Raw genomic sequence first — 141,373 nt, 5'->3', positions numbered from 1 at the left:
GGTCTCCTGCAGGTCGCGTGTGACATTGGCCTGTCCCAGACAAGAACTCAGCTACGCCGGGGCTTCTACAGGTGGTCCTGGATGTCTGCGGTCAGAGAGCTGAACTCTGCCAGGAACAGCTTGCAACTTCTCAAAACACATGAGCACCTTTTCACCAGCTGCGATGATGGTATCTTTTTTGTAAAATGGCAATTCTTTCCCACCGTGCCAGAATGGGAATTTCCAGGAAGTGTTTTAATCGCAGGAGAAGAAATCTTGGCCTTCCCCTGGACTTGCCTTGCAGGACTTTGCCCGTGCTCCTGTGTATTTAATCTCCTGATGCTTTCCACCTGTCCTGACAAAATGACCGGGTCTAAAGGCACCTTCTCAGCAGACCATCCGGACCGATGTCCTTCCCATTGCTCTCCAGTTTCCCCTTCCCCTTACTGCTCGCTCAGTCTGATCCCTCTCAACTACCCAGGTGCTGCTTGAGAGTTAGAAGCCCGCCCTTGTCTTTCAGCAGTCTAATGGGCTCTTCAGCCAAATCCTTCCATGTGTTTATACCTATCATTTCCCATCAGTCTCTCTCCAATACTTCTAGTGACGATGATGACCCTCGCTGGAGGAGTTTCACCAGGTTGAAGAAGCCCACCTGCCTCAGCGTTCCAACACAGGGCACGTGCTCTAGGTCCCAGGGCTCAAAACCAGGAAATTCCACCTGAATTAAGAAAACAGGTTGTGGCACCAAGGGTGCAGGACACTGGCCCAGGCTGCCCTGAGAGGCTGTGGAGTGTCCATTCATGGAGATATTCAAAACAGACCTGGGCATGCTATTGAGCAACCTGCTCTGGCCGACTCCCTTTAGGCAGGGGATTGAAGTAGATGATCTCCAAAGACCTCTCTCAATTTACATGGTACTGTGAGGACATGAAAGTCAGTGCCCATGACGTCCTTCCTTCATGAGTACCAGACAGCCCAGCAGCAGGCCCATGGTTTGGATATGGAGGTCAGCGCTGAGTGCCTGAAAGGCCAGCACCAGTCTCACAGGTGAGCTTGGTGTTTGCAGGTCCTTTCTGCCTGAGTCCTTAACAGGTCAGCAGCAGGTATGGCCAGGATGCCAACTGTGAGGGTGTTGCTGCCAGAGAACCTGAGAGACCATGAGCAAGCTCAGAGGTGTTGGACGTGGTGTGTTTCAGAGCACCTCTTAGGGCAGCAGAGGGTTGATGACCTGGCTTGGTACTCGTGAGGTCCCAACTATGGAACATGTCAGCAGCAGGAGTGTGTATGTAACATACAATATGTGCATGCCAGCATGTATGGAACATGCCAGCAGCAAGAGGTTACTTGTGAGGTCACCGCTGCTTGGACACTGGACTGGCCAGTAGAAGGCCCGTGACTGGGATCTGTGTTTGTGAAGTCATTTCTTTGTGAATATCTTTTTAAGCAAGGATCAGGTTTGTAGCTGTGTTAGGTGCCTGTGAGGTATCTTCTTCTTGGAAACTTTCCTGGACTCTTCCCTAGGTGCTGGGATGCCTGCAGTAGTGTTCCCAAGGCTTCAGACAGCTTTTGTCTTCTCAGCAGTGAAATGTCTCTACTTTTCTCTCCCCTGGTTTGGGATTTCTGGACTCACTGGAAAGACGCCCAGCAGAGCCAAGATGCCTGGTCCCCTAACCCCTGTCCTGGATGGGGATCATGATGGGAGGTGTGGCACTCAGCATACTGTGTGGTCCCCATCACTGCCTGGTGGGCTTGTATCCCCCATCCTCTGGAAGCCATTCTATTTCCTGCAGCAGCAGGAGCCCTTTCCCATTGCCCCTTAGATGGTTCTGTCAGGCTCCAAGCCCTGCACCAGATCTACACTGGGACACAGGGGCTCCTTTCTCTTTAGTCCCCACCCATGCACACCACAACCTGGACGTCAGATGAACACGCAAGGGTGCATAAATGTGGGAGCAGTGTGACCACCACATCGGCAAAGATGTTTCAAGGGTGCACCCAAACCCTTGGCTCAGGATCTGCCTTCCCAGGGCCTGGGGCTCAGGGCTCGGCCTTTGTGCTTCAGAAAGCCAAGGCAGGGTTTTCTCAGCCGCTCAGCTGCCCCCACAGGGCCTTTGCCTACCCGCAATCATGGCCTCCAGTTGTCTGCTCGAACGAGTCCCTGGGGGATGTTGGTCAGTAACCACCCTCAGTGGGGCTCAGTCATACTTGAAGGTGCTTTTTCTCTGCTGACTGTGACTTCTTCATGAGAGGTTTGTGCAATCTCCTCTCAGTACTTGAGGTTCAAGGGCTCTCAGCAGCAAAAATGCCATGGGACTTGTAACAGTGAAGAAAGCCCTAAAAAAACATGTCTCTTCCTGCCATTTTCTTCTACTGTTGTACAGTTAATTGGACAGTTTCCCAGTGTACTTATGGAGAAAAGTATCAAAGAGCTTCTAAGAAAAAAGACTGTTTATTTTCAAAATGGAGGAGAGGCTATAGCTGCACTCTCTGATTGATGTTGATCCAGGGTCTCTCCTGAGGAGATCTGGACTGGTCAGAGAAGCTGTCCCTTGAGGTCTGACACAGCATAGACAACCTTGCACCTCCCCAACCCCACCACGTCTCTCCTCAGCCACCTGGGACGTGCCTCCTTTTTCCTCACATCACACTTCTCCACCGCACTCTGCAGCTGCAGGTTACAGCTCCTTTGCACCAGCGCCCACTTCTTTCCTTAGAGACCTGGAGGCACAAAGGCAAAGAGGGACTTGTCCTTATTTCTAACAAAGCAAATAACAGTTATAAGATTCGCCTCACAAAACACACTCAAAAATTCTATGTCAAGTACAAGCTGTCCCCAATGGGGTTCACCTTCCACAGTGCATAACCATGCAAAAAATGATTTAGACAGATGGAAATTATAAAATCAACAAAACTAAAGAGGTTCCTGAAGACTGATAGCCACAGATTTTGGAAAGACCCACAAGATTTTAACTGCCTGAAGCTCAAAGCTGCAACTGGATTGTTGAGAGGTGTCTGAATGATGAAAGAAAAAGGGGAAGAGAGATCTAGAAAGCAATCGCAAGTGCTTCTGTGCAGATGTACTACTGGAAAGGTGCCTTCAGACATGGTTGGTTTAGTTAGGAGAGGTGGAAATAAGTGAAAGATGAGGGAGATGAAATTCAGAGCCTGAGAGAGGGAGTCCTGACAAAGCAAATAGAGGGGAAGGTCCATAGGTCTCCTCTTGCTATCAATGCACATCCTGAAAACTCCTCAATTCGATCTCATGGGAAAACATTGACACTTTATCAAAAGTATTCACTTGATTCAGCTGATGAGGTTATGCTCTTACACGATGGTTGGGATCTGGGCTTGGTCATCCTGCTTGACGAAGCACATTGAGGGCTTTAACAATGATCTTCACATTTCATTTTCCTACAACTTCCCGCTTCACCAGCTCCCAGGGATGGCAAACTTGTCTGCTCATTCCCTCCATGGTCTCTTCAGTGAGGGACATCAGCAGGGCCTGCCAACACCCTCAGAAACCTCCAGGTTTGCTGCTTCTCCAGAAGCTTGGTCAGCCTTTCAGGAGCTGCAGTTCAGGAACTCGGCACCAGAGGGCTCATTCCCACACAAAACACCCGAAGGAACCAAGTCGGGGCCTAATTTTCCTTTAGTCTTCAGGTCTGATGTGGCTCATTAAAGAGATTTTGGGAGTGTTGTCAAAGTGAAAAGATGTCAAAGCAGAGAGACAAAGGGAATAACATGTTTGATTTTAACTAGCCCCTTTGGCATTCATGCCAATGCGTTTGGCTTAGAGGAATGGCTTCAAGTAGAGTCGGCACCATCCAGAGCCATATGGATGGACTGGCACAGCCCCCGCACCATCCCTTGCAGGAGGCACCCCCCTCTCCTAGGCTGAGGCATGCATTCAAGATGCAAACCTCTGCAGTGCCCACTTGTCACAGGCCTCCCGGCAGAGGCTGACTCATTCCCCATGACCCTCCAAGCCTGCATCAGCTCATTGGGCTTTTGCTCCCCAGCACTGCAACTCTCCAGCCCATGGCAGCTTTGGCTTTGACACCCTCCCTCCATGCTGGGCCAAGGGTTCCCAGTTCCTCCTTGGCAGCTGCCCCTGCTTCCACCTCCTGCCTGCTGCCTTTTGGCCCTGGCGCTCACTCACTTTCCACCAGCAGCCTCCTCAGAGGGATGTTTCTCTTCATGGCTATTCAGAGAGATCCTTCCTGCCCTTGGAGGAGGCTGTCCTGTAAGGCCTATGAGATTCCCTGAGCTCCTTCACCCTTCAGAGCTGCTTCCCAGGGTACCGCTTGTATCAGTCTCCCACGCACGTCAAAGTTGTCTTCTGCCCATCTGTGCTCTGCTGCTGGCCTTCCTCACTCCTCTTTGGCACCTGGGACACGACTATTTCCTGGTCACGACAGCCAGGGCTCACGCTGATGATCACACCCTGACCAGCTCTTCCATGTTGGCCAGTACCTGGGCTAGGTGAGCACCACCCTTCCTGGCCCACCTGGCAGCTGTGATAAGAAGTCATCCCAAGATCCTCCAGACTGTTGGCACCCTGTTGCTTTGCCTGGCCACTGAATGCCAGGATACTTACGGTTCTTCATAGGAACCTGCTCATGCACCTGGAGGCTTCTCTGGGTAGATGTCAGAAGAGTTTCAAAGGTCCCTTATGGAGGCTGAGTGCCTTTCTTACTGGGATCATCACAGAGCAGCACCTCCTGGTGAAAAAAAACACCCTTGGATGCAAACTCTCTGGTCCTACGCACTGGTAAGTGTGTAGTTGGCTCATGTGAACCCTGGCTTGTTCCCCATCCACTGCTGGTTGTTCTCCTCTGGAATCCTGCCTCAAAGCACAAAGGCCTGGGAGATCTTTCTGGTGGTAACCAAGGAAAAGAGGACATCAAGTGTCTCAGATCTATCTACACTTACTCCTACTAAATTCAGCAGTGCTGCTACATTATCCCTTGGGCTTCTTTAACTGTTCCCGAAGTAGCAAAAGCTTATCTTGGTGCCCTGGAATTCCTTTTGAGTTTCAATTGAGTTTTGATATGGACCATTGCTGGGCCTGGACGATGCCCTCTTTTAGGACAAGATGTATCCGGGCACACTGTTCAAGTTATTGGTCTTTTCACCAAGGGAGTGAGTGAAGATGCCGGTGCGATGTGCTTCATGTCCATGCAATGTGTGCCGCTGTGGGATAGAGAAGGGTCAGACCTTGCCTCTGAACAGACCTGGTGACTGATGCCTCTGACTGATGCCTCTGAGTGACGGCATCAGACAACAGAACAGACACCAAATAGCACTCTCTGCGATGCTGTCTGGGGCATCTGTGATGCATCCACCCTGAATGGGAACCGCTTTCTCATAGGTCCCGTGTGGTCCATGCCAGCCTTGGCATCTCATGTAGCTCTCTGGGCCAAGGTTTGAACATGAAATTGAGTAGCTGCCCCAAATTCTGTCAGGCAATGTGGGGCTGAACAGGGGAACAATGCCATTATTGTCACTGGAGATCTCTATGATTAGAGAGAGAACACAGAAAAGAATATAGGAGTTCTCTATCATAGGTTCTATGATTCTGTGGTTCTGTGAAAGGGCGGTCGATTGGAAGCTTGCTGAACACCTGGGGTCAGAAGGTTGTGTCCAGAGATACACAATCCAGCTACAGGTCATTTACTACGTCTGTACGTGGGGAGTCGACACTGGGACCAACGCTCTTTAACAACATGGTTAATGGCCTGGATGGTGGGGCAGAGTTCACCCTCAGCGGGCTGCAGATGATATGAAACTGAGAGGAGCTGCTGCTACACAAGATGGTTGTGCTGCCCTGCTGAGGGACCTCAGCAGGCTGGAGAAAGGAGCAGAGGGGAACTTCACCAAGTTCAACAAGGGGAAATGCCCAGGCAGCAGTAACACCATTCAGCAGTACATGTTGTAAAATCATAGAATCATAGAATTGCTGAGGTTGGAAGGGACCTTTAAGGTCATCAAGTCCAACCATTAACCTACCCTGACAAAAACCACTTCAAAACCATGTCCCCAAGTACCAAATCTGCCCTATTTATAAACACCTCCAGGGATGGTGAATCCACCACCTCCCTGGGCAGCCTATTCCAATTATAAAAACCCGTTCAGTGAAAAAGTGTTTCCTAATATTCAATCTACACCTCCCCTGACATAACTTGAACCCATTTCCTCTGGTCCTATCACTTGTCACCAGGGAGAAGAGGTCAGCCCCCACCTCTCTACAACCTCCTTTCAGGTAGTTGTAGAGGGTGATAAGGTCTCCCCTCAGCCTCCTCTTCTCCAGGCTAAACAACCCCAGTTCCCTCAGTCGTTCCTCATAAGATTTGTCCTCCAGACCCCTCACCAGCTTTGTAGAGCTTCTCTGGACACGCTCCAACACCTCAATGTCCTTCTTGTAGTGAGAGGCCCAAAACTGAACGCAGTACTCGAGGTGGGGTCTCACTGGGCCGAATACAGGGGGATGATCACTGCCCCAGTCCTGCTCGCCACACTAGTCCTGATACAGGCCAGGATGCTGTTGGCCTTCTTGGCCACCTGGGCACACTGCCGGCTCACATTCAGCCGGCTGTCCACCCAGGTCTTATTCTGCCAGGCAGCTTTCCAGACACACCGCCCCCATCCTGTAGTGCTGCAGGGGGTTGTTGTGACCCAATTGCAGGACCCAGCACTTGGCCTTGTTGAACCTCACACCATTGGCCTTGGCCAATCAGTCCACTCTGTCCAGCTCCCTCTGCAGAGCCAACCTACCCTCAAGCAGATCAACACTCACGCCTAGTTTAGTGTCACCTGTGAACTTACTGAGGGTGCATTTGATCCCCTCACCCAGATCATTGATAAAGATCTTAAAGAGAACCGGCCCCAGCACCGAGCCCTGGCGTACACCACTTGTGACTGGACACCAACTGGATTGAACTCCACTCACCACCACTCTCTGGGCATGGCCGTCCAGATGGTGTTTTACCCAGCGAAGAGTACACCTGGTCCAGGCCATGAGCAGCCAGTTTCTCCAGGAGAATGCTGTGGGAAACAGTGTCAAAAGCTTTGCTACAATCCAGGTAGATTACATCCACAGCTTTTCCCTCATCCACTAAGTGGTTCACCTTGTCATAGAAGGAGATGAGGTTTGTCAGGCATGACCTGCCTTTCACAAACCCATGCTGACTGGGCCTGATCACCCTATTCTCCTGCATGTGCCATACAATGGCCCTGAGGATGATCTGTTCCATGACCTTCCCAGGCACCGAGGTCAGACTGACCGGCCTGTAGTTCCCTGGATCCTCCTTCCTGCCCTTCTCGTGGATGGGTGTCACGTTTGCCAACCTCCAGTCAGCTGGGACCTTCCCCGGTTAGCCAGGACTTCTCATAAATGATGCAAAGTGGGCTGGTGAGCACTTCCGCCAGCTCCCTCAGCACCCTTGGGTGGATCCCATCTGGCCCCATAGATTTTTGTACCTCCAGGTGCTGAAGCAGGTCCCTCACCATTTCCCCTTGGATTACAGGGGATGCATTCTGCTCCCCATCCCTGTCTTCCATCACAAGGGTCTGGGCACTCAGAGAACAACTGGTTCTACTGCTGAAGACTGAGGCAAAGACGGCATTAAGTACCTCAGCCATTTCCTCATCCTTGGTCACGATGTTACCGGTCCCATCTACTAGAGGATAGAGATTATCCTCAGTCTTCTTTTTATTGATAATACATTTATAGAAACTTTGTTTGTTGCCCTTGACAACAGAAGCCAGGTTTAGTTCTAGCTGGGCTTTGGTCCTTCTAATTTTCTCCCTACATAGCCTCACTACCTCTTTGTAGTCCTCCTGGGTGGCCTGCCCTTCCAAAGGCCATAAATCCTCTTTTTCTCCCTACGTTGCAACCCTAGCTCCCCGTTCAGCCAGGCCGGTCTTTTTCCCAAACGGCTTGTCTTTCGGCACAGGGGGACAGCCTCCTCCTGCACCTTTAAGACTTCCTTCTTGAAAAACATGCAGGCTTCCTGGGCTCCTTTGCCCTGGAGGACTGCCTCCCAGGGGACTTTGTCAACCAGGCTCCTGAAAAGCCCCAAGTCTGCCCCCCGGAAGTCCAGGGTAGCAGTTCTGCTGACAATTACGATAGATGGGACTCCTCGTTTTGAACTACAGAAATTCAACAGACCTCTTAAAGGAATAGTTAATCACTTTAGAGAATTATATTTTTGCGTGTGTGTGTATATATACATTAGAAGACAAATATAACAGTAATTTGAGCGAGACTGCACTTTTAGAGGACTCTAGTGTCTGAATTTGTGACTACATTTACTTTATAGCCAGCTGTGGTGTGTGGGTCTCAAGGTCTCAGCGTTTTCGAGCTTGCCCGGTGCAGGGACCTCAGGAGGGAGACCTCAGCACTCGACCCAAGCTGCCACCACAGTTATTTCATACCATGAGCGTCGTCACATTCAATATAGATTAGAAAGTTTGCTGCAAAGTTCATTCTCTCCCTTGATGGCTGCCATCCTGAGAACTTCTTCCCCAGTGCCAGATCCCCCAGCCCTCCCCCTCCTCCCGAAGCCGTAGCACTCGCAGTGTCCCACATTTACTGTCCACTGCTGGGAGTGCACAGCTTCTGACTGATATCGTTGGCTGAGTGTAGTCTTTGTATATTTTGTATTGGTATCTGGATCCCTATTGGTTCTTTAGTGTTATTAATGTAAATTATCCAATCTTTGTCTATTAAATCTGTTGACATTTCCACCCATGTGTTTGCTTGTTTTTGCCTGATTCCCCTTCCTGGGTGGGCAGGGGTCATGGGGTGACAGAGTGATTGTCTAAATGACAATAAATTGTGAGGGGTTTCTCAAACCATAACACAGGCACAAGTTTATGGTGAGGCTCTGGACTTGGTTTCTTCTTCCCCATTGCTCGGGGAAGCTGGGAGGTGGTTTGCGGTTTTCCTACACTCAGCCTCACTCACCCTCACACCCCACGGCCCCCAGGAAGAGCCCTGAGCCACCAGTGAGGGGCAGGACCTGCCTTCCCAGGGCCTGGGGGTCAAGGTTTGGCCTTTCTGCTGCATCAACCAAGCCAAGGGGTTCCTCAGCATTACGGCCACCTGCACAGTGTCTTTGCCTACCTGCAGCCACAGCCTCCAGTTATCTCCTCTAACGAGCCCATGGGGAGGCTTTGGCAGTAACGACCCTCAGTGGGGCCAATCAAGGCTTCAAGGTACTTTGCTTCTGACTTGGACTTCTGGAGCATGTTGCTCAGTCTCCTCTCACTGTCTGAGGTTGATGGACTCAGGGTCAAATACACCATGGGGCTCGTTAAGGTACAGAAAGTCCTAACGAGCTATTTCTCTCCCTGTAATTTTCTTCAAGTCTTCAATAGAGCTAATTGGAGATGTTTCATAGTGTAATTTAGAAAGAAGATTTTACAGAGAACCTAATAGAAAATGTTTTTTTATTTATTTCAAAGGTTCTTTTTATTAACTTTTCAGTGAGAAAGATGCGATAGAAGCAGTCAGCAGTTGATATTGATGCAGAGGGTCTCCTCAGGAGGTCTGGACAGCCAGGAAAAGCAGTCCCCTGAGGTCTGAGACTGTATGGACAGCTTTGCTCCTCACCTCCCCTTCCTCCCCATCCCTGTCATTGGCCAACTGGGGTTTGCATCACTTTTCCTTACCTCAGACTTCTCCACTGAAGTCTGCAGCTGGGTGTTACAGCTCCATTGCACCATCTCCCTCCTGCGCTCCTCAGAGACCTGGCTGCACCCAGGCACAGGAGGAGTTTTCCTCTTTGCAAGCAGAGAAAAGTAAAGCATGATCAAGTTTGATAAACAATAAAACACCCTCTGCAACCAGATGCTCAGGACAAGCTGCCTCTAATGAGGTTGCTTTGCTACAAGGGATGATCTTATCAGAAATGCTTTAGATGGACAGGTACAAAAAGAGAGATATAAACGTAGTTACAGACTTGGCTAAAGGAGATAACTAGACGACGGAAGGACAGGCAAACTTGTAACTCCCTGAAGCTCAAAGCAGCAGCTGGATAGGTGACAGGAATCTGAATGACCAAAGAGGAAGGGCAGGAGAAAAGTGGAGTGCAATAGAAAAGGCCTTTGTCGAGACAGTCTGCATCTGAAAAGCTGACTTTAGAAATGGTCATTGTATATAAACAGGTGATACAGGTCTGAAAGATGAGAGACATTCAAACCACTTTATTAACAGGCAGAATAGCGGCAATGAAGTCACAGGGGAAGATCTATACTTCTGTGGAATATAATTTTTGAAAGGTCATTGGATTTGTAGAGGTCTCGTGAGTTGGGTCACGTGTTGGACCCAACTTTGAAGGAGGCCAAAAGTGCAGCTCAGGGAACTACTGGCCCAGAAAGCCAACCACATCCTGGGCTGCATCAAAAGGAGCGTACCCATAATGTGTCCTACAGCCCTAGGCAACAATCCCCGTAGTCCAAATGGTTATCCAGAGAGCTGCTCTCTGTGATTCTTCTTGATGGGTTTCACACCTGGGGCTGATGGCTGTTCCAGGACAGCCCTGGAAGGAGCTGAGCTGAGATGGTCCTTCCTCAGGAGTCTGTAATTGGGGTTTCCATCTGCCACTGTGCCTCTGTGCTCTTCTTGATTTCTGGAGATGGGCTCTTGATGAGCTGATGGCTCTGCTGTGGTGGGTTGGGGAGCAGGACATTAAGTGAGTTACACCCCTGACATTGCTTGTGCCTTCTTCCATTGCAGATGAGCTTCTTATCACTCAACCTAAAACAATCCAATGAGAACATAAATCTCCTGAGACATCTGTGTTTGGTGGTTATATGCATATTCATTGGTATTATTTAACATAGGAGAGCAGATCATTGGAGTTGCTGTCCAGAAAGGCATCGTGATTGAGGCAAAAGCTATTGTGTTGCACGGGCAATGGCTTCATTCAGGGCCAGTGTCACAGCCTTGTTTCTAAGACTGTAGATGAATGGATTTAAGAATGGGTACAGGACAGTGTTCAGCAAAGCTACCATTCTGTTTGCCTCCAAGGAAACATCTCCTGAAGGATGCACATAGAGAGCAATGCAGCTCCCGTATACGATGGCCAAGGTGGTGAGATGGGAAGAACATGTAGCAAAGGCTTTTTTCCTGCCGGAGGCTGCTGGGAGGTGTAGAATACAGGAAAGGATGCCTATGTAAAATGCCAGAGTTAAACATAAGGAACTGAGAACAACAAACGATAATAAAACCGAGTCTATTTTCCAAATCAGGCTGGTGTCAGAGCAGGACAATTTGAATAAGGGGGAGTTGTCACAAAAAAAATGATGGATCTTGTTTGAGCCACAGAAAGTCAGCTTGTAGAGGAGGACCGGACGGTAAGTCAAGAGTGTGATGCCCATGACCCAAGCAGCAAGAACCAAGTGGACGCAGAGCTGAGGCTTCACGATGGCAGTGTAACGCAAAGGCTGGCAGATGGCAACATAGCGGTCAAAGGACATGACAACAAGTAGAACAAACTCTGTACAGCCCAGGGCAAAATAGAAATAGGATTGGGCAAAGCAGCTGCTTAGTGAGATTGTTCTCCTACCAGAACCCAGGATCACAAACAATTTGATGCTCGTGGAGGACGTAAACCATATTTCCAGGAAGGACAGGTTGCTGATGAAAAAGTACATGGGGGTTTGCAGGCGGTGATCCACACACACGAGGAAAATGATGGTTGTGTTCCCCATCACTGTTGTCAGGTATATGAGCAGAAGGACCAGAGAGAGAAATAGCTGTAGTCTTTGATCAAGCCCCGAGAAACCCTCGAGGATGAACTCAGTAACTGCAGTTTCATTTTCTGGTCCCATGCTGAATTTCAGTTCATCCTGCCAAGACAGGAACACGGCACAAAGCCAAGTGTGATAATTTCATGGTCTGGATGACAAGGTCTATCCTTCCTCTTCTACACCTTTCCTTTCCTGCAGTCTTCCTATAGAACACAGAGATAGTCCTCCAAGCATTTCTCACACCCTGGCTTTTATGTTTTACATTTCAGTTAGAGTCCCCAGAGTATTTGTCGTCTTCTTTCTACCTTTTTCAAACACTCACAAAGGGTTCTTTCTGCAGAACAGAAGATTTTAAAGAGGCTTTTAGCCATTTCAGCCCATTCCTGGGAAATTCCAAATTCACTCAGACCTATTGCAAACGTCTGTCATACCTGTGTGCCAAACTCATCTCTTCTATTGCACAAATGCTAAACCATCAAATCAAATCAAATCAAATCAAATCAAATCAAATCAAATCAAATGTGTATGTTGAAAGCTCTTTTTTGTACTTTTCAGTACTTGCCTTTTTGGGCTAGGAATCTCTGAGGATTTGTTGATTTCAAACCAAGTAATATCAAGTACCTCTTTTGTAATCCCCTGCTCTCTTCCACAGATTCTTGCTCTCTTCTTGCTTTCTTCAGGAAAGGGGGAGGGGGTGGAATAGGGACCACATAGAACTTGTCTTCTTCAGTATTCTAAATAATGATTGAAATTTACCATGGTTCCACACACTCTGTCACACGGTCTCCTCTAACATTCGTCTGGGCCGAAATGCAGTGGTTTCCAAACAGCGGCTCATTGCTATTACTACCAAATGTCCTGACCTAAATGCAGGGCAAGAGAAGAGTGTCTGGAAGAGATTTGTAATCTTTCTTTGGCATGCCAGTTATGGGTTGGGAGGACCCAGTCTCTAGCATTTTCTCGTGTCTCCATTGACTGTAGAGGGAGCCTTGGGGAAACAAGTTCTCATAGGCACCTGCAACGAAGTACATGAAACTCATTATTCGAGTCTCAAATCTCTGACTCATTAACTTAGTGGGTTTTCTTTTTTTACATCAAAATACACATCTAACAGAAGGAAGCACAAGAAAAAATAGCGCATTAAAGACTGATGTTTTTCCCTTCATCTTTGCATTTGCTTTTAGACATAGAAAGAAGCAGAGCAGATGACCCCCAAAGTTAGGATGATTCAAAATGGAAGGGGAGGAGAGGGAGGGGAGGAGATGGTGGGTTTGAAGCAGGGATGCAAAGCTTCTCCACAGCCTGTGTTGTCCCCGCAGGCTCTGTCCCAGGGCAGAATGGGTAGCACTCACCCAAGGAGTAAAATGGGAAGTTCAGTATAGGGCGGTGCCCCATGCTTGCATGGACATTTGAGCTTAGGGCTCAGGCTTGTCTTAGAACCCAATCGCCCGGCTTGTTCTTTGCCTCTAGTCTGGCACAGGGGAATTTCTGCACTGGCTGTGCCTGCAAAACTTTCTGAGGTTAAACCACTGGCTGGATGCGGCTCAGGCTCAGTCACCTACAGCAGGATGAGCATAGTGAGTCAGTGCAACAGAGGTCACAGTCCCAGTTTCCATTTTCTGGGTCAGTTCAAACACCCAAAGGGTTGTGTGTTCTTACTCTGTTGGGTGACACCTAAATTATCTGAAAATAAGAGGAGAGAGCAATGCTCATGTTTCATAGTAGCTGGTGCCCATGCGGGCTGCTCCCGGCAAAGGGACAATGCCGCAGAAGAAGCAGTCTCTACACTGGGCACAGAGGGTCCGATGGCATACAAGTTGGTGGGCTGAGCATGGATAGAGTTGTCATTCCCCAGCAGCTAAAGATGAGCATGGAGCACAACCAGGAGTTCGTAAGGACAGAGTAGTATGAGGGGTTGCAAATGGCACTGCAGCAAAGGAAACACATCCCAGCACATAGGTTAAACTCAGCTGGGCCCAGGAAGACAGAGGAGAAGGTCTGTGACTTGTAAGCAGCCACAGAGACTGCCAAACATGTTAGGGGAATGACCAAAGTGAACCAAATGGCCAAGAAGGACAAGGTGCTGAGGAAGGGATCCGTGGGGGTGTGGTACTAGCGGCAGAGTCAAATGACGGCAATGGTGACTGCATTCCCCGTGACAGTGAGCAGATAAAACACCAGCAGCGGTGTGAAAAGGAGGACTTTCCACTCTGGAATGACTGGAAAGGTCTTCAGGAAAGATGGGGTACGGTTGTGAGGATCCATTTCTGTACCCAATCAGTTGAATGCATGACAAGGGTAACTAATACCATGTTGTGGTTTTGACCCTTCCTTCCCTTTTCTTGGGCTTCCTCTTCCTTCTTGAAATGGGAGACCAGAACTGCCCTCTGTAAGGATTCTGCTTTTCTCTGTGTCTTTACCCAGTGGCATGAGACAAATATTGATCCAGCCCACTTGTCTTCAGACTCAGGAAATGCCTCTCCAGCCTTGCTGGTTTGCATGGGTATTCTGGACTGCCAGCTAGGAACTGATATTTCTGGCAAAAGCTGTATGAATTCTGTTACATTTCTCATGGTGGTGTAGCTGGGCATCAAGCCTGTGCAAGTGTGCAGCCAGAGCACTTCAGTCATTAATCCCCTGGGTGGTCCAGGGACCCTCCCAACTCATCATCTACATCGGCAAGAGGAGACACTGGTCTGAGAGAGGGGATTGACATGGAACCAAAGGATTGAGTTGAGTCCCCCCCTTCAAAATTAACCAGCTCCAAAATGAGCCAAAATGAGTCACCTTCAAAATTAACTGCTGGACTTGGCAGTGTTAGGTTAACAGTTGGACTCGATGATCTTAAAGGCTTTTTCCAACCTCAATCACTCTATAATTCTATGATCATTTCAGAAGCATCTCTTCTACAGACCCACGCAGCCATTGCAAAAGTCTCCTTGCAATTTCCCTTTAAGCCTTCCCTTGACTAGGATGCCTACAGCACCATAATCCGTGTATTGCTATATACATCCTGAAATCGGGACTCTCGCATAAGTCCCTGTTGTGTGTAGCCCTGGAAAACTCCTTTTGAGTGTAAAGGAAAACAGAACCAGCAGGAAAGTGGTTTGGCAACAAAATAGGAAAACAGAGCAAAGGGGAAAAAAGGGACCGTGTGAGTGGAAACAGGTTTCTAGTCAGCAGGCTTCTCTGATGGAGCCTTGCAGTAGCCTGTGTCCCGTGTTCTCATTGGAGCCGATTTCCAACTACCTTCTGTGCGGGCGCATCCTCTGTTCTTAGTGGGCATGTGTGAATGGCAGTGAACTTCAAGCTGGAATCACCGGTGAGGAGGATACGAGGTCTCTCTTCCAGCAACTGGAGCAGGGCTGCAAACATCCTGGACTCCAATGCCTGGGTGCAGGCAATGAGGAGACCATGAAGACCAGGGTCCAGCAGCTGGATAGAACCAGTGCCTAAGGCAGACCTGGGTCTTCTCCTAGAGAGACTCATGGGCTGGAGAAGGCTGACTGGCTCTCTCCTGCCCTCTGCGCATGGCTCACAGGGCCCTGCTGACCATAGACCTCAACGTTGCAAGAGCTGAGGAACTCCTGGAGGAACAGCATGGTACAACTTGGCAAAATGGGCTCTGACTCCTTGCCGGGCCTGACTCTCCAGACTGTACCTGCACAGGTTGATCAGGACACGCTTCTTCAGCTGCCACCAGCCTCAGGTAGGCACCAGTGAGGACCCTCAGCTCCCTTCAGTCAGGGGAGCAGTGTCTTGAAGCAAGCTTTCTTGTAGAGGAAAAAGGTGGCCAAGGTGTCTGGGAGTCACTATCAGAACCCAAGTGGGAACGGAAAAATGCTCTTGTTTTTGACAGAAAATCTCATCTGGAGTCAAAGCGTGGGTCAGACCTTAACTAGAGCCAAGAGTGAACGTAAATATCATCCAGGAAAAAATCCCTTCATGTGCACTGGCTCAAACCAGATCACTCACAGAATCCCAGGATCACACGGGTAGGGTTTTGGAGGGGGTCTCTGGAGATTGTCTTGTCCCACCAACCTGCTAAACCCCCCTTCAGCTAGTGTGCCTGAAGGGTGGTGGGATCTGCCAAGGGAGGGCAGATCAAGTTACCAAGGCTAATGGTTTCTTCACAAGCAGAGTCCTTTTGCAACTGTAAGGTTGTAGCCGTTCCTGGTGGGGGTCTCTGCAGATCCATCTCTGATCACACATGAAGCCTTGCTCCAGATGTGCCCCAGCTGTTGGTAGCTCTCGATGTGTGTGACGCCAGAGTGGGGGGACGAGGGGCCCATGAGCAGCCAGTGTAGAAATCTGCTATACCTCCACTATCCTGTCCAGGCTGCTGGCCAGCTTCCTAACCAGGGACAGAACCATTTCTGCTCAAGGCTGCATGATGCAGCCAAAGAAAAAGATTTCTTTGAAAGCTGGTGGAGAGCGCTGAATAGGACAGAAACAGAACGGAAGGGCAATTTGAGGAAAAAGTGGTTTGGGCGACTTAATGTTGTCTTCAACTTGTTTTACTCCACTGCATTGGAGAACTGGTTTTGTGGCAGTTGCAGAAACTGCTCACCAGCAACATTTTGGATCAAGAGTGTATCTGTGAGGTATAATCTACGCAGGCCCTTGAAAGCCATCTTGCACAGGAGTTTTCTCCCTGTCTAAATTACACTTTGGAATTTCTTTTTAACGTGACTTCTTTTCTACACCAAAGAAATTGTCATTCAGGTGCTACTGAGCATCATTTCATCATTCATTTCTAACTGTATTTTTTTCCCTGGTACTACGAGTTAACCATATCAGGGCAGTACTGAAGTTTTACGGTAGAACATTTATGGTGAATATATGTAAGCAATGTTCTTAGAGAAGTCTTAAATTCTTTTAAATCTAGTCAAAGGTGCCTGTTTCTCAGAGATCATAATGGTTTCGTATTACCCAGTATGATATTTCAGTTTGGTAATCTGCCGTCTTGATAAGTTTGAATGTGATTAAAGACTTGGGGATGGGACTTCTCAGAAACAGAAAGACCTGTAATGTGTTTTCATTCCTTAAACATTAAATTCCCCCCATCCTCACCCCTCCTGCCGGTCGTTCTGTGACACTCTTACAACAATCTTTTCTTTAAAATGGGTACTTGTGGGTGTTTTCCTCTTCCTTTTTCATGCATTAAAAGTTAAAGAGAATAATATGTACGCTGCAGTAACTGTAACTTTGGGCTCTGCTGGGTGGAAGAGGAGACCAGGGCGTTCCTTCAGAGTGGGTGTCTGCACTGCAGGGGATGGCAGGGAGGGTGCCCAAGTCCCCTCTCCCAAGGTGTTTGTGGGAGCAGGTCCCTCCGACTCCCTGCCCACGTCTGGGCTGCCTGGAGCTGTCCCTGCCGGGAGCTGTTTCTCTGTCCCAACATCTCCTCCCTGCCAGCGCTCACTGACCTCATCCCTCCCTCTGTGTGCTCAGCTCTGCCCTGCAGATCCCTCCTGGCAGCAGGGCACTGCCCAGGGACATCTCTGCGTGCCAAGGGCTAAGAAGAGGCTCAGACAAATGCTAACGAGAACTGGGGTCTCCGTGCCTGCTCCAGAGTGGAGGAAAAAAATCCCCATCTCCCACTGTCAGATGTCACAGGGATGTCACAGTCAGGGGTGAGAAGGTAGAGTTGAGGCTCCTGAAAGAAGGGAACAAGGCCAAGAGCAGGACTTCAGGAGAGCAGGCTTTGGCCTTCTGAGGGACCTGATCAGAAGAATCCCATGGGATAGGGCCCTGCGGAGAAGAGGGACTCTTGCAGCTCCAGAACAGTCCACCCCATCATACAGGAAGTCTGTCAAAGCTGGCAGGAGCCTGGCATGGGTGAGAAAGGAGGTCCTGACTAAAATGAAACATGAAGGGGCAGTCCAGAGAAGGTGGACGCTGACCTGCTCCTGGCCTCAATGATTCTTTGACTCTGTGCTGGAGAGAGCCATTTGCGTGAGCGTGTGCTTGTCTGTGCCTGGGGGGATCAGGGGAACGAGGGGATCCCGGGGCCAGGTTCTGGATAGATGGAAGGTGTCAGACCAGCTCTTGGAAGGATCCGTTTTTGCTGTGTGTCTATATGGGTAGATATCTTACACTAACATAATACAGCACACAAAGAGCCCACCCTTGTTTCCCTCTCTCCACTGACTGTGGTTTTGATTGCCCTAGAAACCTCTTCATGCACCATGGGTCTTCCCGTGATGATAACGCATTTGTGGGGCAGGGAGGCTGGGTGAGTAGAGGGACGAGGCTGGCTCTGACAGGGGCCATGAAGCAGCTGCCCGGAGGTGACAGCAAGGACATGACAAGGAAGAAACTTATCTCTGTTGACGTCACTGTTTTTAGGAAGGCAAAGCTCCCCTTGAGCCAGTGGTTGCAAGGAAGGTCAAGAGCAGAAAGAAGGCTTAGGGGGACCTCCTTGCAGCCTGTCAGAACCTAGGAGGAGGTCAAAAAAATGCAGAGATAGGCTCACCAATTTGGTGCATATTAAGAGGATGAAAGACGAGTGTTGGGTGAAAGAGGGGATGTTCAACCTGGAGATAAGGAGAAGATTTTCCGCCAATGTCAGGGCTTGTCCTGAGCCAGGTGGCCATGAGCCCCACCTGCCCTTCTGTCTGCCATGGTTGGTCAGGTTGCTGTAACAGAGGTGTCCCCAGGATCAGAACCCAGGTGGGCCTCTTCCACCTGCCTCACCCCCTCCCCTCCCCAAGGATGGAGTTCCTTTTGGGTGGGGACTCTGATGCGCTGGATGACCTCAGAATGACTGCTGGCCAGCAAGTCCCCTGAGGGCCAACCAGGCTGCTGCTGTGGAAGTGCCCTCAGAATCATCACCATGCCAGCCATCTTCCCTTGGCCTGCCGTTCCCCTTTCCCTCTGCCCCTATCTTGGCTCTGCTGGGAAGAGCGGTTTTGTGATAAACCTCTTGTCCCCAAACTGCTGGGCCAGCTGCTGGCCAGTCATGCTCCTACAACAGTAGTGGCCTCACAATCAAGATCAGAACTTGTCTCACCTTTGCCTGCCTCTCCCCATCCACTCCCTTGACTCCTCATCTCTGCTGGACCCCACCTTCAACATCCAAACCCCGTTACTGGCTTTTCCCTCTCCTCTGCCCCACGGGTTGACAGAGACAGGGCGGCACATCTTACGTTTAAGCTTTGCAGTGCTCATGGATAATTATTGTGATAAAGTGAGTGCTGAGATCAGACTCTATGGTGTGGAGCAGTTAAAACAGAAGATTGGCAGCAGTGACCATCATGTTGGTTTTGCAAGGGGGGGCTTCTGTCTATATACTAAAAGGATCTCCTACTACCAAGATGTGTTTGGTGTTTCAAGCTGTCACTTACAGAGGTCCCACAAAATCGATCTGCAGTTGTGCCCGTGGGCTTCCAATATGTTGCTGCTGGAGTTGGGCTTTTGATCCAGGGTTGTCTGCATGGGTCATGGCACAAGAAAGGCAGTTCCTACACCAGAGATATACATCCTTCTTCAAGTTAGGCCCCCACCCGCTGCTCAGAGTCTTTGTCTGAGCTCACGCATGAACTTCGATAAACTCTCCTTGAATATTCTGAGGCAAAATACAATGCCTATTGCCTTCTGCATCTACAGCATAATAAATATTGCTTTCCCTTACTATGCAGGCTGACCTGATGGGTCTTTTCACATTAATCCTTTTCATTGCCTTGGTTGGAAGATGACAATTTCCCGCCTTCGGTCAAGATTGGTTGTGACTTCTGTTCGTGACTATATGTTACTCTGCTGGAAGCTGAGCTGCTGTTCCAGCTTTCTGTAGCTCATTTTCTAAAACCTTTAGTTCTGTTTCTAAATCTTGCGCTTGTCCAACTTCTAAGTCCAGCTGTTTGATTTGTAACCAGGGTCTATGTCTGTTTACCCTGAGATCTTCCTCTCAAATTTTGATTAAGATGATTGTTTTTATTTTGGGAAATTCGTCCTCCTTCAATTTACAGATGGGTTTTTTTTGCACATTCTTTACCTCGTCATCCATTTCTCTCAGGAGATCCTGTGAATCATACATGGCACACCACAGGGTTCCAATGGCACCGGCTTCCTTTTTCACTTTGCCATGACTAACGTAAACTTGACAGGCTGGAGAAGTAGGATCTGCTACTTTAAGACAGTGGGATCTCCTAGGGCATTGCCCTGGTTCAATCACCTGCTTCTTGAGTTTGTAACATCCTTTTCCTCCTTAACGTATATTTTAGCTCAAGCTGCATGGTCTGTTTTATGCTGTGCACTTCCCATACAGCCTCTACACAGGCAAACACTAACAGGAATTTTGCTGCTCCAAGCGACTCAGTAGAAAAGAGTTTTAAATGTGTTTTCCGTAAGCTCCAATTCCAGATTGACTTTCCTTCAGAGGTCCATTGGTTCTGAGCATCCAGAAAGCCACACCAAAGATGCATTGTGGGTCATTTCAGTCACCACCATCACCCACAAACCTTCCACTTTGACTGCAGGGCTTGCCTCTCCGTTTACAGACCACGCAATGAAGTTGGGATGAGGCTGTTCATTAGGAGAGCTTCCCAGACAAGATGCTACTTGAGCCCAGCCAAGGGTGTGTCAGGGACAATTTCTCGAGACAGCGAACCAAATATTAAATGAGCACAGAGCTATTTGTGGCTGGAATTCTGTGTGCAGGAGCAAGGACTGCCTTTAGTCCAACAGTGCAGTTCCTTCACCCTTGTCGTGGTTTGGGCCGTCCTGGCCACTGCGACAAATGACAGATGCTCCCCCTCACCTCTCTTTCCAAGGAGAGGAGGGAGAGAGAGAAAGGACTTGTCAGTTTAGATAAGTTAGTCAGTTTTGGGTCACTTCTCATCTTCGCTCCTATCCAAAGGTGTGACCCCTCTACACTTTACCGCTTCCGACCCTCCAACAGGGCATATAACAAAGTGAGCTGCCCTTGGTTGTTATAGCAAAAAGTCTAAGCAAGAGCCTCTCTGCATACCATGCCTTGGCATCAATTATAGATAATCAGGTTTTGTCACTCTGAGAGCCAACAGCTTATGGCCAATATGCATTAAATTTCAGAGAAGTCAGTTAGTTCGAGGAGGCTTGGCTGGAAAGTCAAATTACTGAAGAGAAAATGGGTTCAGTTTCTCCTGAAAGCAGCACAGGTGGGCTGTTCTTTTGGGAGGGTATTAGGAGAATAAAAGAGAAGCACTCGAGATTTCAGGGAATGGAAAGAGAAGCAAAGGATGCTGTTGGCCTTCTTTGCCCCTGGCTCCTGTTTTGCCTAATGAAACTGAAGGACCAGCAGAGCCTTTCCCGCAAAGCTGCCACCCAGCCACACCGCCCCTGCCCTCTGTCATTGCACGGGGTTAGTGCACCTCAAGGGCAGGACTTCAGAGTTCTCTTTATCGGACATCATGATATTACGTTTGGCCCATCCCTCTGGCCTGTCTATGTCCTTTGGCATGCCAGCCCTTCCCGCCAGAGTAGTGTCTGCAAATCCTATGAAAAAGAACACTTGCATCTTCTCCAGGTCCTTAAAAACATGATAAACAGGGCAGGTGGCAGGACAGACCCTTGCAGGAGCTTTCAAGCTAGATGCCTCAAGGAAGAGTACCACACATTGACCACACACCTCTGAGCCCAAACAGCCATCTGGTTAGTTACCCATCTCCTTATGCACCCATGCAAGCCATGACATCCTAATTCAGGCACAAGCATATTGTGGGGGAAGATGTTGAAAACTTTGCTGACTTCCAACTTAAAAGACGAGCGCTTCTCTCCCTGTGCTGAGCAATCCTGTTCCTCCATCACAGGAAGCAGAGAACGGTGGGACACAAGCAGCCCTGGGTAAATCCAGGGTTTCAGACACCCACAAATGGGTTCTGAGTGGACACACTCTGGGGCACAGCCTTGAGTTCCTCTGCTTATCCATTCGCCATTTTTCTAAAAGAGCATGCAATATTTGGATGCTGCCAGTCATCAGGGAGTTCCCTCCCTCAACCTCCATGGCCTTTCAATGATTACGGAGTGTCATTGGACATGCTGGGACATTGGCTTACCCTGTCATCTCCCTCAGCTGCCACCCCTCCTGTCCCATAGACTGGTAAGGATTGTCTTAGTTAAGGTGACTTGGGAACAATCCACTGCTGGTGGCGTTCCTCCAGATTCCTGCCCCGAGTCGCAGAGCCCTGGGAGACCTTGCTGGGGCAGACTGAGGCAAAGAGGATGTAGAGAATCTCCCATATAGCTCCACCCGCTCTCTGAAACTCAGCAGTGGCCACACAGTGGCTTTGTTTCTCCTTGAACTGTTCCTGAAGGAGTAAACACTCATTCTGGTGCCCTTGAATTGCCTTTGGGGGTTAGATTGAATTGCGATCTGGACTATAGCAGAGCTTGGAGGAGGCTGTCCTTGAAGACCAGCTGGACTGAGCTCTGCCACCATGTCACAGCTCTGTCTGCCACAGGAACGGTTCCAGCTCGTCCTGTCTGTGCCCCTGGCTGAGATCATTGCTGCACGTTTGGGCTGAAGCCCCCCAGCTGTGGCACCAGTCAGCTGGTGACTTGCCATAAGGAATCCTGGTACCAAGAGTCCAAGACCCCATGTGTGCTACTGATGGAACAAGAAGAGGAGGTACTCATGGCCAGCTCTTCTTCTGCTGGGAGAAATAACACTGCTGGAAGTAAGTGTCTCTGCACAGCTGAGGGAGGGAACATCAGAGATTGCATCATTTTTTTTCACAGGCGGTTCCCCTGGAGCCCCAGGGACACCTCCAGGGAGCCCAGAGGGGACAGAGAGAGTGCCACCGTGGGCTGGACCTCTGCTGCTGAGCTTGGCCGGGCTGCTGGGCCGGAGGGAGCTCCTGACAAGCAGGCAGTGCTGCAGAGAGACAGCTCTGCCCAGGAGCAGGGCTGGGGACACTGCCTGCAGGCAGAGAGGGGAGACCTGCGAGGCAGAGTGAGCTTAAAGGCAGTTGGGAGTGGGGGGTGGTGAGAGCTCACTGGGGCAGAAATCTTCACCGCCCTCTGTGTGGTAAGTCTCAGGGTGCCGGGCAATGCAGCTCCAGTTCCTGGAGGGATCTCCTCAAGCTGGTCCATCTGAGAGCTGCTGGGCTCTGTCAGGAGGACTGCACCCCGGGGCTGTGTGCCGGGGCAGGGACTTTGCCAGGGTCAGCTCTCCGCCTGCCTGGGGAGTTCCCACGGAGCTTCTGTGGGGAGAAGCAGTGGGTGGAAGGAGTGACTGCCAGCAAGGCAGATGCCTTCTGTTGCTGAGATGGACCTGTGTGGGTCAGGGCTGCTCCCGGATCCCCATCACTCCCAGGACATTTGCACAGAGTCCTTTTGAAGAAGGACATCGAGGCACCTTTCCCCTGAAAGAGAACAAGTCTGTGCTGTGGGATTTCTCCTCTCGGGTGCTGGGTGGGCAGTGGGAGGTGGGAGTGGATTTCTCCTTTGTGGAGAAGGCACAGAGACCCCCGTTCTCGATAGCACTTCCCTGAAGCCCTCCTGAGCCCCCACACACCCAGAGATGCCCCCGGGCAGCGCTGTGCTGCCAGGAGGGGTCTGCAGGGCAGAGCTGAGCACACAGCGGGTGGGATGGGCTCTGGGGCACTGGCAGGGAGGAGACCCGGGGGCAGAGAAGCAGCTCCAGGCAGGGGCAGCTCCTGGCAGCCCAGACACAGGCAGGGACAGAGGGAGCTGCTGCCAGACATGCCCGGGCAGGGGGGATCCCGGCACCTCCTCCCACCCCCTGAACTTCAGACAACTTCTCCGCAGCAAGCCTCTGCTCTCCTCTCCCGCCCGCCCCACAGCCACAGGGTCCAGAGCCCGAGATGCCTTCTCGGCAGCTGCACCTCCAGTCCAGGAGAAGTGTTTGTGTCCTATAAGTGATGCACAACATAAAAGCAAGTGCCCTTCAGTGTCTCTGTCTGGAGACACTGTCACTGAGGAGAAGGATTCACTGCACGCCTGTCTGACTCCCTCTCCTCGCTTCCTTTTTTCAGAGCACAGGCGCATTTCTCCTCGTTTCCCCACCCCTCTGTTGAACCCTGCATCTCAGGAGTTTGGGAGGGGTTGCGGGTCAGCTTCTCTACTGTCTCTGACTCTGGGAGTCCTGCCCCAGAGCTGTCCTCGTGGAAAGGAGGTGTTGAAGCAGTATTTTAATCGATCAGGGAGCGTGTCATTGAGTTTGTGGGGTTGAGAATGAGCTGGGTCATTCCTCATTCAGCTGTGGGAGGGGGATTTCTGTGAGGAATGGCATTGGGATTTCCTCAGAGAAGTCTCTCCCAGTTTATGACTGCCTTTTCCTCCTTGGACAGGTCCCCCTGCCCAGAGGCAGCAAATGTCCAACAGCAGCTCCATCACCCACTTCCTCCTCCTGGCATTCGCAGACACACGGGAGCTGCAGCTCTTGACCTTCGGGCTCTTCCTGGGCATCTACCTGGCTGCCCTCCTGGGAAACGGCCTCATCATCACTGCCATCGCTTGCGACCACCGCCTCCACATCCCCATGTACTTCTTCCTCCTCAACCTCTCTATTCTTGACGTGGGCTGCATCTCCACCATTGTCCCCAAAGCCATGGCCAATTCCCTCTGGAACACCCAGGATATCTCTTACTCTGGCTGTGCTGTCCAGCTCTTTTTCTTTTCCTTTTTTATGTCAACAGAGTGTTTTCTCCTCACCATCATGGCCTATGACCGCTACGTCTCCATCTGCCATCCCCTGCACTACGGGACCCTCCTGGGCAGCAGAGCTTGTGTCCGCATGGCAGCAGCTGCCTGGGGCAGTGGGTTCCTCAATTCTCTCCTGCACACGGCCAATACATTTTCACTGCCCCTCTGCCAGGGCAATGCCCTGCACCAGTTCTTCTGTGAAATCCCCCACATCCTCAAGCTCGCCTGCACACACTCCTACGACAGGGAAGTTGGACTTCTTGTGGTTAGTGCCTGTTTAGCCTTTGGGTGTTTTGTTTTCATTGTGCTGTCCTATGTGCAGATCCTGAGGGTGGTGCTGAGGATCCCCTCGGAGCAGGGACGGCACAAAGCCTTTTCCACATGCCTCCCTCACCTGGCCGTGGTATCCCTCTTTATCAGTACTGGAGTGTTTGCCCACCTGAAGCCCCCCTCCATCTCTTCCCCATCTCTGGACCCAGTGGTGGCAGTGTTGTACTCGGTGGTTCCTCCAGCAGTGAACCCCCTCATCTACAGCATGAGGAACCAGGAGCTTAAGGATGCCCTGTGGAAACAGGCCCAATGGACACTGTTTCACCGACAATAACCTGCCACCCCTTCTCTGCACATTGCCCAGGGTTTATCTTAGGCTGTGATTATGCTTTTTTCTCTTGTGATAATCCTGCTTATAGATAATTTTCTGAGTTTACGCTGCTTGTCTTGAGGCTTGATCCTACTGTGTCTGACCCTTGCACAACACTGTGTCAGGTGTGGCCTGACAGATAACAGCTCTTCAATAAAAGGGCACCTCCCAAGTGCAGTGCCTGAAAGATGGGCTGTTCCTCCAAAGTTCCTTCCAAGAACATGTTCAAGGAATCAATATTTTAAGGAGTCTCTTCTCCTTGTGTTTTCAAAGTTTCTGGAGCTAAGCTCATGGTATAATTGGTTTCCACTTCACCAAATATTCTGGATTTAAAGGCGCTCTTCTTGGTGCCCAATAGAAGGGGAGACGGTCCATGAGCTCCCATTATCTCCTCAGTCTTCTTCATGTATGACAGGACTGATGGCATATACTGGACGTTCTGGAAATGTATCTCAGGCGGGAAGAGAGGCGGTATTAGGAACTCAACACTTGCCCTTGGACTGGAACGGATGGAGACTCCGAAGGTGAAACACCCTCAAAGGTGAAGTCCACTAATATAAAGCACTGAATCAATGTGTCCACGCACAAGGACGCTGCAGTGCCGAGGGAGTCAGCAGGGACTCATCAGGCACAGGGAGGGGAGAGTGGGGAGACACAGGAGGTGCCTGAGGGAACCCCAGGGCCAGGACTGCTGTGCTGTCCTGGGGCGTGGGGCTGACTGGGGAGAGAAGGGGGCAAATTCAGTCAGGGCTGGGGATCACGCACAACATGAATTCCGGAGAGGCCGAGAGTGACCAGCCTCTTTTTCCTCATTCCCTCGGTACCAGCACGAGCCCCGGGGCTGATGGGCAGGCTGACCTCCTTGTCTGCCCCCCAGGAGCTGCTGTGCCCTTGGGAGGAGCTGGGGCTGTGCGGTGAGTGCCCAGAGCTCTGCATCAGCCTGCAGCGGGCAGTGCTGTGGGGCCAGCCCAGACTGGGCTGCTGGGCTGGGCTGTCCTGGGGAGAGGGCAGGGGAGGTGGGCAGAGCTGGGGAGGGCTGGGGAGTGCTGGGAAGTGCCTGGGAGAGGACAACGGCAGTGTTAGAGCCCTTTCCAGGGAAGATTGAGGCAAAGAAGTCGTTGAGTATCTCAGCCTTCTCCATGTCCCAGGTGACCAGGTCTCCCGGTTCCTTCCTGGGTGCGCCCACGTGTTCCCTAGTCTTCCTTTGGTAACCCACATACCTATAGAAGGCTTTCTTGTTGCCCCTCATGCTCCTGGCCAGATTCACCTCTACCTGGGCTTTAGCTTTCCTAACCTGATACTTGGCTGCTCAGAAAATACCTCCCAGGCTACCTGTCCTTGCTTCCACCTTCTGTAGGCTTTCTTTGTTTCTGAGATTGACCAGGAGCTGCTTGGTCATCCACACAGGCCTCCTGCTGTCTTTGCCTGACTTCCTCTTTGCCAGGATGTATTGCTCCTGAGCTTGGCAGAGGTAGCGCTTGAATAGTAGCCAACTTTCGTGGGCCCCTCTTCCTTCCAGGGCTTTGTCCCAATGTAATTCACCAAGCAGATCCCTGAAGAGGCCGAAGTCTGCTCTCCTGAAGTCCAGGATAGAGAGCTTACTGTGTGCTCTCCTAGCCGCTTTAAAGATCTCAGAATCTGCCATCTCAAGGTCACTGCAGCCAAGGCTGCCCTGGACCATGACATTCCCCATGGGCCCCTCTTTCTTGGTCAGGACAAAGTCCAGCATGGTACCTCTCCTCATTGGCTCTGCTATCACTTAGAGAAGGATGTAATCGTTAATGTGTTCCAGGAACCTCCTGGATTGCCTATGCGCTGCTCTGCTTTCCTTCCAACAACTATCAGGGTGGCTAAAGTTCCCTCTGAGGACCAGGGCTTGTGAATGTGAGCCTACTCCAATCTGTCTATAGAGGACCTTATCCACTCAGTCTTCTTGGTACCCCCATGTACTTCTTCCTCCTCAGCCTCTCTGTTCTTGACCTGGGCTCCATCTCCACCACTCTCCCCAAAGTCATGGCCAATTCCCTCTGGGACACCAGGGTCATCTCTTATGCAGGACTTGCTACACGGGCCTTGCTGTTTGTCTTTTTCATTTCAGCAGAGTTTTCTTTTCTCACCATCATGGCCTATGACCGCTACGTTGCCATCTGCCATCCCCTGCACTACGGGACCCTCCTGGGCAGCAGAGCTTGTGTCCGCATGGCAGCAGCTGTCTGGGGCAGTGTTTTCCCTATGCTGTGCTGCACACGGCCAATACATTTTCACTGCCCCTCTGCCAAGGCCATGCCCTGGACCAGTTCTTCTGTGAAATCCCCCACATCCTCAAGCTCTCCTGCTCACATTCAGACTACCTCAGGGAAGTTGGGCTTCTGGTGCTTAGTGTCTTACTAGCATTTGGGGCTTTTGCTTTCATTCTCTTTTCCTATGCGCAGATCTTGAGGGCTGTGCTGAGGATCCCATCGGATTAGGGACGGCACAAAGCCTTTTCCACGGGCATCCCTCACCTGGTTGTGATCTCCCTGTTTAACAGCACTGCCATGTTTGCCTACCTGAACCCCCCCTCCATTTACTCCCCATCTCTGGACCTTTGGTGTCATTTCTGTACTCAGTGGTGACTCCAGCAGTGAACCCCCTCATCTACAGCATGAGGAACCAGGAGCTCAAGGATGCCCTGTGGAAAGTGATGACTGGTATCTTGTCAGAAGCAGCAATGAACTGCCCATCTTCTGCATATCACACATGATGTAACTCATTACAGGCCCAGATTGTCTTTAATACATTTTTCCTTTCATTTATGTGTTTTTTAGCTTTTCTGGGTTTTGTTAATGCTGTCAATAAAAGTGAAGAATCATCCTTTATCCTATTGCTATGTCAGGGTCTGTCTGTGTTGTGGGAGCCACAGACTTTGTGTAAATAAGAAGCTCTTCTCTCTTTGTTTTTAAAAAACTGAAGGACCCTGCACTGACTTGTTTGTCTGAGATCCTTTCCCTGAGAACTTCTCTGGAGCTGCAGGGGCCTCATCTGTGTGCTGAGGTGGAGGGTGCAGGAGCCACCCGAGCTGGGTCTGCCTCCCAGCCTGACCAGCATGGCCCTGGGCACCACAGCCCCCGGCTCTGCAGAGCCGCACCACCAGCTCGGGGGCTGTGGGACACCTGTGGAGGGGTGCGGAACGGCTGGCCAGGCCAGAATGGATGAGCTCTCTCGGGAAAAGGCTCTGAGGGAAGATGGGCTGTGGTGGGAGAAGAGCAGGGCACCGCGTGTGTGCAGGACAGACATGGTAAGAGGAACTCTTTGCTGCGGTGGGGCAGCTTGGGGCAGGCTGCCCTGTCCCTGGGGCCAAAGGACCTTCCTGAGGGTGCCCTGGGCCAATTCTCTCATGCCATCCTGGGAAAGACATTTGGCACGGGGGGCTCCAAGCTGCCTGGGGTGGATATCTCCTCAGCATGAAGGCTGGGTGGACCATTGCCAATGGGGCTGCTCTGCTGGTCTGTGCTGGGAGAGAGCAGGAGGTGGCCAGATTCAGGGAGGGTGTGGGCTGGCGGGGCTGGCAAGTGCCCCAGAGAGGAATACCTCAGGGAAGACCTGCAGTGTGGGAGTGTGCAGGGTGGGGACACATAGCAGTGTCCTGGCACAGCCGGGCTCCTGCGAGAGACATGAGGGACCAGACGAGCAGGGTCTGGGCTGTGCCTGTGCCCACTGGACACCCCGGCGAGGTTGCCCCAGGGCCATCATCACAGAATCACAGTATCACAGAAACTCCTAGATTGGAAAAGTCCTGTAAGATCACATAGTCCAATCATTAACCTAACACTGACAAGCTCATCACTAAACCATGTCCCTCAGCACTATATCTACACAACCCTTAAACACCTCCAGGGATGGGGACTCCACCACTGCCCTGGGTAACGCATTCCAATGCCTGATGACCCTTTCAATAAAGAAATTATTCCTAATATCCAGTTGAAACTTCCCTTGGTGCAAATTGAACCATTTCCTCTTGTTCTAACACCTGTTACCTGACAGAACAGGTGGACCCCCACCTCTCTGCCACCTCCTTTCAGATCGTTTTAGAGAGCGATAAGGTCTCCCCTCAGCCTCCTTTTCTCCAGGCTAAACAACCCCAGTTCCCTCAGCTGCTCCTCATAAGACATGTGCTCCTGACCACTCACCCATTTTGTTGCCCTTCTCTGGACACGCTCCAGCGCCTCAATGTCCTTTTTGTGGTGAGGGGGCCGAAAGTGAACACAGTACTCAAGATGCGGCCTCCCCAGTGCCCAGTACAGGGGGAAAATCACCTCCCTGGTCCTACTGGCTACACTAGTCCTGATACACTCCAGGATGCCATTGGGCTTCTTGGCCACCTGGGCACACTGCTGGCTCATGTTCAGCTGCTATCAACCAACAACAGAGGTGCTTCTCTGCTGAGTAGCTTTCCAGCCACTCCTCCCCAAGCCTGTAGCATTGGCGGGGGTTGTTGTGGCCAAAGTGTGAGAGGTGGCATTTGGCCTCATTGAAACTCCTACAGTCTGCCTTAGCCCATGGTTCCATTCTGTCCGAATCCCTCTGCAGAGCCTCCCTACCCTCAGGCAGATCAACACTCCCCCCCAGCTTGGTGTCATCCGCAAACTGACTGAGGGTGCACTCCATCCCCTCATCCCGATCATTGATAAAGACGTTAAACAGGACTGGCCCCAGCACTGAGCCCTGGGGGACACCACTCCTGACCGCCCGCCAACTGCAATTAACTCCGTTCACCACCACTCTCTGGGCACGGCCTTCCAGACAGCTTTTTACCCAGTAAAGTGTGTGCCCATCCGAGCCATGAGCAGCCAGTTTCTCCAGGAGAATGCTGTGGGAAACAGTGTCAAAGGCTTTACTAAAGTCCAGATAGACAACATCCACAGTTTTTCCCTCATCCACTGAGCGCGTGACCACGTTGTAGAAGGAGATCAGGTTAGTCAAGCAGGACCTGCCTTTCATAAATGCCTTTGCTAATGTGGCCCTGAGTTCAAACTCTCTGTAATAGATTTTATCTCACAGTGAGGGACTGCAAAACTAGAAAGGGCTACTGCGAATGTGCCAAGAGAATTAGAAAAAGCCATTAATGAAGAGGCAGACAGTATGACAGCCTTAGAGGAAGAAATCAAATTTTTATCAAAAATGGTAATATAGAATGGCTTAGCTCTAGAGCACCTTTTAGAAGTACAGGACAGAGTAGGTGTGTTCTTGAATAACAGCTGCTGGGGTTTTTATGTCAGTCATATATAGCGGCCTTCCAGTATCTGAAGGGGGGCTACAGGAAAGCTGGGGAGGGACTTTTCACAAGGGTAAAGGTACACTAAAAAAATGTAGGAGTAGGACAAGGGGGAATGTTTTCAAGCTGGAAGAGGGGAGATTTAGAATAGTTATTAGAAAAAAATAAAATAATCACATGAGGGTGGTGAGACACTGGCCCAGGTTGCCACGGGAAGCTGTGGCTGCCCCATCCCTGGAGGTGTTCAAGGCCAGGTTGCATGGGGCTTGGAGCAATCTGGTCTAGTGGGACATGTCCTTGCCCAGGGCAGTGGGGGTGGGACTTGGTGATCTTTAATTTCCTTTCCAATTAAACTATTCTATGAGTCTATGATTCTACCATTCTACTCACACCACTCAAGCTGCAACGTCTATTTGATGCTGTGCACTTCCCATACTGCCTCTACAGGAGCAAACACAGAAATTTTGCTGCTTCAACCAGATAAAGCATTTCCACCGTGTTGTCTGTAAGCTCCAATTCCAGTTTTACTGCCCTTCAGAGTTCCGTTGGTTTGGAGCATCCAGAGAGCCAGACCAAAAGCTGCGTGGTGGGTCATTGTGGTCACCACCATCACCTACGAACCTTCCACTTTGATTGCAGAGAGTATCTCTCAGTCTACAGACCACGGAATGAAGTTGGGATGAGGCTGTTCCTTCAGACAGCTTCCCAGACAAAATGCTGTTTGAGTTGAGCCAAGGATGTGTCAGGGACAATTCCTCGAGACAGCCAACCAAATATTAAATGAACACAAGTAATTTGTGGATGGAATTCCGTGTGCAGGAGCAAGGACTGCCATCAATCCAACAGTACAGTTCCCTTATTCTTACTGTGGTTTGGGCCACACTGGCCACTGCAGCAAACAATAGATGCTCTCCCCTATCTCTCTCTCTATGGACAGGAAGGAGAGAGAGCAACAGACTTGTGAACTTAGAAGGAAGTCAACTACTTTAATGCAATATTAATAATAAAATAAAAAAAGAAATAATGACATACATACTAAACTGGATCAAGCTCCCAAGATGATGATCACGTCACAAGCAGGCATGGGGAAAGTCCCAGGCTCAACTCTGGGACGGATGAGAACTGCATTCAGGAATGCACAGATACACATCAAAGGCAAACAAACAGCCAGAGTCCTCCTAGAACACCAGCCATTGAAGGAAAAGAGCTGACCCTTTGATCCCTCAGCTTTTATACTGAGCGTGAGGCAGATGGGATGGAATACCCTGATGGTCAGTTTGGGGTCACCTGTCCTGGCATCTCCTCCAGACAGGTGCCACCCCTCTATGCTCTTCTGCTCCTGACCCTCCAATGGGGCAAAGAACCAAGTCAGCTGGCCTTGGGGGTTATACCAATAAGTATGAGAAAGAGAATTCTGCATACCATTCCTCAGCATACATTACAACTAATAAGATTTTATCGCTCTGATCAGTGTCACCACAATATGCTGTTAATTTCAGAGAGTTCAGTTAGTTCAAAGAGGCTCAGCTGCAAAGGAAAATTGCTGCACAGAAGAGGGGTTCTGTTTCACCTCAAACCAGCACAGGTGGGCTGTTCTTTTGGGAGGGTATAAGGAGAATAAAAGAGAAGCATTTGTGATTTCAGGGAATGAAAAGAGAAGCAAAGGATGCTGTTGGCCATCTTTGCTGAGGGCTCATGTGTTGCCTTATGAAACCCAAGGACCACCAAGAGCCTTTCCTGTGGAGCTGCTACCCAGCCACACAGCCCCTGCCCTCTGCCATTGACAGCGATGGAGTCACTGCAAAGGTGCAGTAGAAGAAATGAAACAGTTTGTGGTGCTGCAATGGATGGGCACATAGTTCTCAGAACAGACAAGCTGGAAGGCTCAGGGGTGGGGTTCCCTCTTGTGGCTCCATCTCTGGAGACAGAGGAGCATTAGGAGGGCTTTGGAAGAAGCTGCACAGGTTATGGGGAACTCATTGGCAAAAGCTCAGAAAAACACGGCTTTGTGTTTGAAGAATTAGTGAAGACAGAGAGTCATGAGTAAAGCTTGGGCCAGCACGGGGTGGGAGTGAGGTGGGGAAGCAGGGGTGGTGGTTGAAATCTGCAGAGAAACGGGCACAGGCAGAGGAAAGTGTAGGACAGTCTGTGGTCAGGATGTCGTGTGTGTCCGTCCGCCCGCCCCCCAAGCACAACTGAAATCCTTGTCCTTTCCACTATGGCTGTGGACTCTTCCACTGGAGCCCCTGAGAGCACTCCAGTTCCTCACACACACACTGCTTCGCTGCCTCCTCCCCCACCCTCCAGACAGCCCGAGAGGTTTCCTACACACACCCCCTCATCGCACTGCTCCCAGAAGGAGCTCTGAGCATCCCTTGAAGGAAGAAGTCCCCATTGTCAGGGTGTGGGGGTCAGCGCTTGAATATCCTGCTTGATGAGACACGGCAAGGGCTTTCACAGACACTTTCACAATTCATTTCCAACTGGAAGCAGTGCCTCTGGCTTTCTGCTTCAGGGATAGTCAGGATGGCCCTCAGTGGGGACCGCTGACGCCCTCAGAACCTTGGAGGCTGACTTGCACTGCTCTAGAGACCACTTCAATCCACCCTCAGTACCTGCAGTTCAGGAACTGGGCACCAGAGGGCTCATTAACATGCAAAATGCCATAACGAGCCATGGCTCTGGGCATAATTTTCTTATTATACAATTCTGTTGTAGTTAATTAAAGGGATTTCAGAAGAGGAAAGGTTTCAATAGTAAACAAAAATAAGAAAGGATTTATTTTTCTTTCTTTTTCTTTATTTGTCTGCTTCTTTCGTGTGTCTGTCTTCATTGATATCAGCAATTTCCAAATGACACTGAAACTGGACCTCTCCAAACGGAGTCTGACTGTGTAGGGCAGTCAAGACCCTGTATGTCAGACACTCTGTGGGCAGCCTTTGTCCCCACCTCCAAACCCGCCTTTCTCTCATCAGCCACCTGGGACTTACAGCACCTTTCCTCAAATCTCAGCTTTCTCTGCTACACTCTGGAGTTGCAGGTTTCAGCCCTTTGGAAACAGTTTCCACCTGTTTCACTTAGAGAATGAACTGCACCCACACACAGAATTTTCTTTGTAGCGAAAAAAAGGAGACCAAAGGAAGGCATGGTTCAATAGAAAATAAAATACTCTGTTGTACATTAAGTCCACCTTTCCTCCTCTGAAGTCCACTCTCCACAGAGGACAGCCTTAGACCAAAGGCAAACACATTTCTGTGCCAAGCACGGATCCCGAGAACCCCCAAAGCACTCCCTGCCCCAGAGTCTCTCGGTTCATATGCGCTCACAGCGAGGCACACGCTGAAGTCACGAGCTCCCTCCATTCACAGAGGGAAGCAAAGAGATAAAGTGAAGGGCATGCTCTCTTTGGAATGGCCAAAGGTGCACTAACCCCAAGGAGTCTTGGTTACATCTTCAGGCAGACGCTGCAGCATCCACACCCACTCCTTGCCCATCCTCCTCCAGTGCTGGACAGCTTGGGTGCAATTGTCCAGGCTTCATTTTCTCCCGGAGGGAGAGAAATCAGTTGTCTCCACTCAGATGCTTTGCCCTACCCTGCCTGTCCACCAGCCGCAGCTCCACAACTGCTCGATCAGCCCGGGGTCACACTTCCCAGTCCCACATCGGGTCTTCAGCTATGCCTGGGAATCTGGGAGGCAGTGGGCACCTCTGTGTGGGCATCACCTCCTGAATGATGATGTGAGGTGGAAGTTGAAACATATGCAGAAAATACCGTGGTTTAATAAGTGTGTAAGAAGTCTTCATTTTCACAACTTTGACACCGTTCAATAAAATCTCATTATTTTTTTTGCGTATGTCCTCGGCAAGGACCAAACAGCTGAGGACACTTTGTCTCCCTCTGTGTAAATACAGATCTATACATCTGGATCCTTTTGACTGCTACCAGTGGAGTTTGCTCAAGTGGCCCCTGGTTTAGTTCCTGTCCACAGTTGGCTGCTTTCCTCTAGAGTCCTGTCTTAAGGCACAACAGCTAAGGAGAACTTGTTGGTGAAATATGAGGCAAAGAGTATGTGAATTATCTCAGATCTGTCTCAACCTACTCTTACTGAGTTGAGCTGTGACCACACATTCCCTTTATTTCTTCTTCAACTGTTCGTGAAATAGTATTGAATTATATTCTTGCACCTTCCTTGGACAACCTCTGGCACCTCAAATGTCACCAGGTGTTTCATCTGAACAGCCAGCTCCTGCACTACATCTTCATTCATTACCATGGCAGCTGAGACAAGGAGCTCACATGCAGGTGCCTATTTAATGCCCGCCTGAAGTGAGGCAAGAGGAGTGCCACCGCCTGTGGGTTTGTGACAGGCATGGGAGGGAGCTGAGTCCCCTTCCAGTGCTAGCAATAGAAACGCAGGATGAGATGCCTCCATTGACTCAGCTGAGCCCTATCCCCCACCAGGAGTAAAGAAGGTCCCTGCCTGCCACTGTCTGCATGTCCTGCCCAATAATAAGACAAGAAAGTAGTCAGAGTATCCTGGACAGGTCTTCCAGAGCTGGCACATGCCATGGCTGAGAGGAGCTGTCACGGTGTCTGTCTTGGCCTCTCTGGGGTGGAGAAGGAGGACGTGCTGCAGAGCAGGGCTTCCCTGCTGCACCGTCAGAGGGAAAGGTCATGATGGCTGCCTTCTCCTGGGGATGGCTACAGGGGTGGGAAGTTGCAGGTGCAGCCAGGGCTGGCCCGGGCTGTCCTTCACAACAGGGTCCGTGCACTCCAGGGAGCCCCCTGTGTGCCAGGGCAGGGACTTTGCCCCCTGCCAGGATCCCCACTCAGCCTGCCCACAGAGCTCCCCACACTGCTGTGGGGAGAAGCTGTGAGTGGAAGGAGGGATCCCTGCAAGGGTAGAATCATAGACTCATGGAATGGTCAGAGTAGGAAGGGTCCTTGAAGATCAAAGAGTTCCACCCCCCCTGTCTTGGGCAAGGGCACATCCATCTAGATCAGGTTGCTCAAAGCCCTGTCCAACCTGGCCTTGAACACTTCCAGGGATGGGGCCTCAACAACCTCTCTGGGCAGCCTCTTCCAGTGTCTCACCACCTCAGAGTGAAGAATTTCTTCCTAAGACCTAATCTAAAACTACGCACTTTCAGTGTAAAATGATTACTCCTTGTCCTATCGCTGCACTCCCTGATAAAGAGTCCCTCTCCAGCTTTCCTCTAGGCCCCGTTTAGGTACTGACAGACAGCTATGAGGTCCCCACAGAGCCTTCTCTTCTCCAGCTGAACAACCCCAACTCCCTCAGTCTGTCTTCTCAGGAGAGGTGCTCCAGCCCTCTGATCATCTTTGGGCCCCTCCTATGAACATGCTCCAACAGGTCACAGAATCAGATAACAAGAGTGGTTGGAAGGGATGTGCAGAGATCATCTAGTCCAACCCCTTTCCAGAGAAGGTTCACCTACAGCAGGTTGCACAGGATGGCATCCAGGTAGGTTTGGAATGTCTCCAGAGTGGGAGACTCCACCACCTCTCTGGGCAGCCTGTGACAGTGCTCTGACACCCTCAAAGTAAACAAGTTCCTCCTCATGTTTAGATGGAGCTTCCTAGCCTGCAAGACTATGATCTAATCGGCATTGCGGAGACATTGTGGGATGGCTCCTATGTCTGGAGTGTTGGAATGGATGGGTACAGGCTCTTCAGGAAGGACAGGGAGGGGAGACGAGGAGGGGGTGCCACCCTCTATGTCAAGGACCAGCTGGAGTGCATGGAGCTCTGCCTGGGGATGGATAAGGAAACGACCAAGAGAATATAGGTCAAGATTTAAGGGAGAGCATAGAGAGGTCATGTTACAGGCGTGTTCTGCTACAGGCCCCGGACCAGGAAGACCAAGTGGATAAGGCCCTCTATAGACAGATTGGAGTAGCCTCATGTTCACAAGCCCTGGTCCTCAGAGGGAACTTCAGCCACCCTGATAGCTGTTGGAAGGAAAGCACAGCAGCGCATAGGCAATCCAGGAGGTTCCTGGAACGCATTGACGATTACATCCTTCTCCAAGTGACAGAGGAGCCAATGAAGAGAGGTTCCATGCTGGATTTGTTCTCACCAACAAAGAGGAGGCAGTGGGGAATGCCATTGTCAAGGACAGCCTTGGCTGCAGTGACCTTGAGATGGCAGATTCTGAGATATTTAAGGTGGCGAGGAGGGCACGGAGTAAGCTCTGGACTTCAGGAGAGCAGACTTTGGCCTCTTCAGGGATCTGCTTGGTGGAGTACATTGGGACAAAGCCCTGGAAGAAAGAGGGGCCCACGAAAGTTGACTAATATTCAAGGGCTACCTCTGCCAAGCTCAGGAGCAATACATCCTGGCAAAGAGGAAGTCAGGCAAAGCAGGAGGCTTGCGTGGATGACCAAGGAGCTCCTGGTCAATCTCAAATAAACAAAGAAAGCCTACAGAGGGTGGAAGCAAGGACAGGTAGCCTGGGAGGAATTGTCCGAGCAGCGAGAGATCAGGTTAGGAAAGCTAAAGCCCAGGTAGAGGTGAATCTGGCCAGGGGCATGAGGGGCAACAAGAAAGCCTTTTATAGGTATGTGGGTGACAAAAGAAAGACTAGGGAACACGTGGGCCCACTCGGGAAGGAACCGGGAGACCTGGTCACCCGGGACATGGAGAAGGCTGAGATACTCAACAACTTCTTTGCCTCAGTCTTCCCTGGAAAGGGCTCTAACACTGCCGTTGTCCTCTCTCAGGCACTTCCCAGCCCTCCCCAGCCCCTCCCCAGCTCTGCCCACCTCCCCTGCCCTCTCCCCAGGACAGCCCAGCCCAGCAGCCCAGTCTGGGCTGGCCCCACAGCACTGCCCGCCGCAGGCTGATGCAGAGCTCTGAGCACTCACCGCACAGCCCCAGCTCCTCCCAAGGGTGATCCTGGGGGGCAGACAAGGAGGTCAGCCTGCCCATCAGCCCCAGGGCTCGTGCTGGCACCGAGGAAATGAGGAAAAAGAGTCTAGTCACTCTCTGCCTCTCCGGAATTCATGTTGTGCATGATCCCCAGCCCTGACTGAATTTGCCCCCTTCTCTCCCCAGGCAGCCCCACATCCCAGGACAGCACAGCAGTCCTGGCCCTGGGGTTCCCTCAAGCACCTCCTGCGTCTCCCCACTCTCCCCTCCCTGTGCCTGATGAGGCCCTGCTGACTCCCTCGGCACTGCAGCGTCCTTGTGCGTGGACACATTGATTCAGTGTTTTATGTTAGTGAACTTCACCTTTGAGGGTGGTTCCACCTTCGGAGTCTCCATTCGTTCTAGTCCAAGGGCAAGTGTCGAGTCCCTAATCCTGGCTCCCCTCCCCCTAAAAAATGCATTTCCAGAACTTCCGGTATATGCCATCAGTCCTGTCATACATGAAGAAGACTGAGGAGATAATGGGAGCTCATGGACCCTTCCACTGGGCACCAAGAAGAGTGCTTTTAAATCCAGAATATTTGGTGCAGTGGAACCCAATAGTACCGTGAGCTTACCTCCAGAAACATTGAAAACACAAGAAGAGACTCATTAACATATTGATTCCTTGAATATGTTCTTGGAAGGAACTTTGGAGGAACAGCCCATCCTTCAGGCACTGCACTTGGGAGGTGCCCTTTTATTGAAGAGCTGTTATCTGTCAGGCCACACCTGACACACTGTTGTGCAAGGGTCAGACACAGTAGGATCAAGCCTCAAAACAAGCAGCGTAAACTCAGAAAAATATCTTTAAGCAGGATTATCACAAGAGAAAAAAGCAGACTCACAGCCTAAGATAAGCCTTTGGCAATGTGCATGGAAGGGGCAGCAGGTTATTGTCAGTGAAACAGTGTCCATTGGGCCTGTTTCCGCAGGGCAGCCTTGAGCTCCTGGTTCCTCATGCTGTAGATGAGGGGGTTCACTGCTGGAGGCACCACCGAGTACAACACTGCCACCACCAGGTCCAGAGATGGGGAGGAGATGGAGGGGGGCTTCAGGTGGGCAAATGTTCCAGTGCTGAGAAAGAGGGAGACCACGGCCAGGTGAGGGACACACGTGGAAAAGGCTTTGTGCCGTCCCTGCTCAGAGGGGATCCTCAGCACCGCCCTCAAGATCTGCACATAGGACACCACAATGAAAACAAAACACCCAAAGGCTAAACAGGCACTAACCACAATCAGCCCAACTTCCCTGAGGTAGGAGTGTGAGCAGGCGAGCTTGAGGATGTGGGGGATTTCACAGAAGAACTGGTGCAGGGCATTGCCCTGGCAGAGGGGCAGTGAGAATGTATTGGCCGTGTGCAGGAGAGAATTGAGAAACCCACTGCCCCAGACAGCTGCTGCCATGCGGACACAAGCTCTGCTGCCCAGGAGGGTCCCGTAGTGCAGGGGATGGCAGATGGCAACGTAGCGGTCATAGGCCATGACGGTGAGGAGAGAACACTCTGTTGACATAAAAAAGAGTACAAAAAAGAGCTGGACAGCACAGCCAGAGTAAGAGATATCCTGGGTGTTCCAGAGGGAATTGGCCATGGCTTTGGGGAGAGTGGTGGAGATGCAGCCCATGTCTATGAGGGAGAGGTTGAGGAGGAAGAAGTACATGGGGGTGTGGAGGCGGTGGTCGCAGGCGATGGTGGTGATGATGAGGCCGTTTCCCAGGAGGGCAGCCAGGTAGATGGCCAGGAAGAGCCCGAAGGTCAAGAGCTGCAGCTCCCGTGTGTCTGCAAACTCCATGAGGAGGAAATGGGTGATGGAGCTGCTGTTGGACATTTGCTGTCTCTGGGCAGGGGGACCTGTTCAAGGAGGGAAACAGAGTAAGTCAATGGAGACTTCTGTAAGAAAAATGAAAGCCATTTCCCGTAGGCTCTGTCTCTGTTGCATACACTCCCTTTTCATTTTCCAGGAGACCTTCCTCACGTCCATGGCTGGAGCTCTGATTGGCGTTGGCTGCCTCTGCCGTGAGGAGCAGGGTGCTGCCCAGTGGCTGCCGAGGAGTCAGCCCTGCTCTGCAGCAGGGAGTTCATAGGGAGGGTGGTGGCAGGAGCCAGTCCTGGTGTTCTGCTTCGGCTGAGGAACGCACACCTAATGCAGATGGGCTTTTCAACATCTGAACACTCACTGCTATGGAACAGGGATGGCAGAATGCAGTTGGAGAGGCTTTGGGTATTTTACAGCTCCCCCACCTCCCCTGGGCACTGTTCTGGGATGTCAGAAACCCTCAGCATTTCTGCTGCACTCCAGGAGAACAGAGTGAGTGCTGTGAGACATGAGGATTGCCTGGGGCAGAGAGCAGAGACAGGGGAGATGGTTTGTCTTGCACCGTCATGAGATGGAGGGGGATTACCCTCTTGTATTATGCCATCAGACAGTGCTGAGAGCAGAAGGGTCGATCTCAGACCATGAAATGTCTCACCCTTTCTCAAGGTCTCAGCAGCCCACCTCTAGCCAAGGACACCCACGGCTCATTTCACCCACCCATCAGCATTTCCTCAGTCACAGAGTCTCTGTGTTTCTCTGTGGGGCTTTCCGGTAACACAAAGGTGCTATGGGACAGGTTGGCATCCTGGAGGGCAGCTCACAGCTTCCATGGACAGCAAAAGGACATACCCAGTTTTTGGCATCTCAGTGAGAGAAAATGGACTCCTTCCCCACCCCCACAGCCTGCATTGCCCACAGCCCCACAGGTCAGAGGAAAGCTGGGACACTGGTTCCCATGGACACACAGTCAGGAGTGGATGAACAAGGTCAGTGTGGAACTCTGCAGCTGAAATTCCCATCCCAGGGAGGCTGACAGCAATAAAAAGATAACTTTAAAGGAGACATGTGGAGAGACCAGGAGAAATGCCGTGAGGGTCTGACTGGGAGAGGCACGGGGAGAGGCAGCCGGGCACTCAGGGCAGCAATACCTTGATCATGCAGGGCAGGTGCCCTCAGCCCCACCGCTGGGCAGCAGCAATGGGGCACGTGGCAGGAGGGATGCCCTTCGCCTCTCCTGCTGCTCTGCCGGGCACAGAGCTGACTCCCACCCCAGAGCCCATGGCCGTGAGGGCTTAGGGCTGTGCTGGGTGACTCAGGGAATGCATCTGCACTGCAGGGGTGGCTGGAGGTGCCCCTATCTCCCCTGCAGCAGGGCTTCCAGGAGCAGTCTCCCTCCTTCCCTGCCCGTCTCCACTGCCTGGAGCTCTCCCTGCCAGCAGCTCTTTCCCTGCCCCCACGTCTCTTCCCTGCCAGTGCTCGCAGACGCCATGGCAGCCCCCGTGTGCCCAGCTCTGCCCTGCAGCCTCTGTGTGTGTGCAGGGGCTAAAGGGAAGGTGCCACAGACCCTGGTGAGACTGGAAAGGGGATGCTGGTGCTGTCTGTAGCCCCCAGAGCTGGAAACCAAAGACACAGACTCAGGAAAGCTCCTTATCTCTACATGAACCCTCCTTTGATCTTTCATTTGAAAGTCCTCTTGGACATGTGCCACTGCCCACCCAGCCAACCAAGAGAAGAAACAGCAAAAGAAATTTACCTTCATATTAAGGGAACTCCATCTTGAAAAGTCCCTCCAGGAATGACCAGAGGTCATCTGGAGGTGTAATAAGCCCTGACCCACACAGCACCCTCTTCAAGGCGAAGGACATTGCCCAGCCAGGGGTCACTCCTTCCACCCACAGCTTCTCCCCACAGAAGCTACGTGGGAGCTCTCTGGGCAGGCGGAGAGCTGACCCTGGCAGGTGGCAGAGTTCGTGCCTGGCACACAGCCCCTGAGGTGCAGGGACCCTGCTGGCAAGGACAGCCCTGACCACCCCTGCCTGCACACCCACCTTCACAGCCCTTTGACCATTCCTGGGAGAAGGCAGCCGTCATGCTCGTGCCTCTGATGGTGAAGCAGGGAAGCCCCAATCTAGAGAATGTCCTCTTCTTCCACAGCAGAGAAGTTGTGAGCGTCCTCCTGAAAGATCCCACGGGCTGTGGGAGGTGCCAGCTGTTGGAGATCTCTCCAGCTACTGCAGCTGCTCTGCTTTGGGAAGAGTTCTCCCCCCACTCACCCTCAGCATCCTCCCTCTCCAGACTGCCTTCAACCTCTCTCTGCCTCCCTGCTCTGCCCTCGCTGCCTGCAGGCAGTGCCCTCAGCCCTGCTGCGCTGTGCAGAGGAGCTGCTCCTGGGCAGAGCTGTCTCTCTGCAGCGCTGCCCGCTTGCCAGGAGCTCCCTCCGGCCCAGCAGCCCGGCCCAGCTCAGCAGCAGAGGACCAGCTGTGGCTTTCTCTGCCTCCTCCCTTCACTGCCCCAATCCCTCGAGGTGTCCCTGTGCCTCCAGGGCTGACAGCTCCTCCAAGGCAGCGGGGTCTCTCCTGGGGAGCAGAGTTTGAAGCAGAATGAAGTCATCACTGACTGTCCGTCTCTGAACCCTGGACGGATTGATCCCTGTGGTGGAAAGTGCTCTGCCAGGTTGTGCAGACCTGCAGGAGGTGTCCATGTTTCCCTCTGGAAACCCCCATTCCTGCCCCATTGCCAGGCAGGGCACAGAGGCAGTGACGGGCCGGGGATCATTCCCACCGGTGCAGGGCAGGGATTGAGCCAAGTCAATGAGGCATCTAGGCTATTAGCAGTGTTCCTGAGGTTGGAGAGACAGTCTGCTTCTCCAGTGCACCCCACAGACCCACCAGAGGGGGGATTCCTCTTGCCTCAGCTCAGCTGCCCAACATCATTGTGAGCTCCTTCTCTGAGCTGCCCTGTGAGCAATGGAGACAGAGGCCAGGAGGGAGCTTTTCCAATGCAAACACCGGGTGACATCTGAGGTGCCAGAGGTGGTTCAGGACACGTGCAGGGAACTGCATGCTCTAATGGAGCAATTGTGAGAGACAGGGCAGCATCTGGGGGCATTGTCTTGGATGCTGGTGGGGAATCCCTTTGGCCAACAGAAAACATAGAAGACCACAGAATCACAGAATCACAGAATGGTAGTTGTTGGAAGGAACCCTCGTAGATCGTCTAGTGCAACCCCCGTGCAACCCCCGTGCCAAAGTAGGGTCACCTAAAGCAGGTTGGACAGGAATGAAGCCGGGCAGCTTTTGAATATCTCCACAGAAGGAGACTACACGGCCTCTCTGGACAGCCTGTTCCAGTGCTTTGGTGCCCTCAAAGTAAAGACATTTTTCCTTGTGTTCAGATGGAATTTCCTGTGTTCCAGTTTGTGCCCGTTTCCCCTTGTCCTGTCAGTGGGCAGCACAGAAAGGAGTCTGCCCCCATCTTCTTGAAACCCTCCCTTTAGAAACTGATAAGCATTGAGGAGATCCCCTCTCAGCCTTCTCTTCTCCAGGCTAAACGTACCCACCTCTCTCAGCTGATTCTCATAAGAGAGGTGCTCCAGTCCCGTGAACATCTTTGTAGCCCTCTACTGGACTCTCTCCAGTAGTTCCCTGTGTTTCTTGCACTGGTGTACCTAGAACTGGCCACACTACTCCAGATTCGGCCTCAGCAGGGCAGAGCAGAGGGGAAGGATGACCTCCCTCCACCTGCTGCCCACGCTCTTTGGTAATGCACCCCAGGAGACCATAGGCCTTCTTGGCCAACAGGGCACATTGCTGGCTTATGGTCAACTTATTGTCCACCAGGACTCCCAGGTCCCTCTCAGCAAACTGCTTTGCAGCAGGTGAACCCCCAACCTTTACTGGTGCATGGGGTTTTTCCTCCCAGGGTGCAGGACTCTACATTTGCCCTTGTTGAATTTCATTTTGTTCCTCTCCACCCAGCTCTCCAGCCTTTCCAGGTCTCGCTGACCGGCCTGCTGTTTCCTGGGTCCTCCTTCCTGCCCTTTTTGAAGACTGTCATGACTTTGGCTCTCCACCAGTCCTCAGGCACCTCTCCTGTCCCTCGTGACCATTCAAAGATGATGGAGAGCACCTTTGCAATAACATCTGCCAGGTCCCTCAACACCCCTGGGTTCATCCCATCAGGGCGGTGGGTGTCAAGTTTGCCTAAATGATCTCTAACTTGATCCTCCTCAACCAAGGGAATGTCCTCCTTTTTCCAGACTCTTTCTCTTCACTCCAGCGTCTGGGATTGCTGAGGGCCAGCCTTAGCAGTAAAGCCTGAAGCAAAGAAGGCATTCAGTAACTGCACCTTCTCTGCGTCCTCCGTCACCGGGGCACCCACCTCATTCAGTAGCAGGCCCACATTTTCCCCGGTCTGCCTTTTACTACTGATGTACTTGGAGAAGCCCTTCTTATTGTCCTTGACATCCCTTGCCAGGTTTATTTCCACGTGCGCTTCAGCCTTCCTCGTTGCATCCCTACATACTCTCGCAATGTTTATATACTCCTCCCAAGTCGCCACTCACTTTTTCAACATTCTCTAAACTTCCCTCTCGCACCTGAGTTTTTCCAGAAGGTCCTTGCTTGTCCATGCAGATTTCCTGCCTCCTCTGCCTGATTTATTACTCATAGGCATGCACTGATGTTGAGGTTGGAGGAAGTGGAGCTTTTCTATTAATCAGCTCTCCTGCACCCCCCTTCCTGCCAAAGCCTTTGCCCATGGGATTCCTCCAAGTATGTCTTTGAAGAAGCCAAAGTCAGCTCTCCTGAAATCCAGGCTTGGAATTCTACTTTTTGCCCTGCTTCTTCCACACAGGATCCAGAACTCCACCATCTCATGGTCACTGCAGCCAAGGCTACCCCCAGCCTTCACATCCCCAACTAGTCCTCCTTTATTTGTCAGTAAAATGCCCAGCAGCGCACCTCTCCTCGTTGGTTTCCCCACCAACTGTGTCAGAATGTTCTCATCAATGCTCTGCAGAAACCTCCGGGACTGTGTGTGCCTGGCTGTGTTGTTTCTCCAGCAAATATCGGGGTGGCTGAGGTCCCCCGTGAGAACCAGGGCCTGTGACCATGAGGCTATTTCCAGCTGTCTGTAGAAGGCCTCATCAACTTCCTCTTCCTGATCTGGTGGTCTGTAGTAAACACCCACAGCAGTGTCTCCCACATTTCCCTGTCCCTTAATTCTTAACGATAAGCTCTCAACATGTTCTTCATCCAGCTGCAGGCAGAGCTCAAGACATTCCAGTTGCTCTGTCCCGTAGAAAGAAACTCCACCACCTCACCCCGCTGGCCTGTCTTTCCGAAACAGTACATAACCGTCCGTGACAGCATTCCAGTCCTGCGAGCTATCCCACCATGTCTCTATAATTGCAATGAGACCATGGCCCTGTGGCCATCATCCCCTCCGGAATGGTTTTGTGGAAAGGAAGGCTGGGACACTGTGTCAGGGTTTTCACTGAAGGAAGTATTGACCCAGAAGCCTCATCATTTTACTGCTGTCCTTCAGTCCTTGTGCCCAACACATGTTGTTCAGACACATGTCCTTCAACACATGTCCTCCCAGAAATGGAGGAAAGTATGCCAAAGAAAAAATTATCAGGGGATTTGTTGGGAAACAGCACAGGATGGGCTGAAAGATGTCTCCCTTATCTTGTCAATGTCTTCTCTTTCAGCAGTGTGCTGTGCCCAGAGTAGCTGTTCAATAGCAGCTCCAATACCCAGTTCCTCCTCCTGGCATGTGCAGACACTCGGGAGCTGCAGCTCTTGACCTTCTGGCTCTTCCTGGGCATCTACCTGGCTGCCCTCCTGGGAAATGGCCTCATGATCACCGCCATCGCCTGCGACCACCTCCTCCACGCCCCCATGTACTTCTTCCTCCTCAACCTCTCTGTTCTTGACCTGGGCTCCATCTCCACTCTCCCCAAAGCCATGGCCAATTCTCTCTGGGACACAAGGGCCATCTCTTACTCAGGATGTGCTCTTCAGGTGTTTGGTTGTTTGGGTTTTTTTTTTTTTATTTTTCTGTGTTCCAGCAGAGTTTTCTCTTCTCACTTTCATGGCTTACAAACACTACATTGCCATCTGCCATCCCCTGCACTACGGGACCCTCCTGGGCAGCAGAGCTTGTGTCCACATGGCAGCAGCTGCCTGGGGCAGTGTTTTACCCTATGCTGTGCTGCACACGGCCAATACATTTTCACTGCCCCTCTGCCAGGGCAATGCCCTGCACCAGTTCTTCTGTGCAATCCCCCACATCCTCAAGCTCCTGTGCTCAGAAACCTACCACAGAGAAGATGCAGTACTTGTGATTAGTATTGTTTTTGGATTTGGTGTTTCATTTTTTTTATTGTGCTGTCCTATGTGCAGGTCTTCAGGGCTGTGCTGAGGATCCCCTCGGAGCAGGGGCAGCACAAAGTCTTTCCCATGTTCCTCCCTCACCTCCTCATGGCCTCTGTTTGTCAGCACATCACCGTTTACCCACCTGAAGCCCCTGTCTATCTCACCTCCCTATCCCTTGACCTCGTGGTGTCAGTGCTGTACTCGGTGGTGCCTCCAGCAGTGAACCCCTCATCTACAGCATGAGGAACCAGGACCTTAAGGATGCTCTGAGAAAAATGATGGTTGGATGTTTTTCAGAAGCAATAGAGTGCCTGTGTTCTTCTGCACAGCATTCAGAGTGTAACTCATAGCAGGTCCAGAATGTCTTCTCAGGTTTTTGCTGTGTGTGTGTTTCTTTGTTTTTCTTGTTATAATGTTGTGCTCAGCAAAATTTTATTATTCTTCCCACTTCTAATTCATTGTGTACCTGTAGAATTTGACCCACAGACTGTGTAAATCAGGTGCAGTGCTCTCTGTGTATTCAAACAAAAGAAAGGACCCTGCAGTGACTTGTTTGTCTTAGATCCTTCCTCTGAGACCTCTGTAAAGACACAGGGCAGTGCCTGTGTGCAGAGGTGGAGGGGAACGAGTCCCAGCACAGCAGCACTGCCAGGGCGCACCAGCCTCGGTCTTGCCAGAGCTGCTCTCTTGCCACTCCCACGCTCTCCTTTGGAGCCCTTGTGTAGGTGTAAGCCTCAGGGGTCACAGTCCTGCTGTGTGGTAGTCCTGTGACTGCAGGCAGGGACAGGCCATGAGCACTTCTGTGACACAGCTGACCTCTATAACGGCATCTCCATTATGACAGGGGATGTCCTCAACACAGTGCTTGAAAGCTTCGGTCTTCTTCCAAAGTTGCTCTCAAGAACATGCCCAAGGAATAGACTCTAAAGAGCCTTGTTGCTTTGTTTGTTCTCTTTGGGCTCAGTGCGATGAGATTGTGGTCCCAGGATGGCCTTCTAGGGACTTAGGGCTGGTTCAGGTGTTGCTTGTTGGTGGCCAGGGCCCATGCAGACAGTGAATGGTCTCCAACGAACCTGCCTGGGGCTCTGCAGCAGTTCATAGGGCTGATGGCAGAGCAGCGTTTTTCTGGAGGGACTTGGGAGCTGCCAGAAGAGCACAAGGGATCTGCAGGGACAGCGTGTGCCAGGGAGTCAGCAGTGAATGGTGCCGACTGAGCACGAGCCTGTCCATTGTGGTGTCACCCACAGACAACACACCAAGTCTGTATATAAGCCTGCAAATGAGAGCTCTGCAGCCACGAGGGAGACAGCTGGCACAGGGAAAGGAGTCTGGCAAGTGATTCATTTTACCCTCAGTGAACTTTCACAGACTGGATCCAGCGCAGCACCCAAACACATCTCACAGCACTGGAGTAAGGCAGGGTACCTCTGAGCACCTTCCATGGCCACATAAGAGCTTGTGTGGGAGGTGCTCAGTGGCAGTGACCACCATCAGCTGGGTCTGCCTCCCAGCCTGACCAGCACAGCACAGCAGAATCACCCCATTGGTCCTGGGCACCATAGCCCACTTGCTCTGCAGAGCAGCATCACCAGCTCGAGGGCTGTGGGGACCATGGGGACAGGGCGCAGCAATGACTGGCTGAGCCAGCACAGACATGCTGACCTTGGGAAAAGGCTCTGTGGGCAGGTGGGATGTCCTGGGAGAAGAGCAGGGAACGGTGTGTGTGCAGGGGAGACATGGAAAGAGAAACACTTCGCTGTGCCAGCTTGGGCCAGGTTGAGCAAGGTTGCCCTGCGGCTGGGACAGCAGAAGCTTCCAGAGGAGCGCCGGGGCCAGGACTCTGTGCTTTCCTGGGGAGCGCTGCTGGTAACGGGGGCTGCACGCTTCCTGGGATGGGATCTCCAGGACATGACAGCAGAAGAGACACTGCTACTTACCTCCGTTTCCTCCTTGCTGCAGGGCCCAACTAGACCGGGCTGCTCTGCTCGGCTGGGGAGAAGGTAGAGGAGTGGGGAGAGCTGGGAAGGACTGGGACGGCTGGGCTCGGAAACGCTGGGGAGGAAGAAACACCAATGTACAGCTAAAGTGTGTGAGCGTGCAGGGTAGGGGCACACAGCAGTGTCCTCACACAGCCCGGGCTCCTGGGAGAGACACACAGGAGCAGCAGAGCAGGGTGATGTCTCTGCCTTTGTTCATGGTGTTATAAGTTGATCCCACAAATTGATGCGAGACAGAGTCAATTAAAATTTGGAATATTTATTTAGCAAGCGGCAACAAGCAAAACAGCGCTGGGCGGCCCGGGAGACTCACTCCGCCGACGGCACGCGCCTGGTTCCCGAAAATCTTTTGGTTTTATACTCTTCTTTTTCCGGTATAGGCGTACTCCGCATTTGCACGCCTTGACTTGTTGCTAGGGGGTCGTTTTCTGCTTTCCTTTTCCTCCGGTGGTCGCAGGGATGAAAGATTCATGACTTCCTTACATTACGCACTCTTCGTCTTCATGAGCCCCCCTCCCCTCCTTCAAGTCTTTTCACATCCTACTTTGTTTGCATAACCTGACCTTTGCAGTTTTTAACCTTGCCCGCTCACAGGATGCTGTGCTGGCTATCTTGCAACATCCGGTTCAGCAATTGCTTTTTTGTAAAACAATGTGACAATGTAAATTTCTAGGTTTGGTGAACAAACAACGCTGGGCTTATCACAATGCGACACCCCAGGGAAGCTGCCCTGGGGCAATCGTCACAGGGCAGCCACTAACAAGCACTGTTTCCAGCACTGCCCTCTCGCCCAGCTCAGAGAGGTTGTTCTTCCCTCCACAGAGGGACATTGAAAGACGAGGTGTGAAGACCGTGTTTGCGTTGTACAGAGGAGACAGAAGTATACACATTGCGTGCGGGTGGTAAGATGAACCCAAGTGAGCACAAACGCCATCACCTGTTCTTAGGGGTGCCATGAAGGACTGTGGGACAGACGGTGTCCTGAGGTCACTCCACCTGGAGAGTATGGTCCCCTGGGAAACCCTCTTAATGAAGCACTGGAATGTGCTTCCTTGAACTGACATCCCCCTGTTCATTCTTCACGATTTGGGGCATCTCAGATGAGTGAAGAGCAGGGGGACACAGCACAGGGCTGAGGTGCCAGCCAGCCTCTGGGACTGGCAACAGGAGGCCAGGGAGACACTACGACTGCTGCAGTGCTCTGCCTCTGCCTGTGGAAGGGAAGGACTCGTGTCTCCAAACACCCCTGTGTGTACAAGGAGTGCATGAGGCCAAATGAGGTGGGGACACCTCACAGCCCTGACATTTGTGTCTGACTCCAGGAACAACCCCCACCATCACAGTGAGGTTCATCTCACCTGCCTTGGACAGGCTCATTACCAATTCATCTGTCTGCTATGTTATCCCTCCTTGGCTTTCTGGCCAAGAAAGGGGAGGGGGACAATCAAACCTCCTTAATGCAGTTTCCCCTCCTGCAAATGGGGAACATCACCAACACTTTGACAAATCTCTTCATCCTCTTTCATGAGTTCCCTGTATCTTCTTGCATTAAAAGGCTACCAAGCTCTTCCTTGTTGTGCATGATGGGAGGAGGAAGGCCAATGGACGTCAGCTGAAAAACATGAAGAAAATCTTTCTCCCCATCAAGATAGTCAAGCACTGGAGGATATCTCTCAGAGAGCTTATGTCATCTCTTATTTCATATTTCTTATTACATATTTCATGGAATCATAGAATGGTTTAGGTTGGAGGGGAATTTAAAAACCATCTACTTCCAACCCTACTGCCATAGGCAGGGACACCTCCCACTAGACCAGCTTGCTCAAAGCCCCATCCAGCCTTCCAAGGACGGGGCATCCACCACTTCCCTGGGCAACATGTTCCAGTGTCTCACTACCCTTGGAGTAATGAATTTGTTCTTAATATCTAATCTCAGTCTCCCCTCTTTCAGTTTCAAACCGTTATCCCTCATCCTATCGCTACACTCCCTGAAAACAGTGCCTCCCCAGATCTCCTGTAGGCCCCCTTTAGGTACTGGAAGGCTAAAATAAAGTCTCCCCAGAGCCTTTTCTATACAGGCTGAACAACCCCAACTCCCTCAGCCTGTCTTCAGAGGAGAGGTGCTCCAGCCCTCTAATCATCTTTGTGAGCCTCCTCTGGACTCACTCCAACAGGTCCATGTCCTTTTTCTGTTGGAGGCTCCAGAGCTGGATGCAGTACTCCAGGTGGAGTCTCACAAGAGCAGAGGGGAAGAATCACCTCCCTCGACCTGCTGGCTATGCTGCTTTTAATGAAGCTCAGGATGTGCTTGGCTTTCTGGGATGCAGGCACACATTTCTGGCTCATGTTGAGCTTCTCATCCACCAACACCTCCAAGTCCTTCTCCTCAGGGCTTCTCTCTATCCATTCTGCACCCAGCCTGTATTTGTGCTTTGGTTGATTTCCTCTTGCAACTCTAAACTTCAAACATTTTTGGTGTTGTTATTCTCTTTGCTTGGTTTTGTCTTGTTTTAATAAGTGATTTCTCAGCGATTTTTTGTGCTGCCTTTGTTTGCAAAGGCAAGTGATCATAAAATTGGGGTGGGATGCAGTGGCAGGGACACGGGAGCGCGGTGCCAGTGTAGGTGCCTGGGACCCTCTGCCCAGGCTCCAGCTGCAGCTTCCCAGGGGCTCTGGTCTCCAGCAGCTCCTCTGGGACAGCGGCCAGGCCCAGGCAGGTGCTTCGGAGACACAGGGTCCTCTGGAGGAACCACTGGGTACTGATGGTCAGACAGCGGAGCGCTGCCTGGAAGCCTGAGACGTTTTGACATGTGTATGAGCACGACCTCATCAGCTAAAACAAGAGAATACTTTTAATAAACATTTGGTGTTCTCCCATGAGATGTAGATGAGGAGTTTTCAGGATGTCCATTGACAGCAAGACGAGAGCTACTGACCTTTCCCTCTCTTTGCATTGTCAGGACTCTCTCTCTCAGCCTCTGAATTTAATCTCCCTCACCTTTCACGTATTTCCACCTATCCTAAAGGAAGTGACCATGTCTGAAGGCACCTTTCCAGCAGTGCACGTGCACAGAAGAACTTGTGATTGCTCTCTACATTCCCCTTCCCCTTCCTCTTTCATCATTAGGAACACCTCTCAACAATCCCACTGCTGCTTGGAGCTTCAGGCAGTTAAAATTTGTCTTTCAGTAGTCTGTTGAATTCTGGGTTTAGGACATCTCTTCATTTGTTCTTATTATTTCCGTAAGAACAGGTTCAACAAGGCTTTAGGTTCAACAAGGTTTCAGGTTCAATAAGACCAAGTGCCAGGTCCTGCCCTTGGGTCACAACAACCCCACAGACACTACAGGCTTGGGGCAGAGGGGCTGGAAAGATGCCCAGCAGAAAAGGACCTGGGGATGTTGGTGGACAGCCACCTGAATATGAGCTGGCAGTGTGCCCAGGTGGCCAAGAAGGCCAACAGCATCCTGGCCTGTATCAGGAATAGTGTGGCCAGCAGGACTAGGGAACTGACCATACCCCTGTACTTGGCACTGGTGAGGCCCCACCTCGAGTACTGTGTTCAGTTTTGGGCCCCTCACTACAAGAAGGACATTGAGGTGTTGGAGCGTGTCCAGAGAAAGACAACGAAGCTGGTGAGGGGTCTGGAGGACAAATCTTATGAGGAGCGGCTGAGGGACCTGGGGTTGTTTAGCCTGGAGAAGAGGAGGCTGAGGGGAGACCTTATTCCTCTCTATAGTTCCCTGAAAGGAGCTTGTAGAGAGGTGGGGGCTGACCTCTTCTCCCTGGTGACAAGTGATAGGACAAGAGGAAATGGGTTCAAGTTATGTCAGGCAAGGTTTAGATTGGATATTAGGAATTTTTGTTTCACTGAAAGGGTTATCAAGCATTGGAATAGGCTGCCCAGGGAGGTGGTGGATTTGCCATGCCTGGAGGTGTTTAAAAAAAGGGTAGATGTGGTACTTGGGGATATGGTTTAGAAGTGGTTCTGCCAGGGTAGGTTAATGGTTGGATTTCATGATCCTAAACGTGCCTTCCAACCTCAACAATTCTATGATTTTATGATTCTATTCTATGAAATCCATGCTGATGTTTCTTGGACATGTTCTTCTGTTATCGGTGCCCAGAAATGCCACCAAGGAGGGCTCTGACTGATGGCACAACACTCCTCACCAAAGTGAGCTTGTACAGCCACTGGCTCCCTGGGTTGCACATTTGGACTCTTTCAAAGACAGGTGCTACACTTGCTTGTCCTCTCTCACCAGAGACCTCTGCAATCCCATGACCTTTCAAAAGGGATATTCCAAAGAAATATTGATCTTCCCCTGTAACCTCATTACCACTCTTCTCCCTGGTACACGCTGTGTGTACTTTCTCTAATCTTTCAGATGCTTACCCTTCTCCTGAGACAATGCTCATTTCTAAAGTCATCTTTGCAGATGCAGACTCTCTGGGCAAAGGCCCTTTCCATTCTTCGCCCGTTTTCTCCTCCCCTTACTCTTTCTTCACTCAGATACCTCTCACCTGTGCTGCTGTTTTGACTTTCAAGGAGTTCAAAGCTTGCCTGTCTTTCAACAATCTAATTGTCTCCTCAGCCAACTCCTTAATTGTGTTTATATCTGTCTTGTCTATCTACCTTCCTAAACTCTTTCTCATAAGAACTCCCTTGTAGAAAGGCAGCCTCATTAGAGGTAGCTTGTCCTGAGCGTGTGATTGCGGACTGTGTGTTATTGTTTAGGAAATCTGATTATGCTTTACTTTTCTTGTCTTACAAACAGGAAAAGTTCTCCTGCGCCTGGGTGCAGCCAGGGCTCTGAGGAGCGCAGGTGGGAGATGGGGCAATGGAGCTGTGACATCCAGCTGCAGACTTCAGTGGAGAAGTCTGATGCAAGGACCAGGGGTGTCAGTCCCAGGTGGCCAATGTCAGAAATGGGGAGGGTGGGGAGGTGAGGAGCAAAGCTGTCCTACAGTGTCAGACCTCCAGGGACTGCTTCTCCTCCCTGTCCAGACCCCCTGAAGGGACACCCTGTATCCAGAACAATCAGAGAATGCTTCTATCCTAATCGTAAGTGATAATCAGGAGTAATACATTATACCCTTTAAAATAAAAAAGACATTTTTCTTAGGTGCACTTTGAAATCTCCTCCTTAACTACACTCTGAAACCTCTCTAATTGGCTGTACAAGTCTTGAAGATTTGAAGAAAATTACAAGAACGATGAACACCTTGTTAGGGCTTTCTGTCTTTTAATGAGCCCCACGGTGTATTTGGTGCTGAGTCCATGAGCCTCAGGCACTGAGAGAAGATTGAACAAAGTGCTCCAGAAGTCCAAGTCAGAAGCAAAGTACCTTGAAGCCTTGATTGGCCCCACTGAGGGTCGTTACTGCCAAAGCCTCCCCAGGGACTCGTTAGAGGAGATAACTGGAGGCTGTGGCTGCAGGTAGGCAAAGGCACTGTGCAGGTGGCTGTAATGCTGAGGAACCCCTTGGCTTGGTTGATGCAGCAGAAAGGCCAAACCCTGACCCCCAGGCCCTGGGAAGGCAGGTCCTGCCCCTCACTGGTGACTCAGGGCTCTTCCTGGGGGCAGTGGGGTGTGAGGGTGAGCGAGGCTGAGTGTAGGAAAATTCTGTGACAACTCCTGCCCTCCCAAAAAGGGGCAAGGACAGAACAAAATCCAGAGTCCCAAAAGAATCATAGAATCATTGAGAATTGCAAAAGACCTTTAAGATCATAGAGTCCAACTGTAAACCTAACACTGCCGTGTCCACCACTAAACCATGTCCCTGTGTGCCACATCTGCACATCCATTAAATACCTCCAGGGATGGTGACTCAACCACTTCCCTGGGCCGCCTGTTCCAGTGCTCGAAAGCCCTTTAGCTGAAGAAATTTTTCCTAATACGCAATGTAAATCTCCCCTGGAGAAACTTGAGGCTATTTCCTCAAGTCCTCTCTCATTACTTGGGAGAAGAGACCAACCCCCACCTTGCTACAACGTCCTTTCAGGGAACCGTAGAGAGCGAGAAAGTCTCCCCTCAGCCTCCTCTTCTCCAGTCTGAACAACCCCAGTTCCCTCAGCCGCTCCCCACAAGACTTGTCCTCCAGACCCCTCACCAGCTTCGTTGCCCTTCTGTGGACACGCTTCAAGACCTCAATGTCTTCCTTGTAGTGAGGGGCCCAAAACTGAACACAGTACTCGAGGTGGGGCCTCACCAATGCAGAGTACAGGGGGACGATCACTTTCCTAGTCCTGCTCACCACACTCTTACTGGTACAAGCCCGGATGCTGTGGGCCTTCATGGCCTCCTGGGCACACTGCCAGCTCATATTCAGCCACCAACACCCCCAGGTCCTTTTCTGCTGGGCATCTTTCCAGCCACTCTGCCCCAAGCATGTAGTGCTGAGTAAAGTTATTGTGACCCAAGGGCAGGACCCAGCTCTTGGCCTTGTTGAACCCCACACCATTTGCCTCGGCCCATGGATCCAGCTTGTCCAGATCCCTCTGCAGAGCCTTCCAACACTCAGGCAGATCAACACTCCCACCTTAATTGGTGTCATCTGCAAACTTACTGAGGGGGCACTCCACCCCCTTGTCTAGATCGTTGATAAAGATATTAAAGACAACCGGTCCCAGTACTGAGCCCCGGGGAACGTCACTTGTGACCGGCCGCCAAATGGATTGAACTCCATTCAGCACCACTCTTTGGTCCCGGCCGTCCAGCCAGTGTTTTACCCAGCAGAGTGTACACCTGTCCAGGCCATGAGCAGCCAGTTTCTCCAGGAGGATGCTGTGGGAAAAAGTGTCAAAGGCTTTAATGAAGCGCAGGTAAACAACACCCACAGCCTTTTCCTCATCCACTAAGCCGGTCACCTTGTCATAGAAGGAGGTCAGGTTTCTGAGGCAGGACTTGCCTTTCATAAACTCATGCTGGCTGGGTCTGATCGCCTGGTTGTCCTGTATGTGCTGCATGATGGAACTCAGGATGATCTCCTCCGTAACCTTCCCCAGCACCGAGGTCGGACTGATAGGCCTGTAATTCCCCAGGTCCTCCTTCTGGTCCTTCTTGTAGATGGGCGCCACGTTTGTTATCTTCCAGTCAACTGGGACCACCCCAGTTAGCCAGGAATGCTGATAGATGATGGAAAGTGGCTTGCTGAGCACTCCCGCCAGTTCCCTCAGTACCCTTGGGTGGATCTCAAGCGGCGCCATAGACTTGTGTATTTCTAAGTGATGTAGCAGGTTCCTCACCATTTCCCCTTGGATTGTGGGGGCTTCATTCTGCTCCCCAACCCTGTCTTCCAGCTCAGGGGGCTGGGTACCCAGAGAGCAACTGGTCTTACTCTTAAAGACTGAGGCAAAGAAGGCATTAAGTATGTCAGCCTTTTCCTCATCCCTGGTCACCGTCTTTCCCTCCACATCCAATAAAGGATGGAGATTCTTCTTGGCCCTCCTGTTGTTGATGGTGTATTTACAGAAACAGTTTTTTAATTGTCTTTTATGGCATGGCCAGATTAATTTCTAGTTGGGCTTTAGTCCTTCTAATTTTCTCCCTTCATAACCTCATGACATCCTTGCAGTCCAACTGAGTTGCCTGCCACTTCTTCCAACTGTCATAAACTCCTTTTTTCCCCTCAGTTCCAGCCAAAGCTCTCTGTTCAGCCAGGTCTTCGGCTGAAGACGGCTCGTCTTTCGGCACATGGTGACAGCCTGCTCCCGTGCCTTTAAAAGTTCCTTCTTGATGAATGTCCAGCCTTCCTGGACTCCTTTGCCCTTCAGGACTTCCTCCCAAGGGACTCTGTTAACCACACCCCTAAACAGGCCAAAGCCAGCCCTCCGGAAGTCCCAGGTGGCAGTTCTGCTGACCCCCCTCCTGACTTCACCAAGAATTGAAAATTCTGTCATTTCATGATCACTATGCCCAAGACGGCCTCCAATCCTCACATCCCCCACAAGCCCTTCTCTGCTGGCAAACAACAGGTCCAGCGGGGTGCTTCCCTCCTCTGCTCCCTCCCCACCTGTGTCAGGAAGTTACCCTCAACACACTCCAGGAACCTCCTGGGCTGTTTCCTCTCCACTGTATTGCATTTCCAGCAGACATCCAGTAAGTTGAAGTCCCCCACGAGGACAAGGGCTGGCTATCGTGACACTTGTCCCAGCTGCTTCTAGAATATTTCATCTGTCTCTTCATCCTGGTTGGGTGGTCTATAACAGAACCCCACCATGATATCTGCTTTCTTGGCCTTTATTTAACACTTCCCAGTACAGACAGGGTCTTGTACAGTACAAAGTGGGTTATTTTAACGTGTCCCAGTATAGACTGGGCGCAATCCCAGAAGCAGTGGGATCCCCTGATCCTCTCGGAATGCAGACTGGGCACCATCCAAGTACAAACTGCATCTCCTGGCAACCTCCCAGCACAGACTGGGCCCTTTCAAGTCCAAAATGGGGCCCTTTGAACCAAGCCCAAGAAGACTGGGCCTCGTCCCTGTACAAACTGGATCCCCAATCCAGTACAGACTGAGCCTTGTCCCAGTATAAACTGCATCCCTTTAACCCCTCCCATGACAGACTGGTCCCTGTCCCACTAGAAAGTGGATCTCCTCAACCCCTCCCAGTAGAGACTGGGCCCTGACCCAGTATGAAGTGGATCCCTTCAACCTCTGCCAGTACAGATGGGGCCCTCTCCTAGTACAAACTGGATCACTCGATCCCCTCTTAGTAAAAACTAATTCCTGTCCCAGTACAAACTCCACCACCTCATCCCCTCCACACAGAAACTGGGTCAGGTGCCAGTACGAATTGGATCCCATGGCCCCCTCCCTGTAACCACTGGGCTCCATTCCATTAGAAACTTTACCTCTTTAAACCCTCCCGGTATACACTGCGCCCTTCCCAGTACACACCAAATCCCTTAACCCCTCCCACTACAGACTGGTCCCTGTGGCAGTACGAACTAGATGCTGTGGTCCCCTCCCAGTACAGACTGGGTTCCCTCCTGGTACAAACTGGATCTCTTGCTCCCCTCCCAATACAGAACAGACTGTCAACAAATAGAGATTACTCCATTTAACCCCTTCGAGTACAGACTGGGTCAATGCCGAGTCCAAAATGGACTCCCCGGTCCCCACCCACTACCAACTGGCCACCTCCAATACAATCTGGATCCTCTAACTTATGCCAGGACAGACTGGGCCCTGTCCCAGTCCAAACTGCATCCCCTGATTCCCTCCCAGTACAGAAGGGGCCTTGTCCCAGTATGAAGAGAATCCCTTTAATTCCTCCCAGCGGAGAAAGAGCCTCTTCCTAGTCCAAAGTGGATCCCAGCCCAGCTCCCAGTGCAGACTGCTCTGTGTACCAGTACAAAATGGATCGCTTTAACACTGCCCTGTACAGACTGGGCCTCATCTCAGTACAGACTGGATCCCCCAGTTTCCTCCCAGTACAGACTGGGCCCTCTCCACGTAGAAACGGGATCCTCTGAGCCAATCCCAGCAGAGTCTGGGCCTCGTCTCAGTACAAACAGACTGGGCCCTGTCCCAGTACAAACTTTATGCCTTTAGACCCTCCCAGGGTACACTGGGCCACCCTCCCAGTCCACACTGGAGCCCCTGGCCCCTTCCCACTACAGTCTGGGCTCTGTCACAGTACAAACTGGGTTGCTTTAACCCCTGCCAGTACAAACTTGGCCCCTCCCACTACAAACTAGTCCTCTTTAACCCCTCCAAGTACAGGCTGAGCATGCTTCCAGTATAAACTGGATCCTCTCATCCCCTCCCAGTACGACTGGGCACTGTGCCATTTCAAACTGGATTTCATTAAACCCTTCCAGTACAGACTTGGTCCCTTCCCAGTAAAAACGGGCTCTGTTTAGAATCATGGAATGGTTTGGGTTGGAAGGGACCATTAAAGGTCATCTAGTGCAACCCCCCTGCCATGAGCAGGGACACCTTCAACTGGATGAGCTGTCTCCAAGCCCCGGCCAACCTGGCTGGAATGTTTCTAGGGATGGGGCATCTCCTGTCTCTCTGGGCAACCTGGGCCAGTGTCTCACCATCCTCATTGTTAAAAGGTTCTTTATATCAAGTGTAAATTTCCCCCCTTTTAGTTTAAAGCCCTCACCCTTTGTCCTATCGCAACAGGCCCTGCTAAAAACTCTGTCCCCAGCTCTCCTGTAGGCCCCCTTTAGGTACTGGAAGGCCACAATAAGGTCTCCCCAGAGCCTTCTCTTCTCCAGGCTGAACAACCCCAACTCTCTCAGCCTTTCCTCACAGCAGAGGTGCTCCAGCCCTCGGAGCATCTTTGTGGCCTCCTCTGGACCCACTCCAATAGGTCCATGTCTCTCCTGTGCTGAGGGATCCAGAGATGGAGCAGCACTGCAGGTGGGGTCTCACCAAAGCAGAGCAGAGGGGCAGAATGCCCTCCCTCGACCTGTGGTGATGCTTCTTTTGATGCAGCCCAGGATACCGTTGGCTTTCTGGGCTGCGAGCACACATTGCCAGCTCATGTCCAGCTTTTCCCCTCCCCCAGTATACCCAAGTCCTTCTCGGCGGGGCTGCTCTCCATCCCTTCATCCCCCAGATTGTACTGATATCAGGGATTGCCCTGACCCAGGTGCAGGACCCTTCACTTGGCCATGGTGAACCTCATACTGTTCATATGGGCTCACTTCTTGAGCCTGTCCAGGTCCCTCTGGATGACATCCCGTCCCCTGGGAGTGTCAACCGCACCACTCAGCGTGGTGTCATCAGCATACTTGCTGATGGTGCACTCGATCCCACTACTTATGTCACTGATGAAGATATTGAACAGTATTGGTCCCAGTACAGACCGCTGAGGTTCACCACTTGTCACCAGTCTCCATCTGGACATGAGGCCGTTGATCACTACTGGATGGGACCATCCAAACAGTTCCTCATCCACCGAACGATCCACCCTTCAAATCCACGTCTCTCCAGTTTCACAGAATCACAGAGTGGTCAGTGTTGGAAGGAACTTCTGGAGATCATCTAGTCCAAGCCCCCTCCCAGAGCAGGGTCACCTACAGCAGGTTGCACAGGATGGCATCCAGGCGAGTTTGGAATGTCTCCAGAGTGGGAGATTCCCCCACCTCTCTGGGCAGCCTGTGCCAGTGCTCTGCCACCCTCAAAGGAAAGAAAATACTCCTCATGTTAAGATGGAACTTCCTACATTAAAGTTTGTGCCTGTTCCCTATAGTCCTATCACTGGGCACCACTGACAAAAGACTGTTCCCACCCCCCTGGCACCCTCCCTTTAAGTATTTACAAGCATAGATAGGGTCCCCCCTCAGTCTCCTTTTCTCCAGACTAAAAAGCCCCAAGTCCCTCAGCCTTTCCTCATAAGAGAGATGTTCCAATCCCCTCATCATCTTCGTAGCCCTTTGCTGGACCCTCTCCAGCAGTTCCCTGTCCTTCTTGAACTGGGGAGCCCAGATCTGGACACAGTACTCCAGATGAGGCCTCACCAGGGCAGAGTAGAGGGGGAGGATGACCTCCCTCAACCTGCTGGCCACACTCTGCTTGGTGCACCCCAGGATGCCATTGACCTTCTCGGCCACCAAGACACATTGCTGGCTCATGGGCATCCTGTTGTCCACTGGGACATGCTGCTGCATGTTCCCCCAAGATCTTCCTTTCTTCCAGCTGGACAAGCCCAGCTTTTTCAGCTTCTTCTCACAGCACAAGTGCTCCAACCCTGACCACCTTGGTGGCCCTCCACTGAACGGGCTCCAGTTTACCAGTGTCTCTCAGGCATTGCAGCGGGTCAGAACCTAGATGAATATTCTGGATCTGTTCTCAAATGTGCTGAACCCAGGGCGGTAATCACTCCCACTGGCTGTGCTCCTGCTCATACCACCCAGGATGCTTTTGGCCTTTGCTGATGGCTTCATGTTTTGCCTAATGAAACCGAAGGATAACCGGAGCCTTTCCTGCAGTGCTGATACCAACCTAGGCAGTCCCTGCCCTCTGTCACTTCAGGCCCTTAGTCAACCTCAGCGAAAGAACTTTAGATCTGTCCTTGTTGGATAACATGATGTTACTAGTGGCCTGTCCTTCAAGCCTGTCTAGGTCCCTTGGGATGGCAACCCTGCCCTCTAATATAGTGTCTGCTCTCCTCATTGAGGTGTCAGCTACAAATGGTGTAAAAAAAGCATTTTCTCATCTCCTTTGGGTAATTAAAAGCCCTTGAAACATGGTGGTACCCGACTAGATACATCCCTCTTAGCAGAACACTATGCGTTCACCACGTTCTTCCAAGCCCGAGTACTGATCTCAGTTATAAGCCATCTACTTATCCACCCAATCAGACCATAATGTCCTAACTGGACACAAGAATACTGTGGGGAATGAGGCTGATAGCATAGTGTTTGGCGCAGAGTCTAGTTGGAGGCCTGTAAATAGCAGTGCTCCCCAGGGGTCAGTACTGGCCAGTCTTGTTCAACATGTTAATCAACGTCCTGGATGAGGGCACAGAGTGTACCCTCAGCAAGTTTGCTGACATCTGTTGGAAGGGTAACACAGCAGGGCATAGGCAGTCCAGGAAGTTCTTGGATTGTATTGCCAATGTGTTTCTCCCAGTGGTAGAGGAGCCAACGAGGAGAGGAGCTCTGCTGGACCTTGTCCTTACCAACAAGGAGGGGCTGGTAGGCAGTGTCAAGCTCAAGGGCAGCCTGGGCTGCCATGACCATGAAATGGTCGAATTTGAGATCATCAAGGCAGCGAGGAAGGTGCGCAGCAAGCTGACCACCCTGGGCTTTAGCAGAGCTGACTGTGTCTCCTTGAAGAATCTGCTCAATATAGTGCCATGGGATGAAGCGCTGGAGGGAAGAGGGGCCCAAGTAAGCCAGTTAATATTCAAGGCTCACCTCCTCCAAGCTCAGGAGTCATGCATCCCTACAAAGAAGAAGGCAGGCAGAAAAGCCAGGAGTCCTGCATGGATGAACAAGGAGCTCCTGGACATGCCCACAAGTGAAAAGGAGGCCTATAGGGGGTGGAAACAGGGGTGGGAAGCCTGGGAGGAATACAGAGAAATTGTTCAAGCAGCCCCGGATCAGTTTAGGCAAGCTAAAGCCCAGATTGAACTAAATCTGGCCAGGGCCATCAAGACAAACAAAAAATCCTTCTTTAAGTATGTCAGTGAGAAAAGAAAAACTAGGGAAGATGTGGGCCCTCTCCGGAAGGAAATACAAAAACTGGTCACCCGGGACAGAGACAAAGCTGAGGTCCTCAATGACTTTTTTGCCTCAGTCTTCACTGGCAAAGACTGCAGCCGCACTGCCCATGATGCAGAGGGCAAAGGCAAGGAGTGGGAAAATGAAGAACCGCCCACTGTAGGTGAAGATCAAGTACAAGACCACCTGAGGAACCTGAAGGTGCACAAGTCCATGGGACCTGAAGAGACACATCTGCGGGTCCTGAGGGAACTGGCAGACGAAGTTGCTAAGCCACTGTCCCTCATATTTGAGAAGTCGTGGCAGTCTGGTGAGCTTCCTGCTGACTGGCCAAGGGGAAACATAAACCCTGTTTTCAAAAAGGGAAATAAGGAAGACCTGGGGGACTACAGGCCAGTCAGTCTCACCCCTGTGCCTGGCCCGATCATGGAGCAGATCCTCCTGGAAACTCTGCTGAGGCACATAGAAAATAAGGAGGTGATAGGTAGCATCCAGCATGGCTTCACCAAGGGCAAGTCATGCCTGACAAAATTTGGTGCCCTTCTATGAACGCGATACAGTGGTACTGGACAAGGGAAAAGCAACTGATGTCACCTGCCTGGACTTGTGCAAAGCCTTTGACATTGTCCCACACGATATCCTGGTCTCTAAATTGAAGAGACATGGATTCAACAGATGGACCACTTGGTGGATAAAGAACTGGCTGGACGGTCACACGCAAAGTGTTGTTGTCAACGGCTCGATGTCCAAGTGGCGAGCAGTGATGAGTTGCATTCCTCAGGGGTTGATACTGGGACAATATCTTTGTTGGTGACATGGACAGTGTGATCGAGCGCACCCTCAGCAAGTTTGCTGATGATACCAAGCTGTGTGGTAAGGTAGACACACTGGAGGGAAGGGATACCATCCAGAGGGACTTGGAAAGCCTGGAGAGGTGGGCCCATGCCAACCTCATGAAGTTCAACAAGGCCAAGCGCAAGGTCCTACATCTGGGTTGGGGCAATCCCAAGCACAAATCCAAGCTGGGCAGAGAATGGCTGGAAGCAGTCCTGAGGAGAAGGACCTGGGGGTGCCGATTGATGAGAAGATCGAAATGAGCTGTCAATGCGTGCTTGCAGCTCAGAAAGCCAACCGCATCCTGGGCTGCATCAGAAGCAGCGTGGCCAGCAGGTCAAGGGAACTGCTCTGGTGAGAGCCCACCTAGCCTACTGCATCCAGCTCTGGAGCCCCCAACAGAGGAAAGACATGGACCTGTCAGAGCGGGTCCAGAGGAGGGACACAAAGTTGATCCAAGGGCTGGAGCACCTCTCCTCTGAGGACAGGCTGAAAGAGTTGGGGTTGTTCAGCCTGCAGAAGAGAAGGCTCCAGGGAGACCTCATTGCGACTTTGCAGTACTTAAAGGGGGTCTACGGGAAAGCCGGGGAGGGACTTTTTACAAGGGCATGTAGTGATATGACCAGGAGGTATGACTTTAAACTGGAAGAGGGGAAATTTAGATTAGATATTCAGAAGAAATATTTCATTTCAATGGTGGTAAGGCACTGGCCCAGGTTCCCCGGAGAAGCTATGGTTACCCCATCCCTGGAGGTGTTTAAAGCCAGGCTGGATGGGACTTTGAGCAACCTGGTGTAGTGGAACATGTCCCTACCAAAAGCAGGGGGGTTGGAACTGGATGATCTTCAAGGTCCCTTCCAGCCTAAGCCATTCTATGACTCTATGATTCGGCTTTCCAGGAGAGACAGGCAGGAAGGATCTGGGGTGGGGTTCACTGAAAGTGAAGAGGTTTGCTGGATGTATGGAGCTACTCTGTGGACCAGGTGAAAAGTTTGACGAGCCCCTGTGAGGGAAGGTCAGAGGAGAGGCTAGCAGAAGTGGCCTCCCATAGTGGGAGTTCAGGAACCTGCAGGCAGGGTGAGGAAGTGGGCATAGCCTTTGCTCAGCATGCCAAGGAAGTCTCTGGCTGTAGAAGCCTGAGTCTCCCTGGGGACTGCAGTGCCCCGGGCATTTTCTGGAAGGGGAATACGGCAGCGTGCACACTGCAGGCAGTTTCTGGAATGACTGAGGACAACACCTTAGCACAGCGACCAGATGGGTCAACAGGGGTAATACACACCCGGATCTGATCCTTGCAAGCAAAGAAGAGCTGGTGCGGGATGTGAAGATTGGCTGTCATGACCCCGAAACAGGGGGGTCCCAGGTCCCGAGGGGAGGGAGGGACAAGAATAGAAGACTGCAGATGCTGGGCATTAGAGAGCAGACTTGGGACTGTTCTGGGCAGTTTTAGTGGGGATCCAATCAGCAGCAGCACTGAAGGACAGCAGAGCTCACTACAGCTGGTCTTCAAGGACAGCATCTTCCAAGCATTTGTCTGTATCAAAACCCAGTTGAAACCTGAGGGCAAATTCAAGGGAATCATAATGATCTTTGCCTACCTCAGGAGCAATTAAAGAAGAAAACAAAGATATTGACTGGACACTTCTGAATTGAGTAGGAGCCAGCGTAGATAGAACTGAGATACTCCATGTGTCTCTTGCCTCAGATTTCACCAGCAAGGTCTCCCAGGCCTTGGTGCCTCAAGGCAAGACTCTGGAGGAGAAGAGCCAGGGCTGGATGGGAATCAAATCAAAGGTGATTTGGGCAAAGTCAACCAGTACCAGTATGTGGGAAAAGAGGTAGCATGCAAGGGTGCTGAGAAAGGAAGAGAATGTCACAGTGAGGCCAGTCTCTATCATCTTGGAAAGGTCCTGGAGGCTGGGGGACTCAATCACAACTGCAAAAAGCAACGTGGCATGCATCTTTCCAAAAGATCCAGAGGATGAGCTGCGGAGCTGAGGCTGCTTAGCTTCACTTTAGATGAGTGTCCTGGTTTGAGGTAAAACAGAACCAATTTTGTTCAGTAACTTCACTTCTTAGCTGGGCCTCTTCTAACTACTGAAATTAACTGCATATTGTGCAGACAATGTTCACTCTCTCAGAGTGATAAGACCAATTGTTTATAGCTGATGCCCAGGCATGGTATGCAGAGAGGCTCCTGCTTATACTCATTGCTATAACACGCAAGGCCAACCAACTTGGTTATATGCCACGTTGGAGGGTCGGAAGCGGAAAAGCATAGTGGGGTCCCACCTGCAGGGAGGAGCGGACAGGACAGGTGACCCAAAACTGACCAACAGGGTATTCCATCCCATCTGCCTCACGCTCAGTATAAAAGCTGAGGGATCAAAGGGTCACGGGCTCTTCCTTCAATGGCCGACGTCTGAGGAGGACTCTGTTCATCTACCTGTGATCCCGATCCTGAATCCAGATCCGGAATCCAGTTCCCGTCCGTCACTGAGTCCAGCCTGGGACTGCCCCAGTGCCAGCCGGTGACATGACTGTCGTCTCGGGAGCTTGATACGGTTTTGTATATATTTTTCATTATTTCTTTTTATTTTATTATTAATATTTCATTAAAGTAGCTTAGTTTCTTCTAAACTCGTAAGTCTCTTTTTCCTCCTCTGCCTCTCTCTTTGAAGAGAGGTAGAGCGGAGCATCTGTCGGTCCCGTCTGGGGTCCCTCGGGTCCCCAGTGGTGGATTTGGCCTAAACCACGACAATGAGGAACATGTCCCAGGTCATGTCCCCTTGGATTGCTTTTCTGTGTGCCTGGAAGAGAAGGTGACTGGATGAACTCGGGAAATATGTGGATCAGTTGCCATCTAGCACTGACCCTCTCAAAGAAAGGGATGTCAGGAGGGAAGCGCTAGCAGGTGGGGGCAATGTTGGATAGCAAAGAAATAAAAGCAGGATCTATCCAGTTTACCCAAACTTCATTGCTCCCGGCGCCATTTAGATGTGAAACGTCCTGATAGAAACATGTTCTCGGAACACACTTTCTACATTTAGTTTGTTGGAGGAAATGTGGTTTTGCAGATGGCTGCACAAATCTCTATGTACATAGGATCAGAGAAAGTATCATCTTGCTGGTCTGTCTTATGAAAAACATGAGAATGTACAGACCAACATCAAAGTTCTCAAGAGGAGGACTTCTTACACACACCTTACACCAAGGCCTTTTCCACACGTGTTTCAACTTCTCCATTTAGCTGTGAAATGGAGATGTAAATAAGATAAGAATTTGTCCCCTTCTTCTCCCTCATTATAGGTTCTTTAGGTCAGAGCAGAGTTGTGCTGGACCTCAGCCAAGGTACGAGGACCACACTCAGATGTGCAACAAAGGAATCTGGTGCCAAGTGCCCAAGGTCCTATGCAAGGCAAAGGTTTTGTTCAGAGCATGCAGGGGTGGATGGCAGATGGCAATAGAAAGAGGAAATGAGGTGACCTGAAGAAGAGCAAACCCTCAGGACCAGAGAGAAGCAGGGCTGGACTGTGCAGCCGTGGCAGGAGAGGGCTTTGCTCTCTGGGACGTCTCTGCAGGCCTGCAGGGCCTGTGGTGCAAGGGGAAGCTGATCTCCAGGAAAGACAAGGTGCTTTGGAAAATGTCCTCGGCGATGGACATCCTGTGATCCAAGAACATGGGGTAAATCATTGCTCTGTTCCATGATTGCATCATCAAAGGGATGACTAAAGGCTGTGGGAGAAGCACTGCCTACATCTACTGGATGGAGATGGGACAGGACTTGCCTCACTGCAGCTGCATGAACAAAGGCACTGAACGTCCCAGAGGTTCTCTTGGGGTGTGTTACACGGCTGCTCTGAATGGCAATTGTGTTCCTGCACGTCTTGTGTAGTCCCTGCTGGCTGCATGCGGCTGTGCAGGAGAGCCCTGGCACCTCCCGTAGCACCGCAGGGTGTAGGTCACCTTCCAATGGAGCAGCTGCCCTGAATGAGGTTGGGCACTGTAGGGGTGTCTGTGAGAAACGGGCCATGGGTGCCAAAGGAGATGGGGTAAAGACAGCTGGTGGAGGAGAGAGAGTGTCACCACCATGCCCCACCAGCCTCAAAACGATGACTCCAGACACTGCCCTGTCCCTCTTAATATTTCCATCAGTTACGAGCACGTGTCTTAGACCACCTCTGGCACCTCATGTGTCACCTGTGCTTTGCATGGGTACAGGAGGTACAGGAGACTCCTGCCTTTCACTGCCTGGGTGTGCTGTCTCCTAGTGGGGCAAGAAGAGGGGATTCTTGGACATAACTCTGTCTCCGAAAGGGGAAATGGCACTGCAGGGAAGAAGTTTCTCTGCCCAGCAGAGGGAGAAAACATCAGCGATGACTTCAGCTTGTTTCCCAGGTGGTTCCCCTGGAGCCCCAGGGACATCTCTGAGGGAGCCCAGAGGGGACAGAGAGAGTGCCACCGTGGGCTGGTCCTCTGCTGCCAAACTGGGCCGGGCTGCTGGGCCGGAGGGAGCTTCTGGCAAGCGGGCAGCGCTGCAGAGAGACAGCTCTGCCCAGGAGCAGCTCCTCTGCACAGCGCAGCAGGGCTGAGGGCACTGCCTGCAGGCAGCGAGGGCAGAGCAGGGAGGCAGAGAGAGGTTAAAGGCAGTCTGGAGAGGGAGGATGCTGAGGGTGAATTGGGGTAGAACTCTTCCCAAAGCAGAGCAGCTGCAGTAGCTGGAGAGATCTCCAACAGCTGGCACCTCCCACAGCCCGTGGGATCTTTCAGGAGGATGCTCACAACTTCTCTGCTGTGGAACAAGAGGACATTCTCTAGATTGGGGCTTCCCTGCTGCACCATCAGAGGCACAGGGCATGACGGCTGCCCTCTCCCAGGAATGGTCGAAGGGCTGTGAAGGTGGGTGTGCAGGCAGGGGTGGTCAGGGCTGTCCTTGCCAGCACGGTCCCTCCACCCCGGGGGCTGTGTGCCGGGGCAGGGACTCTGCCGCCTGCCAGGGTCAGCTCTCCACCTGCCCGGGGAGCTCCCCGCAGTGCTGTGGGGAGAAGCTGTGGGTGGAAGGAGTGACCCCAGCATGGTAGGGTAGGGATGAGCAGGTCAGGGCATGGTGCTTGTGCTCTCAAGAGAGCACAGCACGGGTGAGCTCTACCTCATGATATTTTTCAGAGGACCTCTCGGGCAACACACCAACTCAGCAGCATCTTCCCCTTTGCAGCCACATCAGGTTCGCTGTGAACTGGTCTTTAGCCCCCACACACTCAGAGGTGCCCCTGGGCAGCGCCCCGTCCCTGGAGGTGTTGGCTGGCAGAGGTGGGCGAACAGCAGTGGGATGGGGTTTGTGAGCACTGACGGGAGCTGAGCCGGGGACAGGGGGAGGGCTGCTGGCAGCAGAGACACGGGCAGGGAGTGAGAGGGAGCTGCTGCCTGAAACACTGGCGAGGGGCATGTGGGCCCGTCCGTGCTGTCCCTGAAGCACAGACACCTTCCCCTGGGCAGCTCCTGCCTGGTCTCCGTTCCCAACCGGGGCACAGCTCTGCCCTCCAGCCCACGGGGTCTCGGGCACGCATTGACCCTGCAGCAGCCAGAGCCCAGCAAAGGACGAACCCCGGATTGCCGTCTGCCTAGCATGTCCCTCCTCCCTTGTCAGGAGAGTTGTGGCATTTCACTGCCGTCCCCTCCTGCCTGAGCTGCCCTTGTTCTCACCGTTGGATAAACTGAGGATAAACTGAGTCAGTGCGGGGGGTGGGGGTTGCGGGTGGCAGATTCAGCTCCCGTTCAGATGCCAACCCTTTGGGTCCTGCTCTGCAGTCGTGTCTGTGGGAGCAATGTGCCCAGGTCTCCTCCAGGCAACTTAAGGACATCAACTATTTCCCTGAGGAGTCTTGTGGGGCTGCAGGGTGCTCTCCAGAAGGGCACAGCTCTCCCATAGTATCTCCGTGCTCCCTCGGATCCACATGGAGAAGACATCTCGGTGCTCAGGCCATGGAAATGCTGCTGGGCAGATGTACGTGGGCAGCTGCAATGATCCCTCCTGGTCCCAGTCTGGGAGGGGAGAGATGAGAAAAGGCAATGAGCCTGTATATCTGCCCTTTGAACCTGGATTCCTTTCTTCTCCGCAGTGTCCTGCTTCTTTTGATGGCAAGACCTGAGAGGGATCCTCCTCCAGCTGCAAGCTGCCAGCACAGGGCAGCGGAGAAGAGGACTGATGGGCAGAGCTGCTCTCCTCTCTCTGCACTAAGGGACTCTCCCTTTGCCTCTCAGGACCCACAAGACTTCACCTGGAGTGCATTAGAAATGTCAGGGATTTCGGCCATCCCAAACCGCTCCGAAATGCGGCAGGTACAACCAGAACAAAACAGAGAAAACAAAATCCCCTCTCCTCTGCTGTGCAGTTGGGCAAATTGCCGACAACAACGCTTAAAAGCTCTTTGATATAACACGATTACATTTAATTGGAGATAGCCCTGCTGTCCTAGTTCCCTCTTGCTGCAGAGCAAGGAGGACTCCTCGGGAGCCCATTGCCCTGCTCCCAGTGGCAGCCTCAGCCAGCAAAAGCCGGAGCTCAAGTGAGGGAGCTGCAGAGAGGTGCTCCTGAAAAGAGGGTCTGAATGTGGGGCTGCGAAGACATATGCCATCCATTTTGCTGAGAGAAGTGTGCTCTGACTCAGTACTGTCTTTTCCTCCTTAACAGATAGTCACAGTTAAGAATAAGAGATACCCAGAGGCAGGAAATGTCCAACAGCAGCTCCATCACCCACTTCCTCCTCCTGGCATTCGCAGACACACGGGAGCTGCAGCTCTTGACCTTCTGGCTCTTCCTGGGCATCTACCTGGCTGCCCTCCTGGGAAACGGCCTCATCATCACCACCATCGCCTGCGACCACCACCTCCACATCCCCATGTACTTCTTCCTCATCAACCTCTCTGTTCTTGACCTGGGCTGCATCTCCACCACCGTCCCCAAAGCCATGGCCAATTCCCTCTGGGACAGCAGGACCATCTCCTACCAGGGGTGTGCTGCACAGGTCTTTTTCTTTTTCTTTTTCATATCAGCAGAGTTTTCTCTTCTCACCGTCATGGCCTATGACCGCTACATTGCCATCTGCCAACCCCTGCACTACGGGACCCTCCTGGGCAGCAGAGCTTGTGTCCACATGGCAGCAGCTGTCTGGGGCAGTGGGATTCTCAACGCTGTGCTGCACACGGCCAATACATTTTCACTGCCCCTCTGCCAGGGCAATGCCCTGCACCAGTTCTTCTGTGAAGTCCCCCAGATCCTCAGGCTCTCTTGCTCAGACTCCTATATCAGGGAAGCCGGGGTCCTTGTGGTCAGTGTCTGTCTGTTCTTTGAGTGTTTTGTTTTCATTGTGGTGTCCTATGTGCAGATCTTCAGAGCTGTGCTGCGAATCCCCTCGGAGCAGGGACGGCACAAAGCCTTTTCCACGTGCCTCCCTCACCTAATGGTTGTCTCCCTCGTTATCAGCACTGGCATGTTTGCCTACATGAAGCCCCCCTCCATCTCCTCACCATTCCTGGACGTGGTGGTGGCAGTGCTGTACTCGGTGGTGCCCCCAGCAGTGAACCCCCTCATCTACAGCATGAGGAACCAGGAGCTCAAAGAAGCATTGAAGAAAGGGATTCAATGGGTTCACCTTCAGCAGCAGTAAGCTGCCCATGTCTCCTCACAGGCTGTCCCTACTGTGCTGGATAATAGTGAGGCCTTCGGTAAATGTGTCATCACAGCATCAGAACTGCCTTCCTGAGGAGCATCTCTGTAATAACAGGGCAGCTCTCTCTGTTGCAGGAAAATTGACATAAACTAAGAAAACGTAATATAAATGTCATTGTAATCGAAGCAACCAAGGACACCTGCTGCTTTTCAAGTCCCCTGTACTGCCCCAAGCCTATTTAATAATTTTCCTAATATGAAAATAGAGAAAGAGTAACTAGACATGATTTATCTATGACTCAGTTAAGGAACTACCACCAGACAATGTAGCATTGTTGAGAAGCAGGGGATTCCTGTCAAGAGAGTGATGAACTGTAGGGCGGGTCAGCGAACCCAGAAAACCTCTTGGAACTGCCAAGATCAAAGAAGTGGTAAAAGGTAATTCTGCCAGGGGGAGATCGCGACCACTGACTCACTGACCACCCACCCAAATGATACCACCTATTCAAAAGAGAACAATGGAAGAAGAAGACAGAGTCTGTGCACTAATTTACATGGGAAGCAAAGAAATCTCAACCAATCCTTGAAGAGAATAACAATGAGTAACTGTGAATATATATATGAATTGTTTGAATATGTAAACATCAATGCATAGAAGTGGAGTCTTTTGAAGCTAAGTTGTGCTCCCGTTTTGGGCTGAGCACCCCATTTCCGCGCATTAATGGAATAAACTTGGAAATACCTCTGCTCTGTGTGTTATTGGCTTGCACACCGTGTAACAAACTCAGATTTGGGATATCAGGAGGGTGTCATACTGCAGTGAAATAGATCTAGTTTTGTCTTTGAGGCAGCAGCAGAAGGAGGATGTGCAGTTCAGTGCAATGACATGGAGCTAAATAGAGGATTCAAATGAGTCTATGGGATGAGACATCTTTGGCATCTGAGGAGCATTAGGAGGGCTTTGGAAGAAGCCGCACAGGTTATGGGGAACTCACAGCCATTAGGAAAACCTCAGAAAACGACAGCCTTGTGTTTGAAGAAATAGTGAAGACAGAGTCATCAGTAGAGCTTGGGACAGCATGGGGTCAGAGTGGGGTGGGGAAGCAGGGGTTGGCATCTGCATCTGTTCTGATGCTGGCATCATCTCCTCTGATCTTGGCATCTGCAGAGAAACAGCCACAGCCTGTGGGGCGTATGGCCCCTTTTTTGGGGCTGGGACTCCCCAACAGAACTGAAATCCTTGTCCTTTTGACTATGGCTGCGGTCTCTTCCACTGAGGCCCCTGAGAGCACTCCAGTTCCTTACATCAACGGGGCCTTGTTGCCTCCACCCCACCCTCCAGAGGGCCTGAGAGGTGTCCTACCACTGTCTTGCCCTTGGCATCACACACCCCTTCATCTCAGTGCTCCCAGGAAGAGCCCTGAGCTTCCTGTGTGGGAAAGGATCCCCATTCCCAGGGTGTGGGGGTCAGTGCTTGGACATTCCGCTTGATGAGACAGGTCAAGGGCTTTCACAACCACTTCCATGTTTGATTTTCAACCTGTAAGCAGTGCCTCTGAATTCCTGCTTCACCAGCCTCCAGGGACAGTCCCTTTTCTGGTCATTCCCCCCAAGGTCTTTTCAGGGGTGGCCCTCAGTGCAGCCCACTGACATGCTAAGAAACTTGAAGCTTTGTTGCTGCCTTTTACTTCTCAAGAGGCCAGTTCATTAACATGCAAAATGCCCTAACAAGCCAAGGCTCTGAGCATAATTTTCTTCACTTTACAATTCTTATTTGAGAGATTTCAGAAGTGAAATGATTTTAAAAATGAAAGAAAAGAAAAGAGAAAAGTTTCCTTTTTCTTCCACTTGTCTTTGTTTATCTGCTTACGCATTAAGTGATATCAGCAATTTCCAAATGATATTGAAACTGGACCTCTCCAAATGGAGGGTGAATGTGTAGGTATTGAGGTTTGGGCTGGACTGGCCACTCAGGCAGAACGGCAGATGCTCTCCCCTACCGAGGAGAGGCAGGAGAGAAAGGGACTTATGAGTTTAGAAGGACCTAAACTATGTTAATGAAATATTAATAATAAAATAAAAAGTCCATAATGAAATATATACAAAACCATATCAAGCTCCCAGGATGATGATCACGTCACTGGCTGACGCTGGGGCAATCCCAGACTGGACTCAGTGCTGGATGGGAACTGGATTCCAGATAAGGATTCAGGATCGGGATCACAGGCAGACGAACAGACAGAGTCCTCCTCAGACCGGTCATTGAAGGAAGCAAGCTGACCCTTTGATCCCTCAGCTTTTATACTGATCATGAGGCAGATGGGATGGAATACCCCGTTGGTCACCTGTCCTGTCCACTCCTCCCCGCAGGTGGGACCCCATTATGCTTTTCCACTTCCAACCGTCCAAGGGGGAAACCACAAAGTTGGTTGGCCTTGGGTGTTATAGCAATAAGTATAAGCAAGAGCCTCTCTGCACACCGTGCCTGGGCATCCGCTGTGACCATAGGTCTGATCACTCTGAGAGATTGAACACTGTCTGCACAATATACTCTTAATTTCAGTAGTTAGAAGAAGCCCGGCTAAGAAGCGAAGTTACTGAAGAAAATTGGTTCTGTTTTACATCTCATCAAGTTCCCACCTAGCTTTTTCAGACGATTTTTCCATGGCTGAGGTGTTGACCTGCCGAGGGACATCATCTAACCAGTTGTCCAATACACTGCCACATGCTACCGCAGATTTATGGTTTTTCCTCAACTGAGACAGCGGCCTGGTCACGTGACCTGTCCAATGCTGAAACACTGTCCTGCGCGGCAGAAAAAGATTATGTGCATAATGCTGCATGTCAGTATCCACATGACCCACTGTCGGTGCCTCATCCTCTTTCCAGCAAAATAATACCAATCCATGAGCATGTGCCGCTGGTGCTCTCCGTACCCACATGCGCCAAGTGGGTCCGGTAATTTTGAGTGCATCTGGATCTAATGGTGTCTTCAGGTTGTCCAAATCAGTAAAAATCATCTGCCGCACAGCTATTTCCCTCAGATTCTGAACATCTCTCTCAATAGTTGTCCACTTGGATGGGTGGTATGGGATAGCGTCCCTATAGGGATACTTGCTCCTCACGCTTTACAGGAGTCATCTCCAGAGGCTAAGGGATTGTGGTGTTCTTCCAAAAACCCTGTCAATACCCAATTCTCTAGTCAATGGTCCCAACCGCTTGGCTTCTCTACCATCTAAGTCCAAACTATCGGCTCCAGTGTCCCAGCAATCGAGTAGCGGAGGAATCACTTGCTCGCCTTCCTGACAGCCGTAATGCTTACGTATGTCTCTCAGCTCACTTAGGGATAACGATGGAGTGGTTTCCTCTGTTTCTTCATTGCGTGATGTCCCTGACTGACTGTTGCTATCTGGTCCTATTGCACGTCTCGTCTTATGCACAGGGTTGACTGATACCGGCACTGACTGGGTCTGTAGTTCAGCTGCATCATCCATCACCAAGGTCGGAGTAGGTGTAATACTCGTTGCAGCTGCGGGTCCTGTCATGGTAGCCAGCGGGGACTGGAGAGGTGCAATGTCCGTCATGGGGGCTGGTGGGTGCTGTGCAGGAGAAATACCGTGCGGTGCCTGACATAGGAACCGGCGGGATCTTAGCCAACGGAGTCTGGATCGGATGGATGCCTGCCATGGGGGCTGGCAGGGTCTGAGTGTCGCAGGGGATGGCAGGGTCTGTGCAGGCGCAATGTCTGTCACAGGGACAGGTGGGGGCTGTGCAGGTACGATGTCGGCTGTGGGGGCCGGGGGGTTGCCGCTGGACGCTTCCCTATACAGCAGATCCACCAATGAAGAAGAAAGAGCCCGCAAAATTTAATTACCCAAGCACAATAACCAAAACATTCCAAGGGTACTCCAGACTTTCAAAAACTGTTGCTATTGATGCCACCGGCACATACAAAGACTCAAGAGACATCCCCCCTCTTGCTAAATGGCCCATAATATAACCCAAGGTGTAATTATGCACAATGTCCAACAGAGGCCTCCCGCCGTCCCAAGGTGAGTCTGACCGCGGCAATTCGCAAGGTGCCATTACGTAAGGGACAGAAAATGGAAACATTAAAAAAGACCCGATAACATAGCAAAATACTGCCACCCAAAATAAAAAGGCAATCGTTTTAAGTCCCCATCTAGAAACGATAAGCTGCCCTAAACCAGCAGAAAGGGGAAATGTGGAGAAATGCCAGGAGTGTTGCTGTGAGGAGGCAAGAGAGGGACAGAGGGTTGGGCTCTGCTGGGTGGAAGAGGAGAACAGGGCGTTCCTTCAGAGTGGGTGTCTGCACTGCAGGGGATGGCAGGGAGGGTGCCCAAGTCCCCTCTCCCAAGGTGTTTGTGGGAGCAGGTCCCTCTGACTCCCTGACCACGTCTGGGCTGCCTGGAGCTGTCCCTGCCGGGAGCTGTTTCTCTGTCCCAACATCACCTCCCTGCCAGTGCTCACTGACCCCATCCCTCCCGCTGTGTGCTCAGCTCTGCCCTGCAGATCCCTCCTGGCAGCAGGGCACTGCCCAGGGACATCTCTGTGTGCCAAGGGGCTAAGAAGAGGCTCAGACAAATGCTAACAAGAACTGGGGTCTCCGTACGTGCTCCAGAGTGTAGAAAAAAAATTTCCCATCTCCCACTGTCAGGGATGTCACAGTCAGGGGTGAGAAGGTAGAGTTGAGGCTCCTGAAAGAAGGGAACAAGGCCAAGATGGGGACTTCAGGAGAGCAATCTTTGGCCTTCTGAGGGACCTGATCAGAAGAATCCCATGGGATACGGCCCTGCGGAGAAGAGGGGAGCAGAGAGCTCTTTGCTAGTCAAGGATGGACTCTTGCAGCTCCAGAACAGTCCACCCCATCATATAGGAAGTCTGTCAAAGCTGGCAGGAGCCTGGCATGGGTGAGAAAGGAGGTCCTGACTAAAATGAAGCATGAAGGGGCAGCCCAGAGAAGGTGGACGCTGACTGGCTTCTGGCCTCAATGATTCTGTGACTCTGTGCTGGAGAGAGCCATTTGCGTGAGTGTGTGCTTGTCTGTGCCTGGGGGGAGAAGGGGGACGAGGGGATCCTGGGGTCAGGTTCTGGATAGATGGAAGGTGTCAGACCAGCTCTTGGAAGGATCCGTTTTTGCTGTGTGTCTATATGGGTAGATATCTTACACTAACATAATACAGCACACAAAGAGCCCACCCTTGTTTCCCTCTCTCCACTGAGCATGGTTTTGATTGCCCTAGAAACCTCTTTGTGTACCACAAGTCTTCCCGTGATGATAATGCATTTGGGGGCGGGGGGGGGGGGGGGGGGGGGGGGTTGGGCAGGGAGGCTGGGTGAGTGTAGAGGGACGAGGCTGGCTCTGACAGGGGCCATGAAGCAGCTGCCCGGAGGTGACAGCAAGGACATTACAAGGAAGAAACTTATCTCTGTTGACGTCATTGTTTTTAGGAAGGCAAAGCTCCCCTTGAGCCAGTGGTTGCAAGGAAGGTCAAGAGCAGAAAGAAGGCTTAGGGGGACCTCCTTGCACCCTGTCAGAACCTAGGAGGAGGTCATAAAAATACAGAGATAGGCTCTCCACCTCTGGTGCATATTAGGAGGATGAAAGACAAGTGTTGGGTGAAAGAGGGGATGTTCAACCTGGAGATAAGGAGAAGATTTTCCACCAGTGTCAGGGCTCGTCCTGAGCCGGGTGGCCATGAGCCCCACCTGCCCTTCTGTCTGCCATGGTTGGTCAGGTTGCTGTAACAGAGGTGCCCCCAGGATCAGAACCCAGGTGGGCCTCTTCCACCTGCCTCACCCCCTCCCCTCCCCAAGGACGGAATTCCTCTTGGGTGGGGTCTCTGATGCGCTGGATGATCTCAGCATGCCTGCTGGCCAGCATGTCTCCTGAGGGCCAACCAGGCTGCTGCTGTGGAAGTGCCCTCATAAGCATCACCATGCCAGCCATCTCCCCTTGGCCTGCCGCTCCCCTTTCCCTCTGCCCCTATCTTGGCTCTGCTGGGAGGAGTGGTATTGTGATAAACCTCTTGTCCCCAAACTGCTGGGGCCATCTGCGGGCCAGTCATGCTCCTATAACAGTAGTGGCCTCACAATCAAATCAGAACTTGTCTCACCTTTGCCTATCTCTCCCCATCCACTCCCTTGACTCCTCATCTCTACTGGACCCCACCTTCAACATCCAAACCCCGTTACTGGCTTTTCCCTCTCCTCTGCCCCACGGGTTGCCAGAGACAGGGTGGCACATCTTACGTTTAAGCTTTGCAGTGCTCATGCATAATTCTTGTGATAAAGTCAGTGCTGAGATCAGACTCTATGGTGTGCAGCAGTTAAAACAGCAGATTGGCAGTGGTGGCCACCATGTTGGTTTCAAAAGGAGGGGGGCTTCTGTCCGTTTTCAAAAAGGAAAATTTGCTTTCTCTTACGATGCAGGTTGACCTGATGGGTCTTTTCACATTAATCCCTTTCATTGCCCAGGTTGGAAGATGACATTTTCCCACCTTGGGTCAAGACGATGGGCTCTCTCACAGCCACTCCAAGTGTCTTACTCTGGAGTTATTCAGCCTGAGTTTGCCATACATGAAGAGTGTTTGTGCATGCTCATGTGTCCGCTAATAAGAGGGCCAAGTTTCTCCTATTCCCAATGGCCACTTCCGATGTGTGAGAATCTTCTGGCAAGCATTCCAGGATCCCTGGTGCCAGCCCACAAGAACCTGGGCCTTCCCAGTAGACCCTATGGATCTTGTCCAAGACATACTCTTGAATTCCCAGACTGATGGGAGTGCGCTGCATTGATTGTGACTTCTGTTCATGACTATATGTTACTCTGCTGGAAGCTGAGCTGCTGTTCCAGCTTTCTGTAGCTCAGTTTCTAAAACCTTTAATTCTGTTTCTAAATCTTGTGCTTGTCCAACTTCTAAGTCCAGCTGTTTGATTTGTAACCAGGGTCTATGTCTGTTTACCCTGAGATCTTCCTATCAAACTTTGATTAAGATGATTGTCTTTATTTTGGGAAATTCCTCCTCCTTCAATTTACGGGTGTCTTTTTTTCACATTCTTTACCTCGTCATCCATTTCTCTCAGGAGATCCTGTGAATCATACATGGCACACCACAGGGTTCCAATGGCACCGGCTTCCTTTTTCACTTTGCAATGACTAACGTAAACTTCACAGGCTGGAGAAGTGGGATCTGCTACTTTAAGACAGTGGGATCTCGTAGGGCATTTCTCTAGTTCAATCACCTGCTTATTGAGTTTCTAACATCCTTTTCCTCCTTAACATATATTTTAGCTCAAGCTGCATGGTCTGTTTTATGCTGTGCACTTCCCATACAGCCTCTACACAGGCAAACACTAACAGGAATTTTGCTGCTCCAAGCGACTCAGTAGAAAAGATTTTTAAATGTGTTTTCTGTAAGCTCCAATTCCAGACTGACTTTCCTTCAGAGGTCCATTGGTTCTGAGCATCCAGAAAGCCACACCAAAGATGCATTGTGGGTCATTTCAGTCACCACCATCACCCACAAACCTTCCACTTTGACTGCAGGGCTTGCCTCTCCGTTTACAGACCACGCAGTGAAGTTGGGATGAGGCTGTTTGTTAGGAGAGCTTCCCAGACAAAATGCTGTTTGAGCCCAGCCAAGGGTGTGTCGGGGACAATTCCTCGAGGCAGCCAACCAAATATTAAATGAGCACAGAGCTACTTGTGGCTGGAATTCTGTGTGCAGGAGCAAGGACTGCCTTCAGTCCAACAGTGCAGTTCCTTCACCCTTGTCGTGGTTTGGGCCGGCCTGGCCACTGCGACAAACGACAGATGCTCTCCCTCACCTCTCTTTCCAAGGAGAGGAGGGAGAGAGAGAAAGGACTTGTCAGTTTAGATAAGTTAGTCAGTTTTGGGTCACTTCTCATCTCCGCTCCTATCCAAAGGTGTGACCCCTCTACACTTTATGGCTTCCGACCCTCCAACGGGGCATATAACAAAGTGAGCTGCCCTTGGTTGTTATAGCAAAAAGTCTAAGCAAGAGCCTCTCTGCATACCATGCCTTGGCATAAATTATAGATGATCAGGTTTTGTCACTCTGAGAGCCAACAGCTTATGGACAATATGCATTAAATTTCAGAGAGTTCAGTTAGTTCGTGGAGGCTTGGCTGCAAAGTCAAATTACTGAACAGAAAATGGGTTCTGTTTCACCTCAAACCAGCACAGGTGGGCTGTTCTTTTGGGAGGGTATTAGGAGAATAAAAGAGAAGCACTCGAGATTTCAGGGAATGGAATGAGAAGCAAAGGATGCTGTTGGCCTTCTTTGCCCCCGGCTCCTGTTTTGCCTAATGAAACTGAAGGACCACGAGAGCCTTTCCCGCAAAGCTGCCACCCAGCCACACCGCCCCGGCCCTCTGTCATTGCACGGGGTTAGTGCACCTCAAGGGCAGGACTTCAGAGTTCTCTTTATCAGACATCATGATATTACTTTTGGCCCATCCCTCTGGCCTTTCTATGTACCTCTATGTTCCTTCCCTCAACCTCCATGGCCTTTCAATGATTAGGGAGTGTCATTGGACACGCTGGGACATTGGCTTACCCTGTCATCTCCCTCAGCTGCCACCCCTCCTGTCCCATAGACTGGTAAGGATTGTCTTAGTTAAGGTGACTTGGGAACAATCCACTGCTGGTGGCGTTCCTCCAGATTCCTGCCCCGAGTCTCAGAGCTCTGGGAGACCTTGCTGGGGCAGACTGAGGCAAAGAGGATGTAGAGAATTTCCGATATAGCTCCACCCGCTCTATGAAACTCAGCAGTGGCCACACAGTGGATTTGTTTCTCCTCAAACTGTTCCTGAAGGAGTAAACACTCATTCTAGTGCCCTTGAATTGCCTTTCAGGCTTAGATTGAATTGCGAACTGGACTATAGCAGAGCTTGGAGGAGGCTGTCCTTGAAGACCAGATGGACTGAGCTCTGCCACCATGTCACAGCTCTGTCTGCCACAGGAACGGCTCCAGCTTGTCCTGTCTGTGCCCCTGGCTGAGATCATTGCTGCACATTTGGGCTGAAGCCCCCCCAGCTGTGGCACCAGGCAAGCCATGACTTGCCATAAGGAATTCTGGTGCCAACACTCCAATACCCCGGTGTGTCCTACTGATGGGACAAGAAGAGGGGTTACTCATGGCCAGCTCTTCTTCTGCTGGGAGAAATGACACAGCTGGAAGTAAGTGTCTCTGCACAGCTGAGGGAGGGAACATCAGAGATTGCATCATTTTTTTTCACAGGCGGTTCCCCTGGAGCCCCAGGGACACCTCCAAGGAGCCCAGAGGGGACAGAGGCAGTGCCAGCGTGGGCTGGTCCTCTGCTGCTGAGCTGGGCCAGGGTTCTGGGATGGAGGGAGCTCCTGGCAAGCGGGCAGCGCTGCAGAGAGGCGGCTCTGCCCAATAGCAGGGCTGGGGACACTGCCTGCAGGCAGGGAGGGGAGACCTGCGAGGCAGAGAGAGCTTAAAGGCAGTTGGGAGTGGGGGGTGCTGAGAGCTCACTGGGGCAGAAATCTTCACCGCCCACTGTGTGGTAAGTCTCAGGGTGCCGGGCAATGCAGCTCCAGTTCCTGGAGGGATCTCCTCAAGCTGGTCCATCTGAGAGCTGCTGGGCTCTGTCAGGAGGACTCTCTCAGTTTCTGTGCTGTAGAGGAGGAGGATGTGCTCCAGAGCAGGGCTTCCCTGCTGCCCGGTGAGAGGGACAGGGCCCGAGGGCTGCCTTCTGCTGGGGATGGTTGTGGAGGTGTGCGTAGGGGTGTGCAGGCAGGGGTGGGCAGGGCTGTCCTTGCCAGCAGGGTCCCTGCACCCTGGGGGCTGTGTGCCGGGCAGGGACTCTGCCGCCTGCCAAGGTCAGCTCTCCGCCTGCCCGGGGAGCTCCCACGGAGCTTCTGTGGGGAGAAGCTGTGGGTGGAAGGAGTGACTGCCAGCAAGGCAGATGCCTTCTGTTGCTGAGATGGACCTGTGTGGGTCAGGGCTGCTCCAGATCCCCATCACCCCAGGACATTAGCAGAGGGCCCGTTTTGAAGAAGGACATCGAGGCACCTTTCCCCTGAAAGGGAACAAGTCTGTGCTGTGGGATTTCTCCTCTCAGCTGCTGGGTGGGCAGTGGGAGGTGGGAATGGATTTCTCCTTTATGGAGAAGGCACAGAGACCCCCGTTCTCGATAGCACTTCCCTGAACCCCTCCTGAGCCCCCACACACCCAGAGATGCCCCCGGACAGCGCTGTGCTGCCAGGAGGGGTCTGCAGGGCAGAGCTGAGCACACAGCGGGTGGGATGGGCTCTGGGGCACTGGCAGGGAGGAGACCTGGGGGCAGAGAAGCAGCTCCAGGCAGGGGCAGCTCCTGGCAGCCCAGACACAGGCAGGGACAGAGAGGGAGCTGCTGCCAGAAGTGCTCAGGCAGGGGGGATCCCGGCACCTCCTGCCGCCCCCTGACCTTCAGACAACTTCTCCGCAGCAAGCCTCTGCTCTCCTCTCCCGCCCACCCCACAGCCACAGGGTCCAGAGCCTGAGATGCCTTCTCGGCAGCTGCATCTCCAGTCCAGGAGAAGTGAGTGTGTCCTATAAGTGATGCACAACATAAAAGCATGTGCCCTGCAGTGTCGCTGTCTGGAGACACTGTCACTGAGGAGAAGGCTTCACTGCACGCCTGCCTGACTCCCTCTCCTCGCTTCCTTTTTTCAGAGCACAGACGCATTTCTCCTTGTTTCCCCACCCCTCTGTTGAACTCTGCATCTCAGGAGTTGGGGAGGGGGTGCGGGTCAGCTTCTCTTCTGCCTCTGACTCTGGGAGTCCTGCCCCAGACGTGTCCTCATGGAAAGTAGGTGTCGAAGTAGTATTTTACCTGATAAGGGAGTGTGTCATTGAGTTTGTGGGGTTGGGAATGAGCTGAGTCATTCCTCATTCAGCTGTGGGAGGGGGATTTCTGTGAGGAATGGCATGGGGATTTCCTCAGAGAAGTCTGTCCCAGTTTGTCACTACCTTTTCCTCCTCGGACAGGTCCCCCTGCTCAGAAGCAGCAAATGTCCAATGGCAGTTCCATCACACAGTTCCTCCTCATGGAGTTTGCAGAAACACGAGAGCTACAGCTCTTGACCTTCTGGCTCTTCCTGGGCATCTACCTGGCTGCCCTCCTGGGAAACGGCCTCATCATCACTGCCATCGCCTGCGACCACCGCCTCCACACCCCCATGTACTTCTTCCTCTTCAACCTCTTTGTTCTTGACCTGGGATCCATCTCCACCACTCTCCCCAAACCCATGGCCAATTCCCTCTGGAACACCAGGGCCATCTCCTAAGGAGGGTGTGCTGTCCAGCTCTTTTTCATGCTCTTTTTTATTTCAGCTGAGTATTTTCTCCTCACCGTCATGGCCTATGACCGCTACATTGCCATCTGCCAACCCCTGCACTACGGGACCCTCCTGGGCAGCAGAGCTTGTGTCCGCATGGCAGCAGCTGCCTGGGGCAGTGGGTTCCTCAATTCTCTCCTGCACACGGCCAATACATTTTCACTGCCCCTCTGCCAGGGCAATGCCCTCAACCAGTTCTTCTGTGAAATCCCCCACATCCTCAAGCTCTCCTGCTCACACTCCTACCTCAGGGAAGTTGGGCTGATTGTGGTTAGTGCCTGTTTAGTCTTTGGGTGTTTTGTTTTCATTGTGGTGTCCTATGTGCAGATCCTGAGGGTGGTGCTGAGGATCCCCTCACAGCAGGGACGGCACAAATCCTTTTCCACGTGCCTCCCTCACCTGGCCGTGGTCTCCCCATTTATCATCACTGGAGTGTTTGCCCACCTGAAACCCCCCTCCATCTCCTCCCCATCTCTGGACCTGGTGGTGTCATTTCTGTACTCGGTGGTGCCTCCAGCAGTGAACCCCCTCATCTACAGTATGAGGAACCAGGAGCTCAAGCATGCCCTATCGAAACTGACCCAATGGACGCTGTTTCACCGACAATAACCTGCCACCCCTTCTCTGCACATTGCCCAGGGCTTATCTTAGATCATGAGCCTAATTTTCCTCTTGTCATAACCCTGCTTATTGATATTTTTCTGGGTTTATACTACTTGTTCTAAGGCTTCATCCTACTGGGTCTGACCCTTGCACAACACTGAGTCAGATGTAGCCGGTCAGGTAACAGCTCTTAAATGAAACGGGATGTCTCAGGTAGAATAGCAAGAAAAGGGAAAAGCAGGGAAAAAAAAAACAACCATGGGCTGAGATAAATATCGTTTAATAGAACAGTAACAGAAAATAAAAGCATTAGCAGTAACAACAACAATAATAATAATAAGTATATATAGAATAAAGTGATGCAAAATATATTACTGTCACCACCCAATGATCATTTGCCCCGCCTGTCTGGAGAAGTGATCACCTATTCCTTCCCCCAAGCCAACTCCCATTTATATACTGAGCATGACGTCTATGAGATGGAACATTCCTTTAGCCAGCTTGTCTTGTCTGTGCCCCCCCACCTTCTACGGGACGTTGAAAAAGTCCGTGACAATATAAGCATCACTCAGCAACAACTAAAACAATATGTGTTAGGAATGTTATTCTCATAGTCAATCCAAAACAGAGCAGCTACCAGGAAGAATATTAACTCTATCCCAGGCAAAACCAGGACAGCGTCCGCCCCTTATTCTATACCATCTACCTCATGCCCAGGTCTTACACTTTTCCATAAATCACCACCATTTTCCTGTCTTTGATATATGTATATATGCACACAGATATCATTCCCTTAGTCCATGGCCCATCCCACTGAAATGTCCCCTGAGTTCATTTAGTCCATGACTTTGGGCTCCATCTCTTGTAACTGTCTTTCCTGGCAGGAGACGTGGTGTGTGGTGTTGAATTGTTGCGTGCTGCATCTGGAGCTCACAGCTGGTGTAGCCGGCAGGGCCCATGCCCATCATCTGTGGGTTGAAGATGTCGATCTCAAGACAATTCCCAAGTGCCAGTTGCTGCAGCCACTTCTGGTTCCATCACTTCTGCACTTTGCTCCGTTTCATCAAAGTTCATTCTTCATTAATTTAGGTCACTTTCACTGCAATGCCATAGATAGAGCATATAGCAACCGTATCAGTGATGACATATAGTGGTAATTTAGCAATAAATATCATATCATTTGATTCATTGGACATTCTCACCAAAATCAAATCCCCTTGAGGAACACATCGATCATCCCCATCCTCCCGCATCACCCACCAAGTGCACTCAGGGCCTTACAAAAAAGCAATCCCACAGATAGTTTTGCCTTTGCTTGTGTCAGTAATAATCCAGACTGTCTTCCCGAACATATTCAGATCCTCAAATGTTACCTAACCAGGTGGCCTTTGCTAAATGTGTATCCCAACTTTTGAAGGTCCCACCACCCATGGCTCTCAGTGTAGTTTATAGCAGTCCGTTGTATTGTTTCATTTTCCCAGAGGCTCGTGCATGGTAGGGGATGTGATACACCCGCCCAATGCCATGCTCTTTGGCCCAGGTGTCTATGAGGCTGTTTGGAAATGAGTCCCACTGTCTGACTCAATTCTCTCTGGGGTGCCACATCGCCATCAGACTTGCTTTTCAAGGCCCAGGATAGTTGTTCAGGGCGGTGGCATGGGGCAGAGGGTGTGTTTCCAGCCGTCCGGTGTTTGCTTCCACCGTTGTGAGCACGTGGCGCTTGTCTTGGCGGGTTTGAGGGAGTGTGATAGAACCAATCTGCCAGGCCTCCCCATATTGATATTTCAGCCAACGTCCTCCATATCAAAGAAGCTTTAACAGCTTGGCTTGCTTAATTGCAGCACACGTTTCACATTCGTGGATAACCTGTGCAATAGTGAACGTGGCCAAGTCCACCCCCTGGTCACAAGCCCATCTATATGTCACATCTCTTCCTTGATGGCTTGAGGCGTCATGGGCCCACCAAGCTATGAATAGTTCACCCTTACGTTGCCAGTCCATGTCCACCTGAGCCACTTCAACCTTAGCAGCCTGATCCACCTGCTGGTTGTTTTGATGTTCCTCAGTGGCCTGACCCTTGGGTACGTGGTCATCTACATGATGTACTTTCACAACCAGATTCTCTATCGAGGCAGCAATGTCTTGCCACAGTTCAGCAGCCCAGATGGGTCTACCTCTGCACTGCCAGTTGCTCTGCTCCCACTGCTGTAACCACCCCCACAGAGCATTTGCCACCACCCATGAATCAATATGGAGGTAAAGCACCAGCTGCGAGGGGGCTCACAGCCGGTCCCGGGTCACCCCTGCGCCTGTGATTTCACTTTGGGGCACATTCCAGAGCCACCAGACAGGCAGGGGTTGGGAGATGGTGTTGGAGGGAGGGCACGGACAAAGTGCTGTAGCACCTCCAGGAGAAGCACTTTCCACTGCCACAGGCTGTGACGTGGGCGATAGCTTGGCTCCCAGCGACACTCATTCTCACCCAGGGAGAGGAAGATGAGTGCTGTGCTTTGCACCATCTTTAGTGAGCTTTGTCTGGAGGAGAGACTCTGTGATGGGTGGCATTGAGTTCAGTGGTCACAAGAAAATCCTCTGTAGCTGCAGTCAATACTTCAGGTCAGTGCTTGGAACAAGACGGGATGGGGACACACAGCATTTCCCAGGCTGTGTCACGCTGCCTTAGTGTCTCTCCAGCGCTTCCCTCGGCACTGAACCTCTTTTCCAGCACTTCCCCACAGTCCTGGTGCCTCCCTGGACACCGGAATTCATCCCCAACCCAAGATCTCACAGCAGCGCTGGAAGCGGTGTCTGACGAACCCCCAGATGCGGTGCAGGGCTGGAGCATGGCCAGCCGGGCTTGTCTGCCGTGGGGCGAGAGGTGTTCCTTCCCCACACAGCGCCATTCTCTGGTGGTCTTGTTGAAGCAAGGAGGGCACTGGCCCTGTGGCTCTCTGTGCACAGCCGGAGGCGGTGACTCCTTGTTAAAACAACCGGCTCGTAACACATGAACTAATAAATCCCACGGCCTCCCAGCGTGGCTACTGTGTGTGCCCAAATTGGTGCCCCAGGAAGGAGGCACAGAGGATAATAGGGTCCGGGTTTAAATGCAGCAAAGATGCTTTTCCCCCAGCACTGCTTTGCTTTTTTCAGGGCTTTGTTTTCCACCCGCTGGAGCAATGCCGGGAACGATGTCTATAAAATCCCCGGCACCTCACCTGAAATGATGCGGCTCATTACCAAGTACGCCTACACCAGCACAGTACCGGTCACGGCCGACAACGTTGAACGTTTGCTGATAGCGGCCGACCAGTTCAACGTCATGGGCATCGTCAGACTGTGCTGCGAGTTCTTAAAGTCCCAGCTGTGCTTGGAGAACTGCGTCGGCATCTGGAGATTCACCGAGTATTACTACTGCCTTTATTATTGACTTTATTATTGACCTGCGAGAAGACACCCATGCTTTCATCCCCCATCACTTGGAGGGGGTGACCAGGGTGTCGAGAGAGTTTCTGGAGCTCTCCGTCAAAGACTTCCTGTGTGTCCTGCAGAAGGAGGAGCTCAGTGGGAAAGAAGACGCCGTCTTCAAGGCCGTTCTGCAATGGATGGCTCACGACCCGCAGAACAGGAGGCAGCAGGTTGCAGTCTTGCTGGGCAAGGAAGAGTGGAAGGGGGGACAGAGGGCATTTATTTAAAACAAAGAAAGTCTAGGTTATTCTTACCTTAGAAAAAATAAACTCAGCATTTTTGACAGTAAGGACTTTGCTTGAAACTTTTGAAATCCTGCCTTCACAAGGGTATAAATTTGTAGTTCATATTCACTGTACATACACGCCACTCACCCAAATCCCATTGCTTGTTGGCACGTGCATGGTTTCCGAAGGCACACACACTGACACTGACACTATGGAAATGATCAGGTGTCTGTTGTCTATGAGTGCCCAGGCCACACTTGTGTGAGGCATTGCACAAGCATCGGAAATCCTTGCCCAAAAGAGTTTGCAAACCACCCGTTCCTTTCGACTGGGCTCGAAAGGGGGACCATCTTGCATAGGGGAGGATGGCACATCGCTCTCATGTTCTTGAGGCAGTCCTATTCGAGTCATGGTTTCAGTCAGAGTCCTTCCTGAATGATCATTGCCTGGGAGGACAGCACCATAAAGGCAGTCAAGTGACTTCTGGGCCACCTCTGGGGACAATTCTCGGCCTTCAAGGATAACATCATGAAAACTTTCCAACTGCCCATGCTGTCCCAGGAGAGAGATTGGGACACAAAGTATGGAATTACATGAGTGATTCTCTGTTCACGAGCACGAGTGGTCCCAGTCAAATTGGGACACCCCAAATGCAGTTTCACACATGGTTCTTATACCTTTAGAGCATTCAGGTACAACACAATTTGAGTGATCGCTACTTAACACGCACACACAGGCTGCTGTTTGGCAAAGCAACTCTCATGCTGTGGCATCATCATCCACCTGCTGCTCTCCTAATGGAGACGTCCCTGGAGTCGGTCTTGCTGCAGTTCCTTATCTCTGATGCCAGATCAGGGGAGGGTTTCACAGGGGTGTCAGAGGGGCTGGGAGGCTGGCGTCATCCGCGCAGTGCTGGAGTATCCTTTCTTCTTCAGGCTGGGGGCTGTCTTCTCCTCCCGACAATGAGCTGGGTCCTGTAGTCATGCTGACTGAACCATGGCTATGCAGTAGGCAATAGAAATGCTGTATATCTTAAGAAAGTTCATACAATTTCATACTCTAAAATGTAATTGTTACAATAGTTCGGGAATGAGATTTTCCTAACAGTCCCTCCTTTTCCTTTCACCATCAGGGTCACACTATACTCTTCATTATTTAAGTCGTAAGTCAAGTTCATAAGGTAATATTACACTGTAAACACACCCATCTAATTAGAAAGCAAAACAAGAGAGTGAATACAACCACCCAAATCCTTTCAGTTCACAGTCCTGTTCCTAAGTCTGGGAGCCAAGAGGTTAGCCACCCAAAGAGATTTAGGGGAGATCCCTGCCCTATTTTGTGTAATATTTTTAAATGAGTCTTTCTCTTGTTTCTCTCAGTTTTGTTTTTCTGGTCTTGACTGACATAAAAACCCCAGCAGCTCTTATTCAAGAACGCACCTACTCTGTCCTGTACTTCTAAAGGGTGCTCTAGAGCTAAGCCATTCTATATTACCATTTTTGATAAAAATTTGATTTCTTCCTCTAAGGCTGTCATACTGCCTGCCCTCATTAATGGCTTTTTCTAATTCTCTTGGCACATTTGCAGTAGCCCTTTCTAGTTTTGCAGTCCCTCACTGTGGGATAAAATCTGACACAGACAGGTAGAACTCAGTGCCACATTATCAAAGGCATTTGTGAAAGGCAGGTCCTGCTTGACTAACCTGATCTCCTTCTACAATGTGGTCACCCGCTCAGTGGATGAGGGAAAAGCTGTGGATGTTGTCTATCTGGACTTTAGTAAAGCCTTTGACACTGTTTCCCACAGCATTCTCCTGGAGAAACTGGCTGCTCATGGCTTGGATGGGCACACGCTTTGCTGAGTAAAAAAATGTCTGGAAGGCCGTGCCCAGAGAGTGGTGGTAAACGGAGTTAATTGCAGTTGGCGGGCGGTCAGGAGTGGTGTCCCCCAGGGCTCAGTACTGGGGCCAGTCCTGTTTAACGTCTTTATCAATGATCGGGATGAGGGGATGGAGTGCTCCCTCAGTCAGTTTGCGGATGACACCAAGCTGGGGGGGAGTGTTGATCTGCCTGAGGGTAGGGAGGCTCTGCAGAGGGATTCGGACAGAATGGACCCATGGGCCAAGGCAGACTGTAGGAGTTTCAATGAGGCCAAGTGCTGCGTCTCACACTTTGGCTACAACAACCCCCGCCAATGCTACAGGCTTGGGGAGGAGTGTCTGGAAAGCTGCTCACAGAGAGGGACCTCTGTTGTTGGTTGATAGCAGCTGAACATGAGCCAGCAGTGTGCCCAGGTGGCCAAGAAGCCCACGGGTATCGTGGCGTGTATCAGGACTAGTGTAGCCAGTAGGACCAGGGATGTGATTTTCCCCCTGTATTGGGCACTGGGGAGGCCGCATCTTGAGTACTGTGTTCACTTTCAGCCCCCTCACCACAAAAAGGACATTGAGGCGCTGGAGCGTGTCCAGGGAAGGGCAACGAAATGGGTGAGGGGTCTGGAGCACATGTCTTATGAGGAGCAGCTGAGGGAACTGCGGTGGTTTAGCCTGGAGAAAAAGAGGCTGATTGGAGACCTTATCGCTCTCTAAATATATCTGAAAGGAGGTGGCAGAGAGGTGGGGGTCCACCTGTTCTGTCAGGTAACGGGTGTTAGAACAAGAGGAAATGGTTCAAGTTGCACCAAGGGAAGTTTCAACAGTGTATTAGGAAGAATTTCTTTACTGAAAGGGTCATCAGGCATTGGAATGCGTTACCCAGGGCAGTGGTGGAGTACCCATCCCTGCAGGTGTTTAAGGGTCATGTAGTTATTGTGCTGAGGGACATGGTTTGGTGGTGGGCTTGTCAATGTTAGGTTAATGATTGGACTATGTGATCTTACAGGTCTTCTCCAATCTAGGAAATTCCGTGATACTGTGATTCTGTGATGATGGCGCTGGGACAACTTCCCCGGGGTGTCCAGTGAGCACAGGCACAGCCCAGACCCTGTTTGTCTGGTCTGTCATGTCTCTCGCAGGAGCCCGCCTGTGCCAGGACACTGCTATGTGCCCCCACCCTGCACACTCCCCCACTTCAGCTCTTCCCTGAGGTTTTTCCTCTCTGGGGCACTTGCCAGCCCTGCCAGCCCACACCCTCCCTGAATCTGGACACCTCCTGCTCTCTCCCAGCACAGACCAGCAGAGCAGCCTCATTGGCAATGGTCCACCCAGCCTTCATGCTGAGGAGATATCCACCCCAGGCAGCTTGGAGCCCCCCCTGCCAAATGTCCTTCCCAGGATGGCATGAGAGAATTGGCCCAGGGCACCCTCAGGAAGGTCCTTTGGCCCCAGGGACAGGGCAGCCTGCCCTGAGCTCCCCCACCGCAGCAAAGAGTTCCTCTTACCATGTCTGTCCTGCACACACACAGTGCCCTGCTCTTCTCCCGCCACAGCCCATCTGCCCTCAGAGCCTTCTCCCGAGAGAGCTCATCCGTGCTGGCCTGGCCAGCCGTTCCTGCACCCCTCCCCAGGTGTCCCACAGCCCACGAGCTGGTGGTGCGGCTCTGCAGAGCTGGGGGCTGTGGTGCCCAGGGCCATGCTGGTCAGGCTGGGAGGCAGACCCAGGTCGGGTGGCTCCTGCCCCCTTCACCTCAGCACACAGACGTGGCCCCTGCAGCTCCAGAGAAGTTCTCGGAGAAAGGATCTCAGACAAACAAGTCAGTGCAGGGTCCTTCATTTTTTTAAAAACAAAGAGAGAAGAGCTTCTTATCTACGCGAAGTCTGTGGCTCCCACAAACAGACGGATCCTGACATAGCAATAGGATAAAGGATGATTCTTCACTTTTATTGACAGCATTAACAAAACCCAGAAAAGCTAAAAACCAAAGAAATGAAAGGAAAAAAAGTACTAAAGACAATCTGGGCCTGTAATGAGTTACATCATGTGCGATATGTTAGAAGATGGGCAGTTCAGTGCTGCTTCTGACAAGATACCAGTCATCAGTTTCCACAGGGCATCCTTGAGTTCCTGGTTCCTCATGCTGTAAATGAGAGGGTTCACTGCTGGAGTCACCACTGAGTACAGAAATGACAGCAACAGGTCCAGAGATGGAGAGGAAATGGAGGGGGGGTTCAGGTAGGCAAACATGGCAGTGCTGTTAAACAGGGAGACCACAGCCAGGTGAGGGATGCCCGTGGAAAAGGCTTTGTGCCGTCCCTGCTCAGAGGGGATCCTCAACACAGCCCTCAAGATCTGCACATAGGAAAAGAGAATGAAAGCAAAAGCCCCGAATGCTAGTAAGACACTAAGCACCAGAAGCCCAACTTCCCTGAGGTAGTCTGAATGTGAGCAGGAGAGCTTGAGGATGTGGGGGATTTCACAGAAGAACTGGTGCAGGGCATTGCCCTGGCAGAGGGGGAGTGAAAATGTATTGGCCGTGTGCAGGAGAGAATTGACGAACCCACTGCCCCAGGCAGCTGCTGCCATGCGGACACAAGCTCTGCTGCCCAGGAGGGTCCCGTAGTGCAGGGGTTGGCAGATGGCAACGTAGCGGTCATAGGCCATGATGGTGAGAAGAGAAAACTCTGCTGAAATGAAAAAGACAAACAGCAAGGCCCGTGTAGCACGTCCTGCCTAAGAGATGACCCTGGTGTCCCAGAGGGAATTGGCCATGATTTTGGGGAGAGTGGTGGAGATGGAGCCCAGGTCAAGAACAGAGAGGTTGAGGAGGGAGAAGTACATGGGGGTACCAAGAAGACCGAGTGGATAAGGCCCTCTATAGACAGATTGGAGTAGGCTCACATTCACAAGCCCTGGTCCTCAGAGGGAACTTCAGCCACCCTGATAGCTCCCCAGCCCCTGCCCAGCTCTGCCCACCTCCCCTGCTCTCTCCCCAGGACAGCCCAGCCCAGCAGCCCAGTCTGGACTGGCCCCACAGCACTGCCCGCCGCGGGCTGATGCAGAGCTCTGGGCACTCACCGCACAGCCCCAGATCCTCCCAAGGGCGCAGCAGCTCCTGGGGGGCAGAAAAGGAGGTCAGCCTGCCCATCAGCCCCAGGGCTCGTGCTGGCACTGAGGGAATGAGAAAAAAGAGGCTGGTCACTCTCTGCCTCTCTGGAATTCATATTGTGCCTCATCCCCAGCCCTGACTGAATTTGCCCCCTTCTCTCCCCAGTCAGCCCCACGCCCCAGGACAGCACAGCAGACCTGGCCCTGGGGTTCTCTCAGGCACCTCCTGCATCTCCCCACTCTCCCCTCCCTGTGCCTGATGAGTCCCTGCTGACTCCCTCGGCACTGCAGCGTCCTTGTGCGTGGACACGTTGATTCAGTGCTTTATATTGGTGGACTTTACCTTTGAGGGTGTTTCACCTTCGGAGTCTCCATCCGTTCCAGCCCAATGGCATATGTCGAGTCCCTAATCCCGCCTCCCCTTCCCCTCAAAAATGCATTTCCAGAACATCCTGTATATGCCGTCAGTCCTGTCATACATGAAGAAGACTGAGGAGGTAATGGGAGCTCATGGACTGTCTCCCCTGCAATTTGACACCAAGAAGAGCGCTTTTAAATCCAGAATATTTGGTGCAGTGGAACTCAATGATACCATCAGTTTAGCTCCAAAAACGTTGGGAACACACGGAGAAGAGACTCATTAAAAGACCAATTCCTTGAACATATTCTTGGAAGCAACTTTGGAGGAACAGTCCATCTTTCAGGCACGGCACTTGGGAGATGCCCTTTCATTGAAGAGCTGTTATCTGTCAGGCCACACCTGACACAGTGTTGTGCAAGGGTGAGACACAGTAGGATGAAGCCTCAGGACAAGCAGCATAAACTCAGAAAATTATCTATAAGCAGGATTATCACAAAACAAAAAACCAGACTCACAGCCTAAGATAAGCCCTGGGCAATGTGCATGGAAGGGGTGGCAGGTTATTGTCGGTGAAACAGCGTCCACTGGGCCTGTTTCCACAGGGCATCCTTCAGCTCCTGGTTCCTCATGCTGTACATGAGGGGGTTCACTGCTGGAGGCACCACTGAGTACAGAAATGACACCACCACATCCAGACATGGGGAGGAGATGGAGGGGGGCTTCAGGTGGGCAAACACTCCAGTGCTGAGAAAGAGGGAGACCACGGCCAGGTGAGGGAGGCACGTGGAAAAGGCTTTGTGCCGTCCCTGCTCAGAGGGGATCCTCAGCACCGCCCTCAAAATCTGCACATAGGACAGCACAATGAAAACAAAACACCCCAATGCTAAACAGACACTAACTACAATCAGTTCAACTTCCCTGAGGTAGGAGTGTGAGCAGGAGAGCTTGAGGATGTGGGGGATTTCACAGAAGAACTGGTGCAGGGCATTGCCCTGGCAGAGGGGCAGTGAAAATGTATTGGCTGTGTGCAGGAGAGAATTGAGGAACCCACTGCCCCAGGCAGCTGCTGCCATGCGGACACAAGCTCTGCTGCCCAGGAGGGTCCCGTAGTGCAGGGGTTGGCAGATGGCAACGTAGCAGTCATAGGCCATGACGGTGAGGAGAAAATACTCAGTTGAAATAAAAAAGAAAAAGAAAAATACCTGGACAGCACATTCTGCATAGGAGATGGCCCTGGTGTTCCAGAGGGAATTGCCCATGGTTTTGGGGAGAGTGGTAGAGATACAGCCCAGGTCCAGAACAGAGAGGTTGAGGAGGAAGAAGTACATGGGGGTGTGGAGGTGGTGGTCGCAGGCGATGGTGGTGATGATGAGGCCGTTTCCCAGGAGGGCAGCCAGGTAGATGCCCAGGAAGAGCCAGAAGGTCAAGAGCTGCAGCTCCCGTGTGTCTGCAAATGCCAGGAGGAGGAAGTGGGTGATGGAGATGCCATTGGGCATTTTCTTCTTTTGGGCACAGGGACCTTTTCAAAATGTAAAGACAGTGACAAGTTAGGGTAGAATTCATAGAATCATAGAATGGTTTAGGTTGCAAGGGACCTTGAAGATCACTGAGTTGCAACCCCCTTGCCATCGGCACGGACACCTTCAACCACACCAGGTTGCTCAAAGCTCCATCCAGCCTGGCCTTGAACACCTCCAGGGTTGGAGCTTCCGCAACTTCTTTGGGACACCTATTCCAGTGCCTTAACACCATAAAAGTGAAAAATTTCTTCCTAATATAAATCTACCTTCTTCCAGTTGAAAGCCATTCACCCTCAGCCTATGTCTACATGCCCTTGTAAAATGTCCTTCCCCAGCTCTCCTGTAGCCCCTTTAGTTACTGGAGGGCCACAATAAGTTCTCCCTGGTGCCTTCTCTTCTCCAGGCTGAGAAACTCTAACTCTCCCAGCCTGTCCTAATAGGAGAGGGCCTCCAGCCCTCTGATCATCTTTGTGGCCATCCTCTGGAGCCACTCCAACAGGTCCATGCCCTTCTTTTGTTTGGGGCTCCAGAGCTGGAATTCTCTGAGTATAATCTATTCAATTTCTCATAAAACACCCCCAAACCACTTTTACCTGTCCAGGAAGACCTTTTGTGAGCTGAGATTGGTGCTGTCTGAGGGTGCCCCAGAGAACAGGAGGTTCTGTTGTTGGCTCTGCAGGACTCAGACCTGTCCTACAGCAAAAGGAAAATAGGAACTTGGGGTGATCTCAGATTAAATCCACTTTTGATAGCAAAGAGCTGTTCAGCATTGTGGCTCCCAATGCACCAGACTGCAGAGCAGAGCTGTGGGGATGTTGTTGTGTTCGTACTGTTTTAGTTGCCCCAACACACCTTAGGAGTGTTTTTAAGACAGAAATCCTGCTGCGCCTTGTGGGTCCTGAGACACAAACGGGCTGTCATTGCAGGGGGTTGACTAGGTGACCCGTAAAGGCCCCTTCCAACCACACCATTCTAGGAGTCTACGATTCTGTGGCACTGGTGAGAGCAGAGGAATGCGCCTTCCAAGTGCATCTCTCTAAAGCCCTCAGCCCCTCTAATCGTACCTGAGGAAGACCTCAGCTCTGCCCTCCCAACCAGGGACACAGAGGGCTCATTACAGCTGCCCACAGACAGCTGCCCAGCAGCGTTTCCATGGCTTTAGCACCACGATGTCTTCTCTGTGGGACTGCTAGATAACACAGAGATGCCGTGGGAGAACTGTGTCCTTCTGGAGGGCAGCCTGCAGCCCAGCAGGACCCCTTAAAGAAGGAATCACTTATCTTAAATTTGCTCATCCTGAAGGCACGATCAGGTCATTTCCAGCCGCATACACTGTGATTCCCAGAGCGCCAAAGGCAGACAGGATGCAAGTTGGCTGCTTTTCCTCCATGGACATACGTGCACGAAAGTACGTGCAGTGTTGGTGTCTCAGCTGCGCTTCAATCCTTAGTCCCCCCAACCAGGGAGTGTAACAGTAAGAACAAGGGCAGACGGGAGAAGAGGGAATGCCAAAGTACCTCTGCCAGGGCAGGCAGGTGAGGGAGACACAGTCGGACACTTGAGCAAATCTCCTCTGTGGTGGTCAGGTTGCTGGAAAGGCAACTCATGACCAAACCCGCATGACACGAAGGGCAGAGGCTCTGCTGTGTGAGCGAGGGGACCAGGGGTTGCTCCAGGGAAGGCATCTGCACTGTCGGGGAGGGCAGGGAGATGCCTGTATCCCCCTTCCCACAGCATTTCTGGGAGCCCGGCTCTCTTCCTCCCTGCCCATGACTCTCTTACCTGGAGCTTGTCTTGGCCAGGACCTGTTTCTCTGTCCCCATATCTCCTCCCTCTTCATGCTCACAGACCCCATTCCGCCTGCTGCGTGCACAGCTCTGCCCTGCAGACCCCTCCTGGCATCAGGGCACTGCCCAGGGACATCTTCGTGTGCAGGGGTTAACGAGAACCTCAGACAAGTCCTATCAACAAATGGGGTCTCAGAGCCTTGTGCACGGTGGAGAAATCCATTCCCATCTCTCCCTGCCCATCCAGCCGACCAAGAGGAGAAAACTCACAGCATAGACTTGTTCCCTTGCAGGTGAATAGTTCCTTGACATTGTTTTTCAAAAGAACCCTCTGAAAATGTCCTTGGGGTGATCTGGAGCTGGGACCAGTCCTCAACCCTGCAGTTCCCTTGCAAAAGCAGAAGTAATCTGCCTCACTGGCGGTCACTCCTTCCACCCACAGCTTCTCCCCACAGTGCCGTGGGAGCTCCCCGGGCAGGCTGAGAGCATACCCTAGCAGACGGCAGAGCCCCTGCCCCGGCACACAGCCCCCGGGGTGCAGGGACCCTGCTGGCAAGGACAGCTCTGCCCACCCCTGCCTGCACACCCAGTGTCACCTCCTGCAGACGTCCCCAGGAGCAGGCAGCCATCGTGCCCTGTGCCTCTGATGGTGGGGCAGGGAAGCCCTGCTCTGGAGCACGTCCTTCTCCTTTGCCCCAGCCATGGAAGGTGCCAGCTGTAGATGGTGCCAGGAGCTGCAGCTGCACTGCCCCGCAGCCAGAGACTTACTGTGCCGAGGGCTGTGGAGATGCCTCCCCTGGTGAACACTCTGCTCTGCCCTCGCTGCCTGCAGACAGTGCCCTCAGCCCTGCTGCGCTGTGCAGAGGAGCTGCTCCTGGGCAGAGCTGTCTCTCTGCAGCGCTGCCCGCTTGCCAGGAGCTCCCTCCGTCCCAGCAGCCCGGCCCAGCTCAGCAGCAGAGGACCAGCCCACGGTGGCACTCTCTCTGTCCCCTCTGGGCTCCCTGGAGGTGTCCCTGGGGCTCCAGGGGAACCCGCTGGAAAACAGCCTGATGCAATCCCTGATGTTCCCTCCCTCAGCTGGGCAGAGACACTTACTTCCAGCTGTGTCCTTTCTCCCAGCAGAAGAAGAGCTGGCCATGAGTAACCCCTCTTCTTGTCCCATCAATAGCACACACAGGGCTTTGCACACCAGGATTCCTTATGGCAAGTCACCGCTTGCCTGGTGCCACAGCTGGGGGGCTTCAGCACAAACGTGCAGCAATGATCTCAGCCAGGGGCACAGAAAGGACGAGCTGGAGCCGTTCCTGTGGTAGACAGAGCTGTGACATGGTGGCAGAGCTCATTCCAGCTGGTCTTCAAGGACAGCCTCCTCCAAGCTCTGCTATAGTCCAGAGCACAATTCAATCTAACCCCGAAAGGCAATTCAAGGGCACCAGAATGAGTGTTTACTCCTTCAGGAACAGTTCAAGGAGAAACAAAGCCACTGCGTGGCCACTGCTGAGTTTCATAAGAACTGGTGCTGATAGATCTGAAATACCCCATGTCCTTTTTGCCTCAGTCTGCCCCAGCAAGGTCTCCCAGGCCTCGGGCTCAAGGATGGAACCTGCAGGAGAACCACCAGCAACGGCTGGGGTCAAGTCCTCGAGCAAACACAATCCTTACCAGTCTATGGACAGGAGGGGCAGAAGCTGAGGGAGCTGAGGGGGCAGCCAGTGTCACAGTGGTAACTCTGTGATTTGGAAGATCACGGAGACTGGGGGTATTGTCTGCTCACTGGCAGCGCCCAAAAAGTGCATGCCCCAAAGGATTAGCAGGGGAGCTGAAGGCTGTGCCCCAGAGCATGTCCACTCAGGGCCTTTTTCTGTGTGTTTGAAACAGAAGGTGACGGGTTTTACCCAAAGCAGATCGCACCTGGCCATCCTCTTTGCTTTCTGTGCTGAAAGGACAGGATTGCTGGGCAGAGAGAGCGGTAACTTTTACTGGGAAGTCAGAAGGGCATTCAGCATCACCCCCACCTTGTTTCTAACTGAGGACAGTAGAATCTGCATGGGTAGATAAGCAGGTGGGTAAAAAAACAGCTGAACTGCTGGGCTTGGAGGCACGTGGTTCCTGCATGGTACTGTGCCTGGAGGTATCTCTCCAGTAGGGTTCTGCAGGGGTCGATATCGTAATATGCCCTGTTTGAAATGTTTATAATGACCTGGAGGACATAAGAGTGAAAACTGAGTAGGAGGGTGGTGCTGCACCGCAGCGGGACCCTCCCAGAGGATCTTTGATCTCCATGTTTGGAGGTTTTCAGGTTTCAGCTCCACAGTCACAGCTGACCAGAGTCTGAGGTTGGCGATTTCCCACCCTTTGGTGGGAGGCTGGACCAGAGACCCCAACAGACCCTTTCCCTACAGCCCTTCCCTGAGCCTGGATGTGAGAGTGGCTACAGCAGATGCTCATGGGACAATTCAGGGTGGAACTGTCCTGTGATCAGTGGGTCTCTACTTCGACCTTTAGTTCCAAGCAGGGCTAGTTCTGAGGTCAAGCAGGTTGCTCAAGAAACAGCAGCGTCCCTGTGCAGACTCTGCACACGAGAGCCCAACATCGAAGCCACCATTACAGACACGGGGACAAGGCATTTGACCAGCTCGTTGAACCCAGAAATCGGTATGACATGCCTCCTGAGATTCCCACAAGCACCTAAGATTTTGTCCAGGGAAGTGGGGAAGTGTGATTCCTCTTTCAGTGTCCTGCCTGTCTCCGGCCCCATGTGGTGCTTTAGGATGTGAAGAGAATCAAACCCAACCTTTGGACTAGATTAGTTTCATTTTCCATGCTGGAATGCGGGGCAGATGAAGGCAGCTCTGAGCTCTCTGCTGCACAGCTCGGACTTCCGAGAATGGAAACGCAGGTAATCTTCTGGTGTGATCACCGATTTGCCTGCCTTTGTGCCCTTTCACTAACCTGGGATCTATCCGTTGGCCTGAGAAACTACTCCCCTATTCCACCTCCCTCTCTTCATAAAAGGAGGGAACAAAGATATGGAGCATGGATGACTTAAGGACACTATTGTAATCTTTACATTATAGGAGAGAGAAAAGATAGTACAACTAATTCCAAACTATCCTTGAGATGCATTCTGATTCTTCCTTCTTTCCAAAGCTCAGCCACCTTAGATCTTGAAAGGACTGCCTCAAATCTCTGCAACGAAAATCCCACAAGCCTTCTCTCAGAGAAGTCCTTTTAGCACAGGACACCTCTGCCCGTCACTTCTGCCCTATGCCCAAACTCTGTTTTGCAGTTGGGCGAAGTCAAGGTGTCAAGGTACTCCCTTGCAACATCTTCCCTACAAAAGTTGTCTTCTCTTCATGCTGATCCCACTTGCATGGCCTCATGTTATGTACAGCTCCATCCTCCTCTTGCAGAGCTCCACTGGGTGACCAGTTTTCCGTTTCTTTCCTGCCCATTCACCTTCACAACCTTTTTGTATTTTATGCGTACCAAATATTATCTGAAGCAACACATTTATTGCCCCCAGCTTCACCCATTTCCAACTGCAGGCTGAGCTATTTCTCCTCTTTGAGCAGACATTGTGCAAAGCTGCTCCAGGTATGGAAACTCACTTAAATGCAGCACATTAATTGGGGCTCAATCAAATATAAAAAACGTATCCTGAGCTAGTTTTTCAGAGACAGTTTCAAAGTGGCAAAGCAGATTCAAAGTGTCTGAAGGAACTGGGGGTTTTTAACCTGGAGAAAAGGACGCTGAGGGGAGACCTTATTGCTCTCTACAACTACCTGAAAGGAGGTTGTAGCCAGGTGGGGCTTGGTCTCTTCTACCAAGTAACAAATGATATGACAAGAGGAATTGGGCTCGAGTTGCACCGGGGGAGATTTAGATCAGACATTAGGAAAAAACGTCTTGACTGAGAGGGTTATCAAGCATCGGACCAGGCTACCCGGGAAGGGGTTGAGTCACCATCCCTGGAGGTATTGAAAAGACATGTTGGGATGGTGCTGAGGGACATGGTTTAGTGGTGGACTTGGTTAACAGTTGGACTCGATGATCCTAAAGGTCCCTTCCAACCTAAACGATTCCATGATTTTATGATTCTATGATTCCATCATTCTATGATTCCATGATTCTATTCTACATAAATTCTGAGAACCAAGTTACAAGAAAGGGAAAAATAGGTGAAGCTGTATTTTCTAGACTCACTAATTCTCTGTCAGTAAAGAGAAGGTCCCACAGCCTGTGGCACGTTTTCATTAGTTGGCCCTATGGGAAGTTTTGTTTCTTGGGTCTCTTGGCTCGAGCCTGCTGCGTTCCTATTTCCAGCAAGGGCAAAAGTTCCCGTTCAGGTATCAAACTTTTGCCCATCCTGCCCGGAGAGCCAGGACAGTTGTGTCACACAACATTCAGTGTCAGAGTGAAGATGGAAAAGAAGTGTGAATTGAAATGATTTGTCCTCCAATGGAAACTCAAATCCTGAGCTGGCTGGACCACATTGGCTGCAGTTAGACATAAGTTACCTGAGACAAATGTGAGTTCAGACCTGGTTGGCAGAGTTTCTCACAGCCCTCACTGAGGAGAGCAGGGTGTTGCGAGAGGGGAGCACATATCTGTTCCTCAAATCCCAAGGTAGTGCCCAAACCATCTTTCCCTTGGCCTCTGGCATCTCATGCCTTGAGATGCAAGAAATGCTGGGCCTTCTGTCAGTAATCCTCCAACAATCCTTCAGGCGGTTGTGTGAGTTCCCTATCAGTATCTAAAAAAAGTAACACCCTCCCCCAAAACTAAACAAACAAAAGCCCCACCAATCACAAAAAAACAATCCAAAGTCACCCACAAACATTAATCTGCCTAAATCTAAATGCAGCAGTTTGCATCTTGGACAGCTGCTCTGGGCAGTGCCAGTGAAATCAGTATTTGCAGCGTGAGCCGTGATACCCCATCCTCAAGAACAAATCCAACGCAGTTCAGAGGAAGGGTGGTCTTTCAAAAGTCACTGTTTGTGTCCCCAGGTGGCATGGACACTGCTGATTCCCCACTCCAGAGCGGCAGAGGCTGGAGCCCCTTTGCAGGATGGGCTTCTTGCCAGGAAGCCACAGCTATGGGGGTGTCTCACCTGGTTCTTACTGTCCCTTAGCTCAGCATCCATTTCCGTGTATTTCACTCTTTTCTATGTCTACTCTTTCTACATGTCAGAATGACAGAAAAGCAAACATTTCCTATAAGTTTGTCATAATGTCCTTGCTATAGACAAGAAGCCCATCAACCCTGGAGGCAGCCAAGAACATTGCCATGAGCACCAAGAAGATCCAAGAAGCGAAAGGCCTCTTCTGAAGGGCAGCAAATTCTTGCAACTGTGATTTGAGCCTGGAAGTGAGAAGGAATTTTCGTCTGTGCTTGGAGGAGGAATAAGTGTGTTGTGGCAGTATGTCAGGGCCGAAGGCCCTTGCGCAAATCAGGGATGATGGAGACATTTCCATCTTGTGTGCATGCCTCAGGGCAGGAAATGGGGCATGCCCGCTGCTGGGGGTGTCTGTACTCAGTCATGCCTCAGGAGCTGACCTTGCTCTCTTGTGCAAGAAAGAAGAAAACAGGAGGACTGAGTTTGCCATACCTCAGTCAGCCAGTGGGAAACAAAAAAGTAATGACATTGGGAGAGGAGGGTTGGAGAGGGGGAGGCAGATTAGGAGAAGGAAAGAGGGGAGAAAGTGATGATTGCTGTGTTAAAACATCGGGAAGCCAAGACCCAGCTTGTTTGCCTTTCTTCTGAAGATGGATCTTGGTTTTTCTTTTCGGGGGGGAAGGGGGGGGAGGGAGGGGGGGGAGTGAGGAGGGGGAGGTGTGTGACCCTGTCAGACTAGCTTTCACAGTTGTCCTCTGCTAGGAAGCCCAGAGAACATGAGGGCTGGCATGCATCTACTGGAATTTAGACGTGTCCACTAGCGGGGCTTGATTCAGCTGCCCACTTCTCACTGCCAATAGGGAGGTGCCCTGAGGAGTCCCAGGCATGCAAGAATGGCAGCCCTCAGCTTGGCTGGGTAACGGAAGAGGAAACAGCATGTTTAGCGTAAGTTTTCTCCCACTCCTGGGCAGGTGTGGCATTTCACAGCTCCCACCTGAAGGATCACAATCGTGTTTACTTTAAAGAAGGAAGCAAGCCAGGGAAGATTTGACACTCTTCAACACCAGACCTGTATTTCTTTATGACACAAATTCCCCTCTCCCACTTCTCATTCCACAACCAGTCCACAGATTCTGCACTTCTAAAGATGGACCTGGGACACAAAATATGCACTTACGAATTGTCCATGCTTGGTCAAAGGAGACCCACAACCTGTGTCTTCCTGGTGGATCTCAACTAGTATGAGCTCTCGACGCAGGCCACAGTTTTTCTGAGTGCATTTCCTAGAGCCCCCTTGACCTCCCTGTTCCGCAGGCTGTAGAGGAGAGGATTGACCATGGGTGTGAGGATGGTGTAGAAAAAGGAGAGCACTTGATTGAGCTGCCTCAGTGAGGCTGTCCTGGGTATCATATAGACAACGACGAGGGTGCCATAGAAAACAGTGACCACCATGAGGTGAGAGGAGCAGGTGGAGAAGGCCTTCTGCCTCCCCATGGTGGTCGGGATCCTCAGGATCGCAGCTATGATGCAGATGTAGGATACCAAAGTGACTACAAACGGGACGACTACATCCAGAAAACAGATTATGAAAGTCACCAGTCTAAGCACGGTGGTGTCACTGCAGGCGAGCTCTAGCAACGGGGCAAAATCACAGAAGAAGTGATCAATTGCATTGGGACCACAGAAGTGTAACTTGGAAAATTGTCCAGTGACTATGGTAGACATCAGTAATCCTGCTAGCCAGGACCCAGCCGCCAGCTGGAGACAGAGCTTCCAGTTCATGAGGCTTGCATAGAGCAGGGGTTGACATACGGCCAAGTACCGATCATAGGACATGGTGGCCAGCAGATAGCACTCAGCACCTGCAAAACAGCCAAAGAAAAAGAACTGCGTCATGCAGCCTTGAGCAGAAATGGTTCTGTCCCTGATTAGGAAGCTGGCCAGCAGCCTGGGCAGGATAGTGGAGGTATAGCAGATTTCTACACTGGATAAATTCCCCAGGAAGAAGTACATGGGAGTGTGAAGATGCCGATGTGCCACCACCAGCACAACAACGAGGATGTTGCCAAACATGGTCACCATGTAGATTATGAGAGAGAGGATGAAGAGAGACACCTGAATCTTGGGGACGTTACTCAGTCCCAGCAGGAGGAACACCACTGGTGAGGTCTGGTTGTCCCATTCTTCTTTCTCCATGAGGTGCTGTAGGACCTTCTTTTCCCCATGAGGCAGGAAGGGAACCTGGGGAAGGGCATGTGTTTCTGTGTTTTTTGTGAAAATGAACTGGGAAGAAGTCACTGCCAGAGACAACATGGAGGTTTTCCCCCATTTGACTGAATTCCGACTTGGTTTAGGGGCACTATTCCTGGCGAAAGGGCAAGAAAAGGTTCTTTGAGAGGGCCAAACTGCTCTTCTTTGAAGAATCTCCTTTGATTAGAGAGGTGAGTTGCCGCATCAAGGTGCCTATTTCTGTGGAATGAAAGAGAATGTTCATTTGATCACATTAGATTGTGATGCGTGAAGTTATTGCCAGGACTCCCCAGCATAGGTTTTAGCCAAATCCTGCTTTCAAGCAACAGAAAGATGGGCCAGAGAGGAAAACTCCATCATGCAAAAAAGCCTTTAGGGGAACGCATCGTGCCATAGACAGCTTCTTTCCACTGAGGAAGAATGGACACCGAAGAGGGCTAGAGGTCTCAACTCCCTGAAACATTGGCTTTCTGATGACGCAATTCTGTCCCTGGACAGTCCATCTCTTTCCACTGACCAAGAGTGGTCAGGACTTACTAGCTTGGTAGCTGAAGGCACTGCAAAGGGTCTGTTAGACAGGAGACTCACAAGCAGATATGAACTTGGGAGAGAAGGGTGGGGAAAACGGGATTCCAGAGAAGAGGTACCTGAGGTTCTAAGCCAAATGAGGAAAAGCGATGTTGCACAAGGAGGAGGCAAAAAGGACAGGGGTGACGATCATTTGCTGGACATCTCTTCCTCCTCACCTTACATTTCTGGGTGCATTTGGGCTGCCTCCCTGCAGCAGCGCAGCACCTGGACCTCAGCATTGCCACCTGAGTGCTCAGGGCTCCCTGTTCAGCACTGCAATGAAGACACAAGAGTGTCCTGGGGGTGAGTGGGGGCTGAGGCGATGCAGGATCCTCATGAAGCACACGTTTCCAGTAAATGCCTGATACACACCTGGTTGCCTGCCCAGGGAACGCCTGTGGCTGAAAGAGAAAGCCTACACCACCTCTCCGGGCTTCCATAACACTCGGGTCAGACAAAACACTGTCCCTGATGATGCTCTGCCTCAAACTTCACACATTTGACAGAGAGTTGGAGATGGCCAAGGCAGGCACCTGGAGAGCCCAGAGAGTTCCTGGGATGGAGGAGCCCTTTGACTCAGTGATTCAGTGCACCTACAGTGGGATGCATTGTTCCACAAGGTGCTTCCATGGGGAGGGTGCCCCAGAGTCAGTGCTCTCAGTAAATCACACCCCATGTGGATGGCTGAGAGACAGCTGTGAGAGAGCTGAGGCATTGAGGTGAAGCCCTAAGACACAAGCAAGATGGAGAAAGAGACAGAGAGAGAATAAGAGTTGAGACATTAAAGGACGTGTGTTGGCACGCTGGCCCCATACCCTCCTCTCCAACCTCTTCATGTCCACGGAGGTGTCCGAGTGCCCATCAGCTGATGCCCCGCAGCTCTGTCTCTGCACTGACAACCACGCTGCCTCTATCTGTTCAGTGGCGTCAAGGACCCAGGGAGGGTATCCAGAGGAAAGAGTGGGCTGGAATAAGAAAACGTGCAGGACAGGGCTGTACCAAGACACATGGTCCCACTTCCTAGTGGCCGCTGTGCAAAGAGCCACTGGCACATTAATGACACCCACCTCAGCAAACCCAGCACCTACCTGTAGTCCCCAGCAGGATGTCACAGCCCTTCCTCTGAGGGGAATGGAGCATGAAAGGCAAGGTCTGGGGGCTATCTCCTGCCTCGTCCCCATTCCACCCTCCCCTTTCCAATTCTGCCTGCAGACCCTGACCCATGACTTAGTCACTGCTCTGTCCTTGCACTCACCTGTCACCATCTCCTTCTGAGAGTCTTCAGCAGCACCTGAATATCCCCTTCTCTGCAGTGCCTCCCGGGTTTATAGAAGAGGCTCCTGAAGGTTCCTGCTGCAGCTCAACTCTCTGTGTCACAGCAAGTGAGCCCTGTGCAAGTGAAGCCCCGGGGGGATGAAAGCCCTGAGCTGCCCTCCCTTGGACCTCTGTGCTCTTCGGAGGTGGGAAACAAGCCGGGGAATGAGCCGTGATCTCTTCCAGCTCACGGAGCAGAACTATAATGAGATGCTCCTCACGGATCTCCTAGACTCCACGAATGGTCAGTGGGGAGGAAGGAGTGATTTCCTCCAAGCTGAGGAGACTGGGAATGTGGGACAGGATAAGTCCCCCACAGGGGTGCCAGGCTCTGCCCTTTAAGGAGAGAGGAAACCCAAACCTTCCCCAGAGGCCAAGGTGCTTCACTTGCTGGGGGCTAAAGTGAGCTCAGCTGCTGATCTAGAGTGACAGTTAGGACTCCACCCTCCTAGAGGAATGGTGCACAGGGTTCTGCTTGGCTCCGGCTTTAGGTTAAGGGAGCTGACTTAGGTTAAGCTCTGCTGACTTGCTCCTCATGACAGGTGGACCCCTCAGGTCCCTCCTCTGAGTGAAAAGGGAGAGAAGGACCCTGAGACATCATTTAGGGTAGCAACTGCACAGAGCATTGTCTCCAGTGGAGTCAGACTTGGTGGTCAGGGCTGTGGCCCAGTAGGGTCTTGAAAACTTCAAAGAGTAGACATTCCATAGCCTGCCTGGACAACTTGTTCCAATGTCTGTCTGTCTGATGTTCTTCCTGTTCCAGGTCAGAATCTCCCGTTTCAGGTTATAGAATCATAGACTTCTAGGATGGTTAGAGTTGGAAGGGACCTTAAAAATCATCTTGTTCCAACCCCCTGCCATGGGCACCTTCCACCAGTCCAAGTTGCTCAAAGCCCCATCCAGCCTGGCCTTGAACGCTTCAAGGTATGGAACATCCACAGCTTCTCTGGGCAACCTGTGCCAGTGTCTCACCACCCTCAGAGTGAAGAATTTCTTTTCCCATATCCAATCTAAATCTCCCCTTTTCCAGTTTGAAGCCATTCCCCCTCGTCCTATCACTACATGCTCTTGTAAAAAGTCCCTCTCCAGCTTTCTTGTAGGTCCCCTTTAAGTACTGGAAAGCCACTGTAAGGTCTCCCTGGAGCCTTCTCTTCTGCAGACTGAAGAACCCCAACTCTCTCAGCCTCTCTTCATAAGAGAGGTCTCCATCCACCTGCATCATAAGAATGGAATCATGTAGTTACCAAGGCTAATGGTTTCTTCACAAGCAGAGTCCTTTTGTAACTGTAAGGTTGTAGCCGTTCCTGGTGGGGGTCTCTGCAGATCCATCTCTGATCACACATGAAGCCTTGCTCCAGATGTGCCCCAGCTGCTGGTGGCTCTCCATGTGTGTGAGGCCAGAGCGGGGGGACGAGGGTCCCATGAGCAGCCTTCCCTCAGCAGATCCCACCACCCTTCAGGCACACTAGTTGAAGGGGGGTTTAGCAGGTGGGTGGGACAAGACAATCTCCAGAGACCCCCTCCAAAACCCTACCGGTGTGATCCTGGGATTCTGTGAGTGATCTGGTTTGAGCCAGTGCACCTGAAGGAATTTTTTCCTGGATGATATTTACGTTCACTCTTGGCTCTAGTTAAGGTCTGACCCACGCTTTGACTCCAGGGGAGCTTTTCTGTCAAAAACAAGAGCATTTTTCCTTTCCCACTTGGGTTCTGATAGTGACTCCCAGACACCCTGGCCACCTTTTTCCTCTACAAGACAGCTTGCTTCCAGACACTGCTCCCCTGACTGAAGGGAGCTGAGGGTCCTCACTGGTGCCTACCTGAGGCTGGTGGCAGCTGAAGAAGTGTGTCCTGATCAACCTGTGCAGGTACAGTCTGGAGAGTCAGGCCCGGCAAGGAGTCAGAGCCCATTTTGCCAAGTTGTACCATGCTGTTCCTCCAGGAGTTCCTCAGCTCTTGCAGCGTTGAGGTCTATGGTCAGCAGGGCCCTGTGAGCCTTGTGCAGAGGGCAGGAGAGAGCCAGTCAGCCTTCTCCAGCCCATGAGTCTCTCTAGGAGAAGACCCAGGTCTGCCTTAGGCACTGGTTCTATCCAGTTCCTGGACGCTGGTCTTCATGGTCTCCTCATTGCCTGCACCCAGGCATTGGAGTCCTGCAGGCCCTGCTCCAGTTGCTGGAAGACAGACCTCGTATCCTCCTCACCGGTGATTCCAGCTTGAAGTTCACTGCCATTCACACATGCCCACTAAGAACAGAGGATGCGCCCGCACAGAAGGTAGTTGGAAATCGGCTCCAATGAGAACACAGGACACAGGCTACTGCAGGGCTCCATCAGAGAAGCCTGCTGACTAGAAACCTGTTTCCACTCACACGGTCCCTTTTTTCCCCTTTGCTCTGTTTTCCTATTTTGTTGCCAAACCACTTTCCTGCTGGTTCTGTTTTCCTTTACACTCAAAAGGAGTTTTCCAGGGCTACACACAACAGGGACTTATGCAAGAGTCCCGATTTCAGTATGTATATAGCAACACACGGATTATGGTGCTGTAGGCATCCTAGTCAAGGGAAGGCTTAAAGGGAAATTGCAAGGAGACTTTTGCAATGGCTGCGTGGGTCTGTAGAAGAGATGCTTCTGAAATGATCATAGAATAATAGAGTGATTGAGGTTGGAAAAAGCCTTTAAGTTCATCGAGTCCAACTGTTAACCTAACACTGCCAAGTCCAGCAGTTAATTTTGAAGGTGACTCATTTTGGCTCATTTTGGAGCTGGTTAATTTTGAAGGGGGTGACTCAACTCAATCCTTTGGTTCCATGTCAATCCCCTCTCTCAGACCAGTGTCTCCTCTTGCCGATGTAGATGATGAGTTGGGAGGGTCCCTGGACCACCCACGGGATTAATGACTGAAGTGCTCTGGCTGCACACTTGCACAGGCTTGATGCCCAGCTACACCACCATGAGAAATGTAACAGAATTCATACAGCTTTTGCCAGAAATATCAGTTCCTAGCTGGCAGTCCAGAATACCCATGCAAGCCAGCAAGGCTGGAGAGGCATTTCCTGAGTCTGAAGACAAGTGGGCTGGATCAGTATTTGTTTCATGCCACTGGGTAAAAACACAGAGAAAAGCAGAATCCTTACGGAGGGCAGTTCTGGTCTCCCATTTCAAGAAGGAAGAGGAAGCCCAAGAAAAGGGAAGGAAGGGTCAAAACCACAACATGGTATTAGTTACCCTTGTCATGCGTTCAACTGACTGGATACTCAAAATGGATCCTCACAACCATACCACATCTTTCCTGAAGGCCTTTCCAGTCATTCCAGAGTGGAAAGTCCTCCTTTTCACACCGCTGCTGGTGATTTATCTGCTCACTGTCACGAGGAATGCAGTCACCATTGCCGTCATTTGACTCTGCCGCTAGTACCACACCCCCATGGATCCCTTCCTCAGCACCTTGTCCTTCTTGGCCATTTGGTTCACTTTGGTCATTCCCCTAACATGTTTGGCAGTCTCTGTGGCTGCTTACAAGTCACAGACCTTCTCCTCTGTCTTCCTGGGCCCAGCTGAGTTTAACCTATGTGCTGGGATGTGTTTCCTTTGCTGCAGTGCCATTTGCAACCCCTCATACTACTCTGTCCTTACGAACTCCTGGTTGTGCTCCATGCTCATCTTTAGCTGCTGGGGAATGACAACTCTATCCATGCTCAGCCCCACCAACTTGTATGCCATCGGACCCTCTGTGCCCAGTGTAGAGACTGCTTCTTCTGCGGCATTGTCCCTTTGCTGGGAGCAGCCCGCGTGGGCACCAGCTACTATGAAACATTAGCGTTGCTCTCTCCTCTTATTTTCAGATAATTTAGGTGTCACCCAACAGAGTAAGAACACACAACTCTTTGGGTGTTTGAACTGACCCAGAAAATGGAAACTGGGACTGTGACCTCTGTTGCACTGACTCACTATGCTCATCCTGCTGTAGGTGACTGAGCCTGAGCCGCATCCAGCCAGTGGTTTAACCTCAGAAAGTTTTGCAGGCACAGCCAGTGCAGAAATTCCCCTGTGCCAGACTAGAGGCAAAGAACAAGCCGGGCGATTGGGTTCTAAGACAAGCCTGAGCCCCAAGCTCAAATGTCCATGCAAGCATGGGGCACCGCCCTATACTGAACTTCCCATTTTACTCCTTGGGTAAGTGCTACCCATTCTGCCCTGGGACAGAGCCTGTGGGGACAACACAGGCTGTGGAGAAGCTTTGCATCCCTGCTTCAAACCCACCGTCTCCTCCCCTCCCTCTCCTCCCCTTCCATTTTGAATCATCCTAACTTTGGGGGTCATCTGCTCTGCTTCTTTCTATGTCTAAAAGCAAATGCAAAGATGAAGGGAAAAACGTCAGTCTTCATTGCATGTATTTTTTCTTGTGCTTCCTTCTGTTAGATGTGTATTTTGATGCAAAAATACCCCAGTAAGTTAATGGGTCAGAGATTTGAGACTTGAATAATGAGTTTCATGTACTTCGTTGCAGGTGCCTATGAGAACTTGTTTCCCCAAGGCTCCCTCTACAGTCAATGGAGACACAAGAAAATGCTAGAGGTTGGGTCCTCCCAACCCATAACTGGCATGCCAAAGAAAGATTACAAATCTCTTCCAGACACTCTTCTCTTGCCCTGCATTTAGGTCAGGACATTTGGTAGTAATAGCAATGAGCCGCTGTTTGGAAACCACTGCATTTCGGCCCAGACGAATGTCAGAGGAGACCGTGTGACAGAGTGTGTGGAACCATGGTAAATTTCAATCATTATTTAGAATACTGAAGAAGACAAGTTCTATGTGGTCCCTATTCCACCCCCTCCCCCTTTCCGGAAGAAAGCAAGAAGAGAGCAAGAATCTGTGGAAGAGAGCAGGGGATTACAAAAGAGGTGCTTGATATTACTTGGTTTGAAATCAACAAATCCTCAGGGATTCCTAGCCCAAAAAGGCAAGTACTGAAAAGTACAAAAAAGAGCTTTCAACATACACATTTGATTTGATTTGATTTGATGTTTAACATTTGTGCAATAGAAGAGATGAGTTTGGCACACAGGTATGACAGACGTTTGCAATAGGTCTGAGTGAATTTGGAATTTCCCAGGAATGGGCTGAAATGGCTAAAAGCCTCTTTAAAATCTTCTGTTCTGCAGAAAGAACCCTTTGTGAGTGTTTGAAAAAGGTAGAAAGAAGACGACAAATACTCTGGGGACTCTAACTGAAATGTAAAACATAAAAGCCAGGGTGTGAGAAATGCTTGGAGGACTATCTCTGTGTTCTATAGGAAGACTGCAGGAAAACAAAGACGTAGAAGAGGAAGGATAGACCTGGTCATCCAGACCATGAAATTATCACACTTGGCTTTCTGCCGTGTTCCTGTCTCGGCAGGATGAACTGAAATTCAGCATGGGACCAGAAAATGAAACTGCAGTTGCTGAGTTCATCCTCGAGGGTTTCTCGGGGCTTGATCAAAGACTACAGCTATTTCTCTCTCTGGTCCTTCTGCTCATATACCTGACAACAGTGATGGGGAACACAACCATCATTTTCCTCGTGTGTGTGGATCACCGCCTGCAAACCCCCATGTACTTTTTCATCAGCAACCTGTCCTTCCTGGAAATATGGTTTACGTCCTCCACGAGCATCAAATTGTTTGTGATCCTGGGTTCTGGTAGGAGAACAATCTCACTAAGCAGCTGCTTTGCCCAATCCTATTTCTATTTTGCCCTGGGCTGTACAGAGTTTGTTCTACTTGTTGTCATGTCCTTTGACCGCTATGTTGCCATCTGCCAGCCTTTGCGTTACACTGCCATCGTGAAGCCTCAGCTCTGCGTCCACTTGATTCTTGCTGCTTGGGTCATGGGCATCACACTCTTGACTTACCGTCCGGTCCTCCTCTACAAGCTGACTTTCTGTGGTTCGAACAAGATCCATCATTTTTTTTGTGACAACTCCCCCTTATTCAAATTGTCCTGCTCTGACACCAGCCTGATTTGGAAAATAGACTCGGTTTTATTTTCGTTTGTCATTCTCGGTTCCTTATGTTTAACTCTGACATTTTACATAGGCATCCTTTCCTGTATTCTACACCTCCCAGCAGCCTCCGGCAGGAAAAAAGCCTTTGCTACATGTTCTTCTCATCTCACCACCTTGGCCATTGTATACGGGAGCTGCATTGCTCTCTATGTGCATCCTTCAGGAGATGTTTCCTTGGAGGCAAACAGAATGGTAGCTTTGCTGAACACTGTCCTGTACCCATTCTTAAATCCATTCATCTACAGTCTTAGAAACAAGGCTGTGACACTGGCCCTGAATGAAGCCATTGCCCGTGCAACACGATAGCTTTTCCCTCAATCACGATGCCTTTCTGGACAGCAACTCCAATGATCTGCTCTCCTATGTTAAATAATACCAATGAATATGCATATAACCTCCAAACGCAGATGTCTCAGGAGATTTATGTTCTCATTGGATTGTTTTAGGTTGAGTGATAAGAAGCTCATCTGCAACGGAAGAAGGCACAAGCAATGTCAGGGGTGTAACTCACTTAATGTCCTGCTCCCCAACCCATCACAGCAGAGCCACCAGCTCATCAAGAGCCCATCTCCAGAAATCAAGAAGAGCACAGAGGCACAGTGGCAGATGGAAACCCCAATTACAGACTCCTGAGGAAGGAACAGCTCAGCTCAGCTCCTTCCAGGGCTGCCCTGGAACAGCCATCAGCCCCAGGTGTGAAACCCATCAAGAAGAATCACAGAGAGCAGCTCTCTGGATCACCATTTGGACTACGGGGATTGTTGCCTAGGGCTGTAGGACACATTATGGGTACGCTCCTTTTGATGCAGCCCAGGATGTGGTTGGCTTTCTGGGCCAGTAGTTCCCTGAGCTGCACTTTTGGCCTCCTTCAAAGTTGGGTCCAACACTTGATTGTCCTCTCTCACAAGACCTCTACAAATCCAATGACCTTTCAAAAATTACATTCCACAGAATTATAGATCTTCCCCTGTGACTTCATTGCCACTATTCTGCCTGTTAATAAAGTGGTTTTAATTTCCCTCAACTTTCAGACCTGTATCACCTGTTTATATACAATGACCATTTCTAAAGTCAGCTTTTCAGATGCAGACTGTCTCGACAAAGGCCTTTTCTATTGCACTCCACTTTTCTCCTGCCCTTCCTCTTTGGTCATTCAGATTCCTGTCACCTATCCAGCTGCTGCTTTGAGCTTCAGGGAGTTACAAGTTTGCCTGTCTTTCAGTTGTCTAATTATCTCCTTTAGCCAAGTCTGTAACTACGTTTATATCTCTCTTTTTGTACCTGTCCATCTAAAGCATTTCTGATAAGATCATCCCTTGTAGCAAAGCAACCTCATTAGAGGCAGCTTGTCCTGAGCATCTGGTTGCAGAGGGTGTTTTATTGTTTATCAAACTTGATCATGCTTTACTTTTCTCTGCTTGCAAAGAGGAAAACTCCTCCTGTGCCTGGGTGCAGCCAGGTCTCTGAGGAGCGCAGGAGGGAGATGGTGCAATGGAGCTGTAACACCCTGCTGCAGACTTCAGTGGAGAAGTCTGAGGTAAGGAAAAGTGATGCAAATCCCAGTTGGCCAATGACAGGGATGGGGAGGACAGGGAGGTGAGGAGCAAAGCTGTCCATACAGTCTCAGACCTCAGAGGACTGCTTTTCCTGGCTCTCCAGACCTCCTGAGGATACTCTCTGCATCAATATCAACTGCTGACAGCTTCTATCACCTCTTCTCTAACTGAAAAGCTAATAAAAAGAACCTTTGAAATAAAAAAAAAAAATATTTTCTATTAGGTTCTCTTTAAAATCTTCCTTCTAAATTACAGTATGAAACAACTCCAATTAGCTCTATTGAAGACTTGAAGCAAATGACAGGGAAAGAAATAGCTCATTAGGACTTTCTGTACCTTAATGAGCCCTATGGTGTATTTGACCCTGACTCCATCAACCTCAGACAGTGAGAGGAGACTGAGCAACATGCTCCAGAAGTCCAAGTCAGAAGCAAAGTACCTTGAAGCCTTGATTGGCCCCACTGAGGGTCGTTACTGCCAAAGCCTCCCCATGGGCTCGTTAGAGGAGATAACTGGAGGCTGTGGCTGCAGGTAGGCAGAGGCACTGTGCAGGTGGCTGTAATGCTGAGGAACCCCTTGGTTTGGTTGATGCAGCAGAAAGGCCAACCCCTGACCCCCAGGCCCTGGGAAGGCAGTTCCTGCCCCTCACTGGTGGCTCAGGGCTCTTCCTGGGGGCAGTGGGGTGTGAGGGTGAGCGAGGCTGAGTGTAGGAAAACCGCACACCACCTCCCGGCTTCCCCAAGCACTGGGGAAGAAGAAACCAAGTCCAGAGCCTCACCATAAAGTTGTGCCTGTGTTATGGTTTGAGAAACCCCTCACAATTTATTGTCCTTTAGACAATCACTCTGTCACCCGATGACCCCTGCCCACCCAGGAAAGGGAATCAGGCAAAAAACAAGCAAACACATGGGTGGAAATGTCAACAGATTTAATAGACAAAGATTGGATAATTTACATTACTAACACCAAAGAACCAATATGGATCCAGATACCAATACAAAATATACAAAGACTACACTCAGCCAACGATATCAGTCGGAAGCTGTGCACTCCCAGCAGTGGACAGTAAATGTGGGACACTGCGAGCGCTACAGCTTCGGGAGGAGGGGGAGGGCTGGAGGATCTGGCACTGGGGAAGAAGTTCTCAGGATGGCAGCCATCAAGGGAGAGAATGAACTTTGCAGCAAACTTTCTAATCTATATTGAATGTGACGACGCTCATGGTATGAAATAACCGTGGTGGCAGCTTGGGTCGAGTGCTGAGGTCTCCCTCCTGAGGTCCCCGCTCCGGGCGAGCTCGAAAACGCTGAGACATCGAAACCCACACACCACAGCTGGCTATAAAGTAAATATAGTCACAAATTCAGACACTAGAGTCCTGTAAAAGTGCAGTCTCACTCAAATTACTGTTATATTTGTCTTCTAATGTATATATACACACACACGCAAAAATATAATTCTCTAAAGTGATGAACTATTCATTTAAGAGGTCTGTTGAATTTCTGTAGTTCAAAACGAGGAGTCCCATCTATCGTAATTGTCAGCAGAACTGCTACCCTGGACTTCCGGAGGGCAGACTTGGGGCTTTTCAGGAGCCTGGTTGACAAAGTCCCCTGGGAGGCAGTCCTCCAGGGCAAAGGAGCCCAGGAAGCCTGCATGTTTTTCAAGAAGGAAGTCTTAAAGGCGCAGGAGCAGGCTGTCCCCCTGTGCCAAAAGACAATCTGTCGGGGAAAAAGAACGGCCTGGCTGAACGGGGAGCTAGGGTTGCAACGTAGGGAGAAAAAGAGGATTTATGGCCTTTGGAAGGGCAGGCCACCCAGGAGGACTACAAAGAGGTAGTGAGGCTACGTAGGGAGAAAATTAGAAGGACCAAAGCCCAGCTAGAACTAAACCTGGCTTCTGTTGTCAAGGGCAACAAAAACAGGTTCTATAAATGCATTAGCAATAAAAAGAAAACGGAGGATAAGCTCTGTCCTCTAGTAGATGGGACCAGTAACATAGTGACCAAGGATGAGGAAAAGGCTGAGGTACTTTATGCCATCTTTGCCTCAGTCTTCAGCAGTAGAACCAGTTGTTCTCTAAGTGCCCAGACCCTTGAGATGGAAGACAGGGATGGGGAGCAGAATGAAGCCCCTGTAATCCAAGGGGAAATGGTGAGGGACCTGCTTCAGCACCTGGAGGTACACAAATCTATGGGGCTGGATGGGATCCACTCAAGGGTACTGAGGGAGCTGGCGGAAGTGCTCACCGGCCCACTGTGCATCATTTATGAGAAGTCCTGGCTAACCAGGGAGGTCCCAGCTGACTGGAGGTTGGCAAACGTGACACCCATCCACAAGAAGGGCAGGAAGGAGGATCCAGGGAACTACAGGCCGATCAGTCTGACCTCGGTGCCTGGGAAGGTCATGGAACAGATCATCCTCAGGGCCATTACATGGCACATGCAGGAGAATAGGGTGATCAGGCCCAGTCAGCATGGGTTTGTGAAAGGCAGGTCATGCCTGACAAAACTCATCTCCTTCTATGACAAGGTGACCCACTTAGTGGATGAGGGAAAAGCTGTGGATGTAATCTACCTGGATTGTAGCAAAGCTTTTGACACCGTTTCCCATAGCATTCTCCTGGAGAAGTTGGGTGCTCATGGCCTGGACCAGGTGTACTCTTCGCTGGGTAAAAAACCATCTGGATGGCCGTGCCCAGAGAGTGGTGGTGAATGGAGTTCAATGCAGTTGGTGTCTGGTCACAAGTGTTGTATCCCAGGGCTTGGTGCTGGGGCCGGTTCTCTTTAATATCTTTATCAATGATCTGGATGAGGGGATCGAATGCACCCTCAGTAAGTTCGCAGATGACATTAAACTAGGTGGGCGTGCTGATCTGCTTGAGGGTAGGTTGGCTCTGCAGAGGGATCTGGACAGGCTGGACTGATGGGCCAAGGCCAATGGTGATAGGTTCAACCAATCCAAGTGCCAGGTCCTGCACTTGCATCACAACAACCCCATGCAGCACTACAGGATTGGGGCGGAGTGGCTTGAAAGCTGCCCGGCAGAAAAGGACCTGGGGGTGTTTGTGGACAGTCAACTGAATATGAGCCACCTCTTCTCCCTGGTGACAAGGGATAGGACAAGAGGAAATGGGATCAAGTTATGCCAGGCAAGGTTTAGATTCGATATTAGGAAACACTTTTTTCACTGAAAGGGTTATCAAGCATTGGAATAGGCTGCCCAGGGAGGTGGTGGTTTCACCATCTCTGGAGATGTTTAAAAAAAGGGGAGATGCGGTACTTAGGGACATGGTTTAGAAATGGTTTTTGTCAGGGTAGGTTAATGGTTGGACTTGACAACCTTAAAGGTCCCTTCCAACCTCAGCAATTCTATGATTCTATGATTCTACAACAGGTACTGCTGAATGGTGTTACTGCTGCCTGGGCTTTTCCCCTTGTTGAACCCAGTGAAGTTCCCCTCTGCTCCTTTCTCCAGCCTGCTGAGGTCCCTCGTTACCAGGAAATAGTGGCATCCCAGGTGCCAAAGTGGAGTGAGGAAGGCCAGCAGCAGAGCACAGATGGGCAGACTCCACGGAAGATGACTTTCATGTGCGTGGGAGACTGATACAAGCGGTGCCCTGGGAAGCAGCTCTGAAGGGTGAAGGAGCTCAGGGAATCTCATAGGCCTTACAGGACAGCCTCCTCCAAGGGCAGGAAGGATCTCTCTGAATAGCCGTGAAGAGAAACATCCCTCTGAGGAGGCTGCTGGTGTAAAGTGAGTGAGCGCGAGGGCCAAAAGACAGCATGCAGGAGGTGGAAGCAGGGGCAGCTGCCAAGGAGGAACTGGGAACCCTTGGCCCAGCATGGAGGGAGGGTGTCAAAGCCAAAGCTGCCATGGGCTGGAGAGTTGCAGTGCTGGGGAGCAAAAGCCCAATGAGCTGATGCAGGCTTGGAGGGTCATGGGGAATGAGTCAGCCTCTGCCGGGAGGCCTGTGACAAGTGGGCACTGCAGAGGTTTGCATCTTGAATGCATGCCTCAGCCTAGGAGAGGGGGGGTGCCTCCTGCAAGGGATGGTGCGGGGGCTGTGCCAGTCCATCCATATGGCTCTGGATGGTGCCGACTCTACTTGAAGTCATTCCTCTAAGCCAAACGCATTGGCATTAATGCCAAAGGGGCTAGTTAAAATCAAACATGTTATTCCCTTTGTCTCTCTTCTTTGACATCTTTTCACTTTGACTGCACTCCCAAAATCTCTTTAATGAGCCACAGCAGAACTGAAGACTAAAGGAAATTTATGCCCCGACTTGGTTCCTTCGGGTGTTTTTTTTTGTGGGAATGAGCCCTCTGGTGCCGAGTTCCTGAACTGCAGCTCCTGAAAGGCTGACCAAGCTTCTGGAGAAGCAGCAAACCTGGAGGTTTCTGAGGGTGTTGGCAGGCCCTGCTGACGTCCCTCACTGAAGAGACCATGGAGGGAATGAGCAGACAAGTTTGCCATCCCTGGGAGCTGGTGAAGCGGGAAGTTGTAGGAAAATGAAATGTGAAGATCATTGTTAAAGCCCTCAATGTGCTTCGTCAAGCAGGATGACCAAGCCCAGATCCCAACCATCGTGTAAGAGCATAACCTCATCAGCTGAATCAAGTGAATACTTTTGATAAAGTGTCAATGTTTTCCCATGAGATCGAATTCAGGAGTTTTCAGGATGTGTATTGATAGCAAGAGGAGACCTATGGACCTTCCCCTCTATTTGCTTTGTCAGGACTCCCACTTTCAGGCTCTGAATTTCATCTCCCTCATCTTTCACTTATTTCCACCTCTCCTAACTAAACCGACCATGTCTGAAGGCACCTTTCCAGCAGTGCATCTGCACAGAAGCACTTGTGATTGCTCTCTAGATCTCTCTTCCCCTTTTTCTTTCATCATTCAGACACCTCTCAACAATCCAGTTGCGGCTTTGAGCTTCAAGCAGTTAAAAGCTTGTGGGTCTTTCCAAAATCTGTGGCTATCAGTCTTCAGGAACCTCTTTAGTTTTGTTGATTTTATAATTTCCATCTGTCTAAACCATTTTTTGCATGGTTATGCATTGTGGAAGGTGAACCCCATTGGGGACAGCTTGTACTTGACATAGAGTTTTTGAGTGTGTTTTGTGAGGCAAATCTTATAACTGTTATTTGGTTTGTTAGAAATAAGGACAAGTCCATCTTTGCCTTTGTGCCTCCAGGTCTCTAAGGAAAGCAGTGGGCGCTGGTGCAAAGGAGCTGTAACCTCCAGCTGCAGACTGCGGTGGAGAAGTGTGATGTGAGGCAAAGCGAGGCACGTCCCAGGTGGCTGAGGAGAGACGTGTTGGGGTTGGGGAGATGCGGAGCAAGGTTGTCTATGCTGTGTCAGACCTCAAGGGACAGCTTCTCTGACCAGTCCAGATCTCCTCAGGAGAGACCCTGGATCAACATCAATCAGAGAGTGCAGCTATAGCCTCTCCTCTATTTTGAAAATAAACAGTCTTTTTTCTTAGAAGCTCTTTGATACCTTTCTCCATAAGTACACTGGGAAACTGTCCAATTAACTGTACAACAGTAGAAGAAAATGGCAGGAAGAGACATGTTTTTTCAGGACTTTCTTCACAGTTACAAGCCCCATGGCATTTTTGCTGCTGAGCCCTTGAACCTCAAGTACTGAGAGGAGATTGCACAAACCTCTCATGAAGAAGTCACAGTCAGCAGAGAAAAAGCGCCTTCAAGTATGACTGAGCCCCACTGAGGGTGGTTACTGACAAAGCCCCCCCAGGGACTCGTTCGAGCAGACAACTGGAGGCCATGATTGCGGATAGGCAAAAGCCCTGTGGGGGCAGCTGCGCGGCTGAGAAAACCCTGCCTTGGCTTTCTGAAGCACGAAGGCTGAGCCCTGAGCCCCAGGCCCTGGGAAGGCAAATCCTGAGCCAAGGGTTTGGGTGCACCCTTGAAACATCTTTGCCGATGTGGTGGTCACACTGCTCCCACATTTATGCACCCTTGCGTGTTCATCTGACGTCCAGGTTGTGGTGTGCATGGGTGGGGACTAAAGAGAAAGGAGCCCCTGTGTCCCAGTGTAGATCTCATTCGGGGGTTGGAGCCTGACAGAACCATCCAAGGGGCAATGGGAAAGGGCTCCTGCTGCTGCAGGAAATACAATGGCTTCTAGAGGATGGGGCATACAAGCCCACCAGGCAGTGATGGGGACCACACAGCATGCTGAGTGCCACACCTCCCATCATGACCCCCATCCAGGACAGGGGTTAGGGGACCAGGCATCTTGGCTCTGCTGGGCATCTTTCCAGTGAGTCCAGAAATCCCAACCCAGGGGAGAGAAAAGCAGAGACATTTCACTGCTGAGAAGGCAAAAGCTGTCTGAAGCCTTGGGAACACTACTGCAGGCATCCCACCACCTAGGGAAGAGTCCAGGAAAGTTTCCGAGAAGAAGAGACCTCACAGGCGCCTAACACAGCTACAAACCTGATCCTTGCTTAAGAAGATATTCACAAAGAAATGACTTCACAAACACAGATCCCGGTCACGGGCCTTCTACTGGCCAGTCCAGTGTCCAAGCAGTGGTGACCTCACAAGTAACCTCTTGCTGCTGGCATGTTCCATACATGCTGGCATGCACATATTGTATGTTACATACACACTCCTGCTGCTGACATGTTCCATAGTTGGGACCTCACGAGTACCAAGCCAGGTCATCAACCCTCTGCTGCCCTAAGAGGTGCTCTGAAACACAGCACGTCCAACACCTCTGAGCTTGCTCATGGTCTCTCAGGTTCTCCGGCAGCAGCACCCTCACAGTTGGCATTCAGGTCATTTGCCTGCTGCTGACCTGTTAAGGACTCAGGCAGAAAGGACCTGCAAACACCAAGCTCACCCATGAGGCTGGTGCTGGCCTCTCAGGCACTCAGCGCTGACTTCCAAATCCATATGCAGGTGATCTGCCTGCTTCTGGCCTGTCAGAGATTGTGGCAGCACTGACCTCAGAATTAACATCCAAACCATGGGCCTGCTGCTGGGCTGTCTGGTACTCATGAAGGAAGGACGTCATGGGCACTGAACCCAGCCTTGAGCCTGGGGTTGGCCTGTCACCTGCAGAGACAGCAGTGGCCCCAAAATGAGCATCCAAAGCAGATGCCGGCTGTTCAGGTATCTGGGACTCTGGCAGAGGTGACCTCACAATAACATGCCAGGCCTTGGGCTGCTGCTGGCCTGTTGCCTTCTCAGGCAGAAGGGACCTCAGAAGCATCTACCCTAGACATAAAGCCTTTCGCTGGACTTTCATGTCCTCACACTACCATGTAGATTGAGAGAGGTCTTTGGAGATCATCTACTTCAATCCCCTGCCTAAAGGGAGTCGGCCAGAGCAGGTTGCTCAATAGCATGCCCAGGTCTGTTTTCAATATCTCCATGAATGGACACTCCACAGCCTCTCAGGGCAGCCTGGGCCAGTGCCCTGCACCCTTGGTGCCACAACCTGTTTTCTTAATTCAGGTGGAATTTCCTGGTTTTGAGCCCTGGGGCCTAGAGCACGTGCCCTGTGTTGGAACGCTGAGGCAGGTGGGCTTCTTCAACCTGGTGAAACTCCTCCAGCGAGGGTCATCATCGTCACTAGAAGTATTGGAGAGAGACTGATGGGAAATGATAGGTATAAACACACGGAAGGATTTGGCTGAAGAGCCCATTAGACTGCTGAAAGACAAGGGCGGGCTTCTAACTCTCAAGCAGCACCTGGGTAGTTGAGAGGGATCAGACTGAGCGAGCAGTAAGGGGAAGGGGAAACTGGAGAGCAATGGGAAGGGCATCGGTCCGGATGGCCTGCTGAGAAGGTGTCTTTAGAGCCGGTCATTTTGTCAGGACAGGTGGAAAGCGTCAGGAGATTAAATACACAGGATCACGGGCAAAGTCCTGCAAGGCAAGTCCAGGGGAAGGCCAAGATTTCTTCTCCTGCGATTAAAACACTTCCTGGAAATTCCCATTCTGGCACGGTGGGAAAGAATTGCCATTTTACAAAAAAGATACCATCATCTCAGTTGGTGAAAAGGTGCTCATGTGTTTTGAGAAGTTGCAAGCTGTTCCTGGCAGAGTTCAGCTCTCTGACCGCAGACATCCAGGGCCACCTGTAGAGGCTCCGGCGTAGCTGAGTTGTTGTCTGGGACAGGCCAATGTCACACGGGACCTGCAGGAGACCAGAGCCCCTTGGGAGCTGCTGATAGAGGGTGTCAGGGCACCTGCACGGGCACCAGGCGTCTGTGTCCCTGTGACTGAAGACATCTGTGTTTGTGTAGCTGCACCCACCCAGGCTCTGAAGATCCCTGTCTGTCCTAGTTTGAGGTAAAACAGAACCATTTTTCTGTTCCGTAATTATACTTCCCAGTGAAGTCTTCTAACTAACTGCACTCTCTGAAATTAGCGGCTCCTTCTTCAGACTGTGTCTGTTTCCAGAGTCACAATACCGCAATGGTGTGCAGAGAGGCTCTCGCTTACGCTCATTGCTATAACAGCCAAGGGCAGCTCACTTGGTTATGTGCCACGTTGGAGGGTCAAAAGCAGAAGAGCGTAGAGGGGTCCCACCTGCGCGGAGGAGCGGACAGGACAGGTGACCCCAAACTGACCAACAGGATCTTCCACCCCATCTGCCCCATGCTCAGTGTAAAAGCTGAGTGGTCAGAGGGTCAGCCCCCTTTCTGCAATGGCCGACGTCTGAGGAGGACTCTGTCCATCTGCCTTTGACCCCGATCCATGTGTTCCTGAATCCAGATCCGGAATCCAGTTCCCGTCCACCACTGAGTCCATTCTGGGCCTTTCCCAGTGCCTGACGATGATGTCATCATCATCCAGAGAGCTCAATACACTTTACATACAGTGTATCTATAACAGTATTTCCTTTTAAATTATTATTATATTCTTAATATTTTCACGACAGTAGTTTAGTTTTTAAACCCAAGTGTCTCTTTCTCTGTCTCCCTCCTCTCCTTGGAGACAGAGGTGGTGGAGAGCGTCTGTCTTTCCTTTCAGAGCCCAGTGCGGCCCAAACCACAACACACCCTCACAACTGGCATTCAGGCCATGTGCCTTCTGCTGGCCTATCAAGCACTCAGGCAGGAGATGGCCACAGAGCAAACCTCCCCCATGAACAGGGGCGAGTGGCCAGTGCTGGAAGGAGCCGAGGGGAGAGGCTGGGGGTGACGAATGCCCTGGGCACCTTCCCAGTCTGCCCATGGCACCGAGGGCACAGACCGGCCTCCTCTCTCCTGCACCCGCATGTCTCAGCTCCCTGCCACGAGACCGGGCTCTGCACCACACACTCCAGTGGGTGTGTGTCCTCTCCCGGGCACGTCCAAGGCCAGCCCAGCCCCTCCCAGGCTCTCCCCAACTCCCCTGCCCTCTCCCCAGCCCAGCCCCGCAAAGCAGCCCCCTCTGGGCTGGCCCCATGGCCATGCCCACCACAGGGTGCTGCAGAGCTCTGGCTGCTCCCCCCACAGCCACAGCCCCTCTGAAGGGCACAGCAGCTGCTGGGGAACAGAGAGGGCTCTCAGCCTCCCCATCAGCCCCGTGGCTGGAGGCTACACGTGGCAGGAGGACATGGAGGTCTGTGAACCTGCAGGAGCCCTGATCTCGGGCCAAGAAGGTGCCCACAACAGGCTGCCTCTGCCCCCTCAGTGCCAGCCCCTCTCCCCAGGCCAGCACAAGAGTCCTGCTCCAGAGACGGAGCAGCCTGCCCCGAGTGGGTGCTGCAGAAAGAGCTTTCTCCTTCTCATGGGTTCCTCCCTGCAGGCACAGAAGTGCTCCCTTGCTCTTCCCCCTGGACACCCCTTCTCCCCAGAGATCCTTTCCCCAGGTTGACGTTCCTGGTTCCCACCCTGTGATCCCTGCATGGCCCTGAGCTGGTGGTGCTGCTGTGCAGAGGGAGGGGGCTGTGGTGCCCTGGGGCCATGAGGTGAGCCTGCACTGGCCATGCTGGTCAGGGTGGGCAGCAGACCCAGCCAGAAAGGGATGACTGCTTCTGAGCCCCGTTCCACCTCCCCTCCTGGCTCAGGGCTGAGCAGGACCAAAGGGTGTCTCCAATGGCACAAAGGACAGGACAGGGCTGCACTAGATCCAGCCTTTGAGGCTTTCCAAGAGGGTGTCCTGAACTGCTCTCCAGTCTTATGTCCCTTTTCCTACTGGGTCCTCACAACCTGTCATTGCTTTCAAGTTTCCTTCTTAGCCCATGGGCTCCACAGGTTGACATTTTCAACCTTGGATGGTCACTCATTTTATGAGGTGCCGCTCACTGCCCACCCAGACTCACGCACTGTCCCGGAAGATCCCCTGAGCTCTCCTGGTAGTGCCTGATTCCTCATCTTTCATCAACCCCACTGCAGGTGGGACAGCACCAGGCAAATAAGTCAAAGACCAGTTGCTGTCTGAGTGGACATGTGCAACACAAAGGGAGGTCTTCACCCAGTCCTTGGTCCTTCACAGATCCCCCTGGCACTCTGAGCCTGTCCCGCTAAATCCATCAAGGTCTCAAGAAGAGAAACGGTCCTTTGAGGGATCAGTTCCCTGGGTGCATTCCTGACACCAGCTTTGGAAGACGCATTCAGCCTTTGGGCCCTCCCTTAAGAAACCATTTTGATTATGGTGGTTCCTGCACAGAGACCAGCTCTGGTAAACAGGTTCACGTGACCTGCTCCTGCCTGCAGCCACAGGGATGCCACTGTCTGGACAACAGGACTGTCACAAGTTCCACAAGACCTTTTGGGTAACACAAAGGCAAGAGCACAGAAGACTGTGGATGTGAGGAGATACCAGCACTGAAAAGACGACCTCATTCTGCTGTCCTTGGCCATGGCTCAAGGGGAGCAGCAGCTCAGACTCACAGGCAGCAGAGACAGAGTGCCCAGCGAGGCAGCCAGGGGCAGCCCTAAGGGCCCCCAAGGCTGAACCTCCAAGGGGCAGCTGGGCATTTGCCTCTTGAACCCCTCTTGCATGCTGGGGCCCAGCTCCAGGGGAGATGTGAAGATGCAGAAGTTGATACAACTAATTTTCTGCTGGATTCTTTATTAAGCTAGTCTAAACAAGGAGCTCCGATCTAGCTCAGGTGCAGTCCTGTTCAATATATTCATCAATGACATGGGTGAAAGGATAGAGTGTACCATTAGCAAGTTTGCTGATGACACAAAACTGGAAGAGGTAGCTGACATGCCAGAAGGTGGTGCCGCCATACAGTGTGACCTGGCCAGGCTGGAGAGTTGGGCAGAGAGAAACCTTATGAAGTTCAACAAGGGCAAGTGTAGGGTACTGAGCCTGGGGAGGAATAACCTCATGCACCAGTACAGGTTAGGGGCTGACCTGCTGGAGAGCAGCTGTGTGGAAAGGGACCTGGGAATCCTGGTGGACAACAGGATGACCTTGAGCCAGCAATGCGCCCTGGGGACAAGAAGGCCAATGGCATCCTGGGGGGCATCAAGCAGAGTGTGGCCAGCAGGTCGAGGGAGGTCTTCCTTCCCCTCTACTCTGCCCTGGTGAGGCCGCATCTGGAGTACTGTGTCCAGTGCTGGGCTCCCCAGTTCAAGAAGGACAGGGAACTGCTGGAGACAGTCCAGCAAAGGGCTACAAAGATGATCAGGGGACTGGAGCAACTTTCTGATGAGGAAAAGCTGACTTGGGGCTTTTTTTGTGTGGAGAAAAGAAGACTGAGGGGGGATCTTATTAATGCGTATAAATAGTTAAATGGAGGGTGCCAGGGAGATGGGAACAGTCTTTGTTCAGTGGTGCCCAGTGACAGGACAAAAGGTAACGGGCACAAACATGAACGTAGGAAGCTCCATCTTAACATGAGGAGAAACTTCTTTCCTTTGAGGGTGGCAGAGCGCTGGCACAGGCTGCCCAGAGAGGTGGGGGAGTCTCCCACTCTGGAGACATTCCAAACCCGCCTGGAAGCCGTCCTGTGCCACTGCTGTAGGTGCCCCTGCTCTGGTAGTGGAGTTAGACTAGATGATCTCCAGAGGTCCCTTCCAACCCTGCCCATTCTGTGATTCTGTGATCCTTATGCACATGAGGTCTTTGGGTCCAGGTAAAGAAAAAAAAAAAAAAAACAAGCATGAGAACAAGAACAGTAACATCAAGGTATATAATAAAAAAACAGAATGAAAAAAAAAAAAAAGAAAACAAACCAATAAAACAACAAGAAAAGCAGTAAGGTAAAATGCACAATTGAAGAAAAGTTAGTCCTGGTCTTTGCTGTAATACTGTGGGAGCCCTTGTGGGATAATGGGCACCATATTAATTGTGAGTAGATTGTATTGCAATAATTTGTACAGGGCATCCTTGATTTCCTTGTTCCTCATGCTGTAGATGAGGGGGTTCACTGCTGGTGGCACCACCGAGTACAGAAATGACACAAGAAGATCCAGGGGTGGGGAGGAGATGGAGGTGGGCTTCAGGTAAGCAAATACAGCAGTGCTGATAAACAGGGAGACCACGGCCAAGTGAGGGAGGCACGTGGAAAAGGCTTTGTGCCGTCCCTGCTCAGAGGGCATCCTCAGCACGGCCCTGAAGATCTGCACATAGGACACCACAATGAAAACAAAACACCCAAAACCTAAGAAAGAACTTAATATAAGAAGCCCAACTTCCCTGAGGTAGGAGTGTGAGCAGGAGAGCTTGAGGATGTGGGGGATTTCACAGAAGAACTGGTGCAGGGCATTGCCCTGGCAGAGGGGCAGTGAAAATGTATTGGCCATGTGCAGCACAGCATAGGGAAAACACTGCCCCAGACAGCTGCTGCCATGCGGACACAAGCTCTGCTGCCCAGGAGGGTCCCGTAGTGCAGGGGATGGCAGATGGCAATGTAGGAGGGCGCCCGCGCCCTCCTCAACGCCTGGGTGCAGGAGCAGACGCGGGGTGAGCACCCATGGGTGGGCCCGGGGGGGGGGTGTCTGGGTCCCCCCGAGAATGGGGGGGGATGGGGTGTCCCGATGTTGGGGTCCCCTGGGAATGGGGGTGATGGGAATGGGGGTGATGGGTGTCCAGATGTCGGGATCCCCTGGGAATGGAGGTGATGGTCACAGGCGATGGTGGTGATGATGAGGCCGTTTCCCAGGAGGGCAGCCAGGTAGATGCCCAAGAAGAGCCCGAAGGTCAAGAGCTGCAGCTCCCGTGTGTCTGTGAATGCCAGGAGGAGGAAGTGGGTGATGGAGCTGCTGTTGGACATTAGATATTTCTTTTATGGGGGCTCTGTTAAAGGAAGGAAAAGACAGGAAAAAATCAGGACAGAATTCTATGAGCCCATATACTTCATTTTTCATAGATATCACCCTCAGTTGAAATGCATTTTTTCTCTCTGGGTGGTGCTGGCTGAGTGTGGTGTGAGGAGCAGCACCTCTGCCCCTGTGCTGCTGAGGAGTCAGCCCTGCTCTGCTGCAGTGGGTACAAGGGAGCTGCTCTGTGACAGCTCCAACCGTCACAAGGGGTGTCAGATGTAATCCACCTGTAATGGAAAAGTTCAATATTTGCACTCATGGCTCTCCAGAGCGTGGGCTGCAGAGCAGAGGGTTAGCATGTCCTTATAAATTTTTGCCTGTGCTTTTTATTTTCCATGATAACATCTCATGAATGTAGAAATCCTCATTTTGATGACTAATCATGTTACGATTCTTCAGACGGGACAGACGAGTTCAGCTCTCTTTGGCTTAAAGCAGAGTCAGGAGAGCTGCACTGTCCATCGGGGTTTTGCCCATCTGCCCTCTGCTTTTGTTTCATCTGCCTTCAAGATGACTCCACACACAAACTACTTTTTAAAAAATACCAAACAGCTGAACTCATATGGGATGAGGGGAGCACTGGTTGAGAGGGCAGATCTGCAATCTCTTCCCTGTCCCAGCGCAGAGATGGAGCTGTGATGGAGAGAACAGGACACCACCCCTCCCCGAGAGAAGCAAAGCTCTCTGAGAGGAGACTGCCCACCCCCAAGGAAAGGCTCAGCACTCCCCAGGACCCGACGGCAGCGCTGTGCCTTGCTGGGGGCAGCTCGCAAGCCCCACAGGACCGGCAGAGCAGGCAGTCGGGGTGCCGCAGAGGAGATGATGTGAAGAGAGAGTGCGCTCAGGTCCCAGCAGACAGCGCCCAGCAGACACCTCCATGGAGGAGCCCAGGAGAGCTGGCTGAAGGCAGCCTCCCCCCGGGCGTGTTGGCAGTTTCCCCCCGGCCCTTGCCCCTGTCTCTGCTGCCTGGGGCTGTCCCTGCCAGGAGCTGTTGCTCTGTGCCCAGGTCTCCCCCTGCCAGTGCCCCACAGCCCATCCCACCCGCTGTGTGCTCAGCTCTGCCCTGCAGCCCCCTCCCAGCAGCAGGGCACTGCCCAGGGCCACCTCCCTCTGTGTGGGTCCTGAGGAGTGGAGCAGATCCAGCCTGATGCTGCAGGCAAAGGGGATGCTGGTGCTGTCTGTGGGTAGAGGAGTGAGTGCAGGCACTTGATGAGGTTTGTGGCAGACCTGCTGATCCCTCAGTGTCACAGTGACAGCTCCTTTCCCTTAGGAGAAAGCTGCGAGCACAGAGCCTGGAAAGGTCTTTGTCTTTAAGGTAGCCCCTGCCTTGACTTTCCCCTTGCAGTGCTGCCTCTGCCAATGTTCTGGGGGTGGTCAGCAGCTGTGAGCAGCCGTGACCCATGCAGCGCCCTCTCAACAATAGAAAGACCCTGCCCTGACAGGGGTCACTCCTTCCTCCCACAGCTTCTCCCCACAGCACCTCCGTGGGAGCTCCCCGGGCAGGCGCAGAGCTGACCCTGGCAGGCGGCAGAGTCCCTGCACCGGCATACAGCCCCCGGGGTGCAGGGACCCTGCTGGCAAGGACAGCCCTGCCCACCCCTGCCTGCACACCGATCTGCAAACCCCGGAGCCATCCCTGGGAGAAGGCAGCTGTCCGTCATTGTCCCTCTGAAGGTGCAGCAGGACATCCATGCTCTGAAGCACATCCTTCTGCTCCACACCAGACAAGCCAGGAGAGCCATCCTGACAGCTCCTATCAGCCATGGCATGTGCCAGCTCTAGGAGACACTGCCAGGAACTCATCTGCATTGCCCCACAGCCAGAGACTTACCATGTGAAAGGCTGCGAAGGTTTGTCCCCCGGTGAGCTCTCTCCTGTCCTCCCACCCCAGACTGCCTTTACCCCTCTCTTTTCTCTTCTCTTCTCTTCTCTTCTCTTCTCTTCTCTTCTCTTCTCTTCTCTTCTCTTCTCTTCTCTTCTCTTCTCTTCTCTTCTCTTCTCTTCTCTTCTCTTCTCTTCTCTTCTCTTCTCTTCTCTTCTCTCTTCTCTTCTCTTCTCTTCTCTTCTCTTCTCTTCTCTTCTCTTCTCTTCTCTTCTCTTCTCTTCTCTTCCCTCGCTGCCTGCAGGCACTGCCCCCAGCCCTGCTTCTGGGCAGAGCTGTCTCTCTGCAGTGCTGCCCGCTTGCCAGGAGCTCCCTCCGGCCCAGCAGCCCGGCCCAGCTCGGCAGCAGAGGACCAGCCCACGGTGGCACTCTCTCTGTCCCCTCTGGGCTCCCTCAGAGATGTCCCTGGGGCTCCAGGGGAACCACCTGGGAAACAAGCTGAAGTCATCACTGATCTTTTCTCCCTCTGCTGGGCAGAGAAACTTCTTCCCTGCAGTGCCATTTCCCCTTTCGGAGACAGAGCTATGTCCAACAATCCCCTCTTCTTGCCCCACTAGGAGACAGCACACCCAGGCAGTGAAAGTCAGGAGTCTCCTGTACCTCCTGTACCCATGCAAAGCACAGGTGACACATGAGGTGCCAGAGGTGGTCTAAGACACGTGCTCGTAACTGATGGAAATATTAAGAGGGACAGGGCAGTGTCTGGAGTCATCGTTTTGAGGCTGGTGGGGCATGGTGGTGACACTCTCTCTCCTCCACCAGCTGTCTTTACCCCATCTCCTTTGGCACCCATGGCCCGTTTCTCACAGACACCCCTACAGTGCCCAACCTCATTCAGGGCAGCTGCTCCACTGGAAGGTGACCTACACCCTGCGGTGCTACGGGAGGCGCCAGGGCTCTCCTGCACAGCCGCATGCAGCCAGCAGGGACAGCACAAGACCTGCAAGAACACGATTGCCATTCAGAGCAGTCGTGTAACACACCCCAAGAGAACCTCTGGGACGTTCAATGCCTTTGTTCATGCAGCTGCAGTGAGGCCAGTCCTGTCCCATCTCCATCCAGTAGATGTAGGCAGTGCTTCTCCCACAGCCTTTAGTCATCCCTTTGATGATGCAATCATGGAACAGAGCAATGATTTACCCCATGTTCTTGGATCACAGGATGTCCATTGCCGAGGACATTTTCCAAAGCACCTTGTCTTTCCTGGAGATCAGCTTCCCCTTGCACCACAGGCCCTGCAAGCCTGCAGAGACGTCCCAGAGAGCAAAGCCCTCTCCTGCCACGGCTGCACAGCCCAGCCCTGCTTCTCTCTGGTCCTGAGAGTTTGCTCTTCTTCAGATCACCTCATTTCCTCTTTCTATTGCCATCTGCCATCCACCCCTGCATGCTCTGAACAAAACCTTTGCCTTGCATAGGACCTTGGGCACTTGGCACCAGATTCCTTTGTTGCACATCTGAGTGTGGTCCTCGTACCTTGGCTGAGGTCCAGCACAACCCTGCTCTGACCTAAAGAATCTATAATGAGGGAGAAAAAGGGGACAAATTCTTATCTTATTTACATCTCCATTTCACAGCTAAATGGAGAAGTTGAAACACGTGTGGAAAAGGCCTTGGTGTAAGCTGTGTGTAAGAAGTCCTCCTCTTGAGAACTTTGATGTTGGTCTGTACATTCTCATGTTTTTCATAAGACAGGCCAGCAAGATGATACTTTCTCTGATCCTATGTACGTAGAGATTTGTGCAGCCATCTGCAAAAACACATTTCCTCCAACAAACTGAATGTAGAAAGTGTGTTCCGAGAACATGTTTCTATCAGGACGTTTCACATCTAAATGGCGCCGGGAGCAATGAAGTTTGGGTAAACTGGATAGATCCTGCTTTTATTTCTTTGCTATCCAACATTGCCCCCACCTGCTAGCGCTTCCCTCCTGACATCCCTTTCTTTGAGAGGGTCAGTGCTAGATGGCAACTGATCCACATATTGCCCAAGTTCATCCAGTCACTTTCTCTTCCAGGCACACAGAAAAGCAATCCAAGGGGACATGACCTGGGACATGTTCCTCATCTAAAGTGAAGCTAAGCAGCCTCAGCTCCGCAGCTCATCCTCTGGATCTTTTGGAAAGATGCATGCCACGTTGCTTTTTGCAGTTGTCATGGAGTCCCCCAGCCTCCAGGACCTTTCCAAGATGATAGAGAGTGGCCTCACTGTGACATTCTCTTCCTTTCTCAGCACCCTTGCATGCTACCTCTTTTCCCACATACTGGTACTGGTTGACTTTGCCCAAATCACCTTTGATTTGATTCCCATCCAGCCCTGGCTCTTCTCCTCCAGAGTCTTGCCTTGAGGCACCAAGGCCTGGGAGACCTTGCTGGGGAAATCTGAGGCAAGACACACATGGAGTATCTCAGTTCTATCTACGCTGGCTCCTACTCAATTCAGCAGTGTCCAGTCAGTATCTTTGTTTTCTTCTTTAATTGCTCCTGAGGTAGGCAAAGATCATTATGATTCCCTTGAATTTGCCCTCAGGTTTCCACTGGGTTTTGATACAGACAAATGCTTGGAAGATGCTGTCCTTGAAGACCAGCTGTAGTGAGCTCTGCTGTCCTTCAGTGCTGCTGCTGATTGGATCCCCACTAAAACTGCCCAGAACAGTCCCAAGTCTGCTCTCTAATGCCCAGCATCTGCAGTCTTCTATTCTTGTCCCTCCCTCCCCTCGGGACCTGGGACCCCCCTGTTTCGGGGTCATGACAGCCAATCTTCACATCCCGCACCAGCTCTTCTTTGCTTGCAAGGATCAGATCCGGGTTTGTATGACCCATCTGGTCGCTGTGCTAAGGTGTTGTCCTCAGACATTCCAGAAACTGCCTGCAGTGTGCACGCTGCCGTATTCCCCTTGCAGAAAATGCCCGGGGCACTGCAGTCCCCAGGGAGACTCAGGCTTCTACAGCCAGAGACTTCCTTGGCATGCTGAGCAAAGGCTATGCCCACTTCCTCACCCTGCCTGCAGGTTCCTGAACTCCCACTATGGGAGGCCACTTCTGCTAGCCTCTCCTCTGACCTTCCCTTACAGGGGCTCGTCAAACTTTTCACCTGGTCCACAGAGTAGCTCCATACATCCAGTAAACCTCTTCACTTTCAGTGAACCCCACCCCAGATCCTTCCTGCCTGTCTCTCCTGGAAAGCCGAATCATAGAGTCATAGAATGGCTTAGGCTGGAAGGGACCTTGAAGATCATCCAGTTCCAACCCCCCTGCCCTTGGCAGGGACATGTCCCACTACACCAGGTTGCTCAAAGTCCCATCCAGCCTGGCTTTAAACACCTCCAGGGATGGGGTAACCATAGCTTCTCCGGGGAACCTGGGCCAGTGCCTTACCACCATTGAAATGAAAAATTTCTTCTGAATATCTAATCTAAATTTCCCCTCTTCCAGTTTAAAGCCATACCTCCTGGTCATATCACTACATGCCCTTGTAAAAAGTCCCTCCCCGGCTTTCCCGTAGAACCCCTTTAAGTACTGCAAAGTCACAATGAGGTCTCCCTGGAGCCTTCTCTTCTGCAGGCTGAACAACCCCAACTCTTTCAGCCTGTCCTCAGAGGAGAGGTGCTCCAGCCCTTGGATCAACTTTGTGTCCCTCCTCTGGACCCGCTCTGACAGGTCCATGTCTTTCCTCTGTTGGGGGCTCCAGAGCTGGATGCAGTAGTCTAGGTGCGCTCTCACCAGAGCAGTTCCCTTGACCTGCTGGCCACGCTGCTTCTGATGCAGCCCAGGATGCGGTTGGTTTTCTGAGCTGCAAGCACGCATTGCCAGCTCATTTCGATCTTCTCATCAATCGGCACCCCCAGGTCCTTCTCCTCAGGACTGCTTCCAGCCATTCTCTGCCCAGCCTGGATTTGTGCTTGGGATTGCCCCAACCCAGATGTAGGACCTTGCACTTGGCCTTGTTGAACTTCATGAGGTTGGCATGGGCCCACCTCTCCAGGCTGTTCAGGTCCCTCTGGATGGTATCCCTTCCCTCCAGTGTGTCTACCTCACCACACAGCTTGGTATCATCAGCAAACTTGCTGAGGTTGCGCTCAATCACACTGTCCATGTCACCAACAAAGATATTGTCCCAGTACCAACCCCTGAGGAATGCAACTCATCACTGCTCGCCACTTGGACATCGAGCCGTTGACCACAACACTTTGCGTGTGACCGTCCAGCCACACCGCCCCTGCCCTCTGTCATTGCACGGGGTTAGTGCACCTCAAGGGCAGGACTTCAGAGTTCTCTTTATCGGACATCAAGATATTACTTTTGGCCCATCCCTCTGACCTGTCTATGTCCTTTGGCATGCCAGCCCTTCCCGCCAGAGTAGTGTCTGCAAGTCCTATGGAAAAGAACACTTGCATCTTCTCCAGGTCCTTAAAAACATGATAAACAGGGCAGGTGGCAGGACAGACCCTTGCAGGAGCTTTCAAGCTAGATGCCTCAATGCAGAGTACCACGCATTGACCACACACCTCTGAGCCCCATCAGCCATCTGGTTAGTTACCCATCTCCTTATGCACCCATGCAAGCCATGACATCCTAATTCAGGCACAAGCATATTGTGGGGGAAGATGTTGAAAACTTTGCTGACTTCCAACTTAAAAGACGAGCGCTTCTCTCCCTGCGCTGAGCAATTGCGTTCCTCCATCACAGAAAGCAGAGAACGGTGGGACACAAGCTGCCCTGGGTAAATCCAGGGTTTCAGACACCCACAAATGGGTTCTGAGCGGACACACTCTGGGGCACAGCTTTGACTTCCCCTGCTTATCCGTGGGCCATTTTTCTAAAAGAGCATGCAATATTTGGATGCTGCCAGTCATCAGGGAGTTCCCTCCCTCAACCTCCATGGCCTTTCAATGGTTACGGAGTGTCATTGGACATGCTGGGACATTGGCTTACCCTGTCATCTCCCTCAGCTGCCACCCCTCCTGTCCCATAGACTGGTAAGGATTGTCTTAGTTAAGGTGACTTGGGAACAATCCACTGCTGGTGGCGTTCCTCCAGATTCCTGCCCCAAATCACAGAGCTCTGGGAGACCTTGCTGGGGCAGACTGAGGCAAAGAGGATGTAGAGAATCTCCGATATAGCTCCACCCGCTCTATGAAACTCAGCAGTGGCCACACAGTGGCTTTGTTTCTCCTTGAACTCTTCCTGAAGGAGTAAACACTCATTCTGGTGCCCTTGAATTGCCTTTGGGGGTAAGATTGAATTGCGATCTGGACTATAGCAGAGCTTGGAGGAGGCTGTCCTTTAAGACCAGCTGGACTGAGCTCTGCCACCATGTCACAGCTCTGTCTGCCACAGGAACGGCTCCAGCTGGTCCCTGGCTGTGATCATTGCTGCACGTTTGGGCGGAAGCCCCCCAGCTGTGGCACCAGGCAAGCGGTGACTTGCCATAAGGAATCCTGGTACTAAGAGTCCAACACCCAGTGTGTGCTATTAATGGGACAAGAAGAGAGGGCCAGCTCTTCTTCTGCTGCGAGAAATAATACTGCTGGAAGTAAGTGTCTCTGCGCAGCTGAGGGAGGGAACATGAGAGATTGCATCAGCCTTTTTCACAGGCGGTTCCCCTGGAGCCCCAGGGACACCTCCAGGGAGCCCAGAGGGGACAGAGGCAGTGCCAGCGTGGGCTGATCCTCTGCTGCTGAGCTGGGCCGGGCTGCTGGGACGGAGGGAGCTCCTGGCAAGCGGGCAGCGCTGCAGAGAGACAGCTCTGCCCAGGAGCAGCTCCTCTGCACGGCACAGCAGGGCTGAGAGCACTGCCTGCAGGCAGCGAGGGCAGAGCAGGGAGGCAGAGAGAGGTTGAAGGCAGTCTGGAGAGGGAGGATGCTGAGGGCTCACTGTGGGGGAGAAATCTTCATAGCCCTTGACATGGTAAGTCTCTGGGTTAGGGCAATTGCAGCTGCAGTTCCTGGAAAGATGTCCAAAAGCTGCTCCTCCCATGGTCTATGGGATCTTTCAAGAGGACTCCGACACTTCCTCTAGTGTAGAGGTGAAGTATGTGCTCCAGAGCAGGGATACCCTGCTGTGCCTCCAGAGGGACAGGGCACGACGGCTGCCTTCTCCTTAGGACCACTGCCATGTGTGAAGGTGGGTGTGCAGGCAGGGGGGGGCAGGGCTGTCCTTGCCAGCAGGGTCCCTGCACCCCAGGGGCTGTGTGCCGGGGCAGGGACTCTGCCGCCTGCCAGGGTCAGCTCTCCCCCTCCCACGGAGGTGCTGTGGGGAGAAGGTGTGTGTGGAAGGAGCAACTCCTTGCATGGCGGGGTCCTGGTGTTGCCGAGAGAGAACTGCGTGGGTCAGGTCACAGCTGAAGGGCAGTGGCAGAGGAAACTTTTCAAGAAGAACGTCAAGGCAGAAGCTACCTGAAAGCGAAGGAGTTTGTGCTTTCAGTCTTCTGCCTTTTTTTTTTTTTTTTTTTTTTTTTGGGGGGGGGGGGGGTGAGACGTGGAGATTTGTCTCCCCGTTCTTCAGAAGGCACAGAGCCTCCAAATCTTTTTCACTTCGAGGTGAATAAATCAGGGAGTAAGAAAAATCCATATGCTACAGCTTACAGAGAGCACCCAGCATCACCTTTCCAGCCTTATCAGCGTTGGTCAGATGTTCCTGTCAGAGCCTGCACCCACAGAAATGCTCCTGGGCAGTGTTCTGCTGCCAGGAGGTGTCTGCGGGACAGAGCTGAGCACACAGCATCTGTGATGGGTTCTGTGTGCACTGCCGGCGAGGAGACGCGCTGCCAGAGAAAGAGCTCCCAGCAGGGACAGCTCCAGGCAGCAGAGCCCTGGGCAGGGAAAGAGAGGGAGCAGCTCCCATGTGCCTTGGGAGGGTGATTCGGGCACCTCCTGCCATCTCCTGTAATGAGGGCGCCTTCTACTGGTCTCCTCTCTCGCCCAGCAGAGCTTCTGACATCAAGGCTGTGGGGTTTCTGGCTGAGGTGCCTCCTCAGCAGCCACACACCAAGGAGGAGAAACTCCTTAGTTCTATGGGTCTCTGTCTTCTCTCAGCAGGAGCATTTCTCCACCTTCCCCTCCTGTCCATGCTGCTCTTGTTCTTACATCCATACTCTCTAGTAAGAGGGGGTTCAGGTGTGGCTCACACGCCAACATTGCCATGCAGCTGTGTCCGTGGGACCAAAGTCCTTCAAACCAGCCAAACCTGTGGGGCTGTGGAAAATGCAGTGTGGAGCTGGGGGGTGAGCTGGCTCTGCTGAGATCACTGCACTTCGAGCACTTGTGGGAGTTTCCCTGGCATTCTCCTGCTGGAAAATGCTGACCAGCTTGTCTTCATGACACAGGGATTACCGATGAGGCAAACGGCGACTTTCAGAAGCTGCCCCACCTTTTCCAGATGCCCACTGCTGTCGAGCAGGGGTGACTGCTCCGGAGACCATGGGCAGAAGCCTCCTCCTCATGTCGTGTTTGGCCAGCACAAAGCAGAGCTCAGAACTTGGGGTAGTCAAAAGGAAGTCCTAAAAGGAAGGAGAAAGGCAATGTGTGTTTGGGAAGGACAGGGGAGAATGGGACACACGGAATGAGAAGAGATTTGCTCAGAGCAGTCCTAACTTCTGAGTGTGCTTTCCTGCTTTGGCAGAACCTCATGAGCAAAGGGTTCAGATGTCCAACAGCAGCTCCATCACCCACTTCCTCCTCCTGCCGTTCGCAGACACACGGGAGCTCCAGGTCTTGACCTTCTGGCTCTTCCTGGGCATCTACCTGGCTGCCCTCCTGGGAAACGGCCTCATCATCACCACCATCGCCTGCGACCACCGCCTCCACACCCCCATGTACTTCTTCCTCCTCAACCTCTCTGTTCTTGACCTGGGCTCCATTTCCACAACTCTCCCCAAAGCCATGGCCAATTCCCTCTGGAACACCAGGGCCATCTCCTATGCAGGATGTGCTGCTCAGGTCTTTTTGTTCGGCTTCTTCATGTCAGCAGAGTTTTCTCTTCTCACCATCATGGCCTATGACCGCTACGTTGCCATCTGCCATCCCCTGCACTACAGGACCCTCCTGGGCAGCAGAGCTTGTGTCCGCATGGCAGCAGCTGTCTGGGGCAGTGTTTTTCCCTATGCTGTGCTGCACACGGCCAATACATTTTCACTGCCCCTCTGCCAGGGCAATGCCCTGCACCAGTTGTTCTGTGAAATCCCCCACATCCTCAAGCTCTCCTGCTCTCATTCAGACTACCTCAGGGAAGCTGGGCTTCTGGTAGTTAGCATCTTACTAGGATTCATTTGTTTTGCTTTTATTCTTTTTTCGTATGTGAAGATCTTGAGGGCTGTGCTGAGGATGCCCTCTGAGCAGGGACGGCACAAAGCCTTTTCCACGTGCCTCCCTCACCTGGCTGTGGTCTCCCTCTTTGTCAGCACTGCCATATTTGCCTATCTGAAGCCCCCATCTGTCTCCTCCCCATCCCTGAACCTGTTGGTGTCATTTCTGTACTCAGTGGTGCCTCCAGTAGTGAACCCTCTCATCTACAGCATGAGGAACCAGGAGCTCAAGGATGCCCTAAGGAAATGGATCACTGGTTTCTTTTCAGAAGCAGAAATGAACTGCCCATCTTGTTCTGCATATCACTCATAATGTAACTCATTACAGGCCCAGACTCTCTTTGGTAGAGTTTTTCCTTTTGTGTCTTTGGTGTTTGGATTTCATGGTTGTATGAATGCTGTCAACAAAAGAACAGAGCCATCCTTTATCCTTTTTGGATGTCAGCATCTGCCTGTCTTGTGTGAGGCAGAGACTTTCTGTAAATAAGGAGCTGCTCTCTCCGTGTGTTTAAACAAAATAAAGGGCCCTGCACTGACTTGTTTGTCTGAGACCCATTCTCCAAGATGTTCTCTATAGCTGCAGGGGCCTCATCTGTGTGCTGAGGTGGAGGGGGCAGGAGCCATCTGAGCTGGGTCTGCCTCCCAGCCTGACCAGCATGGCCCTGGGCACCACAGCCCCCGGCTCTGCAGAGCCGCACCACCAGCTCAGGGGCTGTGGGACGCCTGGGGAGGGGGTGCAGGAACGGCTGGCCAGGCCAGCACGGATGAGCTCTCTCGGGAAAAGGCTCTGAGGGGAGATGGGCTGTGGCGGGAGAAGAGCAGGGCACCGAGTGTGTGCAGGGCAGCCATGGCAAGAGGAACCCTTATCTGCGGTGGGGCAGCTCGGGGCAGGCTGCCTGTCCCTGGGGCCAAAGGACCTTCCTGAGGGTGCCCTGGGCCAATTCTCTCATGCCATCCTGGGAGGACATTTGGCAGCTGGGGCTGCAAGCTGCCTGGGGTGGAGGTCTCCTCAGCATGCCGGCTGGGTGGACAGCCTCACTGGCCTGCACATCCTGCTGTGGGACCAGTCCCAATGGGGCTGCTCTGCTGGTCTGTGCTGGGGAGAGGGCAGGAGATAGCCAGGTTCAGGGAGTGTCTGGGCTGGTGGGGATGGGAAGTGCCCCAGAGAGGACAACCCCAGGGAAGAGCTGAAGTGGGGGAGTGTGCAGGGTGGGGACACACAGCAGTGTCCTGGCACAGCCGGGCTCCTGCGAGAGACATGATGGACCAGACGAGCAGGGTCTGGGCTGTGCCTGTGCCCACTGGACACCCCGGCGAGGTTGCCCCAGGGCCATCATCACAGAATCACAGTATCACAGAAACTCCTATATTGGAGAAGACCTGTAAGATCACACAGTCCAATCATTAAAACCTGTCAAACCTGATCTCCTTCTATGACAAGGTGACCCACTTAGTGGTGGAGGGAAAAGCTGTGGATGTTATCTACCTGGATTTCTGCAAGGCTTTTGACACCGTTTCCCATAGCATTCTCCTGGAGAAACTGGCTGCTCATGGCCTGGATAAGTGTACTCTTCGCTGGGTAAAAAACTGGCTGGATGGCCGTGTCCAGAGAGTGGTGGTAAATGGAATTAAATCCAGTTGGTGTCCAGTGACAAGTGGTGTCCCACAGGGATTGGTGCTGGGGCCTGTTCTCTTTAATATCTTTATCAATGATCTGGATGAGGGGATCGAATGCACCTTCAGTAAGTTCGCAGACGACACTAAGCTAGATGGGCGTGTTGATCTGCTTGAGGGTAGATTGGCTCTGCAGAGGGATCTGGACAGGCTGGACAGATGGGCAGAGGCCAATGGTATGAGGTTCAACAAGGCCAAGTGTCGGGTCCTGCACTTGGGTCACAACAACCCCATGCAGCGCTACAGACTGGGGGCGGAGTGGCTCGAAAGCTGCCTGGCAGAAAAGGACCTGGGGGTGTTGGTGGACAGCCGGCTGAGCATGAGCCAGCAGTGTGCCCAGGCAACCAAGAAGGCCAACAGCATCCTGGCCTGCATCAGGAATAGAGCCGGACTAGGGAAGTCATCATCCCCCTGTACTCGGCAGTGGTGAGGCCTCACCTCGAGTACTGTGTTCAGTTTTGGGCCCCTCACTACAAGAAGGACATTGAGGTGTTGGAGCATGTCCAGAGAAGGGCTACAAAGCTGGTGAAGGGTCTGGAGGACAAACCTTATGAGGAACGACTGAGGGATCTGGGGTTGTTTGGCCTGGAGAAGAGGAGGCTGAGGGGAGACCTTATCACCCTCTACAACTACCTGAAAGGAGGTTTTAGAGAGATGGGAGCTGACCTCTTCTCCCTGGCGACAAGTGATAGGACAAGAGGAAATGGGTTCAAGTTATGTCAGGACAGGTTTAGATTGGATATTAGGAAGCATTTTTTCACTGAAAGGGTTATTAAACATTGGAATAAGCTGCCCAGAGAGGTGGTGGATTCACCATCCCTGGAGGTGTTTAAGAAAAGGGTAGATGAGGTGCTTAGGGACATGGTTTAGGAGTGGTGGTGTTTTTATCGGGGTAGGTTAATGGTTGGACTTGATGATCTTAAAGGTCCCTTCCAACCTCACTGATTCTATGCTTCTATGATTCTATGATTCTATGAAAATGGGATTGAGTGCACCCTCAGCAAGTTGTCCGACACCACCAAGCTGTGTGGTGCAGTTGACGTGCTGGAGGGGAGTGATGCCATCCAGAGGGACCTGGACAGTCTGGAGAGGTAGGCCCATGCCAACCTCATGAAGTTCAACAAGGCCAAGGGCAAGGTCCTGCACGTGGGTCACGGCGATCCCAAGCACAAATCCAGGCTGGGCGGAGAATGGACTGAGGACAGCCCTGAGGAGGACTTAGGGCTGTTGGTAGTTAAGAAGCTCAACAAGAGACAGCAATGTGCACTTGCAGCCCAGAAACCTAACCATATCCTGGGCTGTATCAAAAGAAGTATGGGCAGCAGGTCGAGGGAGGTGACTCTTCCCCTCTTCTCCCCTCTCGGGAGACACCACCTGGAATACTGTGTCCATAAGAAGAAGCGGGTCCCGAGGAGGCTGACTAAGATGATCAGAGGATTAGAGCATCTCTGCTATGAAGATAGGCTGAGAGAGTTGGGGTCGTTCAGCCTGGAGAAGAGAAGGATCCAGGGAGAGCTTATAGCAGCTTTCCAGTACCTGAAGGGTGCCTACAAGAAAGCTGGAGAGGGCTTTTTTACGGGGACATGTAGTGATCAGACGAGGGGTAAAGGCTTCAAACTGGAAGACAGGAGATTTAGATTAGATATTAGGAAGAAATTTTTGACTCTGAGGGTGGTGAGGCAATGGAGCAAGTGTCCCAGTGAAGTTGTGGAGGCTCCATCCCTGGAGGTGTTCAAGGCCAGGTTGGATGGGGCTTTGAGAGACCAGGTCCAGTGGAAGGTGTCCTTGCCCATGGCAGGGGGCTTGGAAGTAGACGATCTTTAAGGTCCCTTGAACCCAAACCATTCCGTGATTCTAAGAACAATGTTTGAATGGACTGTCCATGCCCCCTCTAACACTTGGCACAGAGTGAGTCGCACTCGGAGGTGTTGACCACTCTTGTGGTGTGTCTCCCCTGCTCTGCATGTGTCTGAGACGTCCCACAGCATGAGGAATGGACACCATGTCCTGGTTTGAGGTAAAACAGGACCAATTTTGTTCAGTACCTTTACTTCTTAGCCGGGCCTCTTCTAACTACTGAAATTAACTGCATATTGTGCAGACAGTGTTTGCTCTCTCAGAGTGATCAGACCTATGTTTACAGCTGATGCCCAGGCACGGTGTGCAGAGAGGCTCTTGCTTATACTTATCGCTATAACACCCACGGGCAGTGAACTTTGGTAATTGCCCGTTGGAGGGTTGGAAGTGGAAAAGCACAGAGGGGTCACACCTGTGAGGCTGAGCGGACAGGACAGGTGACCCAAAACTGACCAATGGGGTATTCCATCCCATCTGCGTCATGCTCAGTATAAAAGCTGAGGGATCAAAGGGTCAGCTCTCTTCCTTCAATGACCGGTGTCTGAGGAGGACTCTGTCTGTTCGTCTGCCTGTGATCCCGATCCTGAATCCTTATCTGGAATCCAGTTCCCATCCATCACTGAGTCCAGTCTGGGACTGCCCCAGCGCCAGCCAGTGACGTGATCATCATCCTGGGAGCTTGATATGGTTTTGTATATATTTCATTATGGACTTTTTATTTTATTATTAATATTTCATTAACAGAGTTTAGGTCCTTCCAAACTCGTAAGTCCCTTTCTCTCTCTCCTGCCTCTCCTCGGTAGGGGAGAGCATCTGCCGTTCTGCCTGAGTGGCCAATCCAGCCCAAACCTCAATACCTACACATTCACCCTCCATTTGGAGAGGTCCAGTTTCAATATCATTTGGAAATTGCTGATATCACTTAATGCGTAAGCAGATAAACAAAGACAAGTGGAAGAAAAAGGAAACTTTTTTCTTTTCTTTTCTTTCATTTTTAAAATCATTTCACTTCTGAAATCTCTCAAATAAGAATTGTAAAGTGAAGAAAATTATGCTCAGAGCCTTGGCTTGTTAGGGCATTTTGCATGTTAATGAACTGGCCTCTTGAGAAGTAAAAGGCAGCAGCAAAGCTCCAAGTTTCTGAGCATGTCAGTGGGCTGCACTGAGGGCCACCCCTGAAAAGACCTTGGAGGGAATGACCAGAAAAGGGACTGTCCCTGGAGGCTGGTGAAGCAGGAAGTCAGAGGCACTGCTTACAGGTTGAAAATCAAACATGGAAGTGGTTGTGAAAGCCCTTGACCTGTCTCATCAAGCGGGATGCCCAAGCACTGACCCCCACACCCTGGGAATGGGGATCCTTTCCCACACGGGAAGCTCAGGGCTCTTCCTGCGAGCAGTGAGATGAAGGGGTGTGTGATGCCAAGGGCAAGACAGTGGTAGGACACCTCTCAGGCCCTCTGGAGGGTGGGGTGGAGGCAACAAGGCCCCGTTGATGTAAGGAACTGGAGTGCTCTCAGGGGCCTCAGTGGAAGAGACCGCAGCCGTAGTCAAAAGGACAAGGATTTCAGTTCTGTTGGGGAGTCCCAGCCCCAACAAAGGGGCCATAGGCCCCACAGGCTGTGGCTGTTTCTCTGCAGATGCCAAGATCAGAGAAGATGATGCCAGCATCAGAACAGATGCAGATGCCAACCCCTGCTTCCCCAGCCCACTCTGACCCCATGCTGTCCCAAGCTCTACTGATGACTCTGTCTTCACTATTTCTTCAAACACAAGGCTGTCGTTTTCTGAGGTTTTCCTAATGGCTGTGAGTTCCCCATAACCTGTGCGGCTTCTTCCAAAGCCCTCCTAATGCTCCTTAGATGCCAAAGATGTCTCATCCCATAGACTCATTTGAATCCTCTATTTAGCTCCATGTCATTGCACGGAACTGCACATCCTTCTGCTGCTGCCTCAAAGACAAAACTAGATCTATTTCACTGCAGTATGACACCCTCCTGATATCCCAAATCTGGGTTTATTACACGGTGTGCAAGCCAATAACACACAGAGCAGAGGTATTTCCAAGTTTATTCCATTAATGCGCAGAAATGGGGTGCTCAGCCCAAAACGGGAGCACAACTTAGCTTCAAAAGACTCCACTTCTATGCATTGATGTTTACATATTCAAACAATTCATATATATATTCACAGTTACTCATTGTTATTCTCTTCAAGGATTGGTTGAGATTTCTTTGCTTCCCATGTAAATTAGTGCACAGACTCTGTCTTCTTCTTCCATTGTTCTCTTTTGAGTAGGTGGTATCATTTGGGTAGGTGGTCAGCGAGTCAGTGGTCGCGATCTCCCCCTGGCAGAATTACCTTTTACCACTTCTCTGATCTTGGCAGTTCCAAGAGGTTTTCTGGGTTCGCTGACCTGACCTACAGTTCATCACTCTCTTGACAGGAATCCCCTGCTTCTCAACAATGCTACATTGTCTGGTGGTAGTTCCTTAACTGAATCATAGATAAATCATGTCTAGTTACTCTTTCTCTATTTTCATATTAGGTAAATTATTAAATACGCTTGGGGCAGTACAGAGGACTTGAGCAGCAGCAGGTGTCCTTGGTTGCTTCAATTACAATGAAATTTTATATTTCGTTTTCTTAGTTTATGTCAATTTTCCTGCAACAGAGAGAGCTGCCCTGTTATTACGGAGATGCTCCTCAGGAAGGCAGTTCTGATGCTGTGATGACACATTTACCGAAGGCCTCACTATTATCCAGCACAGTAGGGACAGCCTGTGAGGAGACATGGGCAGCTTACTGCTGCTGAAGGTGAACCCATTGAATCCCTTTCTTCAATGCTTCTTTGAGCTCCTGGTTCCTCATGCTGTAGATGAGGGGGTTCACTGCTGGGGGCACCACCGAGTACAACACTGCCACCACCAGGTCCAGGGATGATGAGGAGATGGAGGGGGGCTTCATGTAGGCAAACATGCCAGTGCTGATAAAGAGGGAGACAACCATCAGGTGAGGGAGGCACGTGGAAAAGGCTTTGTGCCGTCCCTGCTCAGAGGGGATCCTCAGCACTGCCCTCAATATGTGCATGTAGGACACCACAATAAAAACAAAACATGCAAAGAAGAGACAGGCACTAACCACAATCAGCCCAACTTCCCTAAGGTAGGAGTGTGAGCAGGAGAGCTTGAGGATGTGGGGGACTTCACAGAAGAACTGGTGCAGGGCATTGCCCTGGCAGAGGGGGAGTGAAAATGTATTGGCTGTGTGCAGGAGAGAATTGAGAAACCCACTGGCCCAGGCAGCTGCTGCCATGCGGACACAAGCTCTGCTGCCCAGGAGGGTCCCGTAGTGCAGGGGATGGCAGATGGCAATGTAGCGGTCGTAGGCCATGATGGTGAGAAGAGAAAAATCTGCACCAAACAAGAAGGAAAAAAAAAAGATCTGTGCAGCACATCCTGCATAGGAAATGTCCCTGGTGTCCCAGAGGTAATTGGCCATAGCTTTGGGGAGAGTGGTGGAGATGCAGCCCAGGTCCAGAACAGAGAGGTTGAGGAGGAAGAAGTACATGGGGCTGTGGAGGCGGTGGTCACAGGCAACGGCGGTGACGATGAGGCCGTTTCCCAGGAGGGCAGCCAGGTAGATGCCCAGGAAGAGCCCGAAGGTCAAGAGCTGCAGCTCCCGTGTGTCTGCCAATGCCAGGAGGAGGAAGTGGGTGATGGAGCTGCTGTTGGACATTTCCTGCCTCTGGGTATCTCTTATTCTTATCTGTGACTATCTGTTAAGGAGGAAAAGACAGTACTGAGTCAGAGCAGACTTCTCCTGGCAAAATGGATTGCATATGTCTTTGCAGCCCCACATTCAGACCCTCTTTTCAGGAGCACCTCTCTGCAGCTCCCTCACTTGAACTCCGGCTTTTGCTGGCTGAGGCTGCCACTGGGAGCAGGGACTTCGCAATGGGCTCCCGAGGAGTCCTCCTTGCTGTGCAGCAAGAGGGAACTAGGACAGCAGGGCTGTCTCCAATTAAATGTAATCGTGTTATATCAAAGAGCTTTTCAGTGTTGTTGTCGGCAATTTGCCCAACTGCACAGCAGAGGAGAGGGGATTTTGTTTTCTTTGTTTTGTTCTGGT

The 141,373-nt window shown here is 51.6% G+C and overlaps 8 protein-coding genes across 8 annotated transcripts; 3 read left to right on the top strand and 5 right to left on the bottom strand.

Moving 5' to 3' along the window:
- Positions 1–10,881: 10,881 nt before the first annotated feature.
- LOC309684383 (olfactory receptor 6E1-like) lies at positions 10,882–11,817 on the bottom strand (the record flags this gene model as incomplete). Its single annotated transcript, XM_082500307.1, has 1 exon — positions 10,882–11,817. The coding sequence occupies one exon, from the start codon at positions 11,815–11,817 to the stop codon at positions 10,882–10,884; it is 936 nt and encodes a 311-aa protein (XP_082356433.1).
- Positions 11,818–24,049: 12,232 nt separating this feature from the next.
- LOC309684334 (olfactory receptor 14I1-like) lies at positions 24,050–24,985 on the top strand (the record flags this gene model as incomplete). Its single annotated transcript, XM_082500266.1, has 1 exon — positions 24,050–24,985. One exon carries the CDS (start codon positions 24,050–24,052, stop codon positions 24,983–24,985), a length of 936 nt encoding a protein of 311 aa, XP_082356392.1.
- A 13,120-nt stretch (positions 24,986–38,105) lies between these two features.
- Positions 38,106–39,035, bottom strand: LOC309684333 (olfactory receptor 14J1-like; the record flags this gene model as incomplete). The annotated part of the gene is made up of 1 exon (XM_082500265.1): positions 38,106–39,035. The coding sequence occupies one exon, from the start codon at positions 39,033–39,035 to the stop codon at positions 38,106–38,108; it is 930 nt and encodes a 309-aa protein (XP_082356391.1).
- Positions 39,036–68,154: 29,119 nt separating this feature from the next.
- Positions 68,155–69,090, top strand: LOC309684331 (olfactory receptor 14A16-like; the record flags this gene model as incomplete). Its single annotated transcript, XM_082500264.1, has 1 exon — positions 68,155–69,090. One exon carries the CDS (start codon positions 68,155–68,157, stop codon positions 69,088–69,090), a length of 936 nt encoding a protein of 311 aa, XP_082356390.1.
- Positions 69,091–88,806: 19,716 nt separating this feature from the next.
- LOC309684317 (olfactory receptor 14A16-like) lies at positions 88,807–140,980 on the bottom strand (the record flags this gene model as incomplete). The annotated part of the gene is made up of 2 exons (XM_082500252.1): positions 88,807–88,812; positions 140,135–140,980. 2 exons carry the CDS (start codon positions 140,978–140,980, stop codon positions 88,807–88,809), a joined length of 852 nt encoding a protein of 283 aa, XP_082356378.1.
- On the bottom strand, positions 90,680–91,615 carry LOC309684328 (olfactory receptor 14A16-like; the record flags this gene model as incomplete). The annotated part of the gene is made up of 1 exon (XM_082500261.1): positions 90,680–91,615. The coding sequence occupies one exon, from the start codon at positions 91,613–91,615 to the stop codon at positions 90,680–90,682; it is 936 nt and encodes a 311-aa protein (XP_082356387.1).
- On the bottom strand, positions 99,785–104,593 carry LOC309684327 (olfactory receptor 5AP2-like; the record flags this gene model as incomplete). Its single annotated transcript, XM_082500260.1, has 2 exons — positions 99,785–100,663; positions 104,555–104,593. The coding sequence occupies 2 exons, from the start codon at positions 104,591–104,593 to the stop codon at positions 99,785–99,787; spliced, it is 918 nt and encodes a 305-aa protein (XP_082356386.1).
- Positions 108,097–109,032, top strand: LOC309684315 (olfactory receptor 6E1-like; the record flags this gene model as incomplete). The annotated part of the gene is made up of 1 exon (XM_082500250.1): positions 108,097–109,032. The coding sequence occupies one exon, from the start codon at positions 108,097–108,099 to the stop codon at positions 109,030–109,032; it is 936 nt and encodes a 311-aa protein (XP_082356376.1).
- Positions 140,981–141,373: the final 393 nt, after the last annotated feature.

This window comes from Vanellus vanellus (genome assembly GCF_965231255.1).
Source record: "Vanellus vanellus genome assembly, contig: HAP1_SCAFFOLD_53, whole genome shotgun sequence".
Lineage (NCBI taxonomy): Eukaryota > Metazoa > Chordata > Aves > Charadriiformes > Charadriidae > Vanellus > Vanellus vanellus.
The sequence above is the reverse complement of the archived record's forward strand: the minus strand, read 5'-3'. Positions and strand labels throughout refer to the sequence as shown.